The 144179-nt window shown below is 37.6% G+C and overlaps 8 protein-coding genes across 19 annotated transcripts in view; 1 reads left to right on the forward strand and 7 right to left on the reverse strand.

The window, feature by feature from the left end:
• The first annotated feature begins 6809 nt into the window (after nt 1-6809).
• Nucleotides 6810-24464, forward strand: sftpba (surfactant protein Ba). Of its 4 annotated transcripts, XM_067433962.1 has the most exons (13): nt 6810-7130; nt 8572-8754; nt 12696-12760; nt 13232-13306; nt 15674-15796; nt 15920-16033; nt 16111-16191; nt 17153-17336; nt 17477-17619; nt 17706-17786; nt 19915-20025; nt 20148-20209; nt 22219-24464. In XM_067433962.1, the coding sequence occupies exons 2-12, from the start codon at nt 8706-8708 to the stop codon at nt 20181-20183; spliced, it is 1062 nt and encodes a 353-aa protein (XP_067290063.1). In that variant the 5' UTR covers nt 6810-7130; nt 8572-8705; the 3' UTR covers nt 20184-20209; nt 22219-24464. The 4 variants fall into 4 exon arrangements, with proteins under 4 accessions (XP_067290063.1, XP_067290062.1, XP_067290061.1 ...); XM_067433961.1 differs by lacking the exon at nt 22219-24464 and having other exon boundaries at nt 8689-8754; nt 20148-20348; XM_067433960.1 differs by lacking the exon at nt 22219-24464 and having other exon boundaries at nt 6811-7130; nt 8550-8754; nt 20148-20348.
• Nucleotides 24465-24896: 432 nt separating this feature from the next.
• On the reverse strand, nt 24897-33719 carry mat2aa (methionine adenosyltransferase 2Aa). Its single transcript, XM_067433958.1, has 9 exons — nt 33455-33719; nt 29073-29150; nt 28858-28980; nt 28575-28687; nt 28335-28478; nt 27568-27786; nt 27072-27254; nt 26860-26993; nt 24897-26664 (listed from the first exon to the last, which is right to left on the reverse strand). Exons 1-9 carry the CDS (start codon nt 33543-33545, stop codon nt 26562-26564), a joined length of 1188 nt encoding a protein of 395 aa, XP_067290059.1. The 5' UTR covers nt 33546-33719; the 3' UTR covers nt 24897-26561.
• A 7491-nt stretch (nt 33720-41210) lies between these two features.
• On the reverse strand, nt 41211-62685 carry LOC137063169 (inositol polyphosphate 5-phosphatase K). The gene is made up of 13 exons (XM_067434236.1): nt 62548-62685; nt 58500-59162; nt 54832-54939; nt 54523-54631; nt 53831-53947; nt 51017-51192; nt 49815-49926; nt 48885-48994; nt 48594-48804; nt 48160-48297; nt 45585-45650; nt 45213-45317; nt 41211-44082 (listed from the first exon to the last, which is right to left on the reverse strand). Exons 2-13 carry the CDS (start codon nt 59156-59158, stop codon nt 43606-43608), a joined length of 2388 nt encoding a protein of 795 aa, XP_067290337.1. The 5' UTR covers nt 59159-59162; nt 62548-62685; the 3' UTR covers nt 41211-43605.
• Nucleotides 62686-64810: 2125 nt separating this feature from the next.
• On the reverse strand, nt 64811-75914 carry smtna (smoothelin a). Of its 2 annotated transcripts, none has more exons than XM_067434241.1 (8): nt 75777-75884; nt 72550-72736; nt 72368-72443; nt 70711-70845; nt 70552-70606; nt 70353-70470; nt 67952-68103; nt 64811-67322 (listed from the first exon to the last, which is right to left on the reverse strand). In XM_067434241.1, exons 2-8 carry the CDS (start codon nt 72664-72666, stop codon nt 67172-67174), a joined length of 804 nt encoding a protein of 267 aa, XP_067290342.1. In that variant the 5' UTR covers nt 72667-72736; nt 75777-75884; the 3' UTR covers nt 64811-67171. The 2 variants fall into 2 exon arrangements, with proteins under 2 accessions (XP_067290342.1, XP_067290341.1); XM_067434240.1 differs by having other exon boundaries at nt 64814-67322; nt 72550-72678; nt 75777-75914.
• Nucleotides 75915-81836: 5922 nt separating this feature from the next.
• slc35e4 (solute carrier family 35 member E4) lies at nt 81837-88596 on the reverse strand. Of its 3 annotated transcripts, none has more exons than XM_067434238.1 (3): nt 88425-88596; nt 85309-85922; nt 81837-82593 (listed from the first exon to the last, which is right to left on the reverse strand). In XM_067434238.1, the coding sequence occupies exons 2-3, from the start codon at nt 85901-85903 to the stop codon at nt 82028-82030; spliced, it is 1161 nt and encodes a 386-aa protein (XP_067290339.1). In that variant the 5' UTR covers nt 85904-85922; nt 88425-88596; the 3' UTR covers nt 81837-82027. The 3 variants fall into 3 exon arrangements, with proteins under 3 accessions (XP_067290339.1, XP_067290340.1, XP_067290338.1); XM_067434239.1 differs by lacking the exon at nt 88425-88596 and adding an exon at nt 86006-86164; XM_067434237.1 differs by lacking the exon at nt 88425-88596 and having other exon boundaries at nt 85309-85993.
• A 3025-nt stretch (nt 88597-91621) lies between these two features.
• Nucleotides 91622-121543, reverse strand: LOC137062081 (oxysterol-binding protein 2-like). Of its 3 annotated transcripts, XM_067432860.1 has the most exons (14): nt 120930-121542; nt 117236-117441; nt 103630-103880; nt 103384-103552; nt 102875-102998; nt 100715-100781; nt 98660-98788; nt 98327-98572; nt 97900-98020; nt 96864-96967; nt 93714-93809; nt 93397-93581; nt 93065-93285; nt 91622-92932 (listed from the first exon to the last, which is right to left on the reverse strand). In XM_067432860.1, exons 1-14 carry the CDS (start codon nt 121085-121087, stop codon nt 92790-92792), a joined length of 2220 nt encoding a protein of 739 aa, XP_067288961.1. In that variant the 5' UTR covers nt 121088-121542; the 3' UTR covers nt 91622-92789. The 3 variants fall into 3 exon arrangements, with proteins under 3 accessions (XP_067288961.1, XP_067288960.1, XP_067288959.1); XM_067432859.1 differs by having other exon boundaries at nt 91622-93285; nt 103396-103552; nt 120930-121543; XM_067432858.1 differs by having other exon boundaries at nt 91622-93285; nt 120930-121543.
• Nucleotides 121544-121873: 330 nt separating this feature from the next.
• Nucleotides 121874-131008, reverse strand: ewsr1a (EWS RNA-binding protein 1a). Its single transcript, XM_067432861.1, has 16 exons — nt 130944-131008; nt 130020-130056; nt 129414-129468; nt 129191-129329; nt 128883-129093; nt 128469-128782; nt 128201-128393; nt 124672-124709; nt 124022-124033; nt 123828-123943; nt 123526-123655; nt 123312-123431; nt 123081-123222; nt 122888-122985; nt 122546-122783; nt 121874-122464 (listed from the first exon to the last, which is right to left on the reverse strand). The coding sequence occupies exons 1-16, from the start codon at nt 130957-130959 to the stop codon at nt 122425-122427; spliced, it is 1899 nt and encodes a 632-aa protein (XP_067288962.1). The 5' UTR covers nt 130960-131008; the 3' UTR covers nt 121874-122424.
• A 320-nt stretch (nt 131009-131328) lies between these two features.
• Nucleotides 131329-144179, reverse strand: part of atp6v0a2a (ATPase H+ transporting V0 subunit a2a) — a 17735-nt gene continuing 4884 nt past the window's right edge. For 2 of the 4 annotated variants that reach the window (XM_067432854.1, XM_067432856.1), the window contains 17 exons: nt 141874-142011; nt 140675-140772; nt 140419-140545; nt 140095-140177; nt 139476-139569; nt 139077-139289; nt 136552-136702; nt 136071-136210; nt 135778-135935; nt 135344-135434; nt 135085-135203; nt 134151-134361; nt 133914-134051; nt 133564-133662; nt 132724-132841; nt 132419-132590; nt 131329-132191 (listed from right to left, as the gene is read on the reverse strand). In XM_067432854.1, coding sequence (XP_067288955.1) covers nt 132089-132191; nt 132419-132590; nt 132724-132841; nt 133564-133662; nt 133914-134051; nt 134151-134361; nt 135085-135203; nt 135344-135434; nt 135778-135935; nt 136071-136210; nt 136552-136702; nt 139077-139289; nt 139476-139569; nt 140095-140177; nt 140419-140545; nt 140675-140772; nt 141874-142011 — 2253 coding nt within the window. In that variant the 3' untranslated portion in view covers nt 131329-132088. The other 2 variants (XM_067432855.1, XM_067432857.1) reach the window with 2 other exon arrangements.

Here is a 144179-nt window from a genome sequence, read left to right on the forward strand (position 1 = left end):
TAGCTCATATTTGGTTCAGTGGAAACATCCGTTTGTGTTTTTAATTGAACTGATTGAATTGAACCAATATGATGTGGTATCCCTCAAAATTCAATCAGCGTTGAATAACATACTTTCACATATTATATTAAACAAATTAAAACAGATATATGTGAACTTTTACACTATAAAATTGTACTATATTTCTTATTGGAAGACAAGAGCAGGTGAAAGTCAATTCAACTTTCTCTGATATACAGGTTACAAATATTGGAGCTCCTCAAGGCTGCATTTTCTTATACTGCATACAAATGATTGAAATCAGCACACAAATAACTATATTATTATATTCTCAGCATACTCGGTTTACTGAAAAGTGATTGAGATATTATATAAGTCAGAGATAGAAGGGAGTGGTTTAAGGAGAATAACTTGATGTTGAATGCTAAAAAAACCTGAAGAAATGATTTTTGATCTAAGGTTGATAGCCCACGTGTCCTTTATATGGAGGATGTTAAGCATGTAACAACATAATTTATTGATCTGCTAAAATGGGGCCATCAAGTAGAGTATGTTTGCACACAAGCTCGTCAGCGCTTGCATTTTTTTTTTTGTCTTTGGGGTGAAAATGCAGTATCATGTTACTGTTCTATAGATCAGCTATTTCGTATGTTATGGTTCCACAATATGTTCATTAAATTTAGGCCACAATTTCAAAATGTTGTTAGAAGTGCTTGAAAAAGAATTGACATGTTGCTCCCATTTTTTCTTTAGGAGATTTTTGAGAGTTTTTTTATGAGTATGAGCTTATGCAGGAGATATAAGATACCAAACTGTAAGTTGAATTGGTATAAGTAATGTGCCGGTGTTGTGTAATATTTGTGTAATAAATGATGTAAGGGTGTAATAACTGATGTAGGGGCACAACTGAGGGGTTAGTTGTAACACATGGTTTAAAACTTTCCACACATGCCAGCATGATGAAATTTTGATGAAATATTTACTGGTTGCCATATCAATAGGCCTATACTGAGAAAAAAATGCTAAAATGCTAATCTAATTTTATTAGTGCCCGAGCACCGATTGTGGGAGGACCTTATTGGAATTGCTAATCCTACAATTATTCTCCCAGATTTCCAGATTCCCTCACATTTTTGAGGGCCTATACATGCTTAAAAATGTCATGAAACTTTGCACACAGTATATATATGTGATGTCTATGGTTGAGCTGGGGGGAAAAGATGGTGTCCGAAAGTTGCGTTTGAGGGTCAGTTTGTGTGTAAATGTAAGTTTTTTTTTTACCAATATTTTCCCCTTCTGATGTCATTTCTAGCGAGAAATTACTAATGTAGTAATTAAATATTTGTTTAGTTCTCACCAAAGCTCTCTCTATTTTGCTGTAGCTCATTAAACTGTTACACTGCCGTAGAAACCTGAGAGGAGCCTTCATGCACAGAACGCTGCCTTACAAGCCGTTGTCTGATTAAGCAGTGAGGCAACGAGTCAGCTGCCTGTCATTAGGTCGTTACAATGTGCCCCATGTTGTCACATTTCCATTCTTTCGGGGTAAATCAAGAAAAAATATAGGCCTACACTGTAATAATAAAACAAAACCATAATTGTAGACGTGCGAAATGAATGTGGGTAAAATAAATACTCTGAACCCCAAGAGAGTGGATAAACTAACTGACAATGAGCAGAAAATGCGCAGATCTTCATCTAGCGCTAATTAGTTGGTGACCGACTTGATGCCAATACAAGAGCGAGGTTGCTACATGTGGATGTGAGTATTGAGATGTGAGCGCGTGGGGATCCACTTTGGTGGCGCTTTGCAGTGAAGCTTTCATTTGAAGTTTCCGCTTTCCTTCAGAAGCACTGGAAGAGAATGGAGAGAATAATGAGCCTAATATTCCCCCTGGTGGTCAGTTGAGTTCCCTTCAGAAGTCTCTCTTTGAAGTATGTGTACAGAAGCGCTGCATGTTGACATCACACAGCATCACCTTTTAAAAGTTTTGGCTTAGTAAGATTTTTTTTTAAAGAAATGTACTCAGCAAGTACTATGTCAAATAGGCCTACTTTCTATTTATAAAATAATGCTGAAACAAATATTCAGGGTTTCCACTAAAATATTAAGCAGCACTAGGCCTGATATGATTTCTTGAGCAGCAAATCAGCAAAGACCTATAGGTATAATATATTAGCCTACACCAAAAATCTTGGGTTATTTTTTCTTCTTCGCAAAGGTTGAGCCTTTTGGGTAATTTTTTTTCATTGTTTGGGTAGTTTTTGTGTTACCCATATCCTCAGAATAACCCACTGGCTGAGTTATTTAATGCAGGCTTTTTGTCAGTATCTTCAGGAGAGATTAAAGGGGGGGGGGGGGGGGTGAAATGCTGTTTCATGCATACTGATCTTTTTACACTGTTAAAGACTTGGAATCCCATACTAAACATAGACAAAGTTTCAAAAGTTAAGGTGGACGTTTGATGGGAGTATTTCTTTGTCAAAAATACTACTTCCGGTTTGTCATAAGTTTCGGCAAGTTTTTTGAGATCATGCGTCCCCTTTGACGTTAATGGGGGCGGAATTTCCTTGTATGGGCCTTACGGACAATTCTACCGGAAGCGCGTGAGAGAGAGAGAGAGAGAGAGAGGGAGAGAGAGAGAGAGAGGGAGAGAGCGAAAGTAACAGCCTACGCCCATCAAAGCGCTGGCTTGTAGGATGCGCTGAACAGGTGATGTGCACATAACAATGTCACCAAAAAAGTGCGTTTTTGGTTGCCAGACCAAGACAGTCCTGCACAGATTCCCCAAAAACCCCGCGTTAAGGCAACAGTGGATGTAATTTGCTTTTCCGGATCAGCAACTGAGTTGCGCGAATGTTTATATCTGTTCGCTGCATTTCGGTGCCGACTGTTTCATAAACAAGGCCCAGCTCGACACAGGATTTTCCGATCGCCTAATGCTGAAAGATGGAGCAGTCCCAACGTTAGAACCGCAGGCGGTGAGTAAGACTGCTTCAAATGTCTGTGTTTTTGCCAATGCTCATCAAGTAGCCCAAACATGATCACGTATAGTTAATTGATCAATGGAGCATGCGATGTGTAGTGCGTGTACATTTGTTTAGCTGGCCACTATATGTGTAACTTTATGTTTGTGTATTGTAAAAGCACTCCAAACAACAATACACAAAGAGTGGGGAAATATGTTGAACTAAATAAGCGCGCTTCTTCATTCAAATGCGCTACTATTCCATGTCTTTCTATGTAAACACTAACTAGCCTGCCGTGCAAAACCAGTCCGCTTACTGTCTACACAAACCACGCGTAAACACACACACACACACACACGTGCACAACTGCACTTACCACATGTACACCTTCAAAGACAAAAATACGACGATATAATTCAAGTATAAATATGTAAATAACACAAGCCGCTAAGCATATTATATAGTTAGTGTATAACTTGTACCACATACAGACGTCCTGCTCTAGTCGTTTTTGCTGCTGCTACTGTTCAACTGCAGCCTCTGGGTCTGATTCCGGATCATAGATGTATGGCTGTATCTGATTAAAAGCCATATTTTTATTTTGAATAAAGTTTTTTTCCCGCTGTTAGGGATGACACAGCTTTACGACGCACTCGACTCAACATAGCAGCAGCGAGTACACGTCATTATTTAGCTCCGCTCACACGACACGCCCCCACCCGCTCAGATTTTTTCGGAAAGACTCGGAACAGCGCATCTTTCTTATATAATTATTAAAAAAATAAAGACTTTTCGGAGATATGCAGGATGCAATGCTACTCTATAGGTACTCAAGATTGACATGACACTGACTGAAACTGAGTGTTTCACCCCCCCTTTAAGGTGAAGCTATTTGAGCGGTGGTGAAGCTATTTCGTGTAATAAAAACGTATTGGAAAACATATTTCCTGGTTAGAACATAATGGGGCAATTCCAGCGTTATGGATGTGACATTTGAACTCATAATGACAACTGAAATGTCTCAGTAAAAATCTATTTCTTACAATATTTATATTGGCAATGCATATTCTCAGAGCACCCATATATCTGGGGAATTGACAGCAAAAATATTATTTTCTAAATTATATTTAAGACCCCCCAAAAAAGGAAAATAGTTGTGCGTTATGGATGTGACAGGAAATGACAGTGTTTTCAGTGTACTGTTCGATTTTCTTAAAAGTCTGTGAACTTTTAAATCTTATGTATAAATATTGCTATCCACATGAGGAAGGGGTCTTATTTGAAAATAAAAATATCAATGTATAAAATGTAAATAAAATTTATGAAGTGTATCATGAGAAAAAACAACGTTATGGATGTGACAAAACCCTGTTATGGATGTGACGAGTCTGAAATACACATAGAATCTGTTTGGAAAATCAACGAACAAACCATCATGGCACATTTGTTGACACATAAAATTACTCTAAATGTTAATTTAATAGTAATCTAGTTATATCAATGACTCATATGAAGTAGCCTGACCTGATTTAGTTGAAATAGCCCATTCTTTCATTGTCTCAGGTAAGATGGGTCTTAATCAACATGTAAATATCCTGACAATAAAATGACTAATATATATATATATATTATAGGGCAACACTCTAGTGAGAGCGTTCAGCGCTGTAAACAAGACGTGCTTTACCAAAACAGCAGCTGCACTCCGTTCAAGCCTGCACCACTAAAGGCTGCAACATACTCCGCAAGAACAGAGAAAAAAGTTCTCGCTCCCAGGGCTATGAGAACAAAATGACGTCATGTTGTTCTCTCAGCCCTGGTTTGGGAGTTCTCGCAGCTTGTTCTCGACACATCGCCTGAGCAGAACTTTTTTCTTGTGGGTGTCCGAGAGCTATTGTGTGATTGGTCAGACATTTAAAGTGGGCGTGGTTAATGCGGAGAAACGCAGATGATCGGCACCTGCTTTTCTCGTGAAGTATGAATGTACTATTGCCAGAACGAACTTTGTTCTTGTTCTTGCCACCTCGAGAAAACAAACAAATTTCTTTGTTCTTGCAAAGTATGTTCCAAGATTAACGTTAAAAGCCGACGTTTGGGCTCATTTTGGATCAGCTGCTCAGTTGTTCAGTGTTATTGCGCCACAGAATCAACACCGGCCGTGTTGGCGACATGCTTTCATGTCATGGCAACGCGCACAGTCACGTAGATCACTGCACTTTCAATAGTTGTAAAACAAACCACCGCTCTCAATACATTTGAATGGCTTAAGTGGACAGACAACAGCTTCACTTCACTATACAGTTAATTACTTTCGAATCTGTGTAATGTTGTAATGTTATAATATCAATCCACTTTGTTTTATAAATATGCACATTTTGTGCTTCTGTTTACATTTCTTTCATAACTTGAATGTATAGGAAGAAAGAAAAATACTTTCTACTACTTAGTTACATGCACTTTAGAGGTGCTAATAAAGCACCTGTTTGTAACAGGTGTGGTTTGTATTCAACACATGTACAATATTGTACAATTTATTCTGCTAAATAAACCATGACAGGAAAAATGCTGGGGTCAATTTGTTCTTACACATTGATAATACTGCACACATTATTAAAAAATATACTCAGGTACTTAATTACTTGTGTATTTACTTATTAATCAATCGATATCGAAGCTAATAAATCGATATCAAATCGAATTGTTAAATTCCTAAAAATACCCAGCCCTATATATAATATATACACATACATCGAATTTAATCGAATTTATTTATCACATCATTCAGAAAGTAAATGACCATTTGTTTTGCTAACATTTACTTATGATTGTACTTATAGCCTAATAACCTAAGGCTATGTTAAAATTCACTGAAACACAGAGGAGAAATATGTTTATCACTGCCATGCTACAGGAAAACACATTTATATCACATGTGGGTTTGATTTTAGAATTTTCTTTATATGTAACGTCACATCCATAACGCAAAATTAAAATGTTTACAAGTAATAAAAGAGCATGAAATGTTCATCACATGATACATTTATATAAGTTAACATTGCACAGAAATGCTGGACATTTTTTCATCAACACTGTATATGTAGCATAAACTTATCCTCTAAAACGTTATGGATGTTACATGGCCCTGGAACTCAACGACACATTTAATAAGAGGCTTATAAATTCATAGAACTTTACTGTTAAATCATGCTAATTGAACACAGTGCATAATCATCCCCTTGTTAATCAGGAAATTGCCAAATAATAAACTTTTGCTGAAACATTGAGTCTATATATTTCCTTTTCTTGATAACACTAAAACACAGATATTTCAAAAACTCTTCTTGCATTGGTGCACACCTTATTTATGGTGTAATAAAACGACAAATACCTAAACAATTCAATGAGAATGGTTGCATACAATAAAGTATAGATCCAAGTAAACATTTTAAGAACAAATCTGTTTGTGTGTGACCAACTTTTTTTTTTCATCGTAAAGATGACCTTTGCATGGAATTGCCCAATGCATAGGCTACTATAGAAGGTTAAGTTAATCATTAAATCATACAAAACTTTAATTCATGTATGAATAGCCCATAAAACTAAATCAACATGTGTTCTTTAAAGGGGTGATGAATTGAGAAATCAACTTTCCTTTGAGCTTTTGATACATACAAGTTCATGGTAATTTGAGATTGTCCTGTACGTTCCAGAGCTGAAAACTTCCATTTTAGTCAAAGAAAAGCTTTTATTGACACCAGGCCCAGAAAACGATGGTGTGCTTTATCCTTGGGTCATCACGCGACGAAACTCCGCCTCTACAGAACGTGTAATTCTGTAGCCCCGCCCACCGACTCATGGAGCTGATCGGATCACTATAGCCTGAGTAGCCTCGGATCTCAGTAGCCAGCAGCAATAACAATGTGGAAGAAGATAGCAAGATATTGTGGAAGAACATAAACATAGTCGCTGCATAAGCTTTCTTCGGATCATAATATTAGGAATGTGTGAGTGTGATTCTTTACAGCTCACCTGGGGAAGACCGTGTGTTCGCTTCAATTCACTGCGGAATCGTTTGTAAACAACAAGCCTCAAGTGCTTGATTTAGCAGACACAATGTTGTGCCTTCTAAATTAGATCCGACAGAAAAGGTGCAACAAACTTATGTGAGTAAAACGTCTTTTTGATATGTAGTAATGGTAGTCCGGGAGCTGTGTTTTCCAGATGGGTTACCAAAAAACAAAAAAAACATTTCCAATCTGTAACTAGCCTCGCGATAACTGCCATCTGCTGTAGCCTACAGTCATGCCTACAGTTCTGTAGGTGGCCGTTATCGCGAGGTTAGTGTGTGAGGTCAGATGACGAGTGATAACGCGGAAAAAAACAAAACAGAGACGGATGATGATCTTTTAAAGTAACCACTTATAATGACAATGTAAAAAACTAAAGTAATTGATCACTATATGCTCTGCTCTTGAATAAATAAATTCAGTATCTTTAATAAGGATTAACCTAGATATAATTCATAACTTATGCAGTGCAAACTGATAACAATCTATGTATATTTCCTACTTAAGTTGTTATAAAAGTAGGAAGAGCACAAGTACAAATTAAAAGTATTATTATTATGGATCTATGTGAGGATTTATGGCCCCCATCCCCCCCGCCCATAACATTATAACGAGAAGAAAGCCTCAAAATCAGTGTAGAAAGTAGCCTATTACTTATTAGTTATGTTTTTGAATGTAAAAACCACACAAACGTCATTAGTTGACCTCAGAAAACAGTATACAATTTAAAAAAAAGTCAGTTCATGACACCTTTCATATTTACCCAGCCCTTTGGTTAAAAATAACCCAAATTAGGTTTTTTTATTTTAGCCCAGTGTTTTTTAGAGTGTAGAATGATTTATTTTGGATAGTGTGACACTGGAATAATGATGCAGAAAATGTATTTGACATCAAAGGAATAAATAACACTTTACATTATATTCAAATGGGAAACCATTTGTTATTTCTCTTTGCCGTCAGCCATTTCAGTCAGGAATGTTCAGCTGAGGGAAGGAATAACTACCAATGCAAAGTTCTATGGTCAAGCTTCAAAATATATTACTTGGGGCATTGGTTTATAATATACATTCACCAACAAAGAAATATCATCCCATATGATTCTCACTTAATCTAATTAAATGAAGCTTTATAATTAATCAAAAGACATATAGTGAGAATAATAACTTTTGAAAGACACTTTGTGCCTCCCATCCTGTTTTCAATCTTACATACATGCACGGTTTATGGTGACTTACAGTAATATTAAGCAAAATACAAAACAGGAGTGAGAAGGGCGTTCTCACAATAGCTCATACCTTGAAATTTCTTAATTTGTGCAAGCTGAGAGCCTAATTCTTACAAAAAGTCTGCAAGATTTTTCACTCATCTTTTAGAATAAATCTCTAACCTAACTATGCTTGCCTCAGCAAGAATCAGTAATAATGAATGGTATAGAAACATGACAAATATTGGCTTTTCCTGGCTCTTTATTTTGTCAAATAGTGTGATTAAGCAACATTATTTGTTGAAGCGCAGCTTTCTCATTTGCACGGTGAAGGGTCTATGTTATCAAAGCTGGGTTGTGCTGCTGGGGCGTCTGATATAAAGAGTAGTTCCTCTTTGAGCTGAACAGTTCCTGTCGCCACATTTGAGAATTTTGCATCGGTTCTTCTAGCCGAGGTGACTGAAGACATGATGGCCTTCAAACTGTTCCTCTTCTTCACTGCCCTTCTGGGTTCAGGTAAATGAACTGCTATGATGACTGTAATGTTGATATGTTCTGTATATATAATGTCTATATACATCTGTAGTATTTTATTAAATGTGGAATGAATGTTTGATATGGATTTGCAAATATGTAATAATGTAATGTGACGAAATACAAAATATATTTTTTGTTATTAACAAGTTTGCCTGATTTCAACCAAATAGGAAATAAAATAAAAAAAATACATATATTTTTCTTCTCCAAATATCCTCCCAAACAGTGTAAATTTGGGTCACACTTTATATTAGGTGGCCTTAATACTATGTACTAAAAAACAAGTACAATTTATTTATTGTGTTCATATTGTATTGCAAAACACTTTTGCTGATATTGAGGTGGATATGGGTAAAGTTAGGGACTGGTGTGGTTGTCTGGGTAAGTTTAAGGGTAGGGTTAGGTGTAAGGGAAGTGTCAACAGTGTAATCATAAATGTAACTACAGAAATTAATTAAATATGAAATTACATTCAGCTGTTTTTAAAAATGTAAGTACGATATAAAAACATGAATGTGCACAATAAGCGCATTGTATCAAATTATTGATTCAAATGTTAGTATAGTAGTTAAAGGGATACTTCACCGCTTTTTCATATTAAACTATGTTATTCCCTTAACTAAGACGAGTTGATACATACCTCTACTCTGAGTGCGTGCACTTAAAGGCACAATATGTAATGTTTCAGCATTAAAAATATAAAAGATCACTATATCTATGTTATATATTTTTTAAAGTTGTGTGTTTACATTATCCCGACAGTTCTAATTAACTTCTAAATCCAGAGAAATTAATATTTTAATTCGAAGACACGGACCGTGTCTTTATTTCCGTTATGTCGCCAGTCTTTCACGTCATATCCACGTTTGCGTCTTGCTTCCTGCGGAACTCGGCGGAACCATAGATATCTATGGGCGGAACCGCCAAACTCAAAGAGGAACACTGACAGACAGTATAAGGGGAACCCCCGTAGAAAAAAGTCTGTATGATAATGGATCATGACTACTCTTTGCCTGTACGTTTTGTCAGCTCAACAAAGCGCAAACGTAAGGGTGAAAAAAATGACCCGAGAAGATTTTGGGACAGTAGAAGAAGCAAGAGACGTGTAAACCTTGGAGAAGCCTTTGAAAGATGGCGAAATCTTCGTGACAAGCTCGGACTGCAGAGAGATGCTGATCTCGCTTGTGTTTTAATAAACAGGTCATTTAAGTAACCATTCAGCTAACATAATAATCATATAATCATAACATGCTGTATGTTTGCATATTGCATAGCGATCTTGACCACATTGAGACGCGTTTAGCTGAATACGTAATGTTATACATTTTGTATCGGCTTTTCAAACAGGCGGATTCTCTGTTTTTGGAGACTGAAAGAGCTATTTTTTTAAAAACTGATTCAAAAGTATTTCTATCCGTATATTTGGTGACACGATGATGTCATGTGTAAAACGCAGATGGACGAGCTATTATTGGTTTTATATGTAGCTGGAGAAAGTAACGTTAGCTTCATAAGGTAATATGCCACTATCTTTGTCAATTAATATAAGGTGACCGTCACTTTTATCATATGTTAATACTAGCTACATATAATATTGATTTAATAATGATCTACTTATTCATATATCTCCGAGTTCCAAAATAAATGTTTATTAGAATGATTGATGAACGTGGGGAGCGACACAGCGCGTGTTCCAATGAACAACGTATTGCAGGTGCTGGTTCTCTCATTTACTGTTTTATGTTGGTAATGATAAACTAAATTGAAATGTATTTCCGTATTGAACAGTTGATATACAGAATGTTCGACAATCGCGGATGCCATGTCAATATATCTATAATTTGAGTAACTCAAATTATGATGCGCGGTTAATATGTCAACATAGCCTACCAACTTATAGGTATGTTGGCATAGCGACCGCCCGCACAACATTCTGTCTCACACATTAGCTAACGTTACTGATAAGTTTGTTAAGTAACGGTAGCTTGCTGCTATTTCATTAGATTGACATTACATAAAGTGAAAAGCCGTAACTAAACTTAACAATAATAGAGATGTAATATAACAATCAATTACCTTGTCAGTGAACATGTTTTCTGCTGGAGATGCCAGATTCGCTGGTTGACAGTGGCAATAATGACAACAACTCCCATGAGCCCACGCACTTTCCCGACGTCACCAAAGTACGTCAGTTGTTATTATTTTGAATGAGTGACCCCTAGTGGCCAAAAGTTGCATACTGCACGTTTAAAATACCAAACAGAGATCAAGTTAGATGCGACCAAACACCTCCACGTTTTCCCTATTTAAATACAGTTTGAATAGATGAACTAGAGGTTAGATCGGGCTCAAAAAATCAAGTCCGACCCTAACCGAGCCCGTGCACGTTGTGTCCGAGCCCGGCCCGGCCCGACACATTAACTGTAATTATGAGCCCGAGCCCGATTTAAAACCGACCATTGTTCAATACGGGCGTTTTGACGAGAACGAGCCTGTAGGCTAATGAGCAAAGTGCAGTGAAGCGGACTGGTGAGGCTCATGATAAAACTACATTTAGTTTTCTCCACAGCGACTGTACAGCCGAATAACATTTTGTTGCAATATTTTCATGTTTAACACATTCTGAAGCTGCTTTGAAACGATCATCATTGTAAAAGCGCTATAGGCTATAAATAAAGTTGACTTGACTCCGCTCAATAATCCGCAGGCGCGCGCTCATGATCCGCTCACCGGTAAACTAATGTTTGCTCAAATCCAGAGCAGCTTACTTTTTTGTTGCCATTAAACAATGTGTTTTTTCCTTCATATTTATGTTTAAATATTATAATATTATTTTTACATTTCATCTGATTACGATGAGTAGGTCAGAATGGGTCAGAAATGATTTTGGTGGTTATATTTAGTTTAATATTAAGTTTTGTTTTGTAGAAAGCATTTATTTCGTTTTGTTTAAATTGTATCTTAATTTTAAAAAAGTTGGTTTCTTGGGCCAATTGCCTGGATTTAATAAATAAAAAGCAAATAGCAGACTATAATCGCGAGGTGAAGTCGTGGGAGTGATTGCTTTCATTTCATCTCATGAACTGGAGCGCGCGTCTCATAAATAAACCGAAACTCAGCAGGCTATACTTGCCTCACAGACATGACAAATATGCGTATAGAAAGCTTGAAATGACCGCTTTTAAACGAAACGATTCGAAGATATTTAATTAAGCAAAGTGCAATGTTCACGCGAGCAGCTCTTGACACAGAGCGTTTCTGTTTATAATGCTGCGCTCCATCACTGCTCGAGCTGTGAGTTTAACACGCATTTTTACACTAATCCTGACTAGTGCAACTTTGTAGCCTACGCATTTGTTTCTTAGTTGTTGTATTAGTTCTTACTTTGCTAAATATACATATAATTTCTGATTATAGCATAGCTTTCTGCCCACCCAATTAGATAAGTAAAGTAGGCTAATGATTAAAAAAACAAACGCTTGATCACGGGCCCGGCCCTACCCGACCCGAGGATAGTGCAGGGAAATCTCAGCCTGACCCGGCCCGCGGGTCGGTTTCGGGTCAGGCTCGGGCTCGGGCTCGGGCTCGGGCTCGGGCTCGGGCTCGGGCTCGGGCTCGGGTAGAGAATCTAAACTCTAAGTTGAACCACCTAGTATGGTGACATAAAATAAAACATGGTGTCTAAGCAGATTAAACAGGAGAACTATAATGTATGGCGGAATAGCACTTCTGAGAGTACTTCGGCTCGGCGCAGTAAAAAGTCACGCCTGAAAAACCCTCTTTCACATCTCCCCCTCCCCCCTATTGACAGAAATGAGAGACATGTGAGGGAGGATTTTTCTTTTCCAAATACATGCCATTTATTTTCACCTTTTGTTTTCATCTTCAGTTCAGTGAAAAAGTAATTTTATTTTTAACAGGCATAACAAGATCTGTTGATACAACAGGCATGAAGAATGTCCCTATGGGTGTGGATGACACAGTGGTGAGTTTTAAGAATCTTAAATGCCTCACATTTTTTACATACTGACTTCTTAAACAAAAGGTGGCTTACTCTGTCAGTCTGCATTTTAAACAATTGTTGGACTGAGATTATTTTCTTGGGCCTCTTGGCTAAGAAAAAATCATAAAATGCTAAAATGTCATTAACACATGTTACAAATCCAGATTTATTCTGATTAGTTAATAAAATCATATGCATTACATTGTTTCATATTAAATCCATAGTTTGGTTTCTAAGACAGATGCGTTGACTGATTAGAAAAAATGGAAGTTGTCATTTTCATATCCTCAAACTCTTTCACACAGTACCTGAAATACACCAAACCACAAACCTTTAAGAATACCACGCGTCTCACTTCTCTTTATGTCTGCGCCCTAAAGATTAAACAATTGATAAGATAAAAGGTATGGACACTTGGCCTTTGAATATACTCTAATATCTTGGAATCTGTAGATGGGCGACATGTGTCAGGACTGCACTCAGATTTTTGAGCTCCTGAAGGACCTTGTTTCCAATCAAGACTTCCAGGTATGATGTTGTGTATTCATGTTTCATGGGGACTTGCATTGACATGATTTTTATACTGTACAAAATATATATTCTACCCTTTAACCCTGTAACCCTACCCCTAAACCCTATCACAGAAAACTCTGCATTTTTACATTTTCAAAACACATAATTTGGTCTGATTTATAAGGTGTTTTCCTGGATGGTGACCAAAAAATGTCCCACAATGACAAGTTCTTCATATATTGCCATCTTTGTGGTGACATGTTGACCTCATAACGGTTGGTTTACCTGGACACACACACGTCTGGTTCTCTGTTTTTGCAGGGACTCTCCATAGACATAATGTATTTTTATACAGTACAAACTGTATATTTTATGCCCTTACACTACAAATACCCATCACAGAAAATTACTGCATTTTTACCCTTTAAAAATAGCATATGAATTTAAAAGCTTGTTTCCTCACATGGACCTCAATTTAGGTACCAACGGTGACATGAGTCCCCTGGAGTCAGTGTGTATCCAGGGTGAAGTCCCCACTGGGATTGAAAAGCACACACACACACACACACACACACACACAGATGTAATAGTGAATAATAATACATGGTCTCTTTGCTGATGTCTGAGATACAGTGTTTTACTTTTATCTAGGACGAACAGATTGAGGTGAGAGTGCTCCTGTTTAACACTGAAAGTCATGAATTTACGATCAGTGTCAAAGCTTTTGAAAAAGTCTTAACATGACAGCAGTTTATTTATTTAAAATTTGCATATAAATAAGGAAGTTGTATTGAAAATTTAAAAGCAGAAGTGTATATCGCTTTGGCTATTTTAATTGGGTCACTTGAACTTCTCACTCAGTCACGAGTCTGGTAAATTTGGTCTTTCTCACCTATCCACTTAACCACCCCATCAGTCAGACATGGTCCTTCAAAGACATTTGTATTAAATCTGTACTAACACATCCACCCTTCAATGAGCTTTTCATGTAATATACAATAGCATGATGTTTTGCTCTCGAAATTCACTTATAGGAATATTCTGTTTTAGGCTCAATGGAGGACTCTTGTTGAATAATATAGATGTATATTACATATCACAAAATATATTTACATAAAGGGATAATCGTTTTGTCATCAAAGGAAGAATGTTTGTAACCAAGCAGATCTCGGCAGCCATTGACTAAAATAGTGGGGAAAAATGTACTATGGTAGTCAGTGGCTGCCGAGATCTGCTTGGTTACAAACATTCTTCCAAGTATCTTATTTTGTGTTCAGCAGAACAAAGAAACTCATATAGGTTTGGAACAACTTGTGGGTGACTAAGTGATGGATTTTCATTTTTGGGTGAACTGTCCCTTAAGCCCTTGTTTTCTTTTTAAAAAAAAAAATCTTTACAGTGAGACACTTGTAATTAAATATTAAACACAATGATATTACAGTCGCAGCGCCTGAAAATAGTTCTCAGCACGCTCCCTGTGTAAGCAGGTTGTCATGTTCTGTTGAAAGAAGTTAGCCTATTTTCAGGCGCTGCGTTAGCCTGACAAGCCAAACCCACCCTAACTATGGGGGGTGAATAAGCTGAAGGCCCAAAAAGTCTGCGTGTTCTTTTAAAAGATTGAGCTTGGTCTGGTGATAGCAGACAACTTCACTTGTACTCAAAAAATAAACAAAAAAACAAAAACAAACTTGTACTCAATCTGGAATATTCCTTTCTACTGGCATTACATTAGACTGAAAAATATCAAACAAATGCTGTACAAGCTTTTCTCAGGTCTAACCAATATTGGAATGAGGTTTTTTTTACTTTCACTGGATGTAGGCTATGAAGTTCCCTTTTTGTGGTTGTAATAAAATAGTAACAAATCTTTTACATTTATTACAAAAAGACAAAATATATATATCTGAATATATATATGAATGCATAAAAAGCTAATTTAAGTTTTAAGTTTTGTTCCCAATTACCAAAATACAGTTTATTTTCTCTTTAGAGAATCTCCATTGAGAAACTATAGGTCCCTCTAATGGCAACAATCATAAAATGCAGATTAATGTCATTTTCTACCCACTAGAGGTCAGCAGAGAACATCAGTAGAATTTGACTTTTTTGGTCAAGTAATGAAAAAAAAGAAAACGAGAAGTGTCTTATTTTCAGTTAAAATATAAAAATTCAAGGATTTAGAGGTAGATAAAATAAAAAAATGAATACGTTTAAAGATCACACTTAGTGTCATAAGTCATTTTGGGGTCATTTTGTCCCTCTAGGAGAGGTTGCACCCTGGGGAGGGAGCAAGTGTAAAGAATGCCTTTTTTTCAAACATCAGATGTGTGGGGTTTTCTTTTCTTACGCAACTTCACTGCAATCATTCATTTACTTGTTTAGGCCAAATTAACCGCCACTCTTGAGCAAGTGTGTGATAAGTTGCCAGCCAAATTCACTCAAATCTGCCACACTGAGGTGGAAAAGATGCTTCCTCTGGCCATCACCTTCATTAGCAGCATGATGGTGAGTAGCTCAAAGATCTAGTTAGATGAAACCATGCATTTGACATAATAATGCACAGTAAAATAATGCACATGGGTTTGAAAACTTACATGTAACCAAACTCTTTCAAATCTCTCTCTGCAGAATCCAAGTGACATCTGTTCTTTTCTTGGACTGTGTGGAGGCCATGACAATGGGAAGATCAAAGATATGTTGCTTAATCACATGGCAAAAACTGTAACGATGCCAACTATGAAGGTAACATTTAGAAGAAGTTTTGATTTATTTATTTGGATGTTCTGCAAAGCTAACAAAGTTCCTCTGCTCTCTTACAGATGGAGGGATCCTTTCAGTGCTCGGTTTGCACATATGTTGTGAACACACTTGGTTATCTGTTTCCCAAAGAGAGGACTCAGGTGAAATTCACAATCACATTATTTTTTATAACTATAGATTCATGAACAATGGTATACTTCCTACTGAATAGTGTGCAGTTTACTCTAAAATATATAAAAATATATAATATTACATTGATCATAATAAGAAATCACTAAATCAGCATATACAATTATTTCCCCCGCAGACTGGAGTATTGGCTGAATCAAATTAAAAGCCACTTAAGTGTATTTTAAGCGAGCACACTTTAACTTTAAAGTACATTGTAAATCATTAAGTTTTAATAATCTTTTGTTATGCTTTAAATAACTACACTTATAAAGCACATATAAAAAGCCTACTTGATTATAATTTAAACTAGTTTCATTCAATATTACTATATAATAATTTATTTAGGTTAAACATTATAAATAATTACAAACGAGACAATAATGAAATGACATTAAACCATATTTTAGTTCACCATATTTTAAAGACAACAGAAGTAATTATGAAATTCCATAAAGATGTACTTAAGTCCTACCTGATTGGGTCAAAAAGCACTTTAAAGTTCAGATAACTGCATTTAATATATGTTTAAATATAATATATTTTAATTGAATTGTAATTTAAGTGTCTGAAAACATTACATTAAGTTTGCATTTAAGTATATTATGTCAACTATAAGTAGTCTTTTTAAAAGTATGATAAAGTGTACTTTGTTTAAGTTTTTTTTTGTACCAGGGATTTCTTTTAGCTGTAAGTGAAAGTGTTAATGTTCCTAAATGTATTATCCTACGTTGTTGTCACATTATAATCATCTTCAAAATAAAATGGTTATTTTGCATTTTTTTAACGTGTAAAAATATTCCTGTGGAAGAATGTATAATGAGTCAAAATGCAGCTGCAATTTTTTTTACAATAGAAAATAAAGGTCACATTTAGTCTTTAGTTAATTTTAAAAACCCTGAATGCCAGTGTTTTGTGTTTCCTCCCCTACAGCACATCATAACTGTCCTGCTTGAGAGTTTGTGCAGTGAGTTTCCTCCTCTCATCCAGCCACAGTGCAATAAGATGGTTGAAAAATACGTCCAACTGTTGGTTGACATGCTACTGAACAACACCTCTCCTAACTTCATATGCACGCTCCTTCGTATTTGTGAAATACGGGAGCGTCCCGTCAATGGTTAGAGTTTTTTGTCTTCAACAGGTCCGAACATTAATAAAGGAATAATTCACAAAAATATAGACCAGGGGACACCCCTACTTGACACAAATTTCTTGCCTCCCATTCTGTTTCTTCATCCCTCTCTCTTTTTTGAACAGCGGCTCTGGCTCTTTCCGATTGTGATTCTTGTCTGACGTTGGCGGTTCTCGCTCGAATGCACCTGGGCTCCAATGCCACCGAGCGCCAGGCAGCTTCATTCCTCAACACCGTCTGCCAGCTGCACCGCAGTGCCATGCCGAAGGTTAGGCATCAAGCTGATCCTTTGAATTGCTGACTTTTGAGTGCCCTGAATTTGAACATTTATAATCATTTCTATATCTCATCTAGTGCGACCTGTTCGTGCAGCATCATGGGAACCAGCTACGTGTGCTTCTGAGCAAACCGCAGGGGCCGCTGGATATTTGTAAGGTAGGAACTACTAGATTTTTACAGTTTCTGAAAAAAAGGTGCACTTTTAAGGGAGCAAAAAAGGTCTATTGTCCATCAATAGTGTGACAATGTATAAAGATCACACAGAAATCACTTTTAAACCAGGGAGATTTTCAGGCGTACGTCTGCGGATACTTTCTGTAGGTGAATTTACTTGACCAGCTTAAAACCGATGCAAATTCTCTGTGAGGAAATCTTTTGCCTTCACGTGAAATTCCCGATTGCAAGGATTCCGAATGAATTTACAGGATTTTACTGGTGAATATATACTGAACAATGTTAAATACGACACACCTTTTAAGTTGGCATGAAACTTAAGTTGTGATAGTCCTTTCTTCTCTACTGACATGTATTGAAACAGCTTCTCAAACAAGAAAAAATGGGGGCGGGACTTGATTTTTGTCTAAGGGGAATTGATTGGACTGTTGGATGGTTGTGGTTTTCTATTGGTGGATCTCATGTGAGTGACAGGTTTACCCGCCCTTGTGCCAGTAAATGCATCATCAGAGAAGAGACGTTGTTGCAAGAGGGAGGGGAAGTTACCGAATTGTGATTACAGATTACGAGGGCACATGAATTAAATAAAATAATGATGTGCACAGATCATTTATAATAAAAACTGCAATATTCCGTAAAAAAAAAAGAATTATTGTACATTTTGATTTCATAGTGACTTTACCTTTGCAAAACACATGAACATGAAGCCAATGTAAGGCTGGTGTTTGGTTAGGCTCTGTTTAGTATTGTTACCTGCGGTTGGTCAGTTTTTGTTTAATGGTCATGGAAAGAAAAGTCTCTGTTTATCTTGTATTTGTTTATAGTTTTGGATTTCAATAAACTGCACATGGGTTAGTCAAGCTTGCCTTCAGTGGATTTTGTTACAGAATACTAGACCAGAGAACCCAACCGAACACCAGCCTTACAACCAGGGTGTTGCTAGTTTTTCAGAGTAGTATAATTTATGCCCAGAGGAAAAAAATGGTAGCAAAACCAAAACTGAACACTTAAGGTTAGGGGTTTTGAAATACAGTTGTCTTTTTTTTACAGTTGTGACCTTTTTAATGTATTTGAAAAGCCTTCCAGCAGAGGGATTTTCAACTCTGTTGCATTGGTAAAGGAACATGAATGCTTCTTTTCTTAGCTAGCATTAGCATTGCTGTTCTTAGTGTAGTGTAAGTACAGATAGGCTACCACAATAGTCTTAGATGCTGCTTTGCCATGTATTGTTGTGGATCAACAATACATGGATCTCTGAGTTTTATGTAAATGACACAGACATAGGCCTACTAGTGTGTTTTTGAGAGCAGTCTACACAATAATTAATTCTCTTACCTGTCCACTACTCAGGAATGTCTCCGTCTTCAGATCTTGCATCTTTATGACGCACAAATGTTTGGTAAAGCACGATAAGTGTTTCATTGTGTAATTTTCACTCTTCACATCAATAAACAACACAACACTACTGGCAGCGAATGCTAGACTGCGCCGAAATCACAAACTCTCTTGAGTAAGTTCTTATTTTGAACAAGAAGTAATTACTTCAGGGCCACAAAAAAGTTCTATATATTATGAATGTGCGTATGAATGTAATCTGGACTACATTTGCTATATTATCAGTATCACGTGACCTACCAGTGTGTTGCATCATTTCACTGTTATTCACAAATCCTCTCCTATGGCCTCATGGGATAGTAAAGTGTCTAACACAAACTTTAGAATGCCGGAAGAAATAGGTATATGAATTCTGACATACTTTTGTCGCATACATTTTTCGAAAGTATGCGATTTCAGTTTACTGAAATATCACGGGTCGCGTCATTTCAGTATAACAAAATACATTGAGAGGGGGGACTCACACCATGTGAGAGAAACACACCGCTATAGAAAACTATTATGAGTATAACTATTATGAGTCTTCATCTCATGAAAATGACAAAAACTCTATAATGATCCTAGCATCTTTTTAAAATTAGCACCAAACTACTGAATGCACCTTTAATAAAATGCAACGTGTTGACTTTCTAACAAATCTTTTTTTGTTAAATGAGCATAATAACTAGCTTGAAATGTTTACATGAGGTATTTTTCTGTTCTCTGGACCCTTTAGAGGGCAAATTTGTGTGTTTCTGGTGAGAGGGAGCCTGTGATTGCTCCCAACCCCTGTAGTCTCGGACTGGACTACATCTGCGGAGACTTCCAGCTCGCTGTTGATTGTGGGGTAAGTGCATTAAAAAGCCTTTTAAATGAATAAATCTCCCAAATGTGCATGCTCTAGCTTTCTAATCATCTTATGTTTTAAGTGAAATGTTTGTTTTACACACATTTCTTTAACTCCTACAGGCAGTGTCCTTCTGTCAGAAGAGCGTTTGGGCATAAATCAGTTTCAGCTGTCCATGCTCATGGTAAATGTTAACATATTTGCCAAATGTCAATCAATGCATAACTAGTAAATCTACTATTTACTGAACAAGATTCTGAACCATTGGATATCTTACTGTTCCTTTACATTACACCCAATTTATTAAAGTTTTACAAACCATATCCACATAGACAGGCCTCTTTCATTATCATAACTCATGTTTGCTGTACCTTATATCAAACATGTGAACTTTAGGGGTCAACATTAACATTTGAACATAAAAACCCAGTGTGTGTCATCATATTGATCGATTTTTGAGTGTTAAATGTATGTTGCTGTGTTTTCTTGTAATAGTAGTCAAAGGTGAAGGTTTTCAGCATTTGTGTCAATTTTAACAGCATCTCAGCAACAACCTAGACTATAGGAAATGCTCATGGACCTACTGGACCAATGCCACAGTATTCTTCATCCTTTCCTGGATCTTCATGGTTATATTTGCATTTCAAGTTGAAAACGAGCGTCACAGTCATAGGTCTGGATAATATCTTCAGTAAATAAGATAAAATACTACATACTTATACAAAAACATGTTTTAGGGGGCAGTTGCTTAAGCAACAATATTTTTCTTGCGGTACTTTAATAATCTTTTCAGTGATTGCACAAGCCTTCATGGAGGTCAATTCTAAGGACATTAACAATGTTATCTTAGATATGAATAATTACATTGGGAGTGCATAAACATTTGATAAGTGATAAGTTACATTTTTTTACTAAAACTGCACACTATATTATGAAAATATTTGCTGTTGTAACAATAGTTCCTGTTGAAATTCAGTTACACCCTGTTAGGGACACATTTTGGCCTGAGGTGACCGGGGGAAAATGTCTCAATTATCCTGAATTACCTTACTGGTTCAACACTTTGAATTAGACACCAATGTCAAAAAATAATAATACTGTAGTGTTGTACTATAGGACTTAAGCTGAAACTATCACCATGGTAAATTATTGTAAGTTATATTTAATGTTACAATGGCACTGTCCAAACAGCAAAATAGCTACAGTAAATTGCCAGCGGTATATTTAGAGTTAATATTTATTTCTTAAATGTATGTTAAAGTAAACCATAAAGACAGCAGAATTGCTTTTAAATGTTTATATCAGGCCATTACATTTTTTATAATGGTGGCAGATAGTAATGTGAAAAAGAAAGTACACCCTCTTTGAATTCTATGGTTTTACATATCAGATCATAATGAAAAGCATCTGGTCCTCATGACCTCAGATGAACAACAACAGATGACATTACACCGTGTCATTCATTATTTATTTAGCAAAAACTAGGCCAACATGGAACCAAAAACTAATGGTGCTCTTAATCAGCTCCCTATAGTTCAGTAGTCGGCCATTTTAAGCGCTGTCTCAATCGCAAAAATCCTGCCAATGCACTGAAATGTTCACACCTTAAAAGTCCCACAATGCACATCGATGCTCAGTTTCTAAGCACTATAGTTCTAAGCACTATAAGGAGCATGAATCACATGAGCCAACTCACTACACATAATGACACGTGATGTTTTAAAATACAAACTATTATTGAACTATATTTCAACCTAAACATAGATCAATAGACAGGTAATGAACAAAAACTAGCCAACAGTAAAATGTTGCACAATGAGGAATGTTGCAAGCCAGAATCCTTAATGTCCTTACCAGTGCCCAAATTAATGTACATAATATACTGAGCCACGACCTACCCTAGGAAGATGATTGATACGCACCCTTCTTCCACAGGAACTAGGAGGGTAAGTAGCAGTCAGGCACTGGTAATCATACGTATTTGATGAATTGATCATCAGCGAGTGTGATCACCTCTGTTAAAGCAGAGTTTTGGCTGTTTGCTGGTCTAGAGCATTCAGGTGCGTTTTAACACAATGCCAATGAGGAAAGACGTCAGCAATGATCTCAGAGAAGCAATTGTTGGTGCCATTAATCTGGGAAGGGTTACGGGGTCATTTCAATTTTAATTAAAATCCATCATTCTATCTACAGTAAGGAAGATTATTAACAAGTGGAAAACAGTTGACATCCCAGCAAATTCCCCACAGACTGTGGCAATGCTCAAAGAAACTGCAAAAGCTCAGACTATAGAGGCCTCAGCTCACAAATAGAAAAAGAAGGGACAAGTACGGCATGTTTGGAAGGGTTGCCAGGAGAAAGCAGCACGGCTTAAAGTTTCATCTGAACAAACCACAAGACTTCTGGAACAATGTCCTTTGGACAGACGACACCAAAGTGGAGCTGTTTGCTATTAAGACCTGCTAAGAACCAGAGTATTTTTTTTAAACGATGGAATTCAATCAGGGTAATTTCTTTTTCACATTATTGTGGATACAAAATTGCCTGTTGTGCTAAACTGCAATGTTTTAGATTAAAGATTAAATAGTTTTTCACATCTCGTGTGTTGATTAAACTATATTGTGCCATTGTCAGCACATACTTCCCTCTTTTAATTTATATTGTATGGTTTAATTCACTATTTGCATTGATAAACTGTGATCAACCACGAATAATCGTAGGGTGTATACAGGAAATCTATTTATTGTCTTCTAACCTGTGAAAATGTGATTTAGTACATGCTTGTGTAAACATACCCTTAGTTAGAAGTCAAATGCAACATTTTGCACTAGCGTCTCAATTTTGTCAGACCTCAAAAGATTATGTATGGTAAGATATTAGGTGTTCGACTTCATACAGCACTGCACAGAACCATCAGTGAGTTGCCGCTTGTATTCTGGGGAGATGTGAAGCCATTACATCAGACACTTTCTGCTTCCCATAGTGATGCGGAGTTTATCATACAAAATTGATTAGATGCAATATTGGTCAAACAGACGTTTTTAAGCAAAAAGTACTTCATGTACCGCTTCATACAGCACCATCACTACAAGAATAAAGGTCAACATAAGCCTATACTAAAATACCAAGCTGCTACTACTTAAATACCAATAAAGTGGGTCTATCTATCTAGCACGTATTTTGATAAACATGACAATATAACATGGTTACATGAGTTTTTACTATTATAAAAACACTGATTAGAGCATTAGCGGAACTGTAAGTGTCAGAATAAACAAAAGACGTCATTATCAGTGAAGTCGGCCAATTGTGGAAGAGCTGTGTCGTCCGAGCTTGTGCAGCTGCACTCACGCAGTGCTTTGATGCCATACGTCACTGTTGATGGTCAGTGTGGTCTCTAGAGAATCTCTAACTGGCAAGTACTGTATCGAGTCAGGTGCTGATCGGTCTGTGAAGTGCCACATGAAGTCGAACACCTATTGTTTCACTCTCACCTTTAGAAGGGAAAAAAAATTCAGGTCATTTGTGGAAATAGAGCCCTTTAAGTATCCAATAACCTGCTATTTTTAAGCCATGTGACTCGAGTTCCCCTTCAAAACACTTACACCCCTTCTGATGCGCTCCAAAACTTCAGCATTTCTATATGGTTTATGCCAAAGTTTGGGATCATTAAAGGTTTATCAATATTCTATTTGTTTCTTTTATCCATAAAGGATAGATTAAATTGATCAAGTGACAGTAAAAGACTACATTACAAAAGATTTTAATTTCAAATAAATGCTGTTCTTTAAAGAATCCTGAGTAAAATCAAAGCCCTATAAAAATATATAGCATTTTTAGCATTGATAAATGTTTAAGCAGCAAATCAGCATATAAGAATGATTTCTGAAGGATCATGTGACACTGAAGACTAGCTATGTTTGGGGGATAAATTCAGTTATATTAAATTGTAATATTTTATATTTCAAATAAATGCAGCCTTGGGGAGCATAAAAAATATTAAATTACCTAAAAGGTGAAAAGTAATGTCGTTTTTACAGAATCCATGAAGTCATAATGCTAAAGACCATCACGGTACAGCCATGAGTCAGCATTTTCAGGAGACAAATTTAAGGGATAGTTAAAACAATGTGTACCATTTACTCTTTGACCAGCAAACACAGTTTTCTGGGTTTCCACTGTTAGCTGCCATTACTCATTCTGATTGAATACTGAATCTCCTGAGCAAAACATATGAGGAAGACGCAGTAAAAAGCAATTGCATGTAAATTCATGCATATGAAAAAAAAACCTGTGAGCATCAATATTAAACGCCATATAAATTAAAACTAATGTTACTGAATGAAATGTTGACCAGGATGAGATACAGGACTGTGCAAGCATTAGGGGTGTTGATGGACTTCGTCTACTCCACTGGATGTAGTTTGTCACAAAAAAAAAAAAAAAAAAAAAAAAAAAAGTGATTCTCAGGTCAAATTCTCTTTGTTCAAAATGTTGCTTTTTTTATTTATTAAACTTAACCCTATTCAATTGTTGATAAAGGAATGCATGAAGCTAGAATAAAGCATTTTTTTGTTTTGTGTCGTTTGAAAGAAGAGGTTCAGCTCTTTCTATCGATAGATTGCATTCTCAGCTATTCATAAAACAAAATATTTTATGGGCTATTAAATTGGTAATTTGGTTGGGGAAAATGGTCGAAAAAACTGGAGGTGGCTGGAAACTAAAAAATAAAATAATACGCTGGTGGGGAAAGAGTTAACTTCAGGTCCTATTTTGTACCCCAACCATAAAAAGTGCTGTAAGTGTTTAAAAAAAGGGAACAAGTGAAAAAGGAAAAAAAATGAATCGTGAAATAGCATAAAACAACAGTCTTAAGGGTCAGAATTTTTATTCAGTTCACTGATATAAGGGACAGAACCATCATGGAGCATTGAAAGGAGGGGAATTCAGGAGTTTGCTGTGGATTCACACGTATCACGAGAGGAAAATCAAGGGGAAAGAGCAGGTGAACAAAGGGGAAAGAGGCGAGAGGAGGGAGAGGAGTGACAAAGGAAAAGAAACAATAGAAAAAAGGCACTTCTACTCTTTCAGTAACCAGTCTGATGCACAAATCTATGGAATTTAAAAAATATATATAACTGTATGAAAAAAACAGAAGATGAGCTATATATAATAATAATAATAAAAAAAAGAGACTGCAATCCAAGCGCATCCGACAGAAGGAGCATGTAAACGAAGCCGGTTTCTCTGTACAACACCGGCCAGGCTCGCTTCTGTTTGCGGGAGTGCCGGGAGTCCTGAACGTAAAACGTGTGCGTGAGTGTGTATGGACAGTCTCATCTATCTGCCTTCACTCTTGATTATATTTAAAAAAAAGAAAAGAAAAAAGTAACAATGGTCACAGCTACCAGCACCAGCCTGTGGCAAGAGCCCAAAGCTTTCTGTAGGACACCAAGGGAAGACCACAAGGCCGGCACATGGGAGATACACCATGACTACGGTGTTCAAGCAAATGAAAACAAGTATTCATTGTCTTTAAAAACAATTCCTTTCATGTACAAAAAGTAATAAAGGCAGTCACACCTTGAGATACTTGGCTTTTCTGTACCGACGCCAAGGCTCAAGAGGATCACCGAGCAAATATTAGGTTGAGTTTTCAAGTATGGAGCGATTCAAGAGGCGGAGGCAGCCCCTCTGCGACGGGCGAGGGAGCAGGGCTTCTCTGTAGCTACGCCCGCTGTCGCCCATCCCAGAGAGGGAGTGCTTTGCCTCCGCCGTGGTCTAGTAGAATATCACATAACAGCTACCAGGAGGGTTAATCTGGAATCACCATTGAGACCACGGTGAAGGGGTTTCGGGGAACGGTTGCGTCGCCGGTCCCGCAGACGCACAGGGGTTGGTAGCAGCTTCTGACTTCTCTGTAAAACGTCAGAAATAAAACAACACGGCCTGCGGCGACCAGGACGAAACCGTCGCGACAGTACACATTCACGTAAAAAGTCTCTTAAAATTTCACAATCCGATCCTTGCACCAAGTAACTTAAACGCATTCGTGTTGACTCTGACCAAAGACAGGTTTTGAAACCTCACAAGAGGTTTTGATCCCATTCACAATGGTACACATAAAGTGGTGGACCTGGAAAATGGTAAGCATTGGTTCTCTTAGTTGGTAAATTAAAAAGGTCGAGGGGTTAGTGCTTCAGCCAGCAATGCATAGCATCACAGAACAACCTTTGACCCCCATTTGTGCCATCACTTGATCTTTTAAGCAAGTAGGTAAGGAAGGAAGGGCCGAAGACAGATGGGTGGAGAAGAGGACGCACAAGTCAAACAGAAAAAAAAGCCACCACAGATCTTTCAAAAACAACACAGCAAAGAACGGGGTTGAAGGGAGTCGTAAAGGGAAGGGAATTACCTTTGGGAATAGGTGTGAGGTTAGGAGAGGGATTTTGGTACATCTCCCCCCTCCGGTGGGTTGAGTAGGTTTCTCTGTAATGTACACCTACCGCCCAATGAAAGGAGGGGGGGTTACAGATTTAGTATTTAAGCTTTTTGGGAACTTCCCAGGGGAAGGACTCACGGCCAAAGTGGCCATAGGCGGCGGTGCGCTGGTAGATGGGCTTCTTCAGGTCCAGCTCTCTGGAATTGTACAGGAGACAGAGTGAGACAATTGCCATGCAGAAAGAAGGACGTTCAGTCAAACTCAATTAACCCTGTCTAATGCTAACTGTGCTAGACCAAACTCTGGAAACACGGGAGCAAATACCACAAAGATGACTGGGAAACCGTCAAACCGAGAGGTGGCGGTTGGGCCGCCCGAGGAGCACACTTTACCTGACGATGACACCCGGACGGAGGTCAAAGTTCTTCTTCACGATCTCCAGCAGCTCCTTTTCGCTCCTCTGGGAGGTACCATAGTGGAAGATGGAGATGGACAAGGGGTGAGCCACTCCAATGGCATAAGACACCTGAGGAGAAACAGGAAAATGACTAAGACTGTCGTATCCCTTCATTATTACATATCCGAGAGATTAGCAGGTACTCACCTGGACCAGAACACGCTTGCACAGATCAGCCTTGACCAGAGACTTGGCCACCCAGCGGGCCGCATAGGCAGCTGAACGGTCAACTTTAGTGTAATCCTTCCCAGAGAAAGCACCGCCCCCATGAGCACCCCAACCTCCGTAAGTGTCCACAATGATCTTCCGACCAGTCAAACCAGCATCTCCCTGTAAAACAGCATGACACAAATCTTACAGTTTAAACAATCATATACACATTAAATTACACTTCAAAATACTCCCAGGGTTCCCACATCTATTGGCAAATTAATGACCATGTCTGGGTTATTGTTAAATAAAACTAAAGAGATTACATTTTTAGCTGAAATAAACTGGAGAAATGGAAACTAAAACTGAACCAAAGATTAAAAAAAAAAACATTTTTTTTTTTTAAAGACAAGAGAACACTGCCTAAATTCCACATTTCCATGATGGTGGGAACTGTTTGAGAGAACTACATGACTATTATCATCATTTAGACCTGTGGGCCTCCAATGACAAAGCGTCCGCTGGGCTGCAGGTGATAGATGGTGTCATCATCCAGGTAGACACTGGGCACCACAGCTTTCACCACCTTCTCCTTCAGAGCGTCGCGCATCTCATCCAAACACACTACGTCATCATGCTGAACAGACACTACAATGGTGTGCACACGCACGGGAAGCATGGCGCCACGGTCCTGCCTGTACTGGACGGTAACCTAGATCAAAGCGTAACAAGAGGAGCTGAAAGGTTCAGATCTCTTTAAAATGCATGAGCACAACATGCGTCTTACAGTAGTAGTAACCTACAGGTCAATTTGTGGTCAGAAACATAAGGTTTTTCTCTGAAATGTTTCTGAAAGTCTCATACTCTAAGGCTGCATTTATATGATAGTTTTAAATATTGAGTAATTATGAAATTTCAGTTTTAAAATGTAACTTATTCCGGTGCTGTTGAAGCTGAATTTTCAGCATCATTACTCAAATCTTTAGTGTCACACAATCTTTTAGAAATCCTTCTGATACATACAGATTGGTATATAAATATACAAATATATATTTTTTGGAAACCTCAAAAAAAAAAAAAAAACAGGATTCTTTAAAAAAAAAAAAAAACTTATAAATGTATTTAACAGTCACTATCAATTGAATGCATTCTTACTGAAAAGTACAAATTAATAGTAATTTAAAAAAAAATTACAATCTTACAGACCACAAACTTGACCAGTACTGTATTTTCCCCCAATATTTTCAGGTTTAGTCTCACCTGGGTCTTGGAATCAGGTCGCAGCCAAGGCAGGGTTCCATTGCGGCGTAGCTCGGCCATTTTGGCATTCAGCTTGTGGGCCAGGACAATAGTAAGAGGCATACACTCCTCTGTTTCATTAGTGGCATAACCAAACATCAGGCCCTAAGAAGCAAAGTGAAGCCAGTAAAGCGCTTGATTCTCCTTTTAAAGCCCAACTCTCTTCTCTGAATATGAACAAACTTGTTATCCAGCTCATACCTGGTCTCCAGCTCCTACATCCTCCTCACTGCGGTCAAGGTGAACCCCTTGAGCAATATCAGGTGACTGCTGCTCAAGAGCCACAAGCACATTGCAGGTCTTGTAGTCGAACCCTAAAAGTACAATAAAATGCAGAATTAATAACTGCACCCTAGATGCAACTGACAGACATTCAAAATTCTAAACCTGTACACATTATGCAGTGTCGCAAAATATGCAAGTATTACACGTACAGAAAATGTCACAGTAGCACTCTTTCCCTTGACATTTACTGCTGCTATACCTTTGGAAGAGTCATCATAGCCAATGTGCCTGATAGTGTCCCTGACAACCTTCTGATAGTCCACAACAGCACGAGAGGTGATCTCACCGGCCAACAAGATCATTCCAGTCTTGGCAACGGTCTCTGCCGGGATCGAAAGAGGTTAGGACTCACAGTAAAGACTCAAGTTGCAAGCATGACAAAAAGTGTTCAGGAAAGCATAATTCGACACTCACCACATGCTACTTTGGCATCAGGATCCTGTTTGAGGTGGGCGTCCAACACAGCGTCACTGATCTGGTCACAAATCTTATCTGGAAAAGAGGATGTAGTACTCCAACATTTAAATCAGCCATTTAGAGTAAAATTCAGGTTAAACAAAACTAAAAGTAAACCACAAATACAACCATGACTGATGGTAAAAATAGCAAGCTTGGAATTTGTGTGACAAGTAAGCAACATGAAATAAAGTTAAATGTATCAGGGCACAAATTTCGTCACAGGATTGCAGATACTGCGCAAAATTACTTCACTCATTACCACAGATTGTGTGCTTATAAGGTGCTAATTTGCGTGCTAATTTTATTCAATTAGCTTGTTGGTTGAATGAGCAAAATAATCCACAGAATATCAGATCAAGTCAGTAATTTGAAAACTTTCTGCAAGACAAATGTCACAAACAGCAAAAGTGACTTCTCTTTCAAAATGTGCTTCACGTCACCACATTGTCTGTACAAGCAAGCTGCAATAAAACACATTTAGGGGCAGAATTGTCACTTGTCCAGTCAGGCCAGTGTTGAATTCCGTAACGCCTGCACACTATCAAAAAAACATTTTCTGTGTGATTATACCGAGAGCACAGCGCCTCTCAAATGGCTTGTGAATACCAAAAGGAATGCTTTTTCGAAGATTATTGCGCTTAAATGGGCATTGTGACATTTTTGTGCCTAATAAACTAATAAGCCCAATAAACCTGCTGCTATGTCACTAATGTTATATTCAACATTAAAAGCTACCGATTTCTTTAGTATCCCTGTACCTGCACTCAGTTCTACCTGAAAACCTTTATGTATTTATTTTTACTTTGATTACTTTATGTACTTCTACTTGTAATTAATTTGTTCTTGTTTATTTAGTCAATTTAATTCAAGGTTAAAAATAATTCAAGCATCCTTGTGCTGTGTAAACTCACGTGCAACAAAATTACCACGTATAAAACACATGGTTGGCTTATAAGCCTCGTCATGTGAGCAGAGATCATTTAACAATGCTACAGACAAGGAAGCTGGTCCTGCCGCAGTCATTCAACAGGTGAAGCATGATGACTTATTGCAGTACGGCCCCTCTAGCCGAGGCAGGAATGCCCATGCTGCCACTCCACTGCAACCCCAGAAGTAATGATCTATTTTTAGGGCAGAGGTAAACCAAGCTAATCAGCTGCAGCCGGGCTGCTAACCCCCCCCACCAACAGTACTGAACTTAGATCTGCGCTCATCTCATTAGAAAGTACACCAACACAGTAGTCAGGGGCAGTGGAGCGAGAGGGGAAAGTTCACACCACGTGTACAGGTGTTAGTCCAAAACCATGAGTGGACAAAACATGACCCATCTGCCTACAAGCGAATGTTACGAGAGCACACGAATGTGGCCAAGTATGTGATCTCATTGAACAAAGTAAACTTTCATTGCTTTGACAGTAATAACTCTGAGTAACCCAAACATTTGGTGTCATTGAACTAGGTGCTTGCTTGCCAGGACTTCTCCGACTGTCACTTCAAGACGGTAGTTGACTTGATAGAGTTGACTGTCCATGTTTTACAGACCCAATTAAAAAGCAGCTTTCGGTGCATGTCAGCTTTGAGGATAGCAATATGTCAGTGTACTGCTAAATATAAAATACTAATGACACAACCTTGGGGGGTCATTCAGAATACAGGTTTGTGTGACATACCCAGATATGTTTAAGAGTAAGTGGACAACCTCAACTTTCAGTTCCAAAAACAGAAGTAAATTTCAGGGTATGCAAGTAGCCATAGCAACTCAATTTCTGAACATAACCTGCCCTGGAGCAGGTCATGAGTCAGGGCAAGTTTGCTTAAGAGGTATTCAAATGCATGCTGTATCATTAATAGTTATATTAATGTAAATAAATGTTCTATAAAGTTACAAATTATATAACTTGTACAATAATATTAATTCAAAATATTTACTATTATGCACTATTATAATATATATGTCACTATTATATATATATGTAAAAGATAATGTTTACATGTTAAATTCAAATACATTTACTGTCATTTCACACATTGATCTGCATTCAATTAATTAGCAAACAAACAATATAATCCTTATTCTCAGTGAATTAAGATTACTTAAACAAAAAGGTTGAAACGATTACACAACCACCAAATAGGTGGCGCTGTGCACCCAGTAGGTTATGTAAATTGCCATTAAACCAAAGGAGGAGGAAAATTAATTTCTTAGCATCGGTTTCAATAGCCAATCATCGATTTGTTGCTCTGTTGAGCATGTCTTGTGTGTTAACCCGGAACCTACTCTGAGTTGGCTGATCTTACTCCTGGACACGTTTTTGGACGCAGCATACCTCAAGTGAGCAAGGTTTGGGTTAATCAACCGGGTGTTCAGGCAAGTTACCCTTGTTTTCTGGAATACCCCTCTATACTAACAGATCTAGCAGAAAAAAAGCCAATCAAAATTCCTCTTTTAATAACGGTGTACTGTACTCAAACCATGTCAAAATAGCAGTACCATACATCAGACTTGACTATAAAATCAACAAGGACATGAGTGATTTTTACAACTCAAAAACTTGTCATCCTGTAAGTGTACGACAGATTCCAGAAGTAAAATGTATTTATTTTCTGCATAGGTAACAGATTAAGATTAATTTATAAACCATTAAAGACAATTATAATCTCCCTACACTCTCAAACTAAATTGATATGCGCAAGGTTTGCAATAAACAAAATGATTTCTCAATGTTTTTATTTCCATTATATAATTTGCAGTGCTTCATGGGATTATAGTACTTTCCCCTCATTAAAGTTGTACCGTTGTCTGATTTTCAAATACTTCTCTCCAAATTAAAGGTTGTAAGGTTGGTTTGATTCATGGCTTATAACTTTAACAAAGACCTTAAAAAGTGGACAGGCATTGTTTCCCTCTATTATGGTAATTCTGACAGGATGTGAATGCACCATATGTTCAGGAAGGAAAACTGTGCTCGATAAATGCTGTCTCTGAAATCCCTCCCCAGTACAGAGGTGTGCAGCATAAACATTCCTGGAAATACATACCATGTCTGCAATGACAAATTCTTTGAACTGTGATGTAATCTCTATTGGCAAACTATGGACTCGGTTATTGTTTAACAACTACATTTTAACCACAACTTCCTTGGGGTTCTCATCGCTCTTGGCATTGTTTCCTACAGCACGCACACATGACAACTGCTACCGGTGCAACTATAGCTTGCATTACTTGACCTATTGCATCCGCTTAGATCCCGTGTGGATAATGTTCGCACGCGGTTTTATGAATACTGCGTACTCCTTTGACGTAGTGCGTTAAATGCAGAGCCGAAGGCGCGTCACAGCGCTGGAAGACGTCCGTCAAGCTAATATTAATCAAATAAAAAAAGCATACAAACAAACTGCGCAAATGTACGTGTTTTTGAGAACGCCCTAAACTTTATGAAGGCAGCGAAGCTTTACTCAATTAAACGCATTTGGCTTAATACATGTTTCGGGCCTAAAAGATGCGCTGACGCAATACTCGCGGGCAGTTGAGCGAGAAGGAAAGTTTACACCACGTGCAGGGGTGTCAAAGCCCAGGGACGACAAATAATATAATACAAACAACGTTTTATAGTCAGCGAATAATATGTTAAAAATATACATTTAGCAACGACTCCACTAGCTCACGGTGACGTGCTGTGCGCGTAACAGTTGCTGATCCCATAGGCCATTGAATAAGGATTATCAAGAAATGTAGTGAGGGAAATGATGATTAGTACATCTTGGAATGGATTACGTTAAAGGCTCGTCTTGACGTGCGAAATACGCAACCGGGCAAACCGGCAGAACAACAACACGCGCAGTCCGCATTGCACATGGACGCGTGTTCCGCGAGCCCGCCGATAACATGGCCACCACGCGCGCGCAGCCTTCAAAAGGAAATAGCACTATTTGGAGCCAACATTTAGTGAATAAGATTGTTTATTCATTTTGTTATATAAAAACTTAAACAAAATGATAAATAAGCCATTAGCGTTCGTGTGGCCTAAATTAGGAAGATTAGCTTCGGGCCGAAAATCTGTTGAGTAACGTTACGTTACCCCGCATGTGGCCAAGGAGACAAATACATCCCACATTAGCGTACATTTAATACCTCTTTTACCGGTCACATAATGAGTGTATGATCAAATATGACCATTATGACAAACGTTTAAGTATAGAAAAACAAAATAATTATCAGAAACTATTAGCACGTGCTAGCCGTGTGGTATCGCGCTAGATTGTGTTTAAGTTACACTTCTGGACGACTTCATTCGACTAAAATCGGATTAAAAACAAAAGGGTGTTGTGATACATACCAGGGTGTCCTTCACCGACAGACTCCGACGTGAACAAAAAGCAGTCTTCATCAATCAGGGAGTTATGAAAACCGTTCATTTGCCCGTTCATGTTGGATGTATTGTCGCGCTTTTCTAAATCTGTATGTTTCTCGCGGTGGTTTTAGCGTGTTAGATTCAGATTGTCTCTGCTTTTCGTTCGATCTTAAAGGGATGTTTCTAGTGATGCTCTGCCGTGGACGCGCTGTGCAGACTTGACCCCAAATAATCACGCGAGCCGGTTTCAAGTTTATATCCCTCCTACTTCTCAGCAAACTCAAACGTCACTCGGGCGCGCCCCCGTCCGTCATGCTGTCAGCCAATCAGAAAAGACGTAAGGCCTTCGCACGGTGAGCAGACAAAAGAAGGCCCTGCTAGGTATACACCATTATATATATATATATATATATATATATATATATATATATATATATATATATATATATATATATATATATATATATATATATATATATATATATAAACAGACAATATTAATTGATAAAAACAAAGATAGCGATTCATATTTCCATACTTTGATATCAACAACGTGAAACACATCAAACATTACATGACAGAGTTCACAGTCTTCACATCATTGTGTAACTTGTGCACATCAAAAAAGCAGTTTCTCATTTCTTTGAACTAGTTGTAATGATTTTGCATCTTGTCTAGTCTCTTGCAGTCAAACGACCACATACAGGTGTAACCTACAATTTACAATAATTGTCATCAAAACTTTAGCCATAGTTTACATCACAACATCCCTCCAGAGTACACTGTTATATTGACAAATCCAATTTGACTGTCTTATCCGTACAAAAGGACACAAGGACTTGCCATTCTGATGGCACTGACATGTTCATGGACACAGATATTTACTATTAAGAGATGAACTAAGGATTTTGAGCAATAGACTGGCTTTTGCGGGAAATCCATGGTGCTTTACTGTTTGTACGAAATGTTTTGAGAAATTCACTGGTTGTTTAGCATGTCGAGGATGATTTGAGAAATGTACCAAAGCGACTGAAAATAAAACTATCTAAATCATAAAAATATAATGAATACATTATTTGAGAATATGATTGAACACTAAAAAAATATTTGTTTACCAGCATGTCACAGTGACCGCTATCTGACATTGGAGAACTGTGAACATGCAAATGTGTTGCTAAATCATTGAAATATATACTTAAGATCTCGGGGGTCTCCACGTTAATGTTTAGGTCAAATGGGTTTGTCTAAGAAAAACATGTGGCAATCCCAGAATTACATGAACAAACAATAATAAACATGAAAACAGCAATGACATTACACATTCAGAGTTTTACAGGTTTGAAATATATTTGTCCAGACTTTAGTCCAGATCAATAAATAGTGAAGGTCACTGAAGCTATATGATGAAGACATAGTGTTCCAGAGCTATATATCAGCAGTGTTTGTTTACTAACTTGCGTGATTATTCTTCTCACACATGATGCAACGGAGAGATGCTTTTGTCCACAAATTCAGAAGAGACGGCAATCAATTTACAAGACATTTGCATGGACAATTTTATATTATGAATATAGTCAAAGCTGTATGGTATGACACACAATAGGTTTTTTGTTTTGTTTTGTTTTTTAAAGAACATTTAACACAATAAAAAGAAGAATTAGGGAGAATCAGTACATTTAAATAATTTACTTTCCATAAAAAGTTACTGTAATCTGATTTTTTATGGAATGCATTTTTTTTTTGGAATCTGATTGTGTAATCCTGATTACATATAATCAGTTACTATCAGAACCGTGAGCCAATGTGATAGATTGCTATCATGTTGAATGGTTGATGGTTATACACAAATTGACAGACAGACAGACAGACAGACAGATAGATAGATAGAAAGACAGACAGATAGACAGATATAGATAGATAGATAAATAGATAGATAGATAGATAGATAGATAGACAGACAGACAGACAGACAGACAGACAGACAGACAGACAGACAGACAGACAGACAGACAGACAGACAGACAGACAGACAGACAGACAGACCGACCGACCGACCGACAGACAGATATATAGATAGAAAGACAGACAGACAGACAGATAGACAGATAGATAAATAGATAAATAGATAGATAGATAGATAGATAGATAGATAGATAGATAGATAGATAGATAGATAGATAGATAGATAGATAGATAGACAGACAGACAGACAGACAGACAGACAGACAGACAGACAGACAGACAGACAGACAGACAGACCGACCGACCGACCGACCGACCGACAGACAGACCAGGGCTAGTTGTCACACTTTTTCCCGAACTCAGGTCAAATATATAACAACAGATATTTTCACCTTGTGTCCTTAAGCTTATAGCCGGATTTTCAATGAAACAGTGTATCACGTTATTGTGTCTATTGTGTAATTGTATTGTGAATTGTAATGGTGTAAGATGATTATGTAATACAGTTTTGCTGGTGAGAATTGACGTAAAATGTCTTTTGTATAACCTACAGGGAGGTTTGATGTTATTGAGAGGTGAAGTTTGGACTTGTTTAGCAAAGCTTTAATTGTTGTAGTGCAGCGTAGGCTATTAAATGCCAGTAAATGAAAGCTTGGCCAAAGCTGCTAAGCCTGTCTCACCACTCTGCTAATTACTGTGTGAGGGTGTTGTGAAGTTTCTAGGTACATGTATGAAAGAATAGATAAATAAACAAATGAATGTGCGTGTATGTATGTATATGTATGTATATATATATATATATATATATATATATATATATATATATATATATATATATATATATATATATATATATATATATATATATATATATATATATACACACACACACACATACATTACCGGGCAAAAGTCTTAGGCACGTTATATTTTCACCCCCCCAAATTTTTTTTAAGGCAGTTATTTATATATTTTGCAATAGTGTGTCAGTAGGTAATATCAGTTTATATTTTCAAACATTTATTTTGCCATTAATTGTAATAATGTATTCCAGTGAGATTTTTTGTATGCAGAAGGAGTCAACAGCTGTTTGATCCACACGGAGATCTAATCTCACCGTCATCAAGTTGGTCTGTGATTACATGAAGAAACTGAAAAAACTGAGGCAAAATCTACACGAACTGCGACAACATCTCCAAGATATTTGAAGAAACCCTCTTGCAAAGCTCCCAGAAAAACTATGAGCAAATGTACCAGGACAAAAGCTGTTTAAAACGCAAAGGGTGGTTACACCAAAGACTGATTTGATTTAGCCTAGCCCTATATTCTGCACGTAACTGTTCAACATGATCGCAAGCATGAATTCACACACTTTCACTCAGCTTGGGACCTCTTTTATCCTAATCTGTAGGCAGTAATTTCTTCGAGTGCCAGGAGGTCCAGAGCCAATGGGCTTTAGACTGCAACTCAGAGGTCATTGAGTCCGTGGATCCATATCTAACCTCAGATGTGCTCATGGGGTCCAAAAGTTTGAGACAACTTGCAAAATGCTTCTCTGTGCATTTTGCAACTTTTTAAAAATTCTTTAACTTGAGAATTCGAGTGCAATGTCGAATTGAAAAATGAACATATGTGTGAACAAAACCTGATGTCTCACAGGAAAATGTAACCATTTCATCCGACGGTGTTTGAGTTCGTACAATGTAATGTGAATCGTATAAAAATATATTTGGAAAAAAAGTTGCACAAGTTTAGACCACTAAACTTAACTGCCACTGGGCCATGTACAAAAAATAAAGCCACAAATTTATTTTTACACCAAAATTTACACCAAAATGTAAAATAGTTTTTTGTGTCACAAAATTATTGGCTAATAGTGCAGAATTATACATAAATAAATATTTAAATAGTTTATTTTTAGCATTTTGGTCTCATCTGACCACATGACTTTCAATGAAATGCTTTCATTTTTAGCAGTTATTTTACCCTCATGATTTTTTGCTTACCTGCAGGTTTAAATGAAATAAAACGCCCTTTTTTTGTCTTCCTCACAATTAATTATAATTATATATCATTCTGTAACATGCTATTAATGTGATGTAGGAGAATTAGACACAAGGCCATTTGGTCTTTGTTATATGATTCCAGGAAGTAGTGCTTACAACACCTTGCTGTTAATACTCTTTGTGTTGTAAATCGGTACGTTATGATGTAAAGAGTAAACAATGCTCCTTGAGTGTGAGCATTCATTTGCAAGTGTTTGTGAAGAAAACAAGCTCTGGGATTTAAATCAGCCATCAATGCTACTTTTCTAATCATCGGCCTCTCTTATAAGCTTTGGGTTTATAGTCTTGTCTTATTAGCCTATAGGCCCTGAAAGCATTTTGTGCAGTTTTATTAGCATTTTACTGTTGAGGATTTTTATTTACTGTGATTACAATATCATCAGTGTTTTTACTCTATTGCAATAATGACTTTAAATGAGCTTATATGCTGTTCAGCTTTGATCACAGGAATACCGGTAAATTACATTTTTAAACATATTCAAATAGAAAACAGTTATTTTACATTTGAATAATATTTCACAATATTTATTTTTTCTTGTTGTTGCTGTGTTTAAAGGTGTCATGAACTGGCTTTTTTTATACTGTTAGCTAAAGTCAACTAATGACGTTTCTGTGGTTTTTACATTCAAAAACATCATAACTAATAAGTAATAGGCTATTTTCTACACTGGTTTTGAGGCTGTCTTCTGAATGTTGGTTTTGAATGGGCGTGACGCACTGGAGACTTGGAAGTAAATGCCCAGGATTGGATAAGATTTACATATTAAATGAGCTTCAGCTCCCTGTCAGTTCAGTTCATATGAGGGAGGGATTGATTTGAAAGCGGCAAACGGAATGATTTTCTCGACCACAAGGCTCGTAAACATCTTTATCAAACAAACACAATGATTTATTTCTCATCCCCCCGCGAGCCGTGACTGATTGGAATATTATTTTTTATATTTCTTGGCCCGCCTGATCGGTGGATATAAGCACGAACCGCACACACACTCAAACACATGCACGCGTCCTTTAAATATCATGTTTGATATGTTATTTCACTATTTAAGATTCACTGGCCTGCCAACGGCCTTACGTTTTGGTAGCCCGTCTGGAAAACCCATAGCCCCGGCACGTTGAGCTTTGCAAACCCTGGCCCATACATGCCCAAGTCTGACCACAAATCGCAATGAACCAACAAATAAAGTATTCTGCAGCCCTGTAACAGCGTGCTAAGTTATGTTCTGTTAGACAAATACGCACTACGAACTGTAACAATGCATTACAATCATTGTTATAAAAAAAACATGTTTTACTCACATAAGTGTGTTGCACCATTCCTATCAGATCCAGTATAGAAGCCACAGCATTGTATTTTTATCTCAAAGTCTGCAAATCCAATATCGACCTAAGACTTGTTTACAAAACAATTCCGCAGTGAAATGAAATGAACACACTTACAACATCATTAAAATGATGTTCAACCACACATTCCTAATATTAGGATGCAGCGACTGTGTTCTTCCACAACCAGGAATAGCGAACTATTTTGCTATCTTCTTTGGCATGTTTATTGCTGCTGGTTAGTGTGGAACAGCTCCGAGTCGGTGGGCGGGGCTACTGAATTAGACCTGCTTATTTTTCTGGTGTTTTGCAACACAATGACATCAGTATGAGGCACATTCTGAGATCTATCGTTTGCTGGGCCTGCTGTCAATAAAAGCTTTTCTTTGACTAACAAGGAAGTTTTCAGCTCTGAAACTTAGAGGATATTCTTATATTATCACAAGCTTTTATATATCAAAAGTTCAAGGGAAAGGTGATTTCATGAATTCATGACCCAAGATGCAGCCTTGGTGAGCATAAGGACTTCTAAAAACATTAGCTACAAATCTTACCGATCCAAAACGTTTGAATGGCAGTGTATTATTTTATGTAACAAATAAACACAGTGTAGGAGCCATTTATACTCACTTTTAGATAGGTTAATTTTATTTTTCCTATTTTTGGCCACTAGAGGGAGCATTGCACTAGGCGTGGCACTTCACCGAGAGTTGAGTAGGCCTATATTTACAGGTGTGCGGTAATTAGTTAGACAAGGTGTGGATGGCGGGGAACGTACGGTTCTTACCATAGCCGTGAACACCCTTTCCACTAACAGCACAACAACACTTGTTTATAGCCACACTGGGTTAAGAGCCATTCGACGGAAAAATACTCTTTTTACTTTTATAATAAATGAGAAAAGAAAGCTAACGTCTGAGCTTGGATTCTTGCTTTGAGTTGAGAACACCACGCCATCCATGCCGAGGCTTACAGGATAGCCTCAACACAGAGAAACCTTAATTAAATCCACATGAATAGTTTTGAGCAGGTCTGACAGGTCAATAGTGTTACTGCAAGTGTAAAGTTCTGCAGGAATGTGCGAAATGCTGCCAGACAAAACGTATTTTATATTTCTTTAAATGAATGCAGGGTGTTCGAATCATTACATTGTTCGTTTATTTACAGGAATGAAAAACTTGCACCTGGCAAGGTTTGAGGTTGAATGGGGAAATAACTCTTATGTATGATCACGTTTCAGCCAGGTGATTGTTTTTGCTTGAGGGAGATGCTTTCGAAACAAATTCTGTTGCACAACGTTTGCTGTCAATTATGAGTCAAACACTTGCAATACATTACCAGACCCTTGCTCTCCGGCTCTGGCTTTTGAACTTTCATAACGCTGCTTTCATAATTTGTCTAATCGCCTCCAGGTCTGGAAGAGTTTCCAAAGTCTCATTCCTATAAAAGCTCAGACTTGGAGTGTTCAGAGAAAAATCTAACTGAAAAGTCCTAATGCTTAACGTGATAATGATTCTGATTAGCAACATTTTCAAGGTTGCTCAAGAGACTCAAGAGTCACTCCACAGGACTTAATAAGTGGTGACAAAACTGCATTATTTTTCTTAAATGTTTAGTAATATTGTGTCCTCGTTGTTCAATTTGACACGTTTCAGTATTTCACAGGTCACGATGAGGACAATCACACCACAGGACAACATTTGAATTAAAATTAATTTAAAAATAAAATACACAGATGATATGTAGAATTGACAATCAATGATTATAGACAATCTTGGGGTTCTTTGCTTTTAGGGAAAATAAATTTGACATTTCTGCCCATTTACAGTTGATATATTGACAGCATGATCAGTGAATACATAGGGTGAAAAGTGCATTTTTATGACATTTTCATGAAAAGTTATAGATGAGCAAAGCTGATGTGATTGTTTGTCTTCAACCGCTCCTGTCAAAGGTTTGGGTTTGCTCCGTTTCAGGGAAGGCTGTTGGTTTGAAAGTTACCTCTGCAAAGCATGATGGGTGTTAATGGGTAACTTATTCTAAAATCAGGGATGGTGGTCTTAGAATGTGCAAAACCACTGACATGTCACTACTTGACCCATTTATTATGAAATTGGCATTAATAGACTGGATATATTAGTAACTAATTTGAGGACATTTTTAAAATGACTTGTTCTGAATTACTTGTGCAAATTGTGTCGACTGGCTAACTAACAGAAATGGCCTTTTCACTAAGTGTCAGTTCTTATCAGTTAAAAAATTTATCTTGAAAATATATGTTCCTTTTGCTGCCATCATCAGTGATTTTACCATGGTAAACAATATTTTAAACACACGGTAATATCACTGTATGTATGATGTCTTGCTTTATATATATATATATATATATATATATATATATATATATATATATATATATATATATATATATATAATCTTGGGCAGAAGAGACTTCTTTTCATATACAGTGAGGAAAAGTATTTGGACACACTGCTATTTTGCAAGTTCTCCCACTTGGAAATCATGGAGGGGTCTGAAATTGTCATCGTAGGTGCATGTCCACTGTGAGAGACATAATCTGAATAAATAAAAAATCCAGAAATCACAATATATGATGTTTTAACAATTTATTTGTATGATACAGTTGCAAATAAGTATTTGAACACCTGTCTATCAGCTAGAATTCTGACCCTCAAAGACCTGTTAGTTTGCCTTTAAAAGGTCCACCTCCACTCCATTTATTATCCTAAATTAGATGCACCTGTTTGAGGTCATTAGCTGCATAAAGACACCTGTCCACCCCATACAATCAGTAAGAATCCAACTACTAACATGGCCAAGACCAAAGACCTGTCTAAAGACACTAGAGACAAAATTGTACACCTTCAAAAGGCTGAAAAGGGCTACAGGGAAATTGCCAAGCAGCTTGGTGAAAAAAGGTCCACATTTGGAGCAATCATTAGAAAATGGAAGAAGCTAAACATGACTGTCAATCTCCCTCGGACTGGGGCTCCATGCCAGATCTCACCTCGTGGGGTCTCAATGATCCTAAGAAAGTTGAGAAATCAGCCCAGAACTACACGGGAGGAGCTGGTCAATGACCTGAAAAGAGCTGGGACCACCGTTTCCAAGGTTACTGTTTGTAATACACTAAGACGTCATGGTTTGAAATCATTCATGGCACGGAAGGTTCCCCTGTTTAAACCAGCACATGTCCAGGCCCGTCTTAAGTTTGCCAATGAACATTTGGATGATCCAGAGAAGTAATGGGGGAAAGTCCTGTGGTCAGATGAGACCAAAATAGAACTTTTTGGTCATAATTCCAATAAACGTGTTTGGAGGAAAAAGAATGATGAGTACCATCCCAAGAACACCATCTCTACTGTGAAGGTAGTATCATGCTTTGGGGGTGTTTCTCTGCACATGGGACAGAGCGACTGCATTGTATTAAGGAGAGGATGACCGGGGCCATGTATTGCGAGATTGTGGGGAACAACCTCCTTCCCTCAGTTAAAGCATTGAAGATGGGTCAAGGCTGGGTCTTCCAACATGACAATGACCCAAAGCACACAGCCAGGATAACCAAGGAGTGGCTCTGTAAGAATCATATCAAGGTTCTGGTGTGGCCCAGCCAGTCTCCAGACCTAAACCCAATAGAGAATCTTTGGAGGGAGCTCAAACTCCGTGTTTTTCAGCGACAGGCCAAAAACCTGACTGATGTAGAGAAGATCTGTGTGGAGGAGTGGGCCAAAATCCCTCCTGCATTGTGTGCAAACCTGGTGAAAAACTACAGGAAACGTTTGACCCCTGTAATTGCAAAAAAAGGCTACTCTACCAAATATTAACATTGATTTTCTCAGGTGTTCAGATACTTATTTGCAGCTGTATCATACAAATAAATAGTTTAAAAAAAATCATACATTGTGATAACATTGAAATTGTGCTGTTTAATATTTTTGTATTTTTTTCATGATTCTTAACAGAAAGTTTAAAAGAACATCATTTGAAATGTAAGCATTTCTTTGAGATTTTAATATTTTGCAACATTATAAACATCTTTACTGTCACTTTTGATGATTTTAAATCATCCTTGCTGAATAAAAGTATTTCTTTTGAGAAAAAAATCTTACTATCTTATTATCTATACCCACACTCACACACACACACTGGAGTTCTTGTTTATTTTATAAATAACTAATCTTTTTCAAATCCTTCCAGGTTTAAATTAGATTTGGAATCCCAGATTTTCTGTGTGGTCTCAGACTTTTGGACCCTACATTACGTTGACGTTATGTTATATTGACTCTAGATCAGCACTTCTCAACTGGTGGCTTGCAAACTACTTAAAACAATAAAATAAATAGGATTACCAACTTTAAAAAGGGAAGATAAAACGCATCCCATAATTTTCTTGTTGATGTCAATCACCAATCTCTAAAGGCTGAAATGAATGCTGACATCACAGTTTGCTTTGATTCTACGTTAACAGCACAGTTTTACCTTGGGTCAGGCTGTCCTGCACTATAAGGCGAATGTGCACTATTGTACTGTCGCCATTTACAATCTATCATTAATAATAATGCAAAATGAATAGACCAGTTGAATCTCTATTGGCAAAGCCACAGAGTTTGTGAAACAATTAAGCACGACAAGGCATGAGATCACAAACAACTGCAGGTCTGAAAAGCGCCAGAGGACCACCTGGAACAGGCCATTTGTCTAAAGTTGCATTACGATATCTGATAAAATCTAGAAATTAATCGAAGGAAGGGGTGAGAGGATTGGTCAGAGAATTACATCCCCTGATTTGTCTATCTGAGCGGGCCTGGGTTCTCCTAAAATGGCTGCTATCAGAGCCTCCGGAGCGCTGACTCCATTCCTGGGAGACAAAGGGCTTCGTGGACTGAGAGGACTGAGGGAGGGTGAGGTTAATGTGTCTGGAGAAACCAGACGCTCTTTCTTGGCATTGGCGGAAGGATGTGGGGAGGAGTTCCGTGCGGGGCCGTCACGGGGCCGTGGGCACAGGCTGAGAGACTGCAGAGAGGGAAGGGGTGTTGTGGAGAGTGCAGGCACGGCGGGGCTGCGGCTGCGCTGCCGCTTCTGGTGGTGGTGATGCCGTTTGCCGCTGTGGTTTCCAGGGCTAGGGCTACGAGAGATGGGAGCCAACAGGACCAGCGTACTGTCGTCTTCAGAGCTGACATCTGAACTGTCAGAGTGCGAACGACACGCTGGTGCAGGTGGTGTGGACAGTGGAAGCTGCACCTGTGAGGAAAATATACACAGAGAATGAAAAGTTGTATACAAATAATATATATTGAAGATTTGAATGTTAAGTAGAAGTTAAAAGAAGAGTTAAAATGACAATCTTTCTTTTACAGAGATCCCCCCCTCCCCTCCCCCGCGCTCTTTTTAATTAGCCTAGAAATCTAGACGCATTCTAGCAGCAGCAAATACTATTTGCAGCCTGGGTTTCCATCAACTAGCAACTCGTTGGCTTGCGAGCTGGAGAAACCAAACTCTAGTCAGGCCAATCACATTGTGTGTAGAGTCGGTTGGCGGGCTTAACATAATGACGCCAGAGTTGTGATGGTTCCACTTGCTACTTGAAAACAAAGAAGTTGGCGAGAAGCGGCCTTTCGAATCGGCTCCACAGACAACAGACAAACGAAATTTGGGAAGATTATGTCATCAACTCTGGGATGTTCAGAGTGTTGTTTGAGGCACTTAGAAGCAAATAAACACTTGAGTTTTCTGTCTGTGAAATGATGAGTGCACAAAGTCTTTACACATTTTCAGTTCATTTCTATTCTGGCAGTCTATTTTTGTGGTATCTTTGATTTCAGATTCAACAGCCCTTAATCAGCATGTAAAACAAAACAAATTGTGATCAGTCACATTATTTGAGAGTCTAAGTGTTTGTTTGTTTTTACCTAAAGAAACCTTGCCTGACATATCTTACATAGTGAATGTTTGTAATTATTTTTACCACAGTGGTTTTACTTTTTTGTTTCTACTAATACCAGTTTCACTGATAAAACCAGTTTGAAACCATGGAACAGTGTGTTCCACACAGTGGTATGTTATTTTTATCTCTAAGACAGTGTTTGCTTTTATTATGTGGTGTCTAGCCTCTAGTTGGAAATTCAAAATTTCCATCTAGTTGGAAATGTCACAACTGAATCTATGTTTGTAATTTGTAGATATCCAGCCTGAAATACAAATCAAGGCTGCAATCAATACTTCAAATGTTGACAAGGACGATGTCAGAGCGCAATGACCTAGTCATCATGCCTTTGTAATAACACTCAGAGCTTTGAAGCTGCTCATTCAAACCAAACTAATATTTGTATTTGTGCGGAATCAGAATGTAGCTGTGTGAAAGCAGCGTGGACCTGAAATGGTTCTGTCACTCCCACGATGCTGTTTGTGTTGTTACTGTAATATCCCAGAATATATTCCCCCGGCTCTCTAGGCAAATCTTCCTCAGAAAATATCACCTGAAGGTCAAGACAAAACAAGTTACAGAAGATACAGATGATAGTCAGCACTGGCTACAGTACACTATAAATCTACTTTGTTAGTATTAATACTGTTGAGTGATCTTAAAGCTTTCAATCCAAGATTATCCAGGAATTATTTGATTCTGGGATTAAAGCATTGTCCAGTGAACACAGAGAGATGTAAATATCAGGGTCAGGTTGCTAATATCTTTCAGATCTCTAGGAAACATCTTACACACATGACCAACCATTTTCATGTCCTACCTGCGTCGAATGCTCAGATTTGGCCCAAACATATGCGGCATAATCCTTGTGGTGCTTAAATCCCACCTAAAAAAAGGCAATAGAAAAGTAATATGAAGTTATAAACAATTTATTTTATGTTATTTTATGCGTGCATCTTTTTTATGACATCAACATTTAGGATTTTGTAACTTTTAATAACTAATATTTAAATAATATATAGTGGACAAATAAACTATTTCGAAATGAATAATATAATACAAATTAAATTAAATCAAAATGGTAAAATATCTGCCGTGTATCAAACCACAGAAGTGAATAAACAAACATCGGATTTAATATTTCTGTATAGACAACAAACAAGCACATCAGGTTGATCAACCAAATCATGTTCTAGCAATGATTTAAAGTAAAGTGAAAGTTAAGTGAAGTGAAACTGCATTGTACTTCATACTATGGTGACACATTGCTGGCACATACATATTATCTTTTTCACTCAATTATGTAGTAATAGCGAGATCTTCTCGTAATAACAAGATCTTATGCCATTTTACCGACATCTTTCCTTGTAATAACGAGATGTTATGTCATAAAAACAACAATTTTCTTGTTAAAACAACATATATTTTCTCCTAATAAGGACATGCTGTATGATGTGTACAAAATATGCCTTTATCCATATAAAATATAATTATAAAGCATATGTGCCAAAGCAGAAGCAAGCTCAGCATAATCTTCTGCTGCCTGTATCACTGGCAGTGCCCAAAGCACAAAATTGTTGTAATTTTTTGATGTAGCAGTTCATAACAGATAGCATCTTCTAAATCGACAACTCATGATTAGTCAAGTGAAGTCATTTTATTTGTATAGCATATTAACCAAACAACAGTTGACCCAAAGTGCTTTACAAGTTAAAACAGGGAAGGCAGAAACAATATGCCTTGACAATACAAAAAACACAATACACAATACACCTAAATAATTGAATAAAACATAAACATAAATTATAAGGCTATAGAATATATTCAAACTATTTATAAAAAATGTTTAAAGAGAATTAAAAGCGAGAGAGTAAAAGTGTGTTTTCAAATTTGTCTTAAAACTGCCAATTGTATTACAGGACTTAATATTAAGTGGGAGGGAGTTCCAGAGTTTAGGAGCTATTACATAAAAAGCTCTGTCCCCTCTGGTTTTAAAACGTGTCTTGGGGATAGCAAGTAACTGTTGGGTTGCAGACCTGAGTGGTCGGGTGGCAGAGTAAGTAACCAAAAGCTCAGAAATATACAAAGGGGCTTGACCTTGTAGAGCTTTAAAAACAGAAAGTAAGATTTTAAAATCAATTCTGAATTTCACTGGTAACCAGTGGAGCTCAGCTAAAACTGGGGTTATGTGCTCACACTTTTTGGTGCCTGTGAGGAGAAGAGCCAGTAGTCTAATTTGGACAAACCCTGGTGCAGCCACAAATATCATAAATATCTATAGGCCTGTAATTAAGAAATATTAAAACAACATAAGATCTCGTTATTATGAGAAAATTATGTTGTTTTTACGACACAAGATTTTGTTATTACGTGGTAGCCTAGAAATCTAGACGCACCCTAGCGGCAGCAAATTTAATCTGCCCGCAAGTGTCGTCTAGGAACTCTCAATACCCTTCTGAGCTGTATTCCCCTCACTCTGGACGGGCCAATCACATCATGTATAGAGTCGGCGGGCGGGGCCATAATGACAACGGCTGAGTTGCGTTTGCGTGCTTCTAGTAAACACAGAAACTGGCGAACGGCGGCGGTCTTTCGAATCAGCTTTGACCATGATTCTGGAAGACTTGGAGTTGAGCTTTTCTCTGAGAAAAGAACGGCACTGAAGTCATTCTTAAAAAGGGAAGATGTGTTCGGAGTTTAGCCGACCGGATACGGTGAATGTTTAATCTATCAACAAGCTCTGTTTCACCTTCGTTGCTCTGGTTGGTTGTCGCGCTATCCTATCGTGTGCAGAGGGAGTTTGAAAGACAACCGTTTATCCCGCCCCTCGGATTGAGCCCTGTCAATGGTGAGTTTCCAGACCAAACATCTTGATGTGGGTCTGGCTTGTCAGGCTACTAATGTGGTGCTTTTGTATAAGAATTAGACTGTATTAGCAAATTAGGCTAGAAAACTTTGATAATTTTTCCTATAAAAAAAGTAGTTTTTCCTATAAAATAAAAGTAAGCAAAAATAACTATAAACATTTCACAGCTTAATTTCCATGAAAAGTGGAACGACAGGAAAGCTCTGTTTGTTTGCGTTTCCTGACGAGCCCAACATAGCAACACTGGCTCAGCCAATGGTGTGACTTTGGGGGCAGGACAATTTTTTTCCTTCCCCAATAATAAGCAGGAAGAATGTTTGGGAAACAGTCATTATTTTTGCAATAATCTTTGGTGAAAATTAAGCATAAATAACACACTTTGATTTAAATGAGGTTAATGACGCCTATTAGAACACCATTGTGATTAATTATTATAATAACATAATGTGTGTAATTTTTCAATGTAAAAATAAAATGTACCCACTTGAATTTAATGCTGTTCTATGTGAAAATGCCATTCATGCATTACCTTGTACAGTCCCACCCAGTCCCACGAACTCCTCTGAAAGCCGTGTGCCATTGTGAATTTGGCTGTAGCATCAGAGAACTTAGTCCATTCTTTCTCTACTTCCAGTGTCACTAATGGTAGGTTCACCTTAAAGGGAAACTGATGGGACAGAAGTGTAGCAAATCTTAGAATTTTTTTAGGTATTACTACTATAATATATATTCATGTTGTTTAGACAATGAATAACCTTTTCTCCCTTTATGGAGTAAACAAACAAATCAGTAAGAAAATCAATTTTAATTTTTTAGCAGTGTGTAATGCCATAAGCAACTTTTAAAACTGGTAAAAGTCGAAATATCAGGATAATAAGTATCTTACTTGACACTGCAAGCCTAAAATACAGGCAGTGCTGCTCACAGACTATCCAGTTTCTTTCCCGCCATTTTTAGACTCACATGCAAAGAGAAGAGGGCGGACACTGGCTTGTGATCGCTAATAGTGAAGCCCATGTGACTGCGGTAGAAATGCTGGGAAACCCTAGTGGCGCCGCCCAGCCATGAGGTCAGACCCCGCTGCAGGGCTGAATACTGGGACGGCACGGGGGACCCTGTCCTGCGCAGACGCCACAGGATGCGATCTGTCCATGCAGGTTTTCTCTTTTTTGCACTAGGAAAGAAAGCCAGGTTTGACCGAGAGGCCAGAGAAACAGAAAGACTCATGAAGAAAAGCATAACACAATCCCACACCTTGTGTCATAAGTGTGTGTTCCCACATCAAACTTGTAAGAAGGCGGGAATTTCAGGGGTCCTTCCATAAATCCCTCCAGAATGGATTCACTTTTTTTCGCCAAGTTGAGCTGAGACAAAGACAAAACAAAATGTTCTTTCTCTTTATCTTTTTAACAACAGCCCAATACAGTAGACAACACAATCAAATGCAGTATTTTTGTGTTGTATCTCAGAACACAATAACTTTCTGAAGCGCAGCTTTGTTTAAAGATGTAGTACACTGACCTCTAGTGGTAACAAAATGAAAATTCAGTATCGCCAAGCTCTGTACAGAAACACCTGGTGTTTTGTGACTAAGAAAAGTAAAAATTTGAGCTTATGTGTGTGTCCAACGTTGATTCAGCAACGTAAATACTTACCCTCGAAATCACAAGCACCTCTGCAATCAGTTTCCTCTGTAGCCCCATTGTTAAAAGGTCACTGTAATTTTGTCAAGTTCCTGGATCAAAATATTTTGTTGGTCCTGGGACAACATTCCTGTCTGAAAATTGAATGCCAACTCTACCCATAACTAATCCCTAAAATCAGAGGGAAATTATAGGCAAATAACAAGCTTAAAATTGACATAAACTGTAAAGTTATCCCTCAAATCTTATCGGTTGATTGGAATGTTGATTGGATTATGTACCAAGTACCAACAAATTATATACTTAAAAGCGTAATGGATGTTTCCCAACACTTTTTGCATGTTATTTACAATGAAATGAAAATGTATTATAGTTTACATTAACACTAAATACAATTAGATGAAATTCAGAGTGCTTTTTTGACCCACTTAAATAGGACTTATCATCTTTATATGTAATTTCATAATTACTTCCATTATCTACTTAACTACAAGTGCGCATTCAATCCTTTTCCCATTTTTCCACATTTTTGCTTTCTTACCTGATCTTTTTCCCACAGTAGAGGCAATTTGTCATTCTCAATTGCACTTTTCACCACGTGAATATCATAACCTTCGATTCGGAAGTTCAGATCACCGAACCAGAACACCACGCTGTAAAAGAATGCAACAATTTCAGAGTTCATCGGTATAAAGCCCCTCAGATTAATGCTCAATTGTCAGATAAAAAGGTATCACATAATAAAATGTTATTTTCATATCCAATTATTTATTCATATGGCAATTAGCTTTGTGTAATGGTTTAAGTGATGATTTGAACTGGCATTATATGCAAGATTATTTAAAGCAATAATATGTAACTTTTTTGATTTACATTTACTTTTATTTAGTTATTAATGAGAGAGAGAGCAAAAAGACATCATCCAAACAATCTTTACCAAAATACAGTTTTATAATACAGATTTATATTTTATAAATAATTTGCATGTTAAGTTATATATGTAAACAGAGAAAAGTAGCCACGAACAAGAAAAATCAAACACGGATCATTCAAAACAGCAAACCTCAGATTAATCACTTGCTTTGAAAACAATTATGACTATGTAATAATCCATTTACATGTGTACACTAGGGCTTTAAATCACATTCAGAGCTGAAGCACAACCAAAAACAATGTTCTTTAGAAAGACACGTTCAGTTTTATGTTTTAAGCACTAGAGTGCCAAAATGTTACATAGTGAAGCTTTAAAGGTGCACTATGCAACTTTCCGTCCACTGGAGGGCGCCTATTCTAAACACAGTCGACGGCGCGCGCACTATTTCCCCTCTTCCGGTTATGATTATGAGGTAATGCAGCTCTGTTTATCCTATTAGACACATTTAAGTGTGTTGAAAATGATGTTATGACGTTACTCCGTGCGTTCACTTGTTCACACTGCTAAGAGTAAAGCGCTTCTGCCAAATAAAACACGAAACCGAGGGTAGTGCAGATATGACGCAATTGACAGGCGACTTCCTCAGACACTACGCTGAAACATCCCGGTCCTTAGTTAAAATAGCAATTTTCTCACAATTTACAAATAGTTGGAAACATTTGGGATATTGTAGGTACTCAACTGAACAAAATATATAACACTGGCCTAGTGGTTTTTGGATATTTTACTGCAAAAATTCTACATAGTGCACTTTTAATAGTACATAAGAATGGCTAGGTATCAAAGATCTGTTTTTCTCAGGTACCCACTCATGATCCAGCACACCCACGGCGGTGCCACCCTCAAACTGCTGTTGCTGTAGGATGCTTTCAAAGTCCTCCATCCGCTGCTCGAGGTTACGCATGTGAGCCGGCAGGTGGCAGTTGAGAAAGCAAACAGGGTGTCCAAAAACCATCATGCGTGCACTCACGCCTCCTTTATTCCCCTGAGACATATAGAGGCAGAGGATAATGGGAATACATTAATAATACAGCAGCTCTGCACTCCATAGTAATGATGTCCTAATGGTAGAAGAAAAAACAACAACATTATTACAGAAATTATTCACTCACCCTCATGTTGATCCAAATTATATAGTTATTTTTTTCAAGGAACCCAAAAGTAAAAAAAACATTTATTTTAATCTTCATGCAGCTCTGTAGTGACCACAGATGTCAAACTCTAATGTAGAACAAAACACAATTTGGGTTTCTTCTTCACACAAAACTATTGTATGGCTTCTAAAGTGTAATTTGTGAACAAACTGGGATTAATCTTGTTTGTTAACAAAAACGTAAAAATATATATATTTTTGTATTTTTGGTCATTTTTTTGCAAAAAAACAAGCATGATAAACAGATGAAAAACAAACTTAAAAAATGGAAATAAAATAAAATAAGTAGTACTAAACAGAACTATACAGAAATATTTAAAATCACATAACTTAACTGAAAACTAAACACTTTCAGCCTTTCACAGCTCTGGTAGATTTATAGACATGTACATTTTATTATATCTTTTTCAGTCTTTCATTAGTGAAAAAAGTTTCTTAAAGCTGCAGTCCATAACTTTAACCAAAATCCACAACATTTTGAGTAAGTACATAACCAGCCAGTGTTCAAACTATCTCCTTACCCAAGCCCGATTCACAACGGTGAGTGGTAGTGGTGTTAAATTCGAGCATATCTTTGCGTCATTACGTCACGTTTGTATACATGAAGGAGTCTGGCTCGCATGTGAGGATGCTGCAGCTGGCGGATCATTTATAACCTTTTCTTGCAGCAGCTGGAATAATTTAATTTATCATTCCGATGGCGGATTGTAATTCAGAAATGTCCAAACGACAATCATCAGTGACAGCTGGAGATTCACCCGTAGTCTGTACCGAAAACTAAATCTACAGGTAGCACTAATACACACAAAATAGGCATAGTCACACAATGCTGATGTAGTTAACATTAACATTTTGAGAACAAGGTATGACAATAGCAATAATTTGCACGGTTTGATGTGATATGAGCCAAGCAATCATTAGATTTAAACAGCAAGCCTGACAGGACTTCTTGGCACATACTCCTCAAAACATTTTTAATTTGATTAATTAGAGATTAATTTGAGCTGAGGAGCCATGACGAAGCACAACCCACGTAAAGACGATAATTCTGCATCTGGAAATAACTGCAATTGCAGGTTTCAAACAGAGATGGCGACAAAGAGGCAAAACTTACAGACTGCAGCTTTTTGTTGGGTAAATGATTCAATGTGGGATTGAATAAGTGCGCTAAATAATGTCCACTATGATTTCAGACACCACTACAAATGGCTGTCCCCTCAACTAGTGCCCTATTTGAGGCTATATAGGGGGTGATCAAGTTTTGAAAGCAGTATAAATGTTTCCTTCCTTCGCTGACTTTGATATCCCACAGACCTGTCCGTTCCATTCTGTGACAGTTGAGCTAGAAAAAAAAGATGGTGTCTGAAAGTTGCATTTGATGGTCAGTTTGTAAGTAAATGTACATACTGGACCAACATTTTCCCATTCTGATATAATTTCTAGCAAGACTTACTAATTTAGTAATTAAATATTTGTTTAGTTCTCACCAAAGCGCTCTCTATTTAGCTGTAGATCATTAAACTGTTACACTGCCTTAAAAATCTGTCCGAAATCAGTTTCGTGAGGTGCCTTCATGCACTAATGCTACCTTACAAGCCATTGCCTGACAAGGCAGTGAGGCAACAAGTCAGCTGCAGGTTTTCGGACGCAGCCAATAACTCACTCACAACACTTACTTGTCGCCTTCTACTGGGTAAAAAATAAACTGCTACAAACTTAATGAACATATCACTAAACAAATCATTTTGGTGAACAGATTAAAAAGATTCAAGCCACAAGATTGAATTAAAATCCCCACCACTAATTTTATATCTGCCTATTTGTCTATTTTGGAGCTTGACAGATGAGATCACTTTGAACTGTATTTAGAATGACATGAGGATGAGTAAATGAGTAAAATATCTCTTTAAACACTGTGCTGAGAAGGACAGATGTGCTGGGCAGTCAAGGGTGAAATGGGCTGTGCAGAGACTTGCAGTTTATTATCAGCACCAGTGCTGCAGTTCCCATGGGTTGTGCTCTTTCTTTCTGGGTAACGCACTGGGGAGAACTGAGAGCTGCTGTGTGTGTGTTCAGTCTGTATTTGATCAAGCAGAAATGAACCTGATGTGTGTGTTTGTGCACTGCAAGACAGATCAGAAACAGAGCTGCTGTGTGTCCTACTGTGCCCTACTAAAAGGAAGCTGCTGAATGTGCCTGGAGCCATGCTGACAACAACACACAGCAGGGTCACTCGCACAAACACGCTCAATCACATACACCAAAACACGCTCGTGGGCTAATTTCCACGGTCTCTCTTTGACTCCGCTTTTCCTGTAATCATCTAAGACATCACACGGCTGGCGGTCGCGACATTATGCAGATGTTTGATGTTTGACATTATAGTTTCAATGTAGCACAACAATCACTGATCACATACGCGTTTAGAAATGATTCACTCTTTCCCAGAGGTCTTTGCTAACTCACTCACCCAGTAGCCACCCAGGCCAGTACGTGTGCTTTGAGTTTGTACTCCTCTGAGGAAGGGAAGGTGGCAGAATTTGGAAAACACCAGTAAGAAAACACCCTGCATCCTCTGAGACGCAACCTAGAGAAATGTAAATACATTTCAAGTTAAACCTCTCATTATGGTGTTTACTACAGCAAACATCAATATTTCAATTTGAACAAACCAAACCTAATCTTGAACCTCTAAAGCCCAAAAAAGTATCATCTTTTATGGATGTGCAAGGGTTTGCCTACAGTCAAAGACTTTAGATATAACAAGAAGGTGCACTAGGATATTACTATGAATGTCAGCGCACAAACATGCTAGAAAGTTTCATCCATGTCCACTGTCCCTCTATTTCTATTCAGAAGTTATCACTGATAACTAGCTTGTTTAAACCAGAGTTGTGTATATATTTTAACCCCTCACCCAATAACTTGTCCTAATCCTTTAGCAGATCTAGGCAGGTGGAGCTGGGGGAGGTGGAAGGTTTCAGAGGACTAGCTGTAGGACTACTGCAAACACTGAACCACTGACTCTTTAAATGTTAAGCAAGCAATCTCATTGGCTGAGGAGTTAGCAAAGGCCAATCAGCTTGCGACATGTAGTAATGTTGAGAAACCTTGCAAATGGCATGTAAAAGTTTCATGCTAGGTATCTGATTTCATACTGACCAACACATATCCAAAACGACTGAGTGTGTCCATGCAGAGCTCACTCCACTGGTCTGTGAAGAGAGCATCTTTAAGCCGCTTGTTTATCATGGAGTTCACTTCCTGCAGTCTAAAGAGAGAGAAAAGGACAGAAGCAGCGAGAAAGAAAGGCAAAGGTGACAAAGACGGGTAGAAGAATACAGTTAAAGAAAGGGCAAACAGGGCACGAAAAATGAGAAAACACAAAGAATGCAGAGGAAGGTTAATTAATCAACAACAATGGAAGGTATGTAAGAAAACGGTACTACGCAGCACTTTAGACATTCTCACCCAACAACAAACATGTCAGTGCTCCCATTTTCAACGCCAGGCCCAAACAAAGAAGTGATGTCATCAGGTGGTATACCGGATCCAACATTCCATGTGATAATATGCACTCTAAAAGGAATAAAGCATACTGTGCCTTTAATATATATATATTTTTTAATAAATTGCATAATAAACTTCTTACATTGGCTACCTACTAAGAAAGCTTTCCGACTGAAATAGAATGAAACCTCATAAATGATCTGAAACGCTTTTCATAGGCAGAAATCACACACAGACACACACACCTTACAAAACAGTGCATAACAAACAACATGCTAAAAGCAACATATAAAGTAAATAATAATCCAGTAACCATAAATGTAAAAAAAAATTATCATTACTTTTTAGTATTAAATTATATATATATTATTAATATATCATAAATAGATAGATCTTGCTACACTAGGTTTTGGATCTGAACTATAGTTTCAAATCCATGGTCATATTCTCCCTTACATTACATCATAGTATTATGAGTCATCAAAATTACTCAAATCAAACGGCCTGGGATAAATGTCACCTGCTGTATTTAATAGCTTCCAAAACATGCTTAACGCTTTTAACTAATTAGAGCACATGTACCATGAGTAAACAGCATTACGCATTGTAAGGACTCTGTCTGTATTGTCAAAGATGACAGGCTAAATGATCCAGGAACACATTTGTGTGTCTAGGAATGCTGCCAGCTCAACACTTCTGTGTCCATTCTGTCACCAGGCTCTGAGAAAAATATTATGCTGATTTAAGAGATGAGAAAATCTAAACTGTGCTAGTATGCGTTCTTGAGGTCTATCATGCAGGCTACCATTAGCCGATTTATCAGCTTTTAAAGGGATAGTTCACCCAAAAATCAATTCTGTCATTAATTACTCACCCTCATGTCATTCCAAACCCGTAAGACCTTCGTTCATCTTCGGAACACAAAATAATATATTTTTAATGAAATCTGAGCTCTCTGAACCATCCATAGGCAGCAACGTCTTTTGCAACTTTCAAGGCCCAGAAAGGTAGAAAAGACATTGTTTAAATAGTCCATGTGACTCCAGTGTTTCAACCGTAATTTTATGAAGCGACGAGAACACTCTTTGTGCGCACACACAGCACCCCACCCCCGCCAAATAACAACTTTATTTCAACAATTTCCTCTCGTCTGTGTTGACTTTGTAAATACAGTGCAGCGTTTCCAAGTTCTACGTCTGACGGAGGCTTACCATTGGCCGACACTGTTCATGTGAGCACCACGACGCATGGGTGTGATGCTGACTCAGGAGTTAGCCAATAATGAGTCGTTGTTTTGACATAGCACTCGAAAGTGCTGCATTTATTATGTGAACAGTGTAGGAGAATGACGTTGAAGAGAAAAGATTGTTGAATACATTTGTTTGTTTTGTCTGTTTTTTTGCGCACAAAAAGTATTCTCGGCACTTCATAAAATTAAGGTTGAACCACTGTAGTCACACTGACTCTTTTAACAATGTCTTTACTACCTTTCTTACATATGGAGAGGTCATAGCGCTCAGATTTCATCAAAAATATCTTAATTTGTGTTCTAAAGAGGAACAAAGGTCTTTAGGGTTTGTAATTTGTAATTAATGATAGAATTTTCAATTCTTGGGTGAACTAACCCTTTAAGTCAACAGTTAATGATCCTCTTTCTGACCACATATAGCAAGTTTAAAATCTGAGGCTGTTCCTCGCAGTGACCAATGAGCTTCTCCACGTGCTGAAGAAATGATAGTTCCATTCTGATCTAGACTTTTCCCTCAGCAAATGCAAAAACACATATTGCAGATATGAGCTGTTAAACCAAACATAAACTTAAACCAACAGATTCTCTTCCTCTCAGACTGATGGGTATAATCAAACACAGAAGAAACTCAATCACTGAGTAACTGCAGTCAAATCATATCACTAGGTCTGAGAGATATTACCGAAATATCACACTCACAAGAGTGAATGAATGAATGAATTAATGAATTAATGAATAAATGAATGAATGAATCAGACAATGAACATTTTTGATCAATTAGTTGAATAAACGATTCAATGGCTCACTAATAAAGATGGCTTTTTTCCTAATCAGTGTTTAAGAGCGAATTGATTAAATTAATGATTCAATGAAGCATTGAATCACGTTTCTCACGTTTCACTCCTGGATGAATCAATGTTTTTAAACAAACTGACTGAATGAAATATTCAATGACTCACTTAGAAAGACTGCCACTTGTTTCATTCCTGAATTACATTTCAACGAATCAGTTTAATTAATAATTCAATGAAGCACTCATAAAGACAGTCACTTTATGAATGAATCAGCATTTTAAACAAATTAAAATTCCATTACTGGATATTTCAATAATGAAATAGCTGAATTTAAAACTGTGTACTAGCATAATACTTTTTTACCATATTGTTATATGGCAGAAATAGTAAGAGTACTATGCTAGTATGTTTCAAATTGTTTTTGAAAAATTTAGTTGAATTAATGATTCAGCGACTGACTTATAAACACATGCTGAATTCACATCACAACCATGTACAAGCATACTACTCCTATTAGTTTTGCTATAGAAAGACAGAATTCAGAGACAGTCATTTGTTTAGCTTTGTGAATCAGAGTTTTTGAATGAATCATTTGAATGAATCAATGGGTCACCACCTACTGTAGCCTTGAAATCTAGACGCACCCTAGCGGCAGCAAATGTAATCTGCCCGTGAGTGTCGTCTAGCAACTCTCAATATCCTTCTGAGATGTAAACGCCAAACTCTTGTCGGGCCAATCACATCGTATATAGAGTCGGTGGGTGGGGCCATAATGACGACAGCCGAGTTGCGCGTGCTTCTAGTAAACCCAGAAACTGGCGAACGGCGGTCTTTCGAATCAGCTTTGACCGCGACTCTGGAAGACTTGGAGTTAAGCTTTTCTCTGATAAAAGAACAAAGAACGGCACTGAAGTCATTCTTTAAAAGGGAAGATGTGTTCGGAGTTTTGCCGACCGGATACGGCGAATGTTTAATCTATCAACAAGCTCTGTTTCACCTTCGTTGCTCTGGTTGGTGTAGCGCTATCCTATCGCGTGCAGAGGGAGTTTGAAAGACAACCGTTTATCCCGCCCCTCGGATTGAGCCCTGTCTATGGTGAGTTTCCAGACCAAACATCTTGATGTGGGTCTGGCTTGTCAAGCTACACCTACTGGTATAATAATGTAAACTGCAGAAAGAGTCATTGACAAATCCCCAACATCAATGCAGACTGACAAGTGAAAAGCAGACAAACAGTGGAAATTCTCACTGCTATTGGACTGTTGCATTGCTCCTGGGGCTAGTTGCATAAACTTATCCACTAAGTTAAGACTGTGTCTTAAGCACTAATTTGTCCAACTAGCAATTTGTCAAAATGTAATCAGTCTTTCTTTTCTAATTCAAATTGAACCGATCTACCATTTCATGTAACTGATTTTAAAAAGTTAGGACCAGTCTTAAAGAAAAAAATTAGATGACTTACTTTTAAGAATTAGTTGTGAATTAGTGTTTTATGCAACCGGCCCCTGGAATGCTGCTTGACCAATCAGATTCAAGGAACCAGAACTAACTGTTATAATATATGGAAAAGGTATACAACGTCTCACCTGAAATCACCCTCTTCACTGATGGTCTTGTTCAACTTCTTGTCAGTAGTGTCTCCTGCGTTGGGTACATGTGTTTCTGGACTCAGGATTGTTTGAGGAATGTGGTTAGTCAGGGGATTGGGGTTTGGGTTGGAGACTGGTCTGGCGATTAGGTTATTGTGCGTGTTTGCACGGATTGGCTGTGATGGAGGGCTTGGAAGTGTTGGAGAAATGGATTGGGGGTTGAATCTGAGTTGAGAAGTGGGGCTCACTGGGTTTGGGGAGTTGCAATAAGGCAATGGTGATTCGGCTGGGCAGTGCGACAAGAAGTTGGGCGTTGCCGTAACTTTAACCTGCAAAGAAGGCTCAGTGGGTTTGGAGACTTTAATTGTTGCCTTGGTCCCCAGTGCTGTAGGCCTGGGCCGACTAATGCTGATGCAATTTGTGGTTTGTGCTGTCGAGTCTGGTCTGACTCTCTCTTGAACGGTTGGGTTTGTCTGCAGTGCTGAAGTCTGTCCCAACACTGGTGGATTTCCAGCCATGACCATCTGGGAGTTTGAGGATGCAGGCAGTTTGCAGGGGTTTCCAAGCAGGGCTGGGACTGGTGGTTTGTGGAGTCCTAAGACTCCAGTAGGTCCTTCTGGCATAGGGCAGCTCTGAATGGGCTGCACGGGATCCATTTACCTGGAGAGACAATACGGAGAGCCATTGAGCTTTTAAATGAACTTTTCAGGTTCAATGACTGAAGTCTTTAGCTGTTAATTAAAGCTACACTGTGTAATATTTTCCCCCATCTAGCGGTGAAAAGGTATATGACCATCCAGTGAATAATAGTTTCTGTTCCTCTCAATTCTGATTTCGTTTTAACTCCTACGGTGGCCGATTTAGTCCAAGATTAACATGGCAATCCCCCTCTTCACATTCGACACGATGCCATCGATTGTTAAAACGTGAAAGGCAAAGCTTGAATATACGGGTATGTCCCTCTTTGGCTAATGTACTTTCAAGATGGAGGGGCAACATGGCGACCGGCATTCGAACCCCTCACCCGTATGTATTTTCAATGGCATATTATAAACTTACGAGAATACTTTATTACTTGAAAGAAGTAAATATACATTAATGAGCACATATATTTTTGAAAGAACTAAGTGTTTTTAGCTAAGAATAAACTTAGTTACACAGTGTAGCTTTAACATAAAACAGATTAAAAACAAATAGTGCCCATGATAAAGAACAAACGTATAAAAGTACGCCAGTTCGAAGCCCTCTTCTCGGACAGCACGCAAAATACGCATACCATTTATTATATATGACTTATTTGTAAGTGAGAACTTGAGAAATGTTGGTCACGCCACACGACTTTGACACAAGTTTTTATTTCTTAAACGATATAAACGATTAAACCAAACTACTTAAGGTTTTAAAGTAGAATCTTGTTCTTTTAATTAGATTTTTTTTCTTTGTTGTCTATCAGGACAGTTGTATCACTTAGTTTTGGACAAAATGAGCCACTGACTCAATTCCCAAATGCTGTTCATAGATCTTAATTTCTACTGAAACACGCCTTTAATAACAGCAAAGGAGAGTAAACCAGAAAAAAGATGCTGTGAATGCAGAGAAAGACCTGTGTGTGTCCTTCACACTCCTCTGCCTTCTCCCATGTTCAAAGATAGAGACCATTGGTGTCTGCATTGGATGGATGAGTGTGTGAAGAGCATTGGACAGTAGCCAAGGCTGAACGTCCCCACCATGTACCTGTCCCCTCTTGCTCTCTGCCTTTCCTGGGACATCACTGCTGACTTCAGTGAACTACAATCAGCTTAGATCAATTATTTTCTTCAAATGACAACTATATACTCTCCCCGCTGTTCTGATCTACTTTCCTGTTGCTTGGCAACAACTTTCAGTCCTCACCACCCCCCCACCCCAAAATTTAAAAATAAATAAAATAAAAACCTTACCATCCTTTCCTATTAACATTCCAGAACATTTCCTTTAATAAACAGCATTCTGATTGATAGGGCAATTTGAACAAAGTGCTGGAGATAATGGCCATCACATAGCATTAGCAATGATGCCTCTGTCTCCATCTGTTGCAGACTAATAGTTCAGAGCTTTTTACGCATTGGTGTCTTGGGACAGATCTTTGGTGAAATAGACAGAATGCTTATTCAAGTAATGATTTACATCTTAGAAAATGATATACACAGTTTAGCAAAGATGGCCAGTATAACAATGCAGATATATAATAAAATATTACAATTACAAATGGGCAAAGCTGAGGAGCTGAAATGTTTATGGCTGATTCTTTGCAAACCATAATTCTAATGTTTGGAATGCAACACAATGCACTGCAACAAAAGTGTCACATAAGGGTATATATAAAAATATATGAATCAGTGTTTCATGGCATTTTTTAAATTTCATGGCAATTCGAATGTGCATTAAAATACTCTACAAAAATCAACTGTTATATATATATATATATATATATATATATATATATATATATATATATATATATATATAGTAATAATGTTTAGTAAAGGTTATTCATAAATAAATAAAAAATCCCCATGCAGTTCAATGCATAATAAGAGCATTGGTAATAAGAGCTATATAAGTGGCCACACAGTTTTTAGTGCACATTAATAGGATTGCATAATGAAAATAGGCCATAATTTAAAATATATATAATGATGATTTATTAATAACAATGGCTTAAAGGAGTTGAGTGGAAAGATACATTCACAAAATGTAACCAGGAATCAACAACATTACACATTTTTCCAATGTTTAAGATACCAAAACACGCATGGTGTCATCTCATTTTTAAAGGGGATCAGGGCAGGTTGTCACACTTTTCCTAATTTGTTAACTACAATTTCTGTTGGTTGAAGGTGTTTTGTGTTAAATTTGATACTTTTGCTGTTTTGTGCTTCATTACTGTTTATTTTTTCAGAAAAGCGTATGTGACAACATGCTCTTCTATTGGGATCACAAAAGGTCATTGAAAAGCCTGTACAAAATTTGACACCTGGCCATTTTGAAGTTAAACAAGGTCATATGCTCTGGTGGGGTTTAAAGATGTATAAATATACTTCTGCTTATATATAATTATGCTTATATTTTCTTGGTTACAATCATGATATTTGAACTTCATCACACAGACTAAAAATTTTTTGGGGGGAGTTTTAGTGTCCCTCATTTTAAGTAGGTCCTATTAGTACTTATATGCAAAATATATGCAAAAAATGTCAACACATTAAAAATGTTTGTCTGATGATAATGACAATTTAGTTTGAAAGTGATCCTGTACTTTACGTTCATCCATTTTAGTCAATGTCCAATATTTTTCATTATAATGGTGTGCTCATTGTTTTGGAATCAGATAATTCTGACCGATACTTAATGATATATGAATTACTTAATGATAAAGAAAACACATACCGTATATTTTGTGAGAAAATGGAAAAAGCAAACTGAATAAACTGAAAAGATCAACACAAAATAATTATTATATGCTAATCATGTAATAATTGTTTTATTCTTTATTTTTTTAATTTTCTCATCAGTGAGAATTCATAGGTCGCAATAAGAAGAATATTTATACATTTCACAGACAACGCTGGATATAAAATCTCGATGTACTGTGTCTTTATATATTAATAAACGTCATTTCCACCAGCCACGCGCTAAATTAACCGTTGTCATGAACAAGGTCATATGTCTTCGCGTGTCAATTAAGAGTCAGCACACGCTGCGTATGAGATAATTCATCGTTTGACAAGCAGATGGGATGGACATCTTATACTATGGAAAAAACGAGAAATGAATGCAAGTTCATTTGACAGATAGGCTGCTTTTATCTTTTCAAAGTTGTTTGTTCGAGCACTCTTGTTTATAAGCTGCAGTGTCTCGAGGAGAAAGATGTCACGCGCATCTCTCGCGCTTAAGCGTCACGGTAAGATACAATCTCCAATCATATATGACTCCCTCGTCGAACAATGTGTCGGTTTAAAAACACAATTAAGTTGTCAGCTTTTGATATCGACAAAATTCTTACCTGTCCTGTTTTCTCTGCCCCGGCGCAAAATGTGTGTGTCCTGTAGAGATGCTCACATCACACACACACTTCCACTGGTGTGATCATGAGTGATGGGGAGCGGAGACGTCAGTTACAAGAGGACACGAGGAAAGGTAGCGAAAACTGTGAGTGAAACATCTCCGGTAGACACTTGACTAGTGGTGACCAAAAATGACGTAAGGCGACGTAAAATCAGCCGCATCGCCGTGCGCGGAATAGAAATGTCCAGCTGGCACGCACGCGGTCCTCTCACACGTGGGGTCAGGACAGAATATCCACACAACTCGCCAGAACTTCCTTCACTCTCCAATCAATAATGATTGTGATGTGGGTCATTCCTACTATCTCTAATATTATGGCCCTATCATGACTAATAATATCGCCTATAATATTGTATAAATTAACTTAAAAGATTAACTCACAAAATCAAAATGGACAATTCTTGTTTTTTTGTGTGTGTTTTTTTAAGTATCAATTTTACTTTTAGGGGTACAACAACTTGTCACTAGGGCAGAAGCCTTATTTATTTCAGCACAAAAAGGTTTATGGTAGCCAATAGCCTACCTTAAAGGGTTACCGGTAGTTCACCCAACAATTAAAATTTTGTCAATAATTACTTACCCTAATGTTGTTCAAAAACACCTGTAGGACCTCCGTTCATCTTCGGAACAACATAATTTCCTTTCTCAAGACCCATAAAGACGTTGTTACAAAGCCTAATCTCACTACAGTGGCAATACAATCATTTTATGAAGCGACGAGAATAGTTTTTGTGTGCAAAATAAATAAATAATGACTTATTTAGTGATGGGCCGATTTCAAAACAAAGTTTCAAACCGTTATGAATCAGTGAATCGATTCATGATTCAGATTGCGTGTCAAACCGCCAAACTGCTGAAATCATGTGACTGGCGAATCATGAATAAACTGATTCATAACTGTTCGAAACTTTGTTTTAAAATCGGTCCATCACTATGTAAGTCATTATTTATTTTGCGCACAAAAAGTTTTCTCGTCACTTCATAAAATTATTGTAGAGCCACTGTAGTGAGATGGGCTTTGTAACGACGTCTTTAGTGCCTTTATGGGTCTTGAGAGAGGAAATGACATTGGTGTCAATGAAAGACTTTCTTAGCCATCGAATTTCAACAAAATATCTTCATTTATGTTCCGAAGATGAACGGAGGTCCTACGGGTGTTGAACGACATGAGGGTAAGTAATTATTGACCGAATTTTCATTTTTGGGTGAACTAACCCTTTTAAGTTTGGTCTACATATTTGTACTCTAAGCTACCAATATGCACTTTTAGGAGTAAACAAATGTATAAATATATCATTTTAAGGGTACTGCTCCAGTGACAAGCTGTTGTACCCCTAAAGGTAAAATCTTGAGACCATTTTTCTCTGTATGTGCATCATGTTTAAAATTTCATGTGCCCTCATAACCTTTAAAGGTGTCTTGGAACTGGCTTTTTAATTTTTTTTATACTGTTGTCTGAGGTCAACTAATGATGTTCGTGTGGTTTTTATATTCAAAAACATCATAAGTAATAAGTAATAGTCTATTTTCTACACTGGTTTTGAGGCTCTCTCCAAAACGCTGGGTTTTGATGGGCGTGACGCACTAAATACTTGGAAGTAAACGCCCACGGCTAGGATTGGATAAGATTTACATATTTAATGAGCTTCAGCTCCCCTGTCTGTTCAGTAACATGAGAGAGGAGAGATTTGTTTACAAACGATCCCGCAGTGAACTGAAGTAATTGTCTTCCCCATGTGAGCTGGAACTTCATTAAAAATAAAGTTCAACCACTCATTCCTAATATTAGGATCAGAAGGAAGCTTATGTAGCGACTGTGTTCTTCCACAACCAGGAATAGCGCAATATCTTAATCTTCCTCGGCATGTTTATTGTTGTTGACCAGCTAGCACGAGCCCTCCATGAGTCGGTGGGCGGGGCTACTGGATTAGACACGCTGTAGATTCTGTATAGGCGGGGTTTCATTGCGCACAGATGTCAGTATGAAGCACAGGACCGTTTGCTGAGCCTGGTGTCTATAAAAGCTTTTCTTTGACTAACAAGGAAGTTTTCAGCTCTGAAACTTAGAGGATATTCTTATATTACCATGACCTTTTATATATCAAAAGCTCAAGGGAAAGTTGATTCCTCAATTCATCACCCCTTTAATAAAAATAACTTCTCTGATGACATGTTTGATATATTTTGTGGTAGGCTATTATTTGGTTTATCACCAAAATCCAATAATATATTAATTGTCATTCAATTGTGTGTACGTGTGATAAAGAGAAAAATGCACAGAGAAGAATATCACATTTAATAATACTTGGCAAACAGTTGGTGATGCACTGTGGGAGGAAAATAACACCCATAATTTAATAAAACCAGAACAGTGATTCAGTGACACAAACTGTACTTGTATGATTTAAAGGATTAATTTGCTTCAAAATGAAAATTTCCTAATAATTTACTCCCCCATCTCATCCAAAAGTATTTTTTCTTCAATCAAAAAGAAATAACGTTTATTTAGGAAAACTTTCCAGGATTTTTCTCCACATATTAGACTTCAATGGGAACCAACTGAAGGTCCAAATCATTGCAGTTTCAAAGGACTTCATAGGCTCTGCACGATCCCAGCCGAGGATTAGGGTCTTATCTAGCAAAACCATCAGTCATTTAAAAAACAAAAAAACAATGAAATTATATTGTTTTACAATACGTTATTTATGCATTAAGTAGGGTTGCAAAGGGGCTGAAATATTCTGGTAAATTTCCAGAAACTTTATAACGCTCAACTTCGGTGTTGTGCTTCTTTATGACGTATGATGTCGTCACATCAGAAAGGTTACGTCCATGACATACATGGAAGTATGACCCAGTGTTAAAACAAATGTCCAAAGACTAAATCAAACAGCCTTTACAAAAATAACTACCGGTAGGTAAAACAATGATATCAGACAGTTTTAATGTTGGAGGAGAACATGAGATGGAGTTTTTGCGCTGGGTCTATACTTCCACATACGACACAGATGTGACCTTTCCAATGTGATGACGTCATACGTCGTGAATAAACACAACACCGAAGCATTTTTTAAAGAACATGACTGATCATTTTACTAGAAGACCCTATTCCTCAACTGGAGAGCCTTTGAAGTAGCCTGACAAGCCAGACCCACATCAAGATAAACATTCTCCGTATCCGGTCGGCTAAACTCCGAACACATCGTCCCTTTTTAAGAATGACTTCAGTGCTGTTCTTTTCTCAGAGAAAAGCTTAACTCCAAGTCTTCCAGAGTCGCGGTCAAAGCTGATTCGAAAGACCGCCGTTTGCCCGTTTCTGTGTTTACTAGAAGCACGCAAACGCAGCTCGGCCATCGTCATTATGGCCCCGCCCACCGACTCTATACACGATGTGATTGGCCCGGCAAGAATTTGGCGATTACAGCTCAGAAGGGTATTGAGAGTTGCTAGACGACACTCGCGGGCAGATTAGATTTGCTGCCGCTAGGGTGCGTCTAGATTTCTAGGCTACCTTTGAAGCCCTTCGAAGCCCCAAACTTCATTGATTTGGCCCTTCAACCCATTGGTTGCGATTTAAGTCCTTTATGTGGAGAAAAATCCTGGAATGTTTTCCTCAAAAAAACTTTATTTATTTTCGACTGAGGAAAGAAAGACTTGAACATCTTAGATGAGATGGGGGTGAGTAAATTCACAGAAAATTGTCGTTATGAACTAATCCTTTAAAGCACTAATAATACTTACATAATATTTCATTAAAATTTAATGTTATATTTTTATTGTGCACTTAAGTCATTAGCCATGCAGCAAATAAAGTGTTGAGGCCACTTTAAAAGCACTTAAAAATTACCATTTGGCCTTCTGGAACAAGACTTACAGGCATCTTACAGGCCTCAAGTGCCTGTATATCCCTGAGTGAGAGGTTTTATTGGACCTAATCTCTCTTAGTGCAGTTCTAGGGTCATTTTTTAGTGCCAAGCAAGTGCTAAGTACAATGGACTTCTGATCCTGAGCAAGATGAGAGAAACTGAAAACTATTTAAGATGTCATATTTCACCCTATTAGCAAAAACAACGAAAGAGCCATTTTTTTTTGAGGCTTTATAACTTTGTTGTGCTTTCTGAACTCTTTTATGTAATAGTAAAAGTGCCCCGTCTATTTTTTTAAACAAACAATAAATCTGAGTTAAGTATAATTCTGCATTAGATCTCATGCCCTTATAAGCCTGATGTCTCTGTGCTGGAGCGCATTCAAAACAGGGAGTAGCAGTACCATAAAAAGCCTTCTGCAAATATACACACACACACTTTCACACAATCTGTGAGCATAGACTGAGATTAACGCATGTGTAATCTCACTGGAATGCACTGTTTTAGAGCCCCAGCTGTACCCTAGTGCCGAACGCGCAGGTTATAATCCTCTTCCTCTACATGTGTGTTTATGAAACAGAGAAGAGCATGAGAACATAATAGTCTGATCTAAGATAAAAGCTGCAGGTCAGGTCACGTGTGCTATGCCTTTCGTGGCCCTTTGGTCGTTTACAGTGAAAATGCTCAAAAATGTTTCTATGGCATCTTCTTTTTAGTCTTGACGAGGCCTTTCTCTACTAGGCAGCGGTAGAACTCCTGGATATACGTATACACACACTTCCAGTCGGGCTCTCGCATCCGCATCAAGTCGTCCACGTCCAGCAGAGGAGCACAGTCAGCTAGTCTCCTACACACACGCATAAAGAAAATGAAGCCTATTTTAAGACCATTATGATCTTTAAAAATATTATTTTCATGACTTAAGTACATTTTCCCTGCAAAATACCTACACTGTAAAAAGTATTAAAAAAAATCAGGTCTCCAATTGAAAATGTTCTAGTGACTGATCACATCTACATTTTTCAGTTGGCCAAATTTAATTTCTGTGAATTGATGCAATTTAATTCACAGAAATTAAATTTGGCCAACTGAAAAATTTAGATGTGAATCATGTGATCAGTCACTATTTTTTTTACACTGTAAATTTTTTTATTTTTGTGTTATTTAAATTATACAATTATAAATACAATTGTTGTGCTGTCTTTAATTTAGGCTGATTTTAATTGAAAAAAAGTAAGTATAATAATATAACTTAATTATAATTGAAAATTAATTGTACTTAAATTATATTAATATATTAAATAATGAAACTATCGTTTATATTAGGAAATTATAATAAATTAAGTAACTATTATATTTTGTTTATTAAAATATTTTATATGATGATTAAAAAAAATATATTTTCTGGTGAAATATGACCCAGACATTTCTTCATCAGACGCAAATGAGGATGCAATAAATGGTGTCAAGTCTTACTCTGCAGTCTTGAATGCCTTCTCAAAGTTGGCCCTGCGATCATAGGGGTCGAGAGTGCAATATTCAAAGCCCTCAGGGAAGAACCTGTGCACCAGGGCACAAAACGCCAGACCGTCTGCCCAGCTAGAGGAGAAATTTTGGATGTTCACACCCTAAACATAGAAACAAGTATAAGGGTTTGAGTTAAAAAAAAGTCAAGAATAATACGTTTGTGCTGTCAATTGATCAAAAATGCATTAATCACATTTTTTCTGTAATTGATTTTTTATAGTAATCTTTTCACCGTTACTTTCCAAATTAATGTAGAGGCAACTTAAAGAGACAGCTTAAAAAGGTTTTATATATATATATATATATATATATATATATATATATATATATATATATATATATATATATATATATATATATATATATATATATATATATATATATATATATATATATTATTTTTGCTGTAATGGCATATTTTATGAATGAAAGTCAGTATCACTGTATCACTATTGATGTCTATTAGATTTTTTTTTTTTTACATTAATGATAGACCGTCAATATAACAGTATAATCAAAAGCTATATCAATTTCAATATTTATTAGGCCTAAAAACAACTTTTAATTTAAGTGAACTTAAAACACATTATAATAAATGTACTCTCTGAAAACATTTTCTTTCTTTTTTTTTAATTGTACTTTTTAAGATACAAGTATCCGTCACTGGGTTGGTGACCTTAAGGGTAAATTTTTGTATCTCTAAGTAGAGGAAAACAATGGTATAATTGTACTCTAAGGACCATTTGTGTACCTTCACAGGTATTAGTTTTGTTCCCCAATAAACAAAATTGTACCTCCACTGTAACTTTTGTCTTAACAGGTAAGATATATACAGAAATTAATTAAAGATCAAAAAGTGTACACTGCATAAATATTCAAATATAGATTAATCCTTATTAAAGTTACAATTTTCTGTTACCTTTTGTTTTTTGATTAACATTAATGGCAGATATCACAGTAACTGCTGTGGGCTGCTGATTAGGCTGCTGTGACTTTATGATCTCCTGCTGCCGAACATGACGAGGATCTGACGCTCTGTCGTGTGCATCTCATTTTGTCACAAGTTCATTTAAGGCATTATTTAACTTATTGACTGCTCTTATGAGAATAATCAACAAAATGGCCATTTTTGCATAATTTGGTGTTGTTGTTTATTCAAGCCTGAAATAGAACTCAATTTTCAGGACATTCACAGACAGCACTTTCTCTTTGTCTTGTTGCGCTTTAAAAATGGTTTTAAAGCATTTGCATAAAAAAGAGTGCGATCATATAATGTAAAGCTAGCCCAAGAATGACAGAAAAAAAGATGCTTCGTTTATTGCGTTAAATATTTTTAATGCGATAAACTGAAAAAATGAATCACATGCATTCACGCGTTAATCTTGACAGCGGTGAGAAAACAGCAGTTAAGAAAGCATCTGATTATAGTGATGTGGATGTTTGCACGAGCTCTGCTATTCAGCACTCCAGTCATGTCACGTCACATTTATTTATATAGCTCTTTAAACAATTTTTTTGCTTTAAAGAAAGCAGCTTTATAGTATTAAACATGAAAAAATTGCATCAGTGTCTCTTTCGTTTATGTTTTGTTTAGAGTTACAAATTCAGTTTCTACCATAAATCAGCTCTTTAGTGTGTTTTTTGTTTTGTTTTTTACTCGCGAATGACTTTGACAGACTAAACAATGAAGCGGAGATGACTTCCATGTCAAAAAAGGTGATGCCTCAATCACCACGGCCCAATGGTAGTTCTAAGGTGTTTACCAGCCAGAGCAAAGTTTTCCGGAAAGTTTGCTTTGGCAAGCTGTTTTGAACTCCCATATTTAATTACAAATGAACTTTGCTTTGGCCTCATTTTGCTTGATTTTGATTTATTTTTCCACTACTCTTCGCATTGTAATAAAGCAAATAAAAAGATATATTCTTTATACATTAAGCATTTGTTATAAAACAGTTTATGCAGATTAAGATTTTAATTTTAGGAATATTTAAATAACAAAGAATTACAGTATTTCGGGCTGTAATACAGTAAAAAGGAATCATCATTAAGCATAATTTCATTAAGCATAATATGGAATTTTAAAAAGCAGGAAACATTACAGTAATGAGAATGAGAGGGAAAATGTGCTTAATTGTCATAAAAATAATATCAAAATGCAAAAAAATCTTAGTGGTCCTAAAAATAGGTTTGATTTTCTTTATGTTAAATACAGTTTCTTTCTTTTGTTATATTTTGGGATGAAATATGATCTGGACATGTTTCCATGACATTCACTGAGGGAGGCTAGCAGAGCCAGAGAAATGTAGCAAATAAGAAACTGTTTGATCTTATTTGTTCTCTTCAGGACCACCTCATATGGTTCAGTCTTGACCCGACACCAGTCCAGCAGCATCTGTTTGACATCTTTGGTGTTTGGGCCCCCGACTGCCGAGCCGCCTGGCACTTTAACCCTGGCCACATGGGCAGGACTTTAGGAGGAAAAATAAAACAATCAGATGATGGGATTCCACCCATGCTGTCAATTTGTCAGACCTCTACGAAAGACTCACCTGCTCACAGTTTTTGGAGAGGTTGGTGTTGAAAATGTTTTTCCTTGAGCTGTCTCTGTACCGAAATGAAGTAAAGAGAGTAGAGGTTATCAAAGCCTTGCAGTTAGAACCGCAGTGAAAGCACATAGTGTTCAGATCCTCAAAACCGAGGATACTCACTGTGTGCACTGTACTGAGCACCACTTGGGCTATTAGTGGCTTTCTGGTCCTTGTTCATTCCAGCAGCTGTCTTGCCTCCGCCACCCTGCTGACGCAAGTTCCCCATTCGGGCTGCCCGCTCGATATCACGGCGCTCTTAGAGAAAGAGGCAAGTAGAGACGAAAAGAGAAGAGGATGTTTTTCACTCAAAAAAACAAAACAATAAACCAAACAACGAGTTTTTAATTCTGAATAGAAGTTAAACAAATGTTTATGTTACTTTCTGTGTTTTTTTGTAATGACTCTTAAAGGTGGAATCTTATGAAAACTATAAAGAACACACTACAGTTTAAAAAGAAATGAATAATTAAGTGACATTTATAATGTTACAAAAGATTTCTACTGCAAATAGAAAAAAAAAAACTTTCATAATTAATAATAATAAATGTTTCTTGAGCAGGAAATCAGCACATCAGAAGGATTTGTAAAGGATCATGTGACTGAAGACTGGCGTAATGATGCTGAAAACAGCTTTGATCACAGGTATATAAATATATTCAAATTTTTAACATTTTTAATAATAATATTTAACAATTTTACAATTGTTTTTACTGTATATTTAATAAATACAGCCTTGTTGAACATAAGAGACTTCTTTCAAAAACAAAAACAAAAAATTTGACTTGAAAGGTAGTGTTTATAATATTTACATATACACACATTATTATATAAATAAGAAAAAAAATGTAAGATGATATTTGTTACTGTCTTTAACTCATGTTTTTAATGCCAATTTTAATTTCAAATGTTTTGTATTACAGTCTGTTTTAACAGTATCATAATGCTGATAATAATGAACATGATATTGATAATGAGATAAAGATAATGAGACTCCAATGAGAATTAACACTGCGAATGATAAGATTACTCAAAAATAAAATGTCTTGATTTATTATTGTAATGAGAATGAATAATAAAAACCCACATTTTTTATTTTGATGACAATTTATCACATTTCCATCCAAAATTGTCATTATTGTAATGCACAAATAAAAAAATCATTAATGCAATGAGAATTACTTTGTCCAGATCCTTTCTCCCCACTTACAATTAAGCATGAATACTAAAGACATTAGCACAAAACATGAATAATGCTTACAATAATCCCACAAAAAACTGTAAATATGCTTAATTTTCTTAATTTCCCTTTTGACTTTGGACTAAATTGTGATCCAGATTCTTGACAAGTTTTGAGATTCACCAAAAAGCATGTCGGGAATAACATTAGACTGAAAGGTATGGTTCACTTTAAAATGATAATTCAGTCATCCTTTACTCACCCTCAAGTTGTTTCTAACCTGTATGAATTTCTTTCTTCAGCTCAACACAAGGGAAGATTTTTTTTTTAACAGTTAACTGGAACCATTGACTTCCATAGTATTTTTTTTTTTCTACTATGGAAGTCAATGGCTCCAGTTAACTGTTTGGTTACTGACATTCTTCAAAATATCTTCCCTTGTGTTCAGCTGAAGAAAGAAATTCATACAGGTTTGAAACAACTTGAGGGTGAGTAAAGGATGACAGAATGTTCATTTAAAAGTGAACTATCCCTTTAACAGAAAATGTTTGAGCCATATATATTGAATATGTGACATTAGGGACATGACCCAGCCCTCACCCCTCTTTTTCTTGAGCAGTTCTCTCATGGCAGTCCGGATCCTTTTTCTCTCCTCGAAATCCACTGCCTTATCTAGCTATTACATGAAGTAAACAGAAGGGAAACACACTTTTCTAAATATGGTCAAGACAAACCATGATAACAAGCCCGCTCCGCTTGTAGCGCCTATAGTTGCCTCTTACCATATTACTGAGGATCTCTTCATCCTCTATAGCTGCCAGCTGTTCGACTGTCAGTGGACCCGTCATATCAGGTTGCTCTTTGGTACCTTCCTCTAATGTTCCCTTCTCACCCTCCATCTTTAGTGACAGCTGGGACAGAAGGAGGAACAGGAGGTGTTGATGGAGCCAGGTTACGAGATGTGTAAATCTCCATGTGTGCGTGGGAATGAGGGAGAACGTTTATAGAAATGAAAAAAGGGAGAGATAATCTAACTGAAAGCTTTGTGTGAGAACTTCTAGTACAGAGATATTTTAAGACACATCAAGATGTTAGTAAGCTAGTCTAAACGCTGATACAACGTCATAGCCAAAGTATTGGTATTAATAAAAAATATTAAACGTAATTGTTTTTTCACAGATTAAATGTCAAGCTGCTTCTAGCCACACATAATGATAAATGTGTGCATCTATGTACGGAAAAAAGACACTCGAACGACAACAATCCAAATATTCATCTCAAAGTAAACAGAAACCATGTTGGTTGGCACTGACATTAACCATGCAGTAGCTTAGGATGTGTCCCGCACCGTCTGCCCATAGTCCTGTAAACCAACTGTGGCTCAAACACAAACAAAGACATCTCTGGAATAACATGTGCTTTATGATGGAGAATATTTACAAGGATGAACATTCTGTCATCGTCATGTCATTCCAAACTTGTATGACATTCTTTTAGGGATGCACCAATACCACTTTTCCAGAACAAGTCTGATACGATACTTTAATTCGTAGTACTTGCCGATACAGAGTACCAATACTTGTATTTTCATTTGAATTTTTCATTTTTAAAAATGGGAGAAACCAAAAGAATATGTATCAAATTATAGATCACATATTTTCATGCCTAATTATGCCTGTTAAAATGTATTGTAGAAGCTACTGTTACTTTTTTTTAATTTAAAGGGTCACCTGAAAATGAATTTCTGTCATTAATTACTCACTCTCAAGATATTTTTGATGAAATCCGAGAGCTCTCTGACCCCTCCATAGATAGCAATTTAATTTACACTTTCAAGGTCCAGAAAGGAAATAAACCATCATTAAAATAGTCCCTGTGACTACAGTGATTCAACCTTAATTTTATGAAGCCACAAGAACACTTTTTTTGCATAAAAATCAAACAAAATAACTCTATTCAATAATTTCTTCTAGCCTATGTCAGACTCGAATGCTGTGCTTGGACAGAGTCACACAGTTGTGTTCCAAAGATGAACGAAGGTCTTACGGGCATGAGGGTGAGTAACTTATGACAGAATTTTCATTTTTGGGTAAACTAACCCTTTAATAGTCTCTCAGTTCATTGTTGTTAGATCAACATTAAAGGTGTCATGAACTGGCTTTTTAATTTTTTTTATACTGTTGTCTGAGATCAACTAATAATGTTAGTGTAGTTTTTACATTCAAAACATCATAACTAATAAGTAATAAGCTATTTCTACACTGGTTTTGAGGCTCTCTCCAAAACGCTGGGTTTTGAGGGGTGTGAAGCACTGGAGACTTGGATATTTAATGAGCTTCAGCTCTACTGTCTTCTATGCCCCAGTGTCAGTTCACGTGAGGGAGAGATTATTTTAAAAGCGACAACTGCAACTTGTCTTTATTAAACAAACATAATGAATTATTTCTCATCCACCCACGATTGTATTACATGGGCCACACCCGTACGATCGGTCGATATAAGCGCGAACCGCGCGCACGCTCACACACACACGTGCACGCCCAGATCAAGAAAGAATTTCTGGGCCTCTGTTTTGGTAGCCCATCTGGTACAGCCCTGGGACTTGTACTATTACATATAAAAAGTACTTTTTACTCATAAGTTTGTTGCACCATTCCTGTCGGATCCAATATAGAAGGCACAACATTGTGTCTGCAAATCCAGCACCTGAGACTTGTTTACAATCGATTCCCTAGTGAAATGAACCAAACACACAAACACATGTCTTCCCCATGTGAGCTGGAACTTCATTAAAAATAAATGAAGTATCAAACATTCCTAATATTATGATTTCCGGACAATCTGTGCTTGGCACTTCTGCCAATAAAAATACATTAAACTACATTTGGCCATCTAACCAATCTAAGACAGCGGTGTGGAATAAAGGTAAATGAAATATAAGAAAAATACGGCGTTTAAAAAAAGAAAAAGTATTAAGACGTTATACGCGCCCCATAAACAACCAAGCCTAGAAAAAAAAAACACGGAACCACCCCTTTAACTACCTCTTTAAGAAAAAAAAACTTGTATAAATGCCACTGCATTAGATAAAAATATCAAGTGGCATTTATTTTAAAGAAAGATAGTACATGTACACTTAAGCAAAAAAGAGTAGATTTTAATGTTATAACAATGGATATACTGTTTAAAATTAAGTATTTGGATATATTTTTCTCGTCTGTGGAGCCCTCTAAGAACAAAAATGAGAATGCTTTTTAAACTCTGCATTTTCATCAGTTATTCTCTCAGAATAACTGCATTCCCCCAAGAAACTTTGCGTTCACTCCCAAAAGCTTAAACAATGTTTTCCTTCAACCTCGTATTATTTCTGTTTGCTCGCAAATGTTTTGTGTTTCGCTGAGATATTCAGTCACAAAAATTCTATGCTCATAAAAGCATTGAATATATATAGTTTTTTGAAAAAGTTGAATGCAAAGTTTTGTGAGTAAATGCTAAGTTTCTGGGTGGAACACAAAAGCTGGTTAAACTTTGTTTCGATGGCCCACTTCACCCCTATCACCATTCAGTGAATTAAGTTCACAGTCAATGTAAATGTGTGGTTATTTTGCTAGGAGTTTGTTGACCAGTTAATTAAACGTCAATGCAAAAAATGGCTCAGAGTCCTGATAAAAAACCTGGCGGCATTTGAGTCGGGTGCCTCAAGTGTCCAGATGCTGTCTGATGCTGCTGTATATTAGCATGTGTTGGAATTATGTGTGGGCTGAAGTTAGCAGAATGGGTAATGTTTCCGGATGCCATAATAAAGTTTTACCCTAATAACACATAATGATGTTGGCAGAATTTATATAACCGCTCAATAACAATTTGCTCTTACACTGGTGTAATAGCTGTTATGTAATCACACAATCATTGCAATGGAAAATAAATGCAAATTTATCAGTAAAACAACAAAAAGTCAAAGTTCTCATAAAATCTTGCAAAAAATAAGAAATATAAAGATGAAGCTCACCAATCTCTGTCCAGAGGAAAGGTCTCGCGGTCTGCTCTAGAAAGGTCACATATACTCAACTCAACTCTGATGCTGGAGTGAGTGAGTTTTTCAGAGCCACCGTGAGGCCACTCCCACCCCGACCCTCATCACCCTCTTCTGAAGGGACCAGGAAAAAATGTGGAATCATTAGAATATATATTGACATATTTTGGCACTGCTTCTCTTGATCTTTCCCTACTGTCAGCTTTGGCGTATCTACTACTAAAGAGATAACAATGAATCATCTTTTAATCTAAACACTCACTAAAAAAGTGGTATCAGGGTTTTTATATGTTTACAAAAAAGAGGAAAGAAAACATTGAGATAAATGGTGCTCACCCAGCATGCTTTGTGTTGACAGTGATTGCATAAGCAGGTGGCCTGGCTCTACGCAGAACTAAACAGTGAATGATTGGACAGACGGAGAACACTACCTTTTTAAGGCATAACAAGAATGATGTTGCCTAGCAGCGGCTCCATGTTGACACAGGTCAGACACATCCTTTTCCCCTCTGCAGACGTAAACACACTTGTCGCAGTGTTTATCTGTAAAAGCTGAGACTAGAAATGTCACTGGCACATGCACATTTTCACACTCACACCATTACAGTATGATGGAGGCGTTCTAGGTGTTTAATGAAGGAGTTTTTGGCTCCACCTTGTGGTGGCTGACGGTTATCATAATCATTTGCTGGCAGACGTGAGCTAGCATGACACATGGAAACTGTGAGGGTGAAAGAAACCTTGACTTGGACTGGGTATCCAGTGAGTCACTTACTAATGTGGCATAATAATTATACAAAAGCTCCAGTTGTAGTGACAACGTCATACAAAGGTACTTATGTTACGCTTCATAACGTTCAACATGGAGAAAATGCTAGTTTTGTTAAACTGACAACCATGTTGGTAGGGTAATATGGTTACAAAGGTCATTTTTATGTGTTTTATCATCATCTAGGTGAAAATACAAGTTTAGCTTATTCGCCAGGATTTGTGACCTTGTTAGTTTTACCTCAAAAAAGAAAAATAGTATCTGTGCTACTTTTCTTTAAATACACAGATTCAGATTCAGATTATTTTATTTAATGCAATGTGAGCATTCAAAGCTATTTTCATGGCAAAAATACAAATATATGATATTTGTATTTTTGTAGTTGAATTTTTGCCATGAAAATAGCTATATTTTTATAAATACAATAAAAAACAAAACAGCAAGTCATATTATACAAGATGTTTTAAATTAACATATGATAAAAAATCCAAAACCTTTTTTAGGCATAATCTCATTAAATACGTCCTTAAGTGAAGTAACTTCATAAAAGAGCATTCTGCTTGTAATAATTCCAGGACAATCCTATAAAATATGTTTAACAGATAAAGGAATTTTACAAAACATGCATAAAATTGGGTCTTCACCCTTAAGCAAAAAAGCATGGGTCAAACTTATGTGACCCATACGACATCTGGTATAAACCACTTGATCAAGTCTAGTTTTAAAATTTTGAAAAAATCTGTTTGTAATTTCTGGATGAATTCCATACAATTTGTTAGTCTTGTACTTATTCCACTCTTCTTGCCACTTATTTAAAATATATCGATTAATAATCGGTCTGATGTCTGAAGGAGGAATTTTTCCGGAAAGACTCGGTACAGCCCATATTTCTTTTATAAATATAATAAAACTAAAGACTTTTCGGAGATATGAAGGATGCAATACTACTCTATAGGTACTCAAGATTGACATGAGATTGACTGAAACTGAGTGTTTCACCCCCCCCTTTAACATGTTGTTACCATGCTGCTAGCATGTTTTAAGACTGCTACCCTGCTAACATATTTATTTCTAATATGTTTAAAACACTGCTAGCATGTTGAAACGAGTGTAATATGAACAATAATAATAATAAAAAAACATTTGTACATATTGAAATGTGAGAGCAAAAGACATAAGAGACATCAGACAGTGTTTTTTAAATGGTGTATTTGTCCAGCTTTTCATGATTGTAAAATACATAAATATAATAAAAAGGATTTACATCTGATATTTTGCAGACATCAGAAACCATATATACACAGGAGCCATAGAATTATGCAAATAGTCAGTGCAATTTTGCACTGCAACCAATAAAAGACACATCAAAACTGTCAGTACCGCTCTATGCTAAGATATCTCATCGTTGAAAACACCATCCAGTACACTATGTGACAGTAAAACGTCATCACAGGAATAAGCAATAACATCTGAGGTATTTGTCTAACAACCTCCCCCTTATGTTTTTACGGTGAAATGTTTCAGAAACTATGCTATTGTTCTGTTGATAATTTTTTTCATACTAATTGTGGCAAGTTAACCGCTGTGCTTGTGGTACAGAGAGAACGGATGAACATCATTGTGAATACGCTGTCGCTTTCACCGAGAAGGCGGCTGCGCCTAATGATGTAAAAAAAAAAAAAAACGTTAGTGCGCCTTAATGTTAGTGAAATTTTGTAGACAAAAAAGGTCCATTCCCCATTATCAATAGTGTAGCGATGTACGAACCACTCACATAGAAGTTACTTTTTCAAACCATGCAGCTTTCTGTTGGTCAACACTGTGAATTAGCAATTACCAATTGCAGCTAGACCGTTTAATGGGCCATTTTGAAATGATCTGCACAAGGTAACCGATAACTGTGCAAGTATAGCCAAATACTAGTGTTAGCGACCCCTTGTGGAACCCTTAGTAACGGATAACAGCCTAAAAATAAAAATAAATGCTGATATATATTTGCCACTCTGCTCTTTAGTATAGTCATTCTTGTTTAATGCTTTTCCTATGATGCCGTTCACTAAATGAAATGAAAACACTGAAGCATAGGTGGACAGTTGAGACCTTAATAAATAAAGCTTGAAAGGCTGTTGTTTCCTTATGAAAACAGCCCTCAGGTAGGCACACTTGAGTTAGTGGAGGCTTTTATCATTTCCATAAGACTGCCTAAACCCCAACACCTGCTAAGATACATTCACACCCTGTACATTTCCAGTTACTCAATTCTAAGAACCCAAAATGGTTCGAGTCAGTTGTTATGAGAATATATTAATCTATGAATTCCCATCCGGTTGGGAAAATATAATATTTGCATCCAATGCACTTCAATTCAGTTGTATAAAAAAGTAATAAAACGCTAATCTGCTTTCTATCCAACAGATGGCAACAAAACCTCTTTGAGGGAATGACCTTGCTATGTACCTTGGTATATAACCTCTATTAGTGTCAATTTCTTCTAACAGCTTTAAAACACACAATTCAAATAGGAGGTAAGATAATACTGTCCAGCAGGCGTCCCAAAAACAACAAAACAAATGAAAAACGATGAGCACCTACTCAGAGGAGACGAGCAAGAGCAAGGAACCCTTTTGTGGAGGATTTAAAGAGGACAATGAGAATGTCATTTTGAAAATACCATTTTGATTTCTCCTAAGAGATCATAGTGTGCTAAAGATGTATGAGACTCCTTAGAGAGACCTATTAATATTATCTGCACTGGGAATTATATAAGAGGCACCAGTTTATACCTGCCTGCCTATAATGGGACATTATTTGCATGGCAATTAAGCATTTCTTCCCTTCTTAGTAGCGTAATGCTGAAGTTCCTTTGTAATTATTAATGTAATTAATTATGATATATTTTAATTAAATTAAGTTGTGAGTACACATCATAGTATAAATATAATAGTAGGCATCTCATTTATGCTGATTTCAATCAAATTATTATAATAATTTACTCCGGAATGCTTTTCTATGAAAAGTATTATGGATTGGACAGTGATCAAAATGTTCTTAGTACAAAAAAATAAATAATATTCTGTATATATTAAACCTATTTTGGCATGAATTGAAATTGGGCATGAAAAAATGTATTTAAATTGTACAATATAGATTATGATATTTGTTGTATAATTCTGCAGTGATAAGCTTTGATGAGAATAATGACAATTATAAACCTCACAAGCAAAACATTCAGATGCACTGCGTTCATGAGCTAAGGCGGCAATGATAAGAAAAATATTTGCAAATGATTTTGAGGTAAAATATGAATTTTCTATAACAGAGGAAATTTTTTTTTAAAGAAAAGTGCACCAAGCTAATTAAAAGTAAATCTAAATGAGGATCCAGTAGTCTTGCTCGTCTCTCTTATGTAAACGTAACCTAGATGAAAAGTGGTAGTGCTGTAACAAACAGGATACTCGTTCAAACATGGCATTCTACAGAAAGCTGCCTTAAGTACCGTCTATATCATCAAAATCAAGACGGCTGATTTACAGTATCTCAAAATACATTATTCCTATGTATTTATTTTTTTGTGCCCATCTCTAATATTTAAAAAGTGCGAACAAGTCCAAAAACGTCTATGCTGACCAATAAAGAGGGTCAGAGTGAATCGAGCAGTTGTATTTCACAGTGCATTAGATGGACACAGTCACAGAATGAATATGGCAGGATATTGGAGATCTTCCTGATGCTCATGCAGAAGTCTTCACAAACTTATATGTACGAATTGGCAGAACAGAGGTAATAAAATCCAAACAAATGGTTGCGGTCGGCATTTGCCAAAAAAGGCATGTGCTAAATCTGTCTCCCTTGGAAGAATGACTGAAATAAAAATATTGGCACAGTGAGGGGGTACTGGGGAAAACTAGACCTCCAATATCATCATCGCGGATCAGGACACCTTATCAGACTCCATATTCAACCAGATAACGCTGGATGATGCTAGTCTTCGGTTCTAAAACCTAGCGATATCCAAACAAAAATTCAATAGAAATATACTCCTAATTCATTCAGTAGTGAAATGTAATTATTAAAATATTTCAGTCTCATTAAAATAGACTATTTTATTCAATATTCATGTGCGCTATGTATTTTTATGCTTATCACTGTTAGCTTAGCAACATGCTAACATCAAATTCTTTCTAAGCCTTAGGTTTGTATGTTGTAAGCTAGGTATCCTCTGGTCGCAAAAAAAGTATCAAAGTATAATTTGAAGAGCCATGCGTTTTGCTATACACATACGCTAGCATTCACATCAAAACTTAAGTAGAATTGAAAATGTTGGCGTTTCCTGTGGAGCAATATATGCATGACACGCAAAGTTATCGCCTGTGTAAAATGTTCCAAATTAATCACTTATGATGAGGGCCAATAATATCTGTTAGAGATATTAACTTTTACTAATTTTGTTTAACTAACAAAATTAACTTTTCTGACATTTTCTGACCCTCATCCAAACCTTTCATCTGTAGATATTTAACAGAGCATCCATGCCTGTATTATTTCAATATCACTGAGATGCTATTATAGTTTATGTGAATACTTTAAATCAGTTTTTATTTTTATATTTTGCCTTTTTATTTTAAAAAGCCGTTATGCTATTTTAAAGTTTAAAGCAAATATTTCGAGGTCTTCTACAGTAGGTGTACATGCATCAAAGGTTAAAAAAATCACTTCAATTTTCTCATGATATAAACTGCACATCACCTCTTTTCTCAGTGTCTGATTCCGTCTCTCTAAACCCCTCATTTCTGAGAGCCTACTCTGCTCTGATTGGTCAGATGACCCAGTCTGTTGTTATTGGCCTACCATGTACAGCATGTGTCAATAAAAACAAACCTATTACTACAATATCCGATTTTCAGCTCCAGAGGCTTCCTCAGCACTTTTAGTGATACAAACAGTAACGATGGCATTGGCTTTTTCGTATCAATTCAAGATCTTTTACATTCACAAACTGCATGAAGTTAATATTCGGAGAAGCATAATAGGGGCATTTTTTTTTAGTTACAGTTTTAGCTAAAGGTTAAGATAGCGTTTGTTGTTTGTCAAATTTGGTAGTTTAAAATGTAGTACTTTCAGTACATCAAATTAAACTAAATTCAAATGTGAACTTTTTTTTTTTTTTTTAGTTTAGGTCAAATAATTGTTTTTTAATAATATATATATATATATATATATATATATATATATATATATATATATGACTTTAGTTTTAGTTACCTATTTAAATAACTCTGGTCCAAGCTGCTCTTTTCAAACTAATTAAAGTGGATGAGGACTAGAGAGATCTGTGGTCAACTTTTACTTTCATTGTACTCCTTTTGTGCTCTATGCGAGAAAAAAGTCCAGAGTTTGGCTACAGACAGTGCTGAGACTCACTAGGTTTTTTTGGAACACAGCCTTTTGTTGAGTCTCTTCAGTCTGTTTTCTCATGAATCTGATCCTCTGTTCTCTCGTTAGGTTCTTGAGCTGGCTCTGCAGATGATTCTTCTTCTGAATACGGTCGCGGAGCTGGTTCTGCAGTTGTCTCTGATATCCTCGAGTCATTCTCCTCTCCACGGTCACTGGTTGGTGTCCTGGCCTTACGCGCGTCAAAGTAAGCTACAATGATCTCAGAGTTCTGGTAGATGATCATGCCTGAGAGGGTGAGGGCAGCTCCAGCACAGCTAAGAGCCGTCAGCTGGTGGCCAAACAGCAGCTGGGAGAGCAGGAGGTTCCCCACCACATTCAGGTTGCCCAGGATGTGCAGCGTGACAGCAGAGGTCAGGGTGATGACACAGCAGCTGGCCAGGTTGTAAAGCACTGAACCCAGACAGCTGAGCAAGATGAAACCCCAGAGGTGATGGTCATACTGGAGAGGGGACTGCATCGCTGCCCAGTTCTCCAGAACCAGGGCGGCTACGGCCAGGATGCAGAAGCTTGGGATGGACATCAGATACAGTAGGAAGATAGAGTTGATCTTCTCCTCCTGGAGCAAGATGCCTGACAAATACAAATATACAAAGAAAAAGTGGTGCAATTTAGCCATTATAAAGTGCAATAGTGCCCGCCCATATTTTTTAGCGGTGTTGGTTCCAGAAGTATTTTTTCCATTCAAGTTTTTTTTTTTAAAGTGTTTATAAGCCATGAATAAGGCAGCCATCTATGAGGTGAAATCACAATATTACAAACTTTTATTTGAAGAAGTGTTTTTGAAAAATACTTAAGTGTGTACTTAAAGGGATAGATCACAAAAATTAAAATTAGCCCATGATTTACTCACCCTACATGACATTATTATTTCAGAAGAATCCAATCAGAGTCATATTAATAAAAATGTCACAATGACACAAATGCATTGCTTCACTTCAGAAGGATTTATGAACCGCCTGGAGCCGTCTTGATTACTTTTTATGATGGATCGATGCACTTTTTTGGGCTTCAAAATCTCATCCTCCATTAACTGCCAAGACATTTTTTTATTCTAATTGTACTCCTCTGAAAGAATAAAGTCATAAATGACTTGAGGGTGAGTAAATCATGAGGTAATTTTTATTTTTCAGTAAACTATCCCTAATGGCTTCAGTGATAGAAAGAACTACAATCTCGTGAATTATTGCAAACTAATTAAAAACAATACTCATTTAAATATGTTGCATTATACTGTGTATATTATATATATATATATATATATATATATATATATAAAACATGTAGGATTGGTCAAATTCATGGGTCATAAGTTGCTGTTAAAAATCTAGAAGGGAAATTGAATGGATTTTTACTTCCAGAACCTGACTGTTGCACTCTATACTGTCTGACACATCATATTTTGTTGGCCATCTGGATTGTCATTTACTAAAGCGCATGTAGAGCTATGGTGTAATGAATATAGTAAACAACATTAGCCTCTGTGATGCAATGGTCAAAACTAAAATAGAGCACTGAAACATAACACCAACAGATGACCTATAGATAAGTCTACATGGAGTATATCTTCTGGACCAAGGAAGAAACATTGCTGATTAAATTAATTATCAGAATTTTTTATTTAATTCCCTAATATTTTCAGGTTTTCCATGAGATATTAATCATTACAAGACATGAATCATTATTAATAAATATTAGTCATTAATAATTATACAAATATTTAGCCTCTGTTCATTCTTGGTTTCCCTAATATTGACATCATAGTTTTTCTTGTATAGACCACAAAGTTCAATTTATTAAAAACAAGGCACTGCTTATTTAGCTTGCATGCAAACTGTAGATTGGTATGCAACCGTTTCTTTGACATGCATTGAATGACATATGTGGTTGCACCTGTGTCAAGATGTGAAGTCATAAAAAGACAAAACAGAATGACAAAAGGTCTGTACAAAACAGGTTATCCCAGTAAACTCTTGCCCTCAGTCTGGTCTGGCTCCTTGATGTTCTCAGAGCCACCCACCTACATAATTATTCTAGTGAGGTGGTCACTTAGTGTAATGAAGCTCAACTGACACTCATTTTAGGGAAAAAAACAGTCAGTAGTCAATACCCATCTGTTACTGTAAGAGTTCATTTGCTACTTGGGAAATCTGGTCAGAACAACAGCGCCAGCATGTAGCCACTCGTGAGTCTCTGGAACAGGATGTGCCAGCTGTTGGCAGACAGAACTTTCTCCACTATGACTCAGACAGAAACTAGGAAGTTACAGCAGTGTGGAACATACTGACCAAGAGCTAGCCTTATTCTGAGATAAAAATAAACTGCTGACACCAACATTTGGTTAAGCATATTTTCATATGTCAATAAAAGAGAAAGTGACCTTTTAAAATTATAATGATGATGAATTTAGATTTGAACACATTTTACTGTCAAACTGACCAGGAAAAAGCTGCAGGTTATGAGAAAGCTCACTAGTAATCCGACTCGCGAACGAATCGTTCTTGTGAACCGATTATTTTTAATAAGGGATATTTCACCCAGGAAAATTCTGTCATTAATTACTGGCCCTCGTGTTGTTCCAAACCACGTATGGCTTTTATTCATCTTTGGAACACAAATGAAGATCTTTTTTATTAAATCTGAGAGATGTCTGTCCCTCCATAGACAGCTATGACACTACCACTTTGACACTTAAAATAAAGAGATCGCTTATAAAGAGATCGTAAAACTAATACATATGAACTTAGCAGTTTAGTCCAAAATATTCTGAAGAGACATGATCGCTTTATATGATGAACAGATATTGAATTTAGGCTTTTATTCACATATTGATCAGCAAACTCAACTGAACCTGATTGTTTTATGATCTCTTTTAAAATTTTAAAGCATCATAATGGTATTTGCGTAGCTGTCAATGGAGGGACAGAAAGCTTTCAGATTTCAAATATAATTTTAATTTTTGTTCTGAACATGAATGAAAGTCTTATGGGTTTAGAAAGACATGAGAGGAAAGTCATTTTTGGGTGAACTATCAATTACTTGATAGATTTTACGGAACATTTTTCATAGTCATTGCCCTTACAAAAGCTGTTTATATTTTTATAGATAAATATAAATTATAGATAAAATTCTCTATTATTTCTAGTTTTTAAATGACACTGAAACCTATGAACTTGTAACTAAAATTTGTGGCTACCCATTTCAGTGATAGGCTAACCAGTTCACTGAAACGAAATAAATGAATCGGTTCGTTTAAAAGAATCTCATTCCCGACGCTATATGACTTACTTTGTTGAATGGTTTTTACGCCTCTTAACATGGTGGCGGCGAACACAAACAAGCAGCCGATCTGGTCGAACTGGACCTCGCCCAAAATGCTGAACGACGCCCCGAGGCAGATGGGCATCATCGCGGTGTACTTCAGGATGTGGTGCTGCTTTCCGAGAATCAGCGTTGAAATGGCCAGTGTGAATAGCGGCGTAGTGGTGTAGATCATCTGTGCGAACGAAAGCTGCACATAATTGAGTCCCACGTTTCCAAACGCGATACTGGCACAAAATGTCAAACTCAATAGGAATACTTTGAATTTAGCGCTTGCGGTTAAATCTTGCTCGCCGATGCCTCTGTGCTGGACAACCCTGCATTTGATCAGTCCGTAGTCCACCACTATCGCCGTCAGCATGTGGAGGGCTGACAGAAGCAGCGGGTACCTGAAATTGTACACGGTGAATATCCATTTGTTCAGGCTGGATATGGTGGTGCCGGTCACCAGCCACACGGAGACCGCGAACATAAGGTGCAACATTTCTGGCGGTTGCCTCTCTCTCTTCCCGGTGTCCCGGGTCTCCGCGCACTTGGTGGAGGGGCCATCGACACTGATCATGTTCGTTTCATCTTCGCTCCTGAAGGGTAAACACATTTTTAGTTTGCAACGTAAATAAATAATTCATCTCCACAAATCAAAAAACGCACGTAGTAGCAATACGAGTCAGAATAGGCTATTCACTCTCTGAAAGAACCGAAACCGAGTGTGAAGACCTTTCTTTACCCGCTATAGCAACCGTGTGTTTTGGGAGCAGAGAGAAACAACATTCCGTCTCTCCTACACGTGTTATTATGTGTCGTTGGTCTGGTTTATGACGTAAGGCATAGACGTTTTGGGCATGAGAGCGGTAGTGGTGTTTCATTCGGGAACCAATTGGTTCTTTTGTATTAATTTCTATTTTATTTTATTGAATATTGAAGTATTTATTATAAAAACGATTTAACCATCCACATAATTTTTTCATGTTCCCTCCTAATCTTTAATCAAACACTGATTCTTGAGATAAGGGACAAAACATGTCCTAAACACAAAAGCCCAATTTATGTTAAAAATTAAAAATATCAACAAAATAAAATAAAAAGTTTATACTCATATGGCATTCATTGCTTGACTTGAGTATTATTTTAAAAGCACATTCTATACTTGGAAACACATGTAATTTAACCTGTCACCACTCAGCATGAGGTCACAATGTAAAACCTCCAAACAATGTTTAAAAATGCAACAAATACAATTTTAAAAAACTGTTACATTTAAAGACAGAGATCTTTAAGATATTAAACAAGACAAAAAAGTAAATCTTCAATTATATATTTCAATAAAAAAAAATGGCTCTCAAAGTTGTGTCCTAACTTTATCAGGATTTTTAATAATTCCGAATAAATCAGGCACGGTCATGGGCAGCTTTAACTCTGAGGAGCACTTACTATATCCTGCTCATTGTGAATCTCGCAGTAGGAACATAGTCCTGGAAGTTATAGATTTTTTTTTATATTTAAAAAAATATATATTTAAGTCTCTGTTATCACAGTTCTAACACATCATCACAGTGTAATAGTTAATTTTACAAATTTATTAAGGCAGCTACAACTGAGGAGAAAAAGAAAATTAAATTGCTCCACTGTACAACACGTGGTTGAGGTGGAAAAAAACACATTTGGTCAACTCCATCAGGTTTTGTCTGCTCTTAAGTGGTATTAGACAGTGTGGACTTAGATTAAGGGCACAAAGACTGGGGCAGTGTTTTTTTGACCAGTCACTTATACACACTCTCATGTAGCTGATATTTCAATCTTAGCAAGAATGAAATGCTTTATGGAATTTATTCAAAGGACACTAACTTGGAATCAACAAATGATTTGAGTTACTGTAATGACCAGGCCATCAAATCGGTTCGCCAAGCAATCCTTTAGCTCAGATAACTTGTTTACAATTCTTACAAAATCTCATTAAGATTGATCTTATTGTATAATGATCATTAATGTCCATTTTATTAACCTGTTTAATAAAAAATAAAAAAAACATGCGCTTATCTTGCACTGTTTTTGCCCCTACCTGTAGGCACAACAATCTTTAATGTAATTATGTAAAACATCCAACTATTTCAGTTAGCCTAGGAACTGTCTATTTGTTCTTTACTAAAAATAACAAATAATGTGAAAGAATAATATTCACTTATTTGTTTATTATTATTAGGCTATTGTTTATTTTATCAAGGGAATAAACTTGTTTTTCTTATGCACTATATAGTGCGCAGTTCTATTAATATTTTAATGTTTGTGTGTAGGCTACTCAGTAAAGACCCGATTTCGACGTAGGACTCGTTTGTTTTCCTCACACCGGGAGACCATAGGGAAATTAATCCACCGAGTCTACCAATCAGAAATCGGCTCGTATTTCCCTGGCGGTTTTGGATTGGTGGGCCCTGTTTATTCAAAATGCTATATGAAAATGATTCAGCATACGCAAATAGGCCTACTAAACAAATTAGTGGCTATGTTAATTAAACATTCGGGATAGTGAGTCGCTGAATGTTTTTGTCGCTGACTTCACTGATGCCTGTGGCTTTTAGATTGACATCGCAGCAATGGTCGCTTGTGGTCCATAGTACAGGCTTATTTCATCCGGGATCCCTTGATGGGGAGCTTGAGACTGCGACGACTGTCCAGCCAAGCCACAATTCCCAACAATTACACAGTTCCCAGTTTAAACAATAACAAGAGACTTGCAACGCATTGCATAATAAAACAAGCCCGTATATGTGTGCACTTGACGCTGGTCGATGACGTCTAGTCACCGCAGCATCGGTATATTTGAAGTCCCGTTTGTAAATATCCATGGAGGCTGTTCAAGCCGAAGCGTTTCATATATCCTTATACTCGTTTGTTAATGCGACTGTCGGATTAATGACTTGTCTTGCTCGTCACATCGTACGCTTATTGTCACGTTCAGTGAAGCAAAACGTTTTATAAATGACACAAGACCCTCACAGAGGAAATAAACAACAAGCCAGCCCGCATCAACACTAGATTATAATACCACAACAATCACATCAGTATCATCATATCCAAACTCTTACCTTTTTTCCCGCACTGCTGAAGCTAGATGCGTTTAAATATATCCTTCGCGGAGACACATTCGGCCCTTTCTGTGAGCTCAGCTGCCAGTTGTTGCCAGATCAGCTGTGCACTACGTCATCCCGTCTATTCATTCTCTGCGCCTGCCCTGCTGAAAGGTGACCGACCCATCGCGTGCTGCTGGCACGTGGACAATTAGTTTCACACACACACACACACACACACACACACACACACACACACACACACACACACACACACACACACACACACACACACACACACAAATAAAACTCGAGCATCTCGAAGAATGTGTGTTTATTTATTAATTACGTTAACATTAATTATTGATAATTTGGTTAGTTTAACTATCCCTTTTATAATCACTGTATGTATTGTTTTTTATATTAAAACACTTTCAGTTAAAAAAAAAAGGTTAACAATACTGCCAATAAAGCTTTAAAATCCATGACATAGTCAAAAATGTCTCTCACATCACTATAGGATATATTTTACAATGTAGCTCAACTGATGAAGGCTGTGACTTGTTAAATGCTTTTGAGCCCAATATGACTTTATTCAGAATATATTATTTTGTGTTCAACAGAAGAAAGAAACTCATAAAGGTTTGGAACAACTTGAAGGTGAATTGATGACAGACTTTTCCTTTTTGGGTGAACTGTCCCTTTAAGTCTGCCCTTCTGAACCTGTGGATCAGGATCTTCCATTAATGGGAGTGTTCAGGGTGCAACAAATAGTAGTCCTTACTGTAAATATAAAGATGATTAACTGAGCAATGTTGCCACCCACATGTTTACTTTATAGTATCAATGTGGAATAAAACATCCAGGCATTTTATCAGTGTTAAATGCATCTACAGCAGAACATTATGTCTGTGTTTTCATGAGATATGATAAAATATTTTATATTTACCCTGTAGATTTCAGTTTGTTTTGGTGCCAGAACATTAAATTGCTTGTAGAAGATTAAAACAACGTTGTGTTGTATTTTACAATAATGTTACCAAATAATGGTCCGGCACAATTCCAAGTGCGTTGGCGCCAACTACTGGCCCTGATGATAAATATTTTGACAAAAAAAAACTTCACATCATATTCTGAAGTAAACTTTGAAATTAAATTCAATAAAAGTTGCTGGAATGTCCAACATTCAACAACACCATATCAGCATCATATTTAATCAATTTTTATATATATGTGTGTGTGTATGTATTATATATATAATACATACACTCACACTCACCTACAGGATTATTAGGAACACCATACTAATACTGTGTTTGACCCCCTTTCCCCTTCAGAACTGCCTTAATTCTACGTTGCATTGATTCAACAAGGTGCTGAAAGCATTCTTTAGAAATGTTGGCCCATATTGATAGGATAGCATCTTGCAGTTGATGGAGATTTGTGGGATGCACATCCAGGGCACGAAGCTCCCGTTCCACCACATCCCAAAGATGCTCTATTGGGTTGAGATCTGGTGACTGTGGGAGCCATTTTAGTAAAGTGAACTCATTGTCATGTTCAAGAAACCAATTTGATATGATTGAAGCTTTGTGACATGGTGCATTATCCTGCTGGAAGTAGCCATCAGAGGATGGGTACATGGTGGTCATAAAGGGATGGACATGATCAGAAACAATGCTCAGGTTGGCCGTGGCATTTAAACGATGCCCAACTGGCACTAAGGGGCCTAAAGTGTGCCAAGAAAACATCCCCCTCACCATTACACCACCACCACCAGCCTGCACAGTGGTAACAAGGCATGATGGATCCATGTTCTCATTCTGTTTATGCCAAATTCTGACTCTACCATCTGAATGTCTCAACAGAAATCGAGACGCATCAGACCAGGCAACATTTTACAGTCTTCAACTGTACAATTTTAGTGAGCTTGTGCAAATTGTAGCCACTTCTTCCTATTTTTAGTGGAGATGAGTGTTACCCAGTGGGGTCTTCTGCTGTTGTAGCCCATCCGCCTCAACGCCTCCTGGTGTTGTGGCTTCACAAATGCTTTGCTGCATACCTCGGTTGTAATGAGTGGTTATTTCAATCAAAGTTGTTCTTCTATAATCTTAAATCAGTCGGCCCATTCTCCTCTGACCTCTAGCATCAACAAGGCTTTTTCGCCCACAGTACTACCGCATACTGGATGTTTTTCCCTTTTCACACCATTCTTTGTAAACCCTAGAAATGGTTATGCGTGAAAATCCCAGTAACTGAGTAGATTGTGAAATACTCCGACCGGCCCGTCTGGCACCAACAACCATGCCATGCTCAAAATTGCTTAAATCATCTTTTTTTCCCCATTCTGACATTCAGTTTGGAGTTCAGGAGATTGTCTTGACCAGGACTAACACCGCCTGTGATTGGTTGATTAGATAATTGCATTAATGAGAAATTGAACAGGTGTCCCTAATAATCCTTTAGGTGAGTGTATATCAGTGATGCGCGGGTCAATATATAAACAACCCGCACCCGACCAACGTTTTCAGCTAACCCGCCCGCAAATCGGACCGCAAAAAAGAAAATATTGTAACGTTACCTGACTCTCATTTTTTAAAAGTAGTAAATGCTCCTTTTGGATTAATGGATTAATATCCATTAATCCAGCCTGTGGATGAGAAATGTTTCAGACCCTGACGTGCGCTCAGAGGTGCGGCAGCGAGAGCAGGCAGTTCTTGAGGCAGCCTATAATTGTCCATCTCAGCTCTAGGAGCATATTATTGATGAACGCAATGTTTATCAATTTCATAAACATCCTTTTTTAACTCCCTGGAGCCACGTGGAGACGTTTTGTAACTTTTACGGACTTAAAAAAACAAACCAAGAAGTTGCTGCCATTTTAAAGCTTTGAAGAGTCAGTACTTTTTAAATATAACTCAGATTTTATTTGTCTGAAAGAATACTGTCATTTTCAACTAAGATGACTTGAAGATGAGTAAATCATGGGATAATTTTCATTTTTGGGTGAACTTTCCCTTTAATACTGCGTACATTGAAAAGTGTAATTTTTTACAATGCTTATGGTGCTGATCTCAAGAAAGTTCTCAGAAGACACTTGCTTTTGGTTGAAAAACACAAATGGTAAAAGTAAGACGTTCAATCAGTCCTTTACATGTACCAACACACTTCCTGACATTTAAAGTGTAGGCCTACATACAACACTGGTCTGCTCATATTGTGAAAGTTTTTAATGCCTTAACATGAGCTTCCTTCATCCTCATTTTGGTTACAGTTTAAGGTCAGTATTCCAGACCACTTTTCCTTGCAGGAGGAATGGTGTAGTAGTGTTAATGTGCTTTAGCTGCGAATACTGGAAACTAGAAAGTATTGCCACCACAAACTGCTAGTTATTGACAACATAGTCAAGGCCAAAGGTTTGCAAACACCCTAAAATTTGATCTGATACCGTGTACTTTCCTGCAAGTCTTATGAACGGATCTGTTGAAGTGCATGCTTAATTTGCATAATCATCAAAGAAATCTGCACTGCATGCAGATGAGTCATACTCCACAATGTGCAGTGTGTTATTAATTCATCTACGTAACTAAATAAATGTGCAGTTGAATTCTAGCTTGATGTTTTAGCATGTTTGCACACATCTAACCATGACTCTAAATGGAGAATCTCAATTAAGCTGTAATTCATCACCTACACAATGACATTTACATTACGCTTGTGCTAAATAACTAAACAGGCAGCTAAAAAGGAATTCTCACATTATATATCTAATAAATTAGCTTTGATAATTGTTATTTTGTAGAAGCAACATCAATTCACTGATCTGGATTCTATCTAGGTTGTGTATGGAGCATGTCTGCACTGTTGAAACTACACAGCACTTAATCTATACTACAGCTCAATGGAGGAACACAGTCTTGAGGGCATTCGGTCTCCATACTTCAAAAGTAGCATGTGCTCTGAATGTCTTTTTTCACACGACGGTGGATATTTCATGGGTTATTATACCGTTAACCTGAAGCAATCAGCAAAAGCTTTGAGGAAGAATCTTATCCCTGGTGAAGTGTTACATTCCCCAGATCATTTAGTGTCTTTCACTGTGATATTTATAAAGTGCCTCCGTCTATTGTGCTTAAAATGTTTGTTAGTTTTTTTCCATGCAATGTGAATTTTCCCTGCTACAATACGGGTGTCCCAATGCCCCCATGAATACACTCCAAATTAAGATATATATTTATATACATGTGGGTGCCTTAGTAGAGACTGAACAGATTCAGTATATTCCACATCTTTGAAACTCCTTGGAATGGGAAACATCGGTAAGCAGCTTTCCTAATACAAGATGATTCGAAATGGCAAGCTGGTCCTGGTGGAAGAGAGGCCTCAAAAGATGGCGGGGCACTGATTCCAGTCTTGTCTGTCTTTGGCTTCCCAGTAGCCTCCTCTGTACAGGTAGCTGATCTCACCTGTCTCTGTATCAGTCCTTTTCTCAAACCACATTGGCTGGTAGCTTTCTGCTTCTTTGCCTGTCAAAATCCAAAACAAAACATCTTTATTGAGAAAATGGAATACTAGCCTACTGTGTACTGCACTGTAATGTACTGTATACTGCCTAGTAAGTATATTAGACAATATGAGTGCTTCAGGTTCTGTCTTGCCTTCTTCTAGTGCGAGGTTGGCCTGTGCCTCTCTCTTCCTCCTCTCCAGTCTCTGACGCTCCTCCAGACGCTGTTTCTCTGCGTTAGCTTCGTCCCACAAACCCGCCTCCATCAGCCGCTGGTCGGGCCGCAGACGGCTGTCAGTAGGGGCCACACCATCCTCAGGCTCATTCAGAGTCAAGGCCAGAGAAGAGAAAAAATGCATGTTCTCTGCATTCTCACTGGAATTATAGCAGGGAAAAGAGAGTATAGACAGATACATTAGATAGATAGACAGACACATTAGACAGACAGACAGATAGATAGATAGACAGATATAGTTTGATTCTTACGGGAGAGGGTATTTCTTCCACAGTAGTTTTGGTGGTAGAGTCTGATAAACAGTTTTCTGCTTGCCCTCAGATCCTCCACAGCCGTGGCTGCTTTCTATGATCTTTGCACTTTCCATTTTATCATCCCACGTTCCAGAGAGAATATAGTGGGCGCTGCTTTCACTGTCCGTCACAACGCCTGTTACCTAGTGACAGGACACAGCACACACTCTTTGGTTACACTTAATAGCCTGCAGAGGGCAGTAGCACACAGCCTTGCATTTCACATGCTGGAAAAACTTGGGACTAAAATAGAGGTGATTAATTCACCGACTGACCTTGCGGGGAACATCCCTAGAAAAATAGCTGTACGGGGAGAACTTGAGGTGGCACGTGTCCTTGGTTCTGTGGTTCAATATTATAATGTCCCCAGACTGCATCAGACAAAGAGTGATACATTAATAATAATGACAGAGTTGCAGTGATGACAGCAGTTGTTTGGATTATCATTAAGGAATATACTGTATATATTATTATATGGGCTATTTTTAATTCATGCCTTGATGGGAAATTTACTGCATTCTGCATTCCCATTCAACTGCATTCCCCACTGATACAACATAGAACTGGAATTTAAAAAATCTAGAATAATTCTTCCAGTTTCATCTGGAGTTGAAATGATGGGGTGGAAGACAGATGGAGAAGAACAGTGTCAATGGTGCCTTTTCTCCAAAAGATAGTGTCGAAGATGAGTAATGCCACACCACGTTGGTGGACTCAAAACATCAATTTGACTCAAAAATAAAATTTCATAATTTAAATCACCCTCAAGTTGCTGATATAAAACATAAAATGGTGACATGTTTGATTTGAGAGCAACAATGAAGATTGTTTTCAGAAGATATAGTTAGGGAAAATAAGTATTTGAACAGCCTGCTATTTTGCAAGTTGTCCCACTTTGAAATCATGGAGGGGTCTGAAATTGTCATCGGTGCATGTCCACTGTGAGACATAATCTAAAAAAAATCCAAAAATCACATTGTATGATTTTTTACCTATTTATTTGTATGATACAGCTGCAAATAAGTATTTGAACACCTGTCTATCAGCTAGAATTCTGACAAGGACCTGTTAGTCTGCCTTTAAAATGTCCACCTCCACTCCATTTATTATCCTAAATTAGATGGACCTGTTTGAGGTCGTTTGCTGCATGAAGACACCTGTCCCCCCCATACAATCAGTAAGAATCCAACTACTAACATGGCTAAGATCAAAGAGACACTAGAGACAAAATTGTAAAAAATTGAAAAATCTCCACAAGGCTGGAAAGGGCTACGGGGAAATTGCCAAGCAGCTTGGTGTAAAAAGGTTTACTGTTGGAGCAATCATTAGAAAATGGAAGAAGCTAAACATGACTGTCAGTCTCCCTCGGACTGGGGCTCCATGCAAGATCTCAATGATCCTAAGAAAGGTGAGAAATCAGCCCAGAACTACACGGGTGGAGCTGGTCAATGACCTGAAAAGAGCTGGGACCACCGTTTCCAAGGTTACTGTTGGTAATACACGTCATGGTTTGAAATCATGCATGGCATGGAAGGTTCCCCTGCTTGTCCAGGCCCGTCTTTTTTTTAAGTTTGCCATTGACCATTTGGATGATCCAGAGGAGTCATGGGAGAAAGTCATGTGGTCAGATGAGACCAAAATAGAACTTTTTGGTCATAATTCCACTAAATGTGTTTGGAGGAAGAAGAATGATGAGTACCATCCCAAGAACATCATCCCTACTGTGAAGCATGGGGGTGGTAGCATGGTTTGGGGGTGTTTCTGCACATGGGACAGGGTGACTGCACTGTATTAAGGAGAGGATGATCGGGGCCATGTATCGCAAGATTTTGGGGAACAACCTCCTTCCCTCAGTTAGAGCATTGAAGATGGGTCAAGGCTGGGTCTTTCAACATGACAATGACCCAAAGCACACAGCCAGGATAACCAAGGAGTGGCTCTGTAAGAAGCATATCAAGGTTTTGGTGTGGCCTAGCCAGTCTCAAGATCTAAACACAATAGAGAATCTTTGGAGGGAGCTCAAACTCACTGTTACTTAGCGACAGGCCAGAAACCTGACTGATCTAGAGAAGATCTGTGTAGAGGAGTGGGCAAAATCCCTCCTGCAGTGTGTGCAAACCTGGTAAAAAACTACAGGAAACGTTTGACCTCTGTAATAGCAAACAAAGGCTACTGTACCAAATATTAACATTGATTTTCTCAGGTGTTCAAATACTTATTTGCAGCTGTATCATGCAAATAAATAGTTAAAAAAATCATACATTGTGATTTCAGTTTTTTTTTAATTTAGATTATGACAATTTCAGACCCCTCCATGATTTCTAAGTGGGAAAACTTGCAAAATAACAGGGTCTTCAAATACTTAGATAATTAGAAGTGAAATAAAATAAAGCAAAATAAATACAATTACTGAAACTTAAAGCTGCAGTTTGTAAATTTTGCCTCTTTGTCGCCATCTCTGTTTGAAACCTGCTATTGCAGTTATTTGCGGAATCTTCCTTTTTGCATCGACACAGCTCCTCTGCGTGGATGAATCTATTGTTTTGAGTATGTGTGGCTGTCATTCATTCACCACACCGGTGTGGATATTCTACTTTGGAATCACAGATTCAACGTCTTGGACGTATGACCAAAATAAGAATTTTCTCCAGAAAATGTCATTTGAACAAGTAACATGTCTGCCACTTCTGTTCTGACCAACTGAGAAAAAAAGCACCACTATCTTTTAGCTCATATCACATCAAACCATGTCAATTATTATTATTGTTATACTCTGTTCTTAAATTGTTAATGTTACCAACATCAGCATTGCGTGACTATGTGCATTATTTAATTTACGTAAAGTCTAATCTTTTGATTTTTACTACGGGTGAATCTCCAGTTGTCACTGATGATTGTTGTTTGGACATTTCTGGATTACAATCCGCCATCAAAATGATAAATTAAATTATTCCAACTGCTGCGAGAAAAGGCTATAAATGATCCGCCATCTGCAGCATCCTCACATGCGAGCCGGAAAGCATGCTCGAATTTCCTGGCGGAAATCCACCAGTACCACTCAAAGTATATTACAAGTATATTATATTACAAGCTTACCATTGTGAATTGGGCTAAGGTAATGAGATAGTTTTAAACAATGGCTGGTTATGTACTTGCGTAAAAAATTATTTTGCATATTTTTTAATCCCAAAAGGTTACGGACTGCAGCTTTACAGTAAAATAAACAAATGTGGAAAACATTTCTAAATATTCATATACTATAATTGCATATAAATAATACTAAAATATAAACATCATGAGTCTACGGATTACTTTAATAATACATTTATGGTGATTTTGTTTGTTTTCGAACAACATTAAAGTGAGCATACATAGCAGAAGAGTAATATGAACTCATAACAAACAAGGAGAAACCGTACACATACTTGGTCAATCCATAGTTTGCCCACGATTATGTTGTGCACAGTGGAGGTCACCTTGCTCCACACGTAGTGATTCCCACTGGCGTGGAACTTAAGGTGAATGTTGCCTGGAGAGAGTAAAGAGAGGTATCATGACCAAATAATAGCATGAGAGGGAGAAATGTACCTGGAAATGAACCATGCTGATTCCCTCTAAAAACAGCTCAAAGCTGCAAGGAGAGCTGCAATCATTTTTTTATAAAAGGTTCTGTAAAAATAGAAACCTTTCTACAAATGAAATTTTCATTTTGAAGTAATGTTCCCGGGAAGTAGCATATCTATACAATTGCATGAGCACAAAGCGAATCTAGGTGACTACTGTTGTTTAAAGTTACATTAAGATTTAAATAAAAAAATGTAGTGATCGCTTTAACACATTTATAGAATATTATTATATTATTGCTGTTTTGTTCTGCTATACATTTTCTTTTAGTAATTAATAGACTGGGTGAACCCAGCCCGATCCACCGACGATTTGATTACTCCCTACAGCTCAGTCTGGAAACCTTTACATACTTTTATCCTGCTTCTGTTCCAAATTAGCAGTGACCAATCACAAACCAGCTTATCCACCTGACTCACTATTGGCGGGTTTACACAATGATGGATAGAGAAGCGATGGACCGTTGATTTGATTGGTTGAAGGACAATCCCGTTGCATATAGAGTCATTTGAACTATGTCATTGATCACGCATCTTGTGGTCTGATTGGTCGAAGGACTATCCAATTGCATACAGAGACATTTGAACTATGCCAGTTTATCACGCCTCTTGTGCAGTAAAAATACAGAGCCTCCCCAGACCGATGTTCAATGTTAAAAGATTGAGCTTGGTCTGCTGACAGCCACACAATATAATCAAGGTTTTAAGGTAACTCTGGACTGTGTACATAATAAACTAAAAAAGTGGTAGCTATTCAACAGCCTAAAAGGAGTTGTGAGTGATGCATTGTGTGTGTGACGATGTGAAGGTCCTCTAAAGGTGACTCATGATGAATTACCTAATGGCATGATAGAGATGTATTTGCCACGAAATTTGCTGTCGATGGTGATCTCCTGCCACAGGGTCCAGCCTCGCTGCGATACCACATGATGGGCTGCTGCGGGAGGGTGATGACTTATCTGTGAGAGCGAGAAAGAGAGAGAGAGAGAGAGTAAAAACGGTAATACTAAATAAATAGACATTTCAAAATAACAATTTATTACATTATAAATGACTTTACTGTCACTTTTGATTAATTTAATGCATCCTTGCTGAATAAATGTAAAACAAATTCTTACTGCCCTCTAACTAATCTATAATGCGGATTTATTTATAAAGTATTATCATTAATATTATTATTATAAACATTTCTGATTTATTATGTTTATTATTATTATAATATATAATCAAATTAATATTTGTGTACTATGAGTGTGGTCTCGGACCTGTTCACAAATGGAGCGGTATCCGTACTCCTCCACGCGGTCCAGCTCATAGGTCTCCCCTAGCAGAGGGTTGAAGGGTTTCCCTGTGCGGTGGATGGTGGTTGAATAGGAAGAGACGGAGAAGGCGGCGACCAGACACATCTGCTCCAGAGAGGAGTCACAGTGTGCCGCCCGGTCCAGGAGCTCGCTGTATTCAAGATCCTCCGTCAAACGCTGCAGCATCGAAAGCGGCTCGTTGAAGTTCACCTTGAATTGAGGATTCAGGCAAACTCAAAACCAAGTGAAGATTCAGATATCAACAGTCAGCTACACCAAATCTGGAACTTCTCTTACAGGCATGGGGATCTTGGAGAGCTCCTTGCCGATGCAGTTCTTCATGATGCTCCACAGGTTAAGAGAGTAGTTGGGCTTATCTGGGATGCGACAGCGTCTGCCCCTGCGCAAGTAGCTACCAGAACTGTCCTGTGAACACAGAGAAGACACTTTAGTGAACAAACACAAGGGACAGTTCACCCAAAAATGAAACTGATGTCATCATTTACATCATCGTTTTTGCCGTTCCAAACCCATAAGACTTTCTTTTATGTTTAGAACACAAATTAAGATGTTTTTTTTTTAATGAAATCTGAGAGATTTCTGTCCCTCCACTAAAAGTATATTCACCCATTTTGACGCCTCAACATGTGAAATCAACTTTCCCTGGAGCTTGTGATATATAAAAGGTCATGGTAATATAAGAATATCCTGTAAGTTTCAGAGCTGAACATGTCCTTGTTAGCCAAAGAAAAACTGTTATAGACACCAGGCCCAGAAAACGATACTGTTCGCAGCTTGACGTCATCGACTGACGAAACACCGCCTCTACATAATATTAGGCACGTATAGTTTAGTAGCCCCGCCCACCGACAAGACATTGCGCTATTCCTGGTTGTGGCAGAACACAGTCGCTGCATAAGCTTCCTTTGGATCATAATACAAGGAATGTGTGGATGAACTTTATTTTTAATGAAGTTCCAGCTGACGGGGGGAAGACATGGTGTTCACTTAATTTCACTGCGGAAATGTGTGTGAACAAATTTCAGGTGCCGCTGGATTTGTAGACATATTGAGATTAAAACACAATGCTGTTTCTTCTATATTAGGACTTTAGCGTGTTTTCCAGACGGGCTACCAAAACGTAAGCTAGTTGGCAGGCCGATGAATCTTGTAATATTCCTTTCTTGTTCTGTGCTATTCTCTCTCTTGACTTGACACTTAAACGGTGCGCACCACAGGTGTGTGCATGCGCGGTTCACGCTTATAACAAACGATCGTGCGGGCTATGTAATACAAAATAATAATTCAATCAATCATGGGTGGATGAGAAATAAATCATTGTGTTTGTTTGATAAAGACGTACTTGAATCATTCTGGCCGCTTTCAAACCAACCCCTCCCTCATGTGAACTGAACTGAAGTGAAATGAGCTGAAGCTCATTAAATATGCAAATCTTATCCAATCCTAGCCGTGGGCGTTTTCTTCCAAGTCTCCAGTGCGGCATGCCCATCAAAACCCAGCGTTTTGGAGAGAGCCTCAAAACCAGTGTAGAAATAGCCTATTACTTATTACTTATGATGTTTTTGAATGTAAAAACCACACGAAGGTCATTAGTTGACCTCAGACAACAGTATATAAAAAAACAAACAGTTCATGACATCTTTAAGAGATTATTCAGATCCTTCAGAAATCATTCTAACATGTTGAGATTTGATGCTCAATTATCAATGTTGAAAACAGCTGTAATGCTGTCTATAAATGATTATTTAATTTAATATTATTTAATTATTATATAATATTATTTCTGATGATTTATTATTCTTACTATTAACTTAACATTAACTTTTTTGCTTACCAGCCACTCTGGCTATTGTTTTTTAAAGTTACTACCCACTCATCATTTTCACTGGCCACAATTTTGACATAGATACCATGACAAAACTCCCATATTTTTTCAATTATAATTTGGCAGCAAATTATATATTAAGCTGCTGTCACTTTAAGACCTGCTGCATGGATCCATTGTACTGATACACGTTTTCTTTCTCAACTGTTTAAGTTCACTTAAAACATAACAGGTGGTTTATTCCAAGTTTTTTGAAGTGTCAAAATGGTAGTTGCGGAGACTGTCTATGGAGGGACAGAAACCTCTCAGATTTCATTAAAAAATATATTTTCATTTGTGTTTTGATTTGAAGATGAACAAAGTCTCATGGGTTTGGAACAACATGAGGGTGTGTAAATGATCAACAAATTTACATTTTTGAGTGAATTAATTAAGATATTTAACATTATTTTCCATGTGTGGTTTAGTTTCGATATATCACGGCTAAACAAAAAGCCTAAACTCACATTATCGTCCTGGCTCCAATTACTGGATAAACTTCCACTGGTCACGCTCTGGTTTATACTCAAGTGTCTGAGAGACATACACAGAGAAACAGAAAAGTGAAGGATGAAACATCATCTGCCTCTTAAGGGGGTCGCACACCGGACGCGAAGCTCAGCGCCGCGTCTCGGGTATCTCACACCAAACGTGCACATAAAATACGGGCAAGCTCAGTTTTAAAACAATTTCTGACAGAATAGCTGCACGATGAGTGAAATCAGTATGTAGGATTGAAGATTTGAGGGAAATATAATATAAATGTAATATCAAAACTTGAAATGGAGCTCTGTGGCGTGGCAGGATTTTGAACAAATTCCTGAGTCACCGCGGATAGGCGCCGAATGCCGCCGCCGGTGTGCGTACACTCATTGAAAATAATGTGTTCGAATTTTAAAGACGCGGCTTTGAGCTTTGCGACCGGTGTGCGACCTCCTTTACTGTAAATATATACTGTACTGAAGGAAGATCATTTCTATTTTCAGGCACAGAGTAGATAAAAACATAAATGCTTAAAAACGTTTGTTTCACAATTATTCCAAATGCTTTAAAAACCGTTTGTTTCAAAATTATTCCAAATAGCATCCACTTATTTTGGCAGAAAATTGCCCATTTATACAGGTAAAGACCATCTAACTGACATGAATAACCTATATAATTTTATAATAATAGTGCAGATGTTTCAGTCCACAAATGATAATTGTAAAAGCTAAAACAATTGTGTAAATCGTGAAGATTAGCATAAATGAGATAGTAAAACCTAGGCACTCTGACTCCCAGAAATTCAAAAAAAAAAACGCCAATCAAATCTGATCTTGTTATTTTATTAAGCTCTTGTCCTTTTATATGCATCAGATGGTCAGCGATTGGACTGTGGGTGCGCCATCTGGTTCAGTGAGTAAAAGCCATCAACTATTATGTGTTCTACACTCACCTAAAGGATTATTAGGAACAGCATACTAATACTGTGTTTGACCTCCTTTCCCCTTCAGAACTGCCTTAATTCTACGTAGCATAGAAATGTTGTCACATATTGATAGGATAGCATCTTGCAGTTGATGGAGATTTGTGGGACACACATTCAGGGCACGAAGCTTCCGTTCCACCACATCCCAAAGATGCTCTATTGGGTTCAGATTTGGTGACTGTGGGGGGCATTTTAGTACAGTGAACTCATTGTCATGTTCAAGAAACCAATTTGAAATGATTCAAGCTTTGTGACATGGTGCATTATCCTGCTGGAAGTAGCCATCAGAGGATGGGTTCATGGTGGTCATAAAGGGATGGACATGATCAGAAACAATGCTCCGGTAGGCCATGGCATTTAACCGATTCCCAATTGGCCCTAAGGGGCCTAAAGTGTGCCAAGAAAACATCCCCCACACTATTACACCACCACCAGCCTCCACAGTGGTAACAAGGCATGATGGATCCATGTTCTCATTCGGTCTATGCCAAATTCTGCATCTATCATCTGAATGTCTCAACCGAAATCGAGACTCATCAGACCAGGCAACATTTTTCCAGTCTTTAACTGTCCAATTTTGGTGAGCTAGTGCAAATTTTAGCCTCTTCTTCCTATTTGTAGTGGAGATGAGTGGTACCCGGTGGAGTCTTCTGCTGTTGTAGCCCATCCGCCTTAAGTTTGTGCGTGTTGTGGCTTCACAAATGCTTTGCTGCATACCTCGGTTGTAACGAGTGGTTATTTCAGTCAAAGTTGCTCTTCTAGCAGCTTGAATCAGTCGGCCCATTCTCCTCTGACCTCCAGCATCAACAAGGTATTTTCGCCCACAGGACTGCCGCCTACTGGATGTTTTTCCCTTTTCACACCATTCTTTGCAAACCCTAAAAATGGTTGTGCGTGAAAATCCCAGTAACTGAGCAGATTGTGAAATACTCCGACCGGCCCGTCTGGCACCAACAACCATGCCACGCTCTAAATTGCTTAAATCAGCTTTCTTTCCCATTCTGACATTCAGTTTGGAGTTCAGGAGATTGTCTTGATCAGGACCACACCCCTAAATGCATTGAAGCAACTGCCATGTGATTGGTTGATTAGATAATTGCATTAATGAGAAATTGAACAGGTGTTCCTAATTATCCTTTAGGTGAGTGTATATATGAACCTGTGCTGTGAGTGATCGTCTGCAGGCACTGTGATGAAGGCTGGAGAATCTTCCATGGCATCAAAGAACTCTATGTCTTCATTTTCTTCACTGGATTCCCCCTCCGGTGTTCGTTCTGCCCCTTCTAAAGAGCAACACATGGAAAATCTCATTTAGTGCTAGGTCAGCATTATTAAAATGTTTATTTTATTTTACTTTTTGCAGTTTTAAAATAAAGATAATTATTTACACTACCATTCAAAAGTTTGGGGTCAATAAGATTGTTTTTTAATGTTTTGGAAGTTTCTTGTGTTTACCAAGACAACATTTAATTGCAGTTATTTAATCAAAAATACAGTAAAAAACAATAATATTGTAAAATATTACAATTTAAAACGTTTTTTATTCTATTTGTACTTTTTGGAGCATAATGGCCTCAGACTCTTTACTCTTCACACTCATTGTAGAGAAAAAAGCAGACATTCTGCAAAACAACTCTTTTTGTGCTTAATGGAAGAAAAAAGTATCACTATTGTGTGTACTGGGCGCTTCTCTCCAGGCTCTCTCCAGATTGTTATGCTGTTTGGCTAGCTGTTCGATAGTCTCCTCCAGGTGGTGGCGCTGTTCCCTTTCATACTGAAGCGCACGCTGCCACCGTCGGCTGTGTGTATCCGCTAAATCCACAAAGTCCTGGCAGGCCTAATAAAAAGACCAATCGTTTAGATTCATCATTCATTTAATTTTGTTTAATATGCTGTGCCAATTGTGAGACTCACATTTATCATAGCATTGGAAGTGATGCGGAAGAGAGTGGCTCGCTCGTTAACGGTCTTCAGCTTATCGGCACCGTCGTTAGGCGTGCGCAGGTCCTCCAGTTCACTGAGGGAGCGCTGGAGGGCGGCACCGTGCTTCCCTATGAGCTCATTGCAGGTGTTGAGGTCTTCAAGCTTGCTGGCCAGAGTCTTGAGCGCCCCCTGGATCAGAGCACGATCTGGCTGGGCTAGTGGACCCTCGTCACCTGAGTCATCTATAGAAAAGAAATAAACGAAGAGATAGATTGCAAATTAATGAGATGTTATAAGTTCATTAAAGCTTAGCCTTATTTTAATTTGCGTCAATTTTAAATGTACAATTAGCAGACAAATGTCCATTGACGACATATGACATGCTTTTGATTAACATAAAAAATATTTGAAAACTTTTTATGCACTATTTTCTAGGGCAGTGGCTCTCAACCATTTTGACTCAAAAGCCCCCCACTCTTCAACACAATATTTAAAGGCCCTTCAAATAATATTGACTGAACTATAACTATAATATACTGTATATTAATTTATTATGGATATTAAGGAGAAACTTGGGAGTGTCTATATGTAACGGAGGCCAGCTAGTAGTTGCTGTGCGAGTAAACCTCACTCCTCTGATCTCAAGAGATGCTCTAGCGGTTGCAGCCTTTAGCCTCCTTGTTAGAGCGTCCGTCTCTCATGCCAGCGGACCTGGGTTCAAGTCCCGTTTGGGTTCAAACAGGAGGGGTTTTATTGGTGCCGTGACCCTGCTGGAAGTGAGGTTTAGGGGAGTGAGTGTAACGGAGGCCAGCTTGTACAGGAGGGGTTACATATATTGATACATTAGTTAACCACAATTCATTTTGTGATTCCAGACATTTTCAGAACTGTACCCTTTTTTTCAATGAGAAAGGATAGAAACTCTGTGTCCCATGAACCCGGTGTCTGAAGCATGCAAATGCCAATTTTGTCACGTGGAGTGTACATGCCTGCATTAGACATCATCAGATTTTAATTATCTGAAGGAAGACGCTCAGGCATGACTGAAGCATGGCAACACACCACAGCATACGTTAGCTTCTCGGGGAACGAGGGGTTACATACGTAATCCTAAAACGTTCCCTTTTGAGGGAACTCCACACTGCTTCAGTTGCTGACACTATGGGAACATTAATACCCACTACACCATGCTGACCAATGCCTGCCTGTGCACTGGGAAGGTCACCAAGCCCAATCTTTTCAGGCTTAAGCACTGAAGGACTCGATGGGCCTCGACCCAGAGTAAATGCATCAGCAACCAAGCATCTTGTGATAACACAGCCTTACTTCCTAGAAAGCTCAGTGTTATAGGCACTAGAAGAAAAAAACATGAAGCCTCCATATTCAACTGTTTCTGATTTTGGATTCCTGCATTAGACCAGTCCCAGCCACAGCTTCAGGACAGCCCAGAGACCGTAAAAGCAAAACAACCAGGGACAAATCCTCAACTAAGTCCTCAGCTAAGCACTACATTTAACAGCTGGACCATGAGATAAACATAAGTACTCAAAGCAAGTCTACATATACTAAACCTGAATGAAAGCCTAAGGGTGCAGCGTACCAAAGGGAGCTGAAGAGCAACAGGGAATGGGTTGATAACCACGACACACCATTCCAACCTGTTCAAATCCCTGTTCCGACATTCGAGTAGCCTAGGGAAGTGGATCATTTACAAGGAATATAATCCTGCTTCGATACCGAATATAACAAATTGGGGAGGATGACAATTGAGAAAATGGAAGATCTAATACTTAATGTGGCCAGGGAGCTCAGCCCTTCTTCAACAACTGGTCGATGAACTGGAGAGAATAACATTGTATTAATACCCAATCTGATAGATTGCGGAAAGCAACAGATGAGTAAGTGGGCCACTTCTGCAGCTTAGTTCACTTCCACCCTCATCTGTCAAGCGCTAAACAATGAGCATACTTACTGACCCTTGAGAGGCGAACCCCAAATTTAAGACACCTATATTGACAAAGTCCACTACATTCTCTAACATCTGCTCATTCCTCATGGACTTTAGGAAGTGTGTCAACATTATGACTATGTTTCAACAAACACTTTCCGGTTGAATAAGTTGGGGTGACTGATGGAAGCATTATTAAAAAAACACCAGCTTTTAATCCATCAAGCTTCTTCTTTCTATGTTGGACCTATGCTGGAGAGAGGGAGGGCACCCAATAAACGCAAAGGGGTCGCATCATCTCACCATGATCAATGCCTTCAGCAGCCCTTGGAAGACCTTACATCAGAGGATCATGCTGTACTGCAGCCTTATTCTGAACCAGATAAGAAAGTGAATCGGCTCATCTCACCGCAATTTAACACTCTAACTTAACATTAGTCCGTAATCTGTGCCTAAGCCCCTGTGAAAGCAGGATGTAAGCATTAAAACTGTATCCACTCTAATCTACAAGCCTAGAAAGCTGGAGAGGGTGACAGAATTGTATGGAGCTCTGCCTGTCTCTTTAATTCCTCCATAGGAAACCTCCCAGAGTAAGTTGGAGGGGGAGTTACCTAGGGCGAGAGAGAAATATGTTTCCTCCATCTCTTTCCAATATTGTTCCTTCAACATTCCCTCACATATCCCCAGAGAAGGATATGTCTCCTGAAGCTTCCTACGTAACTTCTCTTATGAACCACATCACTGGTGGTCCGAAGAGGCCAGACAGCAAGATCATAACATAAATGAGCATCAATATCAGAGCATAAAAAAACCTGCATTTCTTCTCTTCTCTTCTCTAGCTAGTTTCCTAATCGAATTGTCTAATATGTCGTTGTGTACTACAATGATTGTTGGCTCTTTGATAAATGCTTTGTTCTTCTGTAAATCACTTTGGATAATCAAGGAGTAAATCAAGGAGTTTTTTATTTTATTTCTCCTTATCACAGACGCCTGCCTCTGTGGCTACTATAGAAGCTTTTGAAAAGAGTGCTTTGTGGCATGGATGTGGCTTAAGCAGCTTTTTTTAGGACTCAGGAGATAATAACACTCAATAAGTAGATCCCTGCATCACAAGTGACCCAAACATGACCTCCCCACCCAACAACCCATGCAGAGTTTTGGGTGGGGAGGATGCAAAACGACACTGGCAGCACTGCTGAGCGGAAAATTGGTGGACTTCAAGGTGTGCAGAGCACCATTAACCAATCCCACCACCGCATTTGTCTTGCCATTAGCCACAAAGGGCTAGAATAGTGGAGATGGATGCATTTTAACACCCGCCACTACTCTTTCCACCTACAATCTCACAATCGAAGCCACCGCACAGCTTCAGCAGATATGGGGCCTGGACCATGAGGTGAAGACACTTAACTCTTATCCCTCAAGAAGGAGCTAAGCGAGAGCAGAGCATCCTCACTGGATTTAACAGTGAGTGCATTTGGATGCAGAGGAGCCGGATTTATTGAAAGCATCTGCCTCAACTCTCTGGACATCAAAGGGTGTTTTCACACTTGTAGTTTGGTTCCCTTGGTTCATTTAGTCTGGAACAAGACATTTTTTTTTTTTAGTCCTGGTTCGCTTAGCATTCACATTGCTATTTTTGAACCTGATTGTTTGGCTTTTATACAAAACAATGCCGTGTGCTGGGATAAATGTGCTCATTGTATGTGAGTAGCCTACATATTATTGTATTTTGACCAGCTGAGAACTCATGAAGAGCTTATAAAATGTGTAAAGGAGTAAAAACAGTGGAAGGAATCCCTCCATCACACACATAATTCTGCTACAAGGAGAAGCAGTAGTGTTGCCTCTACCAAACTGTGATGGGCAACATTATGACTATGACAAGAAAAAACAGGTATGCGTGAGAATTCTATACTTTTTAGGGTCTCAATTTCCTGTTTTTGGTTTGTTTATGTCTTTGATCCGTGTTAAATTCATATTTCAATGTGGAAGCGGACCGAGACCCATCTTTTCTTGATCTGTTTGTTTGGTGTGCACCAGGGTTCAGATGGCAGCGTTCAAACTTATTTAAATGAACAAGAATAAAAGAGCAATCGAACCAAACATGCCAAGTGTGAACACATCCTAATTCCTCTGAGCTATACAGGCCCCATAATATGCTCTCAGTCAGGCCAGAACCCAGCAAGCAAAAGCAGTCATTCAAATATCTCTGTAAACTTTAGACCCAAAGAAGTCTGGCTATGAGTAATCCACTTAAAATAAATAACCTTGATATTTGGTTACATGTCGTTTTTGCCAAAATAACTTGCATAATATTTACTGCCAGACAAAATGTTGCCTAGACGTCAAGACTGCATTTGGAAGGCTATCAACATCTTTTTAAAGGGTTACTTCAGCGATTAGCATATGGCTTTGTATCAGCAGAAACCCTGGAGTATATTCAAATGATTGTGCTCCCCCTCCTCATATCCCCCTGAGACAAGAGATTTATGCATTTTATTTCGCAAATATCGTCAATTTGAGTCATGGGAGGAATTTTTGGCCAGAGGCTAAAGACTACAGCCAGCAGACGGAGCCATTTACGCATGTTTTCAACTCGCACGTGGGGGATGGGAGATCGCACTCTCAGCTCAGCTTGCAGCCTCAGACATTCATGGAAACGGTGCGGCCGGAGGAGCAAAGTAATTGTTTCAACTTCTCATAATTCCTATTAAAGTTAAGCTTCCAAAGGCATGAACTGAAAACACGCCAGACTGAACACACACTGAGAATCTATCCCACGAGTGTGGTCGAGTTTACCTCAGCTCTCATGACGAGAGCTCATTCAGCTTAACATGGATGTATGTAATTTGACTCCTGCAGTTTGCGGTGTGACACTCCCTCAGCGGCTAAATCACATGAACAGACACGTTCCGTTTTTAATTGTAGTGTCTGTTCTCTAACTGAACTGATTTTATGAAAATGACTGCGGTCGTGGTGGGAAAGTGAAAGTGATCCAGTCACAGTGATTCAGTAGGGGTGGCTTTGGGAGTGGCCTTGTAGGGCAGCAAAGCATTCTGGGAATTGTTGTCTTTCATCCCCATGAGACAAAAATACATTTTCTGTCTTTTCTCAGTCTAGAAAGCACCAAATAAAAAAATTATTTCACATTACTACTACATTAATGACCCAGTTTAAATACAGATTAATCTTCCCAGCGCTGAAGTACCCCTTTTAACGCAACATTTGGGCTTCCTGAGTCAACCTGGGTGTAATGGGTCTAATAAATCTCCCTTTTGGATTGAAAGCTTCCACATCCAAAAACTGGATTTGAGAGCAATGGAGATATCAGGAGAAGCCCACAAAAGAGAATAGACTCGTCAGACTCCTCCCTACAGTCCCCTCGCTCAACCTACAATCCCCACTATCGACCCCTTGCTGCCGCCTCAGCAGCTGTGGAACCCAAACCGTGAAGTACAAATGCTCGTCTCTCATCCCTCAAGAGTGAGTCAATCTGAAACAGAGCTACCCACAGCGAGTAAAGTGCATCAAACTCCCTTTGGAGCCTAATGCGTTCCATCCAAAGCTTGATTCTCTCCCTTGAGAGAAAATCAGGCAAGAACACATCCCTTGTGTTCACATGCACATACAAACAAAACAGCTTCCTGAAGACAAGAAAGCTGAGGATGTATAATGCAGGCACCCTTTTATATGCTCAGGCACTCCGTGAAGTCATCGGACTGCCGTCGGCCATGTAAGATTAATTGGCGTGAATTCACACTTGCTTCAGAAACGGAATTCCACACCCATAGCATCAACAACTGACAGAATCAAGTTCCCTCAAAAGGTAACAATAATTTTTGAGGTGAGAGAAAAAATATTTGAATGTTTATCATACTATTTTCCTCACAGAGTAAAAAAAAATATATAGCTGCCTTTAAACTGTAGAAATGGGTTCCTAGCAAGGGGATCATACTATTTGGGCTACTTTGCCATTCAAAAGTATGAAAACCTCTGGACTTCAATGTTAAGTTAATTTCTTTATCCACCTTTTGTTTGTTTTTTTTGCAAATTAATAGACGATTAAAAATTTCATCGTGTGGCAATCGAAAGTATGGCACATTCCTTTAAACAAGTGAAGTAATTGTGTGTTAGGATGTACTCCAGCCAACAGAGATGAGCAAATGTACTGCAGTCTACTACAGGCTGAACTAAACAAGTTTATAAATAGCACAGACGCGCCGCTGGAGGGGTCTGATGTGACAGATGAGAACTAAAATGGTTCTTTTGTGGAGGTCTTTTCAATTACAAGCATATTTTTCAGGCAAGCTTTAAATGGCTGCCGAAAAATGGCCACAGAAATGGAGAGAGGCTGTAATAAGAGGAGATGGTTGTCAGAGACAGCAAGAAAGGGAGACAGATCCAGATTTAGATATCTTTGGAGCTGAAGGACATCATAATTGAATGTGGGCAGTAGGTGACGGAATGAGCGAGTGTGAAAGTAGAGGCGTCATAATAACCAACAACCAACCCATTCAAACACCAGATTTCTGTGAATGAACATGGTTACCATGGAAACTGGGTCCCACGCAATTGGAAGGATGGCTATTTTTAGAAGCTATAAAGAGAATGAAAAAACACAAACGGGCTAATGCGTCTTGCTTTGCCTACTCTCTCACACAGCATGGCCATCACTCACTGGCAAATAGACGAGGACAGGCTGTAAATCGCCTCTTGTGTGACGCAAGACATTTTTGGAAGCGCTTGCTTGTAGAAGCCTGAGGCAGCTACACAGAGACGAGCAGATGACATGCTGGCACACTGTTCACTGAAACTCAGTCAATCTGTATAAATGACTGGAGATTAATTGGGTGGAAATGTGACATTTAAATGACCTGCTCAGATCATCTTTTAAGACTTTTAAGCAGCGCAACTGTTTTCAACATTGATAATAATAAGAAATGTTTGTTGATGTTCAAATCACCATTAGAATGATTTCTGAAGGATCATGTAACAATGAAGACTGGAGTAATGATGCTAAAATAGTCAGCTTTTATCACAGGAATAAATTACATTTTAAAAAACATACAATAAAAAGAGTTCCTTTAAATTGTAATAATATTATTTCACAGTATTACCATTTTTACCATATTTAAATTAAATAAATGCGGCCTTGGTGAGCATAAAAAAATGTTAGAAGTATTTAATAAAGAAGAAGTTTACTTTAAAATGAAAATGACCCATGATTTACTCACCCTCAAACCATCCAAGGTATATATGACTTTTTGATGAACACAATCAGAGTTATATTAATAATTATCCTGACGATTCCAAGCTTTATAATGGCAGTGCATGACTAGGTCCATTTGAAGCTCAAAAAAAGCACATCCATGATAATAAACATGTTCCACACGGCTTCAGGGGTTAATGCATGCCTCTTAAAGTGACGCGTTTGGGTTTTGTAAGAAAAATATCCATATTTAACACGTATAGCTTTTAAAAGCTTTCGTCAGACCAACTTCTTTATTCAGCGTACGAAAAAAGTGCCTCTCGCAGTTTAAAACACTTACGCTACATTCTAGTGATATGTCACGTCAGTTATGTTTTTTCCGTAAGTTGAATACGGAAGGCAGTCTGCCAGAAGCTAGATATTTTACTTTTAGGTAGTGGAGGCACTTTTTTGAGCTTCAAACTCAATGGTCCCAGTCACTGCCATTATAAAGCTTGGAAGAGTCAGGATATTTATTAATATAACTGATTGTGTTCAACAGAAAAGAAAAAAGTCATATACACATGGCTTGAGGGTGAGTAAATCATGGGGTAATTTTAAAGTGAACTAATCCTTTGGAATATTGTATAATTTATAATACATTAACAAGATAATAATAATGAACAGTTCTAAATTAAACACAAAAAAGTATTTCCTACCATTTAAATAGCAACATTTCATATTCTGGATCTATGATGTCAAAGGGAGGCAAGCACCGCCTCAACAGAAGAAGAACAATGCCTATTTCATCACTGCCTGTTTAGCCCTGCCCACCAATTCGCACACTACATGCAATAGAATAGGTAGCCTAAGTAACATATAGGCCTGTGTGGTGTTAAACCAGATCAATCTATGAAGCAATTAACATGCCGTTGAGGATAATACTACCTGGATTCGGCAGTAATGCAACATGTAAGTAACTGTGTTAATTCTAATGTAATGATTCATGTACAGTCAGATGTTCTTTGTCTGTGTGTCAATAAATCAAACCAGTGATTAAATGTCAACTTGCATTAGTTCTCTTAGTAGGATGAAAATAATCTGTTATGAAAATAATCAGTGATTAAATTTGATAAAGGAAATGATCAAAGAAAGCTCCCTTTGCAATCGTTGGAGCAGTGCACACAGTAAGCTGTGAACAGCAAGAGTTTATAAGTGACATGTTTATCAGTGACTCCCGTTTTATTCAGTAAATCTCTGAAAGTGAGGATGAAAGCGCCCAACATGTCTGCGATCGGCTACAATGATCCTCTCTGCAACCTTTCATGCCACAATCTAAATATAATGCCATAGATCTAAATATAAGGCAATCGTTTACACTGAAAAAGAGTTTTCAACCCAGAGGGCTAAAATCAGGGTAGGAAAAATGCTTTTTATTTCTAAATTATGACAATTTTTAATATAAAAAACATTCTAACATTATATGTGCACCCCAAGAAACATCATAAAACAATAATAAAAATGCAGTTCATGACCCCTTTAAATAAGAAGGCTGAAATATAGTATTCTCTTGTTAATTTTATTTCCAATTTCAAAAAATAAACTTTTGTTACAAAGTTTTTTAGAGTATTCTTGGTCAGTGTACATAAAATAACAAAATGACCCCTACTAAAAAACTTAGTTGAAGCTACTTTTTGTTTTGTTTTGTTAGAAGAACTTTTTGCATGTTGGATTTTTTTACATTGCCAAACCCAGCAGCTGCAAAGATTACATGATCACTGAACGACCAGCTTTTTGAACGATCATCCATCCAAACTGCATCTAAGCCAAATCATCTTCAACCCAATCCAAGCAAAAGACTGCAGCTTTATGCTTGCCAAGAAAACAATCGGGAAAAGTGGATTAGTATGGCCCTCTGGAGTGCAGAATCAAAGAGAAGAGAGAGAGAACTCCTCCAGTCAGACGAGCCACATAGAGCTATAGTGTGCCTGTGAACTCCTGCCTGCCAAAGGTGCTCATCTTCCATCAGAACAGCAGCGAGAGGGAGTCCTGAAGGTGGGATTCAGGGGAATTAAAATAGAGCAGCCTCGGTGGGCGTAAGAGGAAAAGCACCAGCGCTGGGGAATCAATCAAAGATCACCTTCTCCTGACCTGCTGGAGAGAGACTCATCCCTGTGACTCATCCCTGACTAACCACACCTAGACTAACATGGAAGACTAAGTGTGGAGACGAACATGAATGGAGGAGGAGCGAGGAAAGGGCTAGAAGGATCTTTAAAACAGAGAGACAGTAAAGTTGACTGGCTGTCTGATAATCCAGTTTGGCCAATCAGCCTGCTTACTTTGTATCACAGATAATCTGATTTGCACAGAGTCATGTTGGAAGTTTCTCACACTACTGCACAGCAAGAAGGAGCTGACGAACTAAACTCTTATGAGTTTTGACACCAAGAACATGCTAGCAACCACCTAGCAACGCCCAGACCACATCACTGCACACTGTCACCTTTTCCTGAAATGTAGTTATAAATTCAAACTGTGCCGCAATATCATGCTGTTGTAAAGTCAAACATTAGCTCAATGGGTTCCTAATGCAAATCCTGAGATTTAGCTGTAAGCGCTAAATGTATTTGGCCCATGAAAGAGCATGTGACTACATGCGAACACCAACAAGTTAACTGATAGGAACTGAATGGTAGACAGTAGCCACTGTGCTTCAGAGCATCTATAAATATAGATTAATTCCAGTAACTGATCATAAATAGCTAATGCATATTTAACTTTGAAATCTAGGCTGACATTATGATGTACATCAGACTATTCTGTAAAATTCAAGCAGTACTAAAAATAAAACACTGGCTACAAATTTATTTTCCACTAAGACAAAAGACATGCTTTTGCATAATTGAATGCCATTCAAAACATATGTATTTATCATTTGTCCTACCTTTTCTCGAGGATGGAATCCCTGATAAATACAGGGCAAATGCTTATGCAGTGAAGATGATGTTCAAATCTTTTTGAATGAAAGCGTGAAGCAGCGTTCCCTCTCGGTCACCTTCCAAGCTTCCCTCCCATCCTTGCGCTCCTGTTTTCCTTCTCACCCTCCCTCTTTCCCCTCACATTCTCCATCATGCACAGTGGGCGGAGCTAATATGCTCGTCAATTCATTCAGAAGCAGATGAAATCGTCCAAACGGGATGGTGTTGCAGTATGCAGTAGCATATTAATCACATTTGGGATAAAAGAGGCTCATGTAAAGGCAATAATGTAGGAGTCAAAAGCACAGAAAAAATGATCAGTGCATTTAAAATATCAAATATATTTTACATAAATTGAATGTTTTCTCAGGCTATGAGTATTCAATTTTGTTTAAAAAATTTTTTATAGAGTTTATAAATAAAAAGTAAGACATGCACTGCAGTATTTAATTTCAAATGAAACCTGTAAATTAAATGTAACACCATGCATAATAAAAAATTATATTTATGACGAAATAATAATTACTTTGTAGATTTATGAATACTTGAAATGGAAATATGTAAAGGGAAATATGAAAGGGAAAAAATAAGCTTACATTTTCAGGAACAATGATACCCCCTAGTGGCATTTCATTAAAAAGAAATGCACTAAAAAAATGTTACATTTGCCTTAAATGGTAAAGGGGGTTCCAGTAGTTTAAAAAAATGTATTAGGGATATGCCAGACGTATTTTTAATGATTAACTCAGTCAAGCCAGATAAATCAAACCTACATAAAGGAATAAACGGTTAATGTGGGAAATAATACCTTTACATGCAAGGTTGGCAAATCTGCAATAAATAAATAATTTATATAAAACTTGCACTGCCAAAGTCCTTTAAAGTCCTTTTTATTGTCCTTTAAAATAAAAAAGGAAAATCATGTTTTCACCATGCTAATTGGTTACACATTGCTTTCATAGCATAGCATAGCATTTGCTGAATGAGGACAACAATATAATAGATTTAACATATATCTCTTCTCAAACTAAGCTCATGCTCCACTCGTCACCATGATGGTAACCCTACAAAAAAACGACATAACAGGAACTCGTCTAAACTTACATAGCAAAACATTAAAAACGACTAAATCTCCCACTTAACGTCAATCTTGCGCACACACACACACACACACACACACACACACACACACACACGTCGTGTTTCCATGTTTTATGGGGACTTTCCATAGGCGTAATTGATTTCATACTGTACAAACTGTACATCCTATCCCCGTACACTGCCCCTGCCCCTAAACCTGCCCATCACAGGAAACATTCAGCATTTTACTTTCTCAAAAAAACTCCTTCTGTGTGATTTATAAGATGTTTTCCTCATGGGGACCTAAAAATGTCCCCACAAGGACAAGGATTTCGGATATTGCCATCTTTGTGGGGACACACGGACACACACACACGGACACACACACAGTGTCATGAGCATTATGCTTGAGCTCTTTACAGCTGGATTGAGCAGATTCTGATTGGCATTCAATGTTTTTATTTGTTACATTGATTCCAAGAAAGGACATTGTTTCTCTGTGCCTTTATGGTTATAGTTTGAAATCTGTTATTCTATTATATTTAGAATGTTTTAATTGTTGTCATTATAAATATAATCTTTGGTGTGAACGGGCCTTAAAGGTTATGAGAAGATAAGAATGCAGACCTGTTTAAAAATAATGTATATGGCTGAGAACGTATTATTAATGCCTGAACAACAAACAATAAAAATGTAAGGCATGCACACTTCTAATTCTTTATTATGCACATTTTACACATTTTTAATATAATATTAAAATATTAAAAAACTTAAAAGTATAGGATCTATTGACCAAAAAAAATCTAAACTATCTTATATTTTATGATCTTCAAAGTGACTTTTGTATGGCTGTTACCAGAAGCCAGTGGTTATAGTGTATAAATTATAAATACAGATATTTTTCTTACAAAACGCTAGCCTAGAAATCGGTGGGCGGGGCTTAACATAAGGATGGCCGAGTTGCGTTTGTGTGCTACTAGTAAACACAGAAGCTGGCGAACGGCGGCGGTCTTTTGAATCAGCTTTGACCGTGACTCCGGAAGACTTGGAGTTAAGCTTTTCTCAGAGAAAAGAACAAAGAGCGGCACTGAAGTCATTCTTAAAAAGGGAAGATGTGTTCGGATACGGCGAAAGTTTAATCTGTCAACAAGCTCTGCTTCACGTTGCTCTGTTTGGTTGTAGCGCTATCCTATCACGTGCAGAGGGAGTTTGAAAGACAACCGTTTATCCCGCCCCTCGGATTGAGCCCTGTCTATGGTGAGTTTCCAGACCAAACATCTTGATGTGGGTCTGGCTTGTCAGGCTAACAAAACGCATCACTTCGCTTCAGATGGTCTCTCTGTTCCCTCCCATTACAAAGCTTGGAAGAGCCAGGATTTTTTTAAGGCCCCACTGACAGGCATTATACAAACAACAGATGGACTTAAAAATCTTCATTTGTTTTCTACAGAAGAAACAAACACACCTACATCTTGGATGCCCTGGGGTAAGGAGATAAACATCACATTTTTGGGTAAACTATACCGTTAATATGTTTGGTAGAACGTCATATACACCTAGGTTGGCTTGAGGGTGACTAAATCATGGGATCATTTTCATTTTTGGGTGAACTAACTTTTTAAATGCGTGAACTTTTTAAAGCAGGATGGATTCAGAAAAAAATGACATTGTGCTGTTATCGTTATAGTTGTAGTGTGAGAAGACTCTGCTATTCTTTTATATTAAGAACGATTTTTAGAACTATATCTCAGTTCTAACTGACTGCTCTTGACTGAAAAACTAATACAGTAGCTAAAAATCAATGTATATTTTATAGTGAACTCTATGTAGTGTTTTATTTGCACATTTATTCATTCAATTTCACACTTAAATGCTACTGTACAGCTCTGAGCTGCCAGTGTAAATCTTTATATATGTATTCTGTATTATACAATACACTAGGAATGTGTGCAAGGTTTTTTTTCTTCTAAGTTTAAGGAAGGTTTTTCAATTTTTTAAAAGTAAAATAAAAAAAGAGTATTGCAATATTTTTTCTCCTTAACTTCTTGCTGTTCCTGTGGCTTAAGAATAGAATAGCAAAACCCCGAACCGAACCGGAAACCGTGGTTAAAAACCGAGGTATGTATTGAACCGTGGACTAACTGTATTGTTGCATCCCTAGTTCTAAGATAACTCAATCTTAATCATGACGTTATTGTCGAATCTGTGTGTTACCAGTCGCCATCTGCCAGCTCTTTTTTTTCTGAATGAACATGACTGAATATTGGTCTTGGAATGTCTGAGAAGTGAAGTGCTGTAATCTGGTGACTGTCGGCATTTGTCTGAATCTGTCAGTGTGAATTGGACTTTTGAGGTGCATCCTGGGATGCTTTTCATTGGCAGTGTGACAGGACTCACCTGAATGGGGCATCATTTGAGTGGCGTTTGCTTTGGCCTGTTGCAGAGCAGAAACCCACCGCTGACACTCCCCCTCTGTATATGCCTTCAGGTGGTAGCTCCGCCCTCCACTTGTCAACACAAAGTGATAAGTGTCGCCCATCTCTATGTGCACCGTCGCCAAGGTAATCGTGCCTCGGCAGGTGTGTGCCATTTCTGCTTGAGTCCTTAAGACAAAATACACAAACACACAACAACAAGGGTTAAAAAGAGCTGAAAGTAACTGGAACAAACACAGCCATATACTAGAGACAGACTGATAGCCAGACCAATTAACTAACATAATGGTGTCAGTTCCAACATCTACCAGCAGCCTTGTCAATAATTCATGCGCATTGTCTGTGCAAATATTTATGAATGAATTTATAATTGAGAGTAACTATAGTGTAAAATATATTTTAATTGTATTATTCTGAGTGAATGTATTATTGTGAATAATTATGCATTAAAGAACAATGTACTTTTGTCATTTTATTATAACCTGTATTATTTCATTATTATAAGTGAACCTATTGTGAGTAATTATTGTGTAATATCATAACTTATTATTATTAATGGGGATTATTATTATTAATTTATTATTGTGGGCAATTATGCAGTACAAATAATAACTTACTTTTATTATTTTTGGAGAATTATTGTGTAAAAATTATAATTTAGTTTTATTATTTATTATAAGTGAATGTATTATTGTGAGTAAATGTGCAGTAAAAAAGAATGTCCTTTTATTTTTATTATGAGTGAATTTATTATTGTGGGAATTTATTATTGTTTTGTTTAAAGGGGGGGTGAAATGCTGTTTCATGCATACTGAGCTTTTTACACTGTTAAAGACTTGGATTCCCATCCTAAACATAGACAAAGATTCAAAAACTAATGTTGGACGTTTGATGGAGTATTTCTGTGTTAAAAATACTCCTTCCGGTTTCTCACAAGTTTCGGCGAGTTTTTTTCGAGTATGGGTCTACTTGACGTTAAATAGATCGGAAGGTCCTTGTATGGGCCGTACGGGCTCTTCTCCCGGTAGGGTGCGCGCGCGCGTGACTAGAGGGAGAGAGAGGAAATGCACGCTGTAAACAGTCTCTCAGGTGCAAATCCAGTCATCCGTGAACACTTATGACGCACCGCGCTCCACTTTATTCCTATGGGTGACGTCGAGCGACTTCAACGCTTCAGCAGAGCATTCCGGGAAGGGAGCACTGCATTTGAACCGATTTGAACGCAGAAATGACGGGAAGCTTCAAGGCATCGCTTCAGTCGCGTCGCAAAGTGGATTTCCACGGTCACTGCTGTCACAGGACTTCACCAAATCATACCAAAGAAGTGTGTTTTTGACAGAGCGGTCCCAGCGATAAAGGGTCGGTCCTGCTTTGGAAGCAGCCGGTGAGTAAATCAACTTCAAATGTCTCTGCTATTGGCTACCGTCGCATGAGTAAACATCAGTAAACGATAAGATTGCGTGCTTCGTCATTCAAATGCGCTAACGGTTACTCCATTGTTGTTCTGTATAACGTTACACTATTCTGACTGACGTGCAAAACCGTTTTGCTTGCTACCTCTAAGGTCTAGTCAATAGTCCATAAACCGAATCATGTCCTCATAAACTGTGCGTAAAGACACACAAAGGCCCCTAAATACAGTACATACCACAGAGACGGACATCCTGATGTTGCCGTTTCTCCTGTTCAATTTATTTCAGCCTCAGATTTGATTGTGGATCATTATCTGTATTAGCTGAGATAGCGATGGGTTTCTCCACGCTTGAGGACATCACCGCTTTGTGCACATTCGTCATTCTTTAGCTCCGCCCACACGATACGCCTCCAGGCGCTTGTTTTTTTCCGGAAAGTCTCGGTACAGCCCATATTTCTTTTATAAATATGATAAAACTAAAGACTTTTCGGAGATATGAAGGATGCAATACTACTCTATAGGTACTCAAGATTGACATGAGAATGAGATTGACTGAAACTGAGTGTTTCACCCCCCCTTTAATTATTTCATTATTATGACTATGAATATTCATTGTATTGTAATTATTGTGTAATAATAGCCTTATCATTTTATTATGAATGCATTTATTATTGTGAGTAATTGTGAAAAAAATGTATTTAGTTATTATGACTAATAATAATGATAATTTGTTATTGGGAGTAATTATTGTGTAGAAATAATCATACTTTTATTTTTATTGTGGAATGTATTATTGTGATTATTGTGTAAAAATAATCATACTTATATTTTTATTGTGGAATGTATTATTGTGATTATTGTGTAAAATTAATCATACTTATATTTTTATTGGGGAATTTATTATTGGGGGTAATTATAATGTAAATAAAACAATTTACTTTAACTATTTTATTATATATTATTTTTATTATTTTATTAAGTGAATTTATTATTGTGAGTAATAACTGAGTAAAAATAATCATTTACTTGTATTATTATTGGGACATGTATTATTGTGGGTAATTATTGTATACATAATGTAGTTTCATTATTTTATTATTAGTTAGGTACGAGATTTGATTTTTTATTGAAATTATTGAGTTAAACATTTTAGTCTAACTGTACATCATTATTTTATTGAGTGGATATACAGTATATGGTGTAAAATCATACTCAATTTTATTCCACTTTCTTTACTTAATGCTTTTCAGTAATTTGTGCTATTACACTGCATGTTTTCCTATTTTTTATTAGATTAGCGGTACCCTGCTCGCATCAGCATTGCTGTTATAGCCACTGAAAATTCCAGACTGACATACTGGTCAAATAACACATGCTGGCTGCAAAAAAAACTGCAGGATTTCTGAGTCCATGACTGCTGAATCAGAGCATCATTAAAATCAAATCCATACTAAACCCAGATACACTGCAGTAGTAAGGCATCATTTAGTCACACTTGAGTACAACATAGCTGAAGGGTACAAAAGCAATTATCATATGAGAATAATAATCTTAATAGCCTTCATAATGCAATATGCAAAACACCAGGCATTTTTAATTGAAATGTAGTATATTAATAAGCATTTAAACTAATTTATACAGATAGACAGATTTTCCACCTTTAGCACAATTTGTTTTTTAAAAACATTTTAGGTCATGCTGGAGAACATGATCACCAGGTTTTGTACAAACTTGAGGAGCTCATGCCGCTTAAAAGAGACACCAAATACTAAGACATCCCGAAAATCATGTCCCTTTTTTAATTAAATTGATATACTTTGTATTAAATAAGAAAGAGTTATTGTCACTAGTGTTCTAAGACACCACTGCATATAAATGAAGTTGTTTATGTGTATTAAAAATTGTTTCTCGGTTAGGCCCTTGCAGAAGGGTGGAAACTTGATCTAGGCTAGTTGCTTCAGATGTCCCCATTACTAATTATAAACAGGAGAGGCATTGTTGCAATATAGACGAAGAAATTAATAGTGCCATAACCTGTCAATTGTGCCCACAGGTGACAACACAGACAAGAGGCGTTTTAATGAAAACTTCTGCGCAACTCTTACCCTAAATAAAACCACAGTGTCAGTTAAAAGTCAGATAATGTACGTACCGTGAGTGAAAGGGGTGACACAGCAAAGTCACGCGCGCCGAGAGTCTCGAGCGCTCCTCGTGCGCATCAAAAGAAACGCAGTGCACATACCTGTAGTAAGACAGGAGGCCGTTGCTCAGGACGAACCACCGGCGCTGGTAGCCCTTCAAGTAGTTTGTCCATTTAAAGAGCCATCCCTTATAAGTGTCCGGGCCGGGACCCTGCACACCTGAAGGAGACGGAAGGGTACGCACCACCAGTTCGGTCATATTGACCGTTCACTGCTGGGATAGGAGTGCTGCTGTCTCACCGCTGCGGATCGCGCGCCAGACACCTGCCTTCGCATGTATGCAACACGTTTAGGGCATGAACGAGGAGTCAAATTTGCGGTCACAGTGAGGAAGGGCGGCGCTTCTGAGAGACATGATGGAAAACTGATGCTACTGGGAAACACAGTGGATGACGTAGATGCATCGCGGACGCACAGATTGCTCAGAATCTGCCATATGACGTAAAGACATTAGTGAGGAGAGCGGATGCGAGGATGCACGGGCTTTTAAAAGCTCAAGTATGCGTCCCGAGATAAGCTTGACAAGATTGCAGAGCTGCATCCGATATCGATTAGATTCTTGATCCTTGCATTATGGCATTCGGTGTTGCAAAGTCATGCGGTGTTTTTCCTCTCCGTTCAATACATCTTGCTGAACAGATGTCTTCAAAGTTCGCTTTGCTATCCGCAGGGTGGCGCTACAACGAATACTTGAACGCTTAGGGTCTTCAACATTAACTTTCATTCATGTTCCAAAACTTTCCCCCTAATGTAATACAATGATCTACACGAGGCTCTTTTCCGTATAGCTCTTTTCCGTATAGCTATGTTTGATTGGCAATTTTGTCGCACAGAATGGAACCCCTGCATGAGGAGCAGGTTTTCTTTGAATACATTTCAGTCTGTTCACACAAAAATCGGTCAGAAGTAAACTAGCAGAGAATATGCTAAAAAAAAAAAAAAAAAAAAAACTTGTTCTACGCAGGGGAAAATAACATTATACAGGTTAAGAACAAAGGCAATATTTTTTTCAGAATTTTATTTTTTTGAGGTGAACACTGTTTGAAATTACATAGGGGGCTGAAAAGCATCAGTTATTTACATTATTCAGTTACACAGAAGATGCCACACTGTCCAGGTGAAGTAAATGACAAATGCAGAAAATAAGTACATGGCCTAGTTTTTTTTAAGCCATACATAAAAATAAAAAGCTGAACAAAAATGTTTTAAATGTTTTTACATTTCCACACACAAAAGCAGAGTAAAGCAAATGTGGGGTATTGGGAATTTTTAAAAAAAATTCAGTTTCACAAATACATTTCTGACATATCCAAATGGCACACTGAACACCTTGCATTTACATGTGCATCTGTTTTCAATGACCAGAAAAGCAAGCACAAAACACAAAAAGAAGTTTAAAAAAAATAAAACATTCACTGAGGACTAACAGCAATGCAGTAATAAGTTCCATACTAACCATTTATAAATATGGAATTTCAATTTAAAAATCATTTGAAAACGAACAGGGTTGAAGACGTTGACCAGCGAGGTATGGTCTCAATATGGTCTCTCTCTTCGGTCCTGGCGATGGTCTCCCCTGCAAAAAAACAAAAATAAATACATTACTGTTCTGTTTTGTGGCTACAAGGCATTCAGAGACAAGTTTCTTCATACTCACTTCATATCCATTTTTCCAGGTGGTCCCATTCCTCTTCCCCTTCTTCCCATGTCATCCATAGGCGGCCCGCCACGACCTCTTCCTCCAAAACCACCTCTGTCCATGCCACGCCCTCCTCTGAAGCCCCCACGGTCCACACCTCTGCCCCCACGAAAACCGCCAGGTCCCCCTGGCCCTCCACGGTCCATACCACGGCCCCCACGCATCCCACCTGGTCCACCACGACCACGGTCACCACCTGAATCCCAAAAGAACGCTAGTGAGTATCAACAATGCAAACATCTGAAGCACCACTGTTTGCCGTTCTGAAAGCTATACGAGACTAATATAAAAGACAGTAACCTGGAGGAGGGAAGGGAGGAGGACCAAAGCCTTCAGGTTTGGGTGCCTTGCACTGGTTACACTCCATTCTCCATGCAAAGTTTTGGTTTCCACATCCCCTAAAAAAATCAAAGATTTTCAGAAAAAAAGAAAATCAGTCAGAATGGAATACATGGCTCATTGAGTATCACTGCAACACTACTGAAATACGTACGCATTAGGACACTGCCAGTCTCCGGCCCTCTGCTGCATGTTTCCTCCTGTAGGTCCTCCACGGCCCATTCCTCTGGGACCCCCACGTGGCATGAATCCCCCTCGATCCCCACCTCTGCCCATTCCACCACGACCCATCATTCCTACAGGAATTAAATAATTCAAATTTCAACATAAAATGCTTAGCGATGTAGTTTTCTGTTGCTTCTAAAACATGTATGAAATAACGTACCTCCTCGTCCCATCATGCCACCTCGGTCTCCTCTCATTGGCATGCCTCCACGCATCATTCCCATCATGGGCTTGCGTCGGGCCATGGATACCTTCAGCTTCTTCCCCTGGAAATCTTTTCCTGAGGAGGAAAAACAAACATTTCAGCCTATCTAGAGCACCATAACATTAAATTGAAAGATATTCAGGACTGATTTCACTCAAAATTAACATACCATCAAACCACTCTACAGCTGCTTTAGCAGATGGAGGCTCCTCGTAGGATAAGGTGGCATCACCTTTAGGTTTCCCAGAATCTTTATCTGTGTATATGTTGACGGCAGGCAGTCCCGTCCGTTTGTTTATCTTAGAAAGAAATTAAACAGTATGCAAATATAAGTTTCAAGAAATCCAATAAAATGCATGACACAACCCAACCTGCTACATGTTTCAGTAATAGACCAATTGTAACATGAAAAAAAGCCTTCTATCTTTCCCAAGCCATTTTATTGTACTGAAAAAAACTATCATCAAGTACCCTAATGATTCCACTGTGCTTGAAAAATTCCGCCACTTCATCCAATGTAGCATTCTCCGTCAGCCCAGTGATATAGATAGTGCTGTTTTCAGAGTCATCTTGCTCCTCTGGCCGTCCTGCAGAGAAAACACATGGTGTTATAAGCAACAGCAAAGAAAATAAGTGGACAGAAAAATCTTACAATCCAAACCTACCCATGTCACCATCTGTTCCAGATTTTCGTTAAGCAGGACACCAAGAGAAAAAGACAGTGAGAAACAAGTTAGTTTACAAGCTTAGCTTCTCAAGCACCTGACAACATTATGCTACCATTTCCTGGTCAAGACTGCCCCAGCACACTTGGTCTGACCATTCAAAGACATAAGACAAAATACCATGGTGCTGTTGACCCAAGAATGGTTTGATTATTGTCAAAAAGTATTAAAAGGAAACTATTCAAAAGCTACCTAGTAGTTTTTATTCCAGTGTGCCTTAAATAGAAAAATATATATTTGCAAAACCCTTGAAAAACCAAGGACCCAAATTGGACTCCATACCTGATATCATATTAAATTGAAAAAGTAGTAAACACTGAAGAGGTGATACTCTACATGGCTGGGTCGGCCATTTACCATTAACTCCTAAGTATGAGAGCAAAATAACCTTTCATTGGAGTCCACACTCAGGATTTTTAACCAATAAAAATAGGACTGAACCATTCCTATATGACCAAAGGAAAAAGCTGAACTCTTTAATTTTAGCCGGCAGTATAGTTTTGCAAAGCATTAATTAATTCCCTTCTGAAAAACACCCATAAAAGGTGGAGAATTCTAGTGTATGGTCTTGTGATTCTCATTAAACTTACCACCAGGCTTAATGAAGCCACCTCTGTCTCCAGCGATGCTGGGGGGGGAATAAGCGAAGATATGAAGGCGATATCCCTTAAAACAGCCACTTCGGTACCACAAAAGGGGTAATGGGGGTATTTACACAGTTCTGACTAACTCTTAACCCTCAAAAAAAAAAATCCCCCCTTATAAAAACACAGTATTTGAGAGGAACACTCAGTTGGGGTGCTGTAGCATTACAATGTCTCTGCCCTTGGCCTGACTTGCTCGATTTACAATTTAATGACATTAGTGGCTGAACAGTATTGGGGTTGTATTAAGCAGAAGTAAGGGTTGATCTTTATTACTATTATAAGTGGAAAAACCAAGAAATGTGTACACTGAAATTGGGATGTAATTGTTTCAGATGCAGCCTTGCTACCAAGTTTAGGTGAAAATGAATGAGATGCAATATTCAAAACTATATTTCAAATAACCTCTCTAACACCTCTCTAAACAACAGTGACATTTGATCCTCAGTAAGAAGCTAAAAGCTTTTTGGTGGCAACTGCACCGAAATACAGAGGTAGCCCGTTTGTGGCTGCATCTGAAACAATCTGTACATGCATTTTATGCTGGTACATGCATTTTAGTCAAATAAAAAATAAAAAGCAGATAAACCATAACCATTTTTCTCTTTACACAAAAGTTTCTCATATAGTTACACAACACAAAGTTTTGTAAAAAGAAAAAAGTAAACTTGTATTTTCAGATAATTATTACAAATTTTCTTTGGTTGCAAAATGATTCTCTCGTTCCTGTAGAAAAAACACATTTGGAACACCTCTTGACACCACCAACTTTAAGTCCCCATTTCAAAAGGCTGCCGGCCCAGACTCAGAACTGAGTAGTGGTACTGTAAAAGTATTGATGTGTTTACATGGCTCTCACTTTGTTACCTGTAGCGTATAAATGCGACAAAGCATGTTAAAGAAAACTTTTCATAATGCACAAGACAATTGCAATCCAAATGTGTGACAAAGAAAACATACCGTTTAATAAGGAAAATGAATGCAGTGTATTTTCAGTGGGAAGAATACCTTTATAACTAAAATATAGCTTACTTGAAATGTGGTATTGACCAATCTATCTATATATTGTTATTATATATATTGTTATTATATATATATATATATATATATATTTTTTTTTTTTTTTTTTTTTTTGTGCGTGTGTTTTAACCGCCTAGGAGGGGACGCACTCAAGATAATAACGAAGGGAAAAAAACATTTTGTAGTAACATCTTTCTTTTAAACAAACAATCACTGCATTCACTTTCATATTCGTTTAGCTTTAGCTTCTTGCTTTTGGCAGCATAAGTCGTCATCTTTGGGATTGGGAACCAATATTCTTAATTGTTTATGAAACATTACCTTTTATGCAAACCAGACCTATTAACATATTTTTTTTCAAACTTTGCAGAGAGTAAACTGATATTCATCCTGGATGCTAGTAAATATTACCCATTTTAACACCTCGGTCTTCCAAAAATACCCCTAAATGTCACTTACCGTTGGCAGTAAGATTACATGAAACTAAGATATTATTTGAAAAATTATGTACCTGCATGCCTGTGATTTGCAGGTAAATCTACAGAATACAATTTAGAGTAACTAATACACCTTTTGAATTTATCCTAAAGGATCACACTTTGCGTTGATGTTATTACAACCACAGAGCACAGATTTTTTGAATTGTGCTGTTTAAATATTGTTCTTTTCTATCTTAAAGTCCTTTTAAAGGTCCCGTTCTTCGCGATTCCATCTTTCAAACTTTAGTTAGTGTGAAATGTTGCTGTTAGAGTATAAATAATACCTGTAAAATTATAAAGCTCAAAGCGAAGCGAGATATTTAATTTAACAGACGTTCCCTTTCAAAGCCTACAGCGAACGGCCGGTTTGGACTACACCCCTGCACTTCCAGCAGGAATGACGTCACTAAAACGGTTTGTTGACTAACCCTCCGCCCACAAGAACACGCCAGATAGGGGGCGTGGTCTTGTTGGTCTCCCACGTGGAGAAGAGCGCACATTCAGCGCTTGCATCTCCCCGTTATGGTAAGAGGCGGGACCTTTCCGGTCAAAGTGCGCTAAGCTGCTGTCCAATCACAACACGGGAAGCGCTGGCCCAATCAAAACTCGTTACGCATTTCTGAAGGAGGGACTTCATAGAACAAGGAAATCATCAGGCCGTTTTTAGGACAGAGAAAACAGCAGTACAGCTGTACAGATAAGTAAATTGTGTGAAAAATACTGTGTTTTTTTTACACGTGAAACATGAACTTATGTTATATTGCACACTGTAAACATAATCCAAGCTTCGAAAACACACAAAGAACGGGACCTTTAAATCAAGATCCCACAAATGCATTTTATTATTATTGTAAGTGGTATAAATGAGCCTGAAATTATTATTTCTTCCCAAAGCACATTATCATATTACCTTTGTCCATAATGTAGTAGGGTTGTAGCATTTATGTATGGTGGTATATCACGGCATAAACATGTACGATTATAGCATCATACACATTTATTATTCTACTGTTATTGGGGGGGGGGGGGGTGTCCTTGAGGATATATATCCAGTTTACTAAATAAAAAAAGGTGGACATAAAGTGGTTGCAAAAAGAGGAGGAAATATCCCAGAATCCAGTCATGAAAATAGAATTTACAGTATAAAGCAGATGTCATGTAAAATGCTCGATTTAATGGATTGATGAATAAATCTAAAGTAGAGCTGTATAATAAAACAAATCGTGATATGGTCTATATACAGATTTTACATTACCCTTAGGTGATACAGTGTCTGTGAATATAATAAAGCACAAAGTTGTATAAATTTATAATCAGCTTGATCGTTTTTGTCTATTGCATACTCAAGTATGCATGACGCTCAAGTGTTTTTGGGATCTGCCATCTCGCTATTTGAGGAGATGAACACCCAGTTTTATGCATTCATTTGATTACCACCAGTTTGATCATATATTTGTACTGAAATATAAAACAGAATCCAGAAAATTAACTGAAACCAGGATTTCTGAATAACAGATTTCATAGGACTATTATAGCATACTTTGTTTTTAGTTAAAAATAAGTAGTTAATCTAAGAATTTACTTGATTAGATATGCTTTTAATTGAAATTGAAATAAAAAAAAGTTTCAAGTTGTTATTTAATGATCATTTTAGTTGCTTAAAACCATATATCATGAAATAATGATATTTTCTGTGATTGGTATCATACCATGAAAATCATACCATTACAATCCTACCCTAATGAGGCAGAGCTGAGAGCAGCAGCACTTAAATCAGTTTGCTTAAATACTCAAGACTGATGTCAAAAATAGTTTGAATCTTTATAAAAGATATAATTCAAGTTTTGACTCCAAAAAACAAAGTGTTACATTTCTGCTAATTTATGAATATAGAATGGCTCTCAGCCCTTATGGCCTTTTCAACTCCTGTCTGTGGAATAGAGAAGTGAGGTGAGACTGCACAAACGCACACTTACCCCATGCCTCCACGGCCCCCTCGCATGCCACCACCTCCTCGCATCATCCCCCGGTCAAACCCACCCCGGCCACGCCCGCGGCTCTCCCCCCCTCCCATGCCTCGGCCCTCTCCAGGGCCCCCATATCCTCCGGATTCAGGGCCCGAGTAGCCACCTCCGCCCATGCCGTTCTGATGGTCTTGTCTGTAATTGCCTGTGAAGGAAAACTGTTAATCAAATGTAAAAACTTCAGAGACAGTCTCTACCAAGCCACTACCAGAGGACTTACCATACTGGTTTGGTGGTTTGTAGTCTGACTGGCCATAGCCTCCTCCAGTACTGCCCTGCTGTCCGTACTGACTAGCAGGGGGCTGTCCATAGGACCCAGAAGATGCAGTGTAGCTGGAAGGCGGAGCTTGTTGCTGCTGGGAGGGCGTTTGTTGATATCCTCCCTGCTGGCTGTAGGAGCTCTGCTGTCCGTATCCTCCTTGTTGGCCCTGGTACCCTCCCTGCTGTTGCTGAGAATAGGAACTTTGCGGAGTCTGTTGGGAATATGAGCTCTGCTCATATCCAGAGGGCTGCTGACTGCCAGAACTGTAACTGCTGAAGAAAAAAAAATCAAACATAAAATGTACAGACTGTGAAAATCAACAAACACATTGACAAACTTTGGGCACCATGAGGAACAGAATAAGCCCAATACCTGGGTGGTGCAGCAGAAGCAGGCTGTTGCCCATAGCCAGGATATGTAGACTGGGCACCATAGCTGGTCTGCCCAGCATAAGAGGTCTGACTGTTGCTGGTGGTTGAGGCAGCAGCGGCAGCAGCAGTGGAGGAATCATAGCTGCTGCTTCCATAACCCTGCACAGGCTGACTGTAGCCCTGCGGTGCAGCCGTAGCAGCATTATAACCAGCTACAAAAGGTAAAAATCAAAGTCATTGAATTGCAGATACTGAAGAAAGTCAGTGCGGCTTGAATAAACAAAAATGAACCAAAGCCAAATAACACACCGCTGGCTGGTGGTTGCTGTCCGTAGGATGATCCATACGGTTGCTGGCCGTAACTGCTGGAGGAGCCACTGGTCTGAGAGTAGGTTGAATCGGCCGGTTGGCTGTATGAACCGTACCCTTGCTGTTGACCATAGGACTGCTAAACAAAACAAAAAAAGCACATACAGTAAGTCACTTATCTAGACAAAAACCATAGAGAAAATAATTTAAGGTGACAGTTTACCTGAGTGCCCTGTGCATAACCCTGTTGTGAGGGCTGGGCCGTATAGGAGCTGTACCTGATAACAGAAAATGATAGAATTATTTCCTCATTTTATTACTGACAAATGACAGCAATGAGTATATTTGACTAACACATTTATATGATTAAACATTCATTTTCAGTTGTTCATGATTAGTGAGTTAAAGGAAGGTAAATGAAAATTGTGTCAATTTACTTACCCTCAAGTTATTCCAAACCCGTATGAATTGCTTTCTTCTGCTGAACAAAAAATACATTTTCGAGACTATAGGTAGCCAGACAGTTGATGGACCTCAATGACTCCCATAGTATGAATATTATGGAAGTCAGTAGGGCCCCATCAACTGCTTGGTTAGACATAAATATCTTTTGTGTTCAGCAGAAAAGAGAAACAAGTTTGGAACAACTTGAGGGCGAGTAAATTGCAGAACCGTCCCTTTTGGGTGAACTATCCCTAACTTTACAGAGACTGTAATCACAGTATAGCAAGAAAAATGTAAACTAGACACTATAGAAACTTTCATGCAAATTCCCTAAAATACAAAGGGTATTTTTTTTGACTGTGGAAACTATATATGTTATACACACCCCTGTTGGCCTCCAGCCTGTCCGTAACTGTTGTAATCTGCGAGAAAACAACATTAACATTTAAAACTTAAAATATATTAAAGCAAAAGCAAAGCTGTGAAAATGGGTCACATATTTAAAGGAAGCTACGGTCATATGGACACGCTTATCTTCTTCAATAAAAACACAAATTAATAATGTGTGTGGGGGGGGGGGGGGGAGTCAGATGAGTACAAAAAACATGTACAAAATACTTTATCCAGTAACGTTAGTTATTTAAGATAAAGGATAACCTTAGGTTTCGATGTACGAACAAGCACCACCAGATATTACAGACAAAAGCGAGAAAAGGGGAGTGAAATAAATTGCACTTCATTGTAATTGTAACAGTTAACGTTATAACACATATCGAAACAGACGCATTTTTTTTATTAATATTTACACGGTTACGAAAAAGCAGCGGATTACTTAGATATCATACGACACATCTAAGCACCACTTTAACAGACATAAGAGCTCGCGAGCTAATAACAATTAGCCCGCTTCTTAGCTAAAGCGTTGCCAAGCAACAGACAGGCACGTGTAAATTGGTGCTAAAAAAGCGAAAGAATCTGCGTATGATTATAATAATAATAATTAAAGAAAATCTGAGTGACATCCGTTAAAGAAATTATTTGAATGTGTCTGAAGCAAAGCAAAATGTAAAATGCCGCAGTTTTCCATCCCATCCCCTCCCCCATTTCCAACGCAGACAGACCGAACCGGCTCGAACCACACCGGTAACAATGATTAAATGAATATTTTATGGACTCAACGCGTTTTATGGAACAAATAACATACTTTACGATAACTACAAACCGAGACATTAAGATACATCCACATTGGTATTTTCTAAAACACCTATCATACTATGAAAGAGTACAAAAGATTTTACATTACCCTTACCTGCTGCAGACGCCATTTCGTGTGCCTTCTGTCGCGACACAAACTGCGCATGCGTGGATGACCCTCTTCAGGCGCTACCATTTAATCAAGCGGGGGTTGACATTTGTTACAAACATTATAATTTCGCGGCTACTTGGTATGCAATGTTTATATATTTCTAAACGTTAACTTGGTTAACGCGATAAAGCATATCACGAAGGAAATACGCTTAATATAACGAAATTAAATGTTGCTGTCAATGGATTCGTCCTGAGGTTCTACGGAATGAATGACCTACTTAAAAGATTACTTGAATAAAGACCACATAACATAGACGTCATGTATGATCAATGTATGAAATTGTTTTAAACTGCATCTCTATAAGCACAACTCTGCACTATTTAAATAATACAAGTTCGTTTATAAGTGACTGAAACACAAATGTAAATTTACAGGAATGCTGATGAAAAACATGGCAAACAAAACTGTAATCTCAATGTACATCTGTTTGTCAGTTCCTAAACACATATAAAAGATGTTTCATATGAAATATGAATACAGCATTGTCTTATAATTAATTTAAATGAAACCAGCATACTGCAATCACACCCAAAATGCTACTTTGGAAAACTGCATTACACGCTAAATGCTGTAAATTATGCTTTAATATCACATTGGAAATTATATTGGTTATTTGGCATTGTTCATTGCACAGTGTAGCATTACCTACACCATAATTTACCTGCAAAGTTTTTTTCAGTGCAAGACCTAGCTAAAGCAAGCAAAAGTACAATTTAGTGTAGCATACAAAACTGTACATTGAAAAATAGCTATGGCACTTCGAAAATCGATATGACAGCAAATGCTTATGACGGTGTAATACCAAATACAAGTCATATCTCTTAAAATAAATCTAATAACAGGACTTTGTTGACACTCGTTGAATGACATGACGGAACCACAGCTGATTACCCCGCACCAGAAACATCTGATCTGGACTGGTGCAAATTGGGCTGTCAGGTTAGCCTACTGATCTGACCGTGACCTCGTTTTGCAAGAAAGCATTTTTTTTTTTTTTCGTTTACAACTGCTGCCTGGATCGTTGCATCAACAAAGTTCAGTAGGCCATGACTACAGTGTCCTGTTCAAAGAGTCGTGAGTTACAGTCAGAGTAACCCATCTTGCTCAAAAACAGAAGGTAGCAGAGAGAAGTCAAAGGGTGCAAATTTGACTCCTGTTCCACTGTAGAATTTGTTCTGAAATTCCACCCTGCAAAAAAAAAAAGGTAAATAAATTCTACAAAATAAAATAGTGGAACAGAAAATGTATAAGTATATACAATTGGCAATATAGTGTAATATGTTCACATATTTATTTTAACTTCAAATATAACTTACAAAATTTTATGTGATGTATGTAAAGTCCAAGAAGACTTTTTAGTCCCACAAACCACTTCTGATAATTAAACCTGCCCATATCTGATGGCATGTGCTCACCAATGAAGACGGAGAGCATGGAGGAAAGCGGACAGACCCTCCATGATCAGGAGAATGGAGACAGTGAGCAGAGCAAAGAGACTGAACACAGGCACAAGGAAAAGCACGCCCAGTCTGGAGCTCATCCTCAGACCCAGACGCATCACCATTGCCCACAGTACCTCAGATAGCTCTATTACAGCATATAAACAAACAAAATATATGCACAAATAGTCTAGAAAAGATATTCATATGCCCATGACGCAATGACACGTAGGTTCTTCAATGTATTTATGCATTTTCTGTATGAACGACCAGACACTTACGGGCATGGGCGAGACTCAGGGCCCAGAGGCGCAAGTAGGAGGCTGTATTGGAAATGCAGCCCAAACAGTACTCTATGGTGTGAATTGCTTGATGCAGGAAGACGTCTCCAAAATCAAACTGCCAGTGAACAAACAAGCTGTTAGTGGCCTTTATACAATAAATAAGCAAATTCATTGGTTCTGATTAAATCTTATTCTGCGTGTGTATGCACAAATTTGCATCTAAAATCTATGTGCGACCATTTTCACAAGCAAATCATAATTCATCAATAACTTTCATATTAAAATGTATTCTAAATTTAAACAAAATGTAAACCCTAACCCAAACCCGAAACCACACATACAATACACAAAAAGTTTACATACATACATACATATACAATGTTTAGATAAAATGTTTTACACAATATACATTTATATACAATACTGGTCTGTTTGGAGAACATTTGGAAACCTTAAGGTCTCTTAAACAAACAAAAAAATTAAACCTTAAGGTCTAATCTCATCATCAAGGCTGTATTTATTTGATTAAAAAAATACAGTGTGTGTGTATGTTTTGCGTCATATTTTCTGAGTGATAAAAGGTTCTGTGAAAAGCCCTTATATGGAGATAGATTGGTAGTGCTTTATGCAAATGTCTAATCTCAGGTGGTCATGGTCACTGGTCACTCAATGTGGTCACTGGTCACTGGTCACTCAATGTGAACAATGTTGTGAATTAAGTGGAATTGTGAGAAGCTCTAATGTGTGTACTATTTCAATATAAATACACGGAATTATTAATCAATGAGATCTACTGTGTTTTAATGGTGATTTTATGCGAGATAGGTCAACTTTAACCTCTTGAGGCTTTCCTGAGTCACTTAGTCCCTCCTCTTCATCGTGGACTACAGACGGTGAAAGATCTTCTTCACTCACGCGCCGTACTCTCTCATAGCCCTTCACACAAAGTGATATGATGTAGGCTCTTTAACCAGGTCATCATGCATCAATATATCAATATACATATTCTGTTATACAAATATGCACATACTACATCTGGAGACTACATTTGGGTTAATCTGATAAAAAAACATGTGGGTCACAAAGCTGTGTAATTAATTAGGTTTTTTTCAGAGCGATCCACAGCCCTAATTTATTTATGAATGTACCACATGATATCTTGACATCAGATACAAACACATACATACACAAGAACACAGACAAACCCTGTGGACCCCCAGTCTCTTCCCGCCATGATGCAACCAGTAGAGGTAAAGAGGTTTCCCGAGCAGCAGCACTGGCACCGACAGCAGAGCCACCACGACCAGAAACACCTGCAGTCCCATCTGTTACAAGAGGATTAACACAAATGCAGATATCAAGCAGACTGACTAGTACACACACACACACAACAGACACACACACACACACACACACACACACACCTGCCCAGGATAAAGGGGTGTAGTGGCATTCCCCTGCATTAGGAACATGTCAATAAAGTGGATGAGAATGCTTGGAGCCAGCCGTGAGTCTTGCACTGAGAACGCCAGCCATTTGTACAAGATCATGAAGACCAAGTAGCCAAAGAGACAAAGTAGAAAGAGCAGCTCAGGAAGAAAGACAAGATAGATCTTAAACTTCTGTCGGAAGTGCCTGTAAATACACAGAGAGGAAAAGAGCAAAGAGAGAATTTTTAGAGTATAAGAGCAAAGAGAGCTCAATGCAGAGAATATTTGAGTAACATAATTTTTTATGATACGTCACGCGAACATTTTGATAAGGACCTTTTCGAAAACAAATATTAAAGAAACTATGTTTTCCTGTATACAGTTATATTGTGGGACAGAAATAGAAATATAAAATCATAAAATTGTTTGGCAACATTAAATAATAGGCAAAATGAATTAATTTCCATGCTGTCCTGGAGCCAAAGCAAATTCTAAAAAAAGTAAGCACATTAGAGATTTTTTTTTTTTTATAAAGTACTCGCACACTTTTTTAAGTCAAGCACTCACTTTTTTTTTTGAAATTGAAGTACTCACACACTTTTTTTATTTAAATTAGTTGCCAAGACAAAATATCTCATTTTCATTTAGTTTAGCTTGGTACTAAAACAGCTACAACTAAAAGTGATATACAAATGAATAAGAATTACTTAAAAAACCTTTAAGTAAAATGAAAATGAAAACAAAAAATAAAAACTAATTCAAAATTTTAACAAACAATAAGAGTATCATTGATACTGAAACACTCTTGGAGTCCCCAGACCCTAGTTTGTAAACCATTGCGCTAAATGACTTATTCGTATAATATTTAGTAACAGAACCTTTTCCATTACACACATCATCACATATATAAAATAAATGGCTTACTCACAAGTGGTTGAAGACACTAAGCACCACCCCAAAGCTCATGTGGATGACTCCAATGATCACAGACATCTTCATCTTGTAGGAGTTGAGGAAGCTCAGGCGATTCACGGCCATGTTCCAAATCTACAGGTCAATTGAAAACGACAAATCAGAGCTCTGCAAACAATATCAGTGAATTACTCTGAGCAGTAATATACTATTTCAGGATGTGGCTGCCACCCACAGAATTGTGCTTCATAAATCTTCAGAGAGTGTGTACTCACTGGATCAATGCCCAGTGGATATGGTCCAGAGAAAACACCGGAAACATTGGGATTCAAGGTGAGTAAAATATTTGTTTGTAGAGTTTCATTTCTATTTCAGAATAAAAAGAGAAAACAATAGCATCTAATGATATGTATGATTATTTTGGAACCTTAGTAAAATAAATAAATAAAATAACTAAAAATGCTAATTTAGCTGCAAGCAGCAATGACAAAGCCCAAGCACTATGGTTCCATTGCATTTGGAGGCTCTAGGAAAACTATGCACATAAATATAAAGGATTATTCCAAAGTCTGTTGAAAGTGCCACACGTCCTGTTAATGTTATGACTTTCAGTGCTTGGGTTCTAAAAAGCCAGCAGAATTACATTAAAGTCATGCTTTGCAAACAAACAAAATGGTTTCTTATAAGATTTATGTATTTTGTGTCTTACGACCACTCCTGTTCTGTGAACATGGCCTTGACGCTCCAGGCTGAGCCAAAGATGTTGAGAGATTTGGAAAAACAGTCATTATAAATGAGTCCAGTGTATATGGAGAATAATCCCATCATCAGTATGATGTACCGCCCATCAAAAAAAGTCATCCAGATCTGAAAAGAGACAAAAATGTATTTAAAAAAAGAATAAGAGAACATGGCCATGTATAATTACAACAGTTCAATGCATGTTGAGCTACACCAAGGCTAATTGCAATTAGTTGAATTAAATTTAGTTACAACGCTGACCTCATTTCCTGGTCGTCTCCGTGTGTGGTCCTTCTCAGTCAACACCATCCACAAAGCAAAAAGTGTCATTACTGTACCATGACCAACATCTCCAAACATCACCGCAAACAGGAAGGGAAAGGTGATAATGGTATAAGGAGCTGTGAGGAAAAGAACAAGAGATAAAAAACAAAATTCATTAATTACCTGAACTATAGCACTACATTCTTACAAATAAAGGTTCTTAATGGATATTGACAGAACCTTTAACATCCTTGGGACCTTTGCATTACAAAAAAAATGGAAAAAGGTGCTTCATATTATTAAAAATATTCTTTACGCTAAAAAAAATACTTTCATTGTATGGAAAAGAGCAGCATTAACATTCTTAAAAAATGAATGAATCAGGTTCATCAAAAATATGATGAATTCTGAATTCTAGGGTGAACGAATCCCAGTTTAAGCTTTCTCAATCAAGCTGATAAATGTGGACTGCACTCACCCGGGCTGGCCTCCCTGTAGTCGCCCACTCCATAAGCTTCCACTATACTCTGAAAGCCTGAGGTAAACTTGTTGCTCCTCAAAAGTGTCGGCGGGGTGTCGCTGCTCGGGATACGGTTCACGAAAGACGGAACGGTGGCGTCGCCTTTTCTCTGTTAAGAAAGTTAAATGGCTGCAGTTATAATACTTATCTGTAGAAATGTCTAGAAGCCACATTAAAACGTCTACATCAATAGCTGGGCTCGACATTAACGCTTGTCCGTTTGTCCGGGACAAGTGGATTTTGTGAAGGGGCAAGTTAAAATAAGAGAATTTTTTTTTTGCCCAACCGAACAAGTAGCCTCATTAAAATGTCAACAACAAAAATAACTAGGGAATCACCAAAACACGAGAATTACTTTATTACAGTTAGTGTAATTGGTATTCGATACTGGATAATAATATATAATGTATAATTTTCTGAGCACAGCATCTCGAGGAGAAATCAATTCATTACATTCTTGAATCAGCCGTTTGAACAAATCGTTTGAATGAATGATATTTTAACAATCTAAGTGCATGGTCTGAATTGCATGGCACAGGTGGAATTAGGACATGTCCGGATCCACTTTTGCTAGTTTAATGATGGAAAAAATGGCCAGGTGCCAGGAGCATGGTCAAAGAGGGTTGTACCTAGTCTCCTAATAAGTCATGGGTATGTTTTGGCATAACAGGCAATAAAACAATCAGAGTGTCATCTCCCATTCCCTTTAAAAGCCATGAGCGCTTGCACCATGTGGGATTGCAGTTTATATGGTGGAATTTAGACACCCTCAACCAGACAAGTCTTTAAATACATGTTTAAATAATAAGAAAATTTCATTCGTCAATAATGCAAATGCAATGACTATCCATTATGTAGACCTTTTTTATTTTTATGTACACATTAATAATCTTTTACATTGTAATACTTTCATTTTTAATATTTGGCATGCTTATGTGCTGCTGCGCGGCCCTGTGTGTGTAACAAGCAGAGTGTATGCGCATTGTGCACCCGCCTATAGGCGCATATTACTAACATGTCCTTAAAATAAAAATAAAAATAAAAATTGTAAATACTGCACCACTGACTTTAGACCAGGTTTTAGTTGATAAATGGTGCAGTCGAATCCAGTTGCCTCAAAATAGCAAAAAGCCAACAATGTGCCTGAACACACCTCGTTTTTAGACCAGCACATCCATGGACGAACAGATGGGCGAGAGTGCATTTGCTATTCAAACAACCTGGGTGCTGGACGTGAAAATGATAACTTCGAATGATAAAAGCAAAAAACACTGGTGTCGCATTGTGCCAGGAGTATGATAGCAACCAATGACTCACTCATCAAAGGGTTATTTCACCCAAAAATGACATTTCTGTCATTAATGACTCACCCTAATGTCGTTCCACACCGTAAGACCTCTGTTCATCTTCAGAACACAGTTTAAGATATCTTATGTTTAGTCCGAGAGATTTTGCCTCTTCATTAAAAATGTATGCACATTATACTTTCCCTTTCCAGAAGGACCAAAAAGGTAATAAAAACATCATCAAAGTAGTCCATATGTGACATCAGTTAGTTAATTAGAATCTCTTGAAGCATCGAAAATACATTTTGGTCCCAAAATAACAAAAACTACGACTTTATTCAGCATTTTCTTCTCTTTCGTGTTTGTTTTCAATCCTCAAACAAAGGTTTGAACGGTTATGACTCAGCGTATTGATTCATGATTCAGATCGCGTATCAAACTGCTGAAATTATGTGACATGTGCGATCCGAATCATGAATCAATACGCTGATTCATAACTATTCTAATCGTTTTTTGAGGATTAGACTGTTTATGCATTTTCAAAGGAAAGGCAGAATCTCTCGGACTAAATATAACATATCTTAGACTGTGTTCCAAAGATGAACGGAGGTCTTACAGGTGTGGAACTACATTAGGGTGAGTCATTAATGACATAAATTTCATTTTGGGGGGAACTAACCCTTTAAGACTAACCTTAATTATTAGGTTATTAGCAGTCATTAACATTTCTTATTTGTATTTTCAAAAAAATATTTAAACAACAATTATCATGACTTTATTTAATGCAGTTGTAATTTTTCAGTGAAAATGATTTTATTTGTTTGGTGACAGCCCTGTAGTGTCTTTTAAATGTAGTAATTTAAAATAAAAGATGAAGCATACATTTAATAAGAAAATGCCCTTTATAAAGGTTAAAAAAATGCACTCGTAAATATTTGTGTAAATATCACAAATATGCAGATTTAAATATGTCAAAGCTAATAAAACACTGATTAGAATATTGGTTTAGAATTTAATATATTTACACCACAAAAAAAGGGGGAAAAGATTTTTAATTCCGGACAAGCAACTTTTTTACTCAGACAAATAAATGACCAATTTACTTGTCTGAAGGACAAGCACATGACAAGACTTAATGTCAAGCCCTGAAGGTTGTAGAAAATCAGACGACTGTCACATGAGAATGATTTTACTCACTGAGCCCTCTTCCAGAGCCCGCCTCAGGTTGGCCAGGTCACTGACCGGACACCACACCTCAGCAATGAGACACTTGTTGGTGACGTCAAAGCTGCAGAGGTTGAGGATGTGATAGATTGCTTTCATCTTCTTCACTTGCAGCACCCATGAGTGAGCCGACTCAGACGCCTTATGCAAGACCTGCTTCAAGTAATCCTCAGTGCGGTGCAAAACCTAATGATGAAACAATCGCTTCATTAATGTTTAAATTATATAGTAGGTTAATATAATTATGCTAATCCTCTTGTGAATGCGATAACATTAGTATTATTTTGCAGAGGACAAACCAGTAACAGTGTACAATAATCAACCCTCCCCCCAAGAAGACACTGAAGGCACTCGGGAAAGCAGAAGACCTACGTTTTGTAAGTCTTGGATGCGTGTCCTCAAGCTGTCCATCACATCGGCTCTTTCCTCGTCCGTTTCAGGGTGGGGGTAGAGATGGCAGTGGTAACTGATAAACAAGCAAAATCATATAGCAAAATCCAACATGACCAAGACAGGCTTAAGAGCAGAATATGCTCTCTTATATCTGCAAAATACTTGAATTTTTTTCACTAATGGTCAGACACATACTTCAAATGGATGTCTTTGACTGAAGTGTAGCCTTTCACTTTTTTCAGTGGTGTGTGCCATGTTTTAAGATGGTAGGTCAAGTTAAAAACAGTACAATTTTTAGGTCAGTGACAAATTGGGACAGTGTTCGCAATCTTATAAAACTATCATGAATACAAGTTGTTAATTTATAAGAACTTGGCACATGTGTTTTTAGTTTTTTTAAATGTCTGATTTAATAAAAAAAATTACTGAAGACCCCTTAAATTGTAATGCCTTTTTAAAATTCATTTTCACCCAAAAATGAAAAAGACCAACAATTAATGATAGTCCAGATGATAAAATCCAAGAACATGTCATGTTTGAATGACCCCTAAAAAGATGAAAAAAGATGAATGAAGTCTCCATCTTAGTCTTCACTCACCAGTCGCAAATCTTTTGAACCTTCTGCCCAATCTGGTCGCCCCAAAAGGAGATGAGGAACACTACATTCTTATTGATCTCCCCCTGAACCACATAAACACAAGACAGAGTCTCACTAAACAAACTGAATCATCACTCTGAATGAATTAGCACGCTTTGGCTGCGGCAGACGGGTATGATCTAAATAACTGTGATACAAACACAGGCATGTTTGCACCATCCAGCTTATTCTGTTAAACCAAACAATTCGGATAGAACTACAGCCATTTAGATGCACTTTGTTGCTGGATCTTAGCATTCTAGTTCACACACAAAGTTTGCGTACCGTGTCAAGATCAGCCAGGCTCTCGTCCACCTCTGCATAGCTGAGGATGGTGTAACCTTTACAGACCCGCCAGAGCATACGCTCAAACGCCTCCACCTTCACCCGCTGAATCAGTCCTGAGATGAACCTGCAGCACACAAATGTCACATACACGTAAAACACAGGCAGCTGTGTGGATCTAAACTGAAACACAATGATCTGTTTAAAAGATTTAAGTGTGTGTACTATGACGAGTAAGGCTCTATTTGTGACTCACCCGAGTTTGGCACCCAGTCTCTGCATACTGGTGCAGCCTGTCACTGATTCAGCGTCCAGAGAAGGGAACTCTTCATACTGAGGGCCCAGGGCTTCATGCTAAACACATACATACACATTCACACATTCAAATAAAATCTGACAGCTGCAGATAATAAATCATCTTCCACAAATAAAAGGCTTATTTTAATATTACTTCAAATGTGATCGACCAATATAGTTAAACAAATTAATCAGCCAATTTAAAATGATTAGCATTGCCTGATAAACATTAACACTTAACTAATGCTCCCTTCACATGCCCTCAGAAGTATTGTAAATATGAGTTAATATATATATATATATATATATATATATATATATATATATATATATATATATATATATAGGAGGCAATTATTTATGATTAATCAATTTGACAGCACTCATTAATACATAAACTAAAATATCATTAAAAAAACTCAGCATTCAGCATTTTTGTTCAACTCATTTGCTTTTAAATTGTATTATCTTATTATTATCTGTATATCATATACATTTTTTTTCTGTAAAATATTACAGAAAATATTGTGTTTATTAAAACTTATTAAAATGCATTAGGTAATTTTTGTTAATCTCATTTGCTTTTAACAAAAACTATCATACAATAATCCTATAATATTATTAAAAGAAAATGGATTATTATTTAATTTTCTTGTAATGATATTTGTTTTAATACATTTAAACAATAATAAAAAAGTAATAATTAAAATGCATTATGTAATTTTTGTTAATCTCATTTGCCTTTAAAAAAAACCTCAATACATTAACATAATAATAAATTTTCTTGTTTCAATAAATAACAAATATTTAAATTTAAAAAAATTATAATAAAAACTAATTTGCTTTTAAATTCTATCACTTTAATATTTTACAGTGAAAACTGTAAAATATTAAAGAAAACCTGTAATGCATATTTGTAAGCACTTCATTTTTCATTCACTTCACTTTTAATACAAGCTGATCTTCACACAGAAAATTGGGCTTGTATGTTTTTCCGACATTTAAATATCAAAAACATCACGTTACTCTCAGCGTGCCAAAGCTTTGACAGTTTTTGCTCACCGTATAGCCTACTCACAACAACAGGACTTCAAGAACAGAAGTCAATAAACACGTTGAATAGGCCACACTAGTGTTAAACAAGTGAATGGGACGCACCCTGGAGCGGCTGTGTATGAATGTACGTGTAATTCTCAGCATGTGCGTGTACTCCGTCAGCTCCAGCAGGTTCCGCTGGAGCTTTTCTTTATTCTTGGCCACCTCGCTGAGCTCCACCTCCAGCCTCTGCAGTTGCTCCTGACAACAGCCAAAGACTTTCTGTCAGTGATGTTAAAACATATCATACTTACACATTCAATATTTATAAAGGTCTCCAAAACCAGACACCCCAATCAATAAAATTCCACTCACAATTACCCCAAAACAATACTTAACACACTAAACAGGCCATGGTAAAAAGTCAGGGGTATCTTACTATAAATAAACACACAGCAGAAAGCCAGACATGATGCATCTGCTATGCATAATCAATTCCCTCCATTCACAGGAAGCTTTCTCTCACCACATCGTACATAATCAATCACTCTAGGCAACTTGACACGGACAATTACCAGCACTGGGTCTTGACACTTTCATATACAATCAATTACCACAAACCACTGACCACATGGCCATTAAACCAAAAATATTTGCACTGTAATTGAACAAAACTACATGGGATAGCATTTCCTTTTAGGGTTCTATAACCCAGGCAGCATCACAACATTGAAATTTACACCAATAAAAAGTAGCAAAATGCAAGTGATACACACAGTAGAGCTGCACGATTCTGGATAAATTGAGAATCACAACTTTTTTGTTTCAAACAGAGATCCTGATTCTCTCAAGATACGGAACAGACAACTAAACAAAATAATAGAGGTTTTGACAAAGTCTTTATTGCTAATTAAAATGTTTAATTCATTTGAATGAATTGTTTAAAAAATCAGTTTGAATGAATGATTCAATGACTCCCTCATAAATACTTTGGCTGAATCCGAAATTGCCCCCTCTTAAATAGGGCACTATTTGAAGGGACAGCCATTTGTAGTGGTGTCCAAAACCATAGTGGACTTTATTGAGTGCACTTATTCAATCCCACATTGCACCGCAATAACGAGTGTACAGCTGGTGTTCACAACGGCTGTCCAAATTCACATACTCGTTTTCATTCACTCCTTCAAGTAAACTGTATTAGTGGACTAATGGAAATAGTGAATGGAGGTTTTTGGGGGGGGGGGGATTTCGAATTCAGCATTTGTTTCATTTACTGGATGAATCAGCGTTTTTATACAATGAATTTCTTGAATGAATGATTCAATGACTCAAAGACCACTGCTGTGTTTGAAATCACCCCCTATACCCTCATTCACTCTTCCCCACATTGGTCCATTAATGTAGATCACTTGAAGTATTGATTGAAAACAAATAAATTCGGACAGTGAGTGGGCCGGCAGGTCTGCCACTTGCATAATTTGTGATTACCACTTAATAATCATTTGAAACTTATCAAACTGGCACAGGTCCAGAAGTAATAAAATAATGTATCTTGAACTCATGGAAACTAGCATGTATAAACCTTAATTAAACAATTTAATAATCCATTAAAAAGGAATTGATACCTGTATGATATTACGCTGTATTTTTGGTTTTGGAAAATGGATGGATGGATAAACCCCATCTTCAGGTCAGTCGCGGGAATTCATTCAGCCGACCGTCACAGTGCAGAATGAGTATTCTGTAGCCGTTGAGTGTACATCAGTTGCGGTGAATTATGTGATTGAATGAGTGCACTCGATAACATCCACAATGGTTTGGGACACCACTACTAATGGCTGTCCCCTCAATTACGGATCACTGCATGAATCTGTGTTTTTGAAATCTCTTGAATTTATGATTCATGGACAAATATATTTTTTAACAATGAAGATGTCACTTTTCAATTGTTATTTTATAGTGTTATTTGAAGCGCGATGTTAACTTTCAAAAGGTGATTTACGCTATTTTGATCACTACCATAGGTTCAATGTTTATATCCGGACTATAAACTTTATCCCAGTTCTTCTGTGATAATATGAATATTTGTAACACAGAAATAATGACACTGTGTGGTTGAAAAGACATATACATGACAACCGCCCCCTCTCTGATTCAGAGGCAGCGCAAACACAAATGTGAATGATCCGGTGTGAGTTTGTCAAAGTTTAGTAGACAGGAGAATCACTGTCATTTAGGACTGAGATTACATGGTTGTTTGAATTGAGATTGTATCATTTTACGATTAAACGTGCAGCTCTAACTCGCAATAACAAACAAGGTACAACAAAAAAGAGGTACCAGTGATTCCTTTGAGGGTTTTTATAATGGTATGTAAATAAAGCCTGTGGAAAACATAACTTCCATGTTTTGTTCTACAATGTACACTG

Source organism: Pseudorasbora parva, chromosome 23 (assembly GCF_024679245.1).
Source record: "Pseudorasbora parva isolate DD20220531a chromosome 23, ASM2467924v1, whole genome shotgun sequence".
Lineage (NCBI taxonomy): Eukaryota > Metazoa > Chordata > Actinopteri > Cypriniformes > Gobionidae > Pseudorasbora > Pseudorasbora parva.

Coding starts and splice junctions, on each gene's coding strand:
- LOC137062081 (XM_067432858.1), bottom strand. CDS start 121,087: ATGACCGAACTGGTGGTGCGTACCCTTCCGTCTCCTTCAGGTGTGCAG. Junction 103,881..117,235: donor TCAAATGATGCCCCATTCAG/GTGAGTCCTGTC, acceptor TCTTTTCTATAG/ATGACTCAGGTGACGAGGGT. Junction 98,789..100,714: donor ATTGGAGCCAGGACGATAAT/GTGAGTTTAGGC, acceptor CTGTGTTCACAG/GACAGTTCTGGTAGCTACTT.
- LOC137063169 (XM_067434236.1), bottom strand. CDS start 59,158: ATGGATCCCGTGCAGCCCATTCAGAGCTGCCCTATGCCAGAAGGACCT. Junction 53,948..54,522: donor GTCGTTTTGGATATGTGTTG/GTCAGTATGAAA, acceptor ACATTTCTCTAG/GTTGCGTCTCAGAGGATGCA. Junction 51,193..53,830: donor CTGGCCTGGGTGGCTACTGG/GTGAGTGAGTTA, acceptor TATATGTCTCAG/GGGAATAAAGGAGGCGTGAG.
- slc35e4 (XM_067434237.1), bottom strand. CDS start 85,939: ATGTGTTTACCCTTCAGGAGCGAAGATGAAACGAACATGATCAGTGTC. Junction 82,594..85,308: donor CGTAAAAACCATTCAACAAA/GTAAGTCATATA, acceptor TGTATTTGTCAG/GCATCTTGCTCCAGGAGGAG.
- sftpba (XM_067433962.1), top strand. CDS start 8,706: ATGATGGCCTTCAAACTGTTCCTCTTCTTCACTGCCCTTCTGGGTTCA. Junction 8,755..12,695: donor CACTGCCCTTCTGGGTTCAG/GTAAATGAACTG, acceptor TATTTTTAACAG/GCATAACAAGATCTGTTGAT. Junction 17,787..19,914: donor GGCCGCTGGATATTTGTAAG/GTAGGAACTACT, acceptor TGGACCCTTTAG/AGGGCAAATTTGTGTGTTTC.
- smtna (XM_067434241.1), bottom strand. CDS start 72,666: ATGGAGGGTGAGAAGGGAACATTAGAGGAAGGTACCAAAGAGCAACCT. Junction 72,444..72,549: donor AAGAGATCCTCAGTAATATG/GTAAGAGGCAAC, acceptor TTCATGTAATAG/CTAGATAAGGCAGTGGATTT. Junction 70,471..70,551: donor TCTCCAAAAACTGTGAGCAG/GTGAGTCTTTCG, acceptor TTCCTCCTAAAG/TCCTGCCCATGTGGCCAGGG.
- mat2aa (XM_067433958.1), bottom strand. CDS start 33,545: ATGAACGGGCAAATGAACGGTTTTCATAACTCCCTGATTGATGAAGAC. Junction 28,981..29,072: donor TGATGCCAAAGTAGCATGTG/GTGAGTGTCGAA, acceptor CGATCCCGGCAG/AGACCGTTGCCAAGACTGGA. Junction 28,688..28,857: donor CTATGATGACTCTTCCAAAG/GTATAGCAGCAG, acceptor TTGTACTTTTAG/GGTTCGACTACAAGACCTGC.
- ewsr1a (XM_067432861.1), bottom strand. Junction 124,710..128,200: donor GGGGGCCGTGGAGGCATGGG/GTAAGTGTGCGT, acceptor TTCCCCCCCCAG/CATCGCTGGAGACAGAGGTG. Junction 123,656..123,827: donor AGCACAGTGGAATCATTAGG/GTACTTGATGAT, acceptor TTTCTTTCTAAG/ATAAACAAACGGACGGGACT.